Below are 121,896 nucleotides of genomic sequence, written 5' to 3'. Positions count from 1 at the left end.
TAAACACCAAGAGTTTTGCTCCTAAATAGGCCCAAGTCTGACCATTTAATCTGGCAGAAAATTCAACAGCCAGCTTCTGGAATTGTCAGCAAAAGCTGCCTAAATGCAATTTGAATGTTTTGCATGAAACTGAGGCTGTGTCTCTTCTAAACTCAGCTCTGTGTTTGTGGAATATACCATGTCAAGCCTTTTTCAGTGTTCAGAGGACAAGTGGCAGGAGTCTGAGGGATAAATCAAATTAGGGCGAGGAACCTGGGAGAGTGAGAGATGAGGGGGCTGTAAGAATTGTGTGGGGAGAGGCCCAGGTTTGTTATCTTCTTTTTCTTGCTGGTGATTTCTCTCCAGCCCTGCTCCTGACTGTTCCTGGGCCAGGGTGCAGCAAGCCTGGTTTTGCTCTGCCATCTTTTCCTCTACCAGTTACATAATTAAAACAATGACTCAGCTAGAAGTGAAAATTTTATTTAATAAATATAATTTTCATAAACCATTTTCAAAACAACTACTGACCAAGCTGTACAAGGAGCAAGCACATAGCCTCGCTGTCAAAGGAGCAAAAATAACATGAGGCAGCCACAGTGTCAGAGGTCCAAAATTCTTTGTATTATTGCTCATTTCCAGTGGGAAACACCCCTAATCTGCCTAAAATTAAGGATCAACAGCTTTTAAAAGGTACTTGCAGAGATGAAACCATTTTTTTTTTCTTCAAAGAAGCAAGCTCAGTCCCTCTTCAGTGAAAAAACAGGAGTCTAGATGATGGTTTGTTATTTTTGTATGCATAAAACCTGAAATCTGCCATAGGGGCTGCAACAAGGAATTGTAAAAATATATTCTTTGAGATACAAATTAAGATCCTCCTGAAGCAAGGTGCGCCTCATTTTTAACCATTTTCAACTGCATGCTCCACAGATCATCTTCTATCCTACTGTCAAAATGTAAAAAGGGTGAGAACCTGCTGCAGTTTGAAGTAATTTCCTTGAAAACTTCTGAGGAGAGATGAATAAAGCCGCAGGCCACAGAGGTGCCCGCTGGGGTCTCTTCCAGCCAAGCCAAGCGGGAACCTGCGGGAGCTGCGCGTTTCTGTCGCCGTGTCCCGCGGAGCTGTTCCCCAAAGAGCGGGCTCAGCCGGAGCTGGGCGGTGACATCAAGGTCCCCGGAGCAGCAGCAGCACAGGCGGCCGTGGCAGCACACACGGCTCTGAGCCAGTCCTGACGCCTTGGGAGCAGCACTGAGCTGAAGGGAGAGAGAAACCCATAGGAAGCAGAAGCCTGGCACATCCCTGGCACATCCCTGCACATCCCGCGGCAGGAGCTGCCACAGCATCCCCGCAGCCCGGCCCTGCTCCGAAGCAGAGCAGAAACCAAACCGTGCCACTGGGAACAAACAACAGAAGCAGGCAACGTGCGAAACAACCAACAATAAAAACATTTGAAAAAAAAAAAAACAAAACCGGCCCAGAGCTGCAAAGCAGAGTCTGGCTGGGAAATAATTTAGGAACGGGATAAAGGCTAAAATGAGGCCCTGGTGAACGGTTTGCCCAGCTCTAGGAACGGCTCCTTTAAGCAGTGACATCTGTGTAACAATCTGTGTAAAAAAGCAGTAGTGAGGGCAGTGACAATGGTGAGGTATTAGGGATTCTACACCAAAAAACAAATAACCTCAAGTAGTTCAAAAGCACATTTTGCTTGAGCACTTTGGAAGACAATTTCACCAAAATCACAGATATTCAAAAGTACAGCAGTAGTAGACAGAACTATGAAAAATCATTTAGGCTGCAGCTTTAAGACACTTCTAGCACTAGAAAATTATACTTTATTCCTATAAAAAATTATAGGTGCTTAATATGCATTCTAAGTTGCATAAGCTTTTCTCAAATCTTTCTGAAAATGAAAAACAAAGTTTTCAGCATTCCTTCCTTTGAAGCTTCTGTTCCCCCTTCCCTGCTGTAATCTTAAAAAATACAGAGTATATTTAAACAGAATATTTACATTTTAGTTTTTGATCCAATTCAGAACATCTCAGGTGTTTTTTCCACTGCATCCTCTTAAAAGCATGAGTTTAGCAACTAAAATTTTCCTAAGTAACAAAACCAAACCCTATTTTTCCCAGAGGCAGAACTGACCTGCAGAGAACATGATCCCATGGGGAAGGTGCTTCCTCGGGGACACTGCATAGTAAAGTGAGTGCACACTACTCTTGAACTACAAACATCTGCTACAGGCTTTTATGGATTTCAAGGCTAAAAGATAAATAATAAAACTTTTCCTCCCCATGGCAAAGCCTCCCCCAGCCATTCACATTTCCACTGGGAGGTGAATGCCAGCATTACGCTGGATTTTAGCTGGATTTTTCAGTTTCCCTCATGAAGGACTCTGCAATGTGCCCAGGGCACAGTGAACTGGCTCCTACACTTCAGCTATCAAAGAAACACACAAAGTCTTTCTTCCTTGAATAGGAGCATTTTTAAAAGATTTGTGATATCAACACAAAACCCCAGTGACTTCCACACAGAATATCTGTCACACAAAAAAATCTGTTCTTAAGCAAACCACATCAATGCTCTTACTCAATGAGACATTACTGACTTAGATTTACTGCAAATAGAAAAATATACCTTGGCCGAGGGATGGATTCTTAAGTCCTTCCTGAATTGTTTAAATGCAAGTTTCTTCGGTAACCTTACAAACACTGGGAAAAGGGAAAGCAGGGGGAAAGGGAGGAGAGGAGATGGAAGGTTTTAAAGAAACACATCATGAGTGCAAATTAATTCTTCAAATACACGACTGTGCTGCTTCTGTGCAAATCTACTCAACACACTGGTGTGGTAAAAGCCAAAATACATCACCTACAGAGCTGGGCCAGTGGAAATGCTTGGAGTGGGGTTTTGGGCAAAGCCTCTGCTCCCCTCACACAAGGAACAGGCTCAGGGCAGGACACACAAAGCACACAGATGGATGAGGGCACACGGTCACACACACTGACAGGACAATGCTGTGCCTGACACAAACAAGCACTGCTGAAAGGTGAAACACTCTGGTTGAGGTGTGAAATACAGCTAAACAGCAGATATCTGATTAGAGTAGTAAGTAATTCTGTATTTCCTATGTATCCATGGCAGCATGAAGACTCCTAGGAAGAGAAACTACTAGGAAGAAAATTATTATTTTAAACCCAGGTTTAAGATAGATATGAAATATAAAGGAAGTTCGAGGAGTCGGTGAAAATTAAGTATATTTTGCTACTACTTGCAGATCTGGAGGGGACTGGATGGATTATTGCCTCTCCAGCTGGATCCAGGTTTTCAGCCCCATGCAGTGGGATTAGTCACATGTCATACCTGCTGCATGAGAAGACAAGGCTCAATTTTAGTGTTTCTTCATCCCCTGGGCACTCGCTGGGGGGATCTAGTGCACATTGACATTTTCAGCCTCAAGCTTCACTGCACTCAGGCATCTGAAGACATGACACAAAAATGCACTATGAACGCTGAATTAAACACTTATTTTAAAGAAAAATTTGGTGTATTTTTTGCCTTCTTCTTGTCTCGTTATTTATTTTTAAAGCTTCTTAATTTACCTGTAACAGTGGGAAAAATCCCTTGGGTGCTGCAAGTTCAAGTCACTAGGAATTTAACAACGAAGTTGCGATGACAATTTCTTTCTTACACAGATGTTGCCTGGAGCACTGAGATCTTGTAAACTCCATGGTACCTGCAGCCTTCAGGTCTGAGAGAAGCTGCCAGGCACTAGTGCAAAAACAAAGCTCCAAGAGGAGAGCTGAAATAATCCCAGTTAAAGTCAGGGGCAGGAAAATGAATGGCAGAGCTGTTTGTAGGTAAGGAACACCTGAAGGATGTGATCCCAGGAAAGTGGGACCTGTTCCTTTGCTCATTGAACTTGGGAGAATTGGGGATGACAAGAGGGATGCACACCCCTGGCAGCAGCCCAGTTACAGTCAGCCAGGTTTGCAGCAGCCCAGATTTACAGTTTTTACCCAGAGCTTATTTTAAGATGGATCTTTAAACTTTCAACTGCCCGAAAGGACGAGTACTCCAATTATTGATGGGATGTCCCTGTCAGAGGTGACAGAAGGAGGTGTCCTGGAGCAGCAGCACTTTTCCCAGTCCCCAGCCATGAACAGCTCTGTTCTAAGGCACCTCCACTTCATCTCCCACATCCCAGGACAAGCAGTGGGTTCAGCCTCCCTGGCTGAGGGAACAGTGAAATGTTGCTGCTCCCCAGCCCCCACCATGCAGACAGGTCTGTACTGGGACAGGGAGGCACCTGCAGGATGCACCACCCAGAGCTCCAACTGTGCAATTTGTTTTTATTGGCATACTTAGGTATCAAAACATTGCCATCAAGGTCTCGGATCCTTCCGATAGACGAAGATAATTAAGCATTAATTATATCTTCAAAGTACAATGTGACCGAATATAAACACATGAAAAAGAACAAAACATGCAAAAATTCCCCAACTTTAAAAGGATTAATAATTCAAAAATTTATGCTAGTGAGACTTCTGCTCAATCCACCAATTCTTAACAATTTTTTCCATGTCAGGATCCAGAACGCTTAACAAAAGATACAGGGCATAATAAAAGATGACTGGTTTTTGAATTGTACTTCAGGAGAACAGTGAGCTGTTATACCCCTTATTATTCCAAATTACTGATTTGTCACAGTTAAGTGTTTTTCAAAGCAATGGCTAATATATTAGCCACTCATACACCAGCATAAATATTTGAATTGCATTTAACTCTCAAAAATTACTAAAATGATTGCTTATAGAATACAGTAACTGTCCACAGAAGTAACAAAATTGATTTGCAAACTGCTAAGACAGCATCTGCAAGACAGCTCAAAATGAATGTGTGTTTAAAAGGAAGGGTCATCACTAAAACCACAACTTTTAGAAGTTTAATTGTGCAGATTCAAATTGATTCAAATTGGATCACTCAAATTTGGGAGGAGAAAGATTTCTGTCATTGCCCTATAGGGACATCTCCAGTATTAAATGTAGGACTCCTATCTGCTCATACAGCAACAAAAAGGATCAAATGGTCTGAGGTAAAAGCATTCCTTAAAAAAAACCCCAAAAAACCAAAAACTTATTTAGCAATTTGTCGATATAATTAGAAAAAATCCTGGAAGCAATTGCAGTGCAGATTTTGCCAGGCCAGACAAGCCCTGCCTGGACTCAGGAGTCCTCTGGGCTTTCCTAGGGCAGCGCCGGACACTGAGCTCGCCTCAGCACCTGCTACAGGTGTGTGAGCACCACAGGGCTTCCACAAGGCATTCAAAAATGTCCCTGTCAGCAAGTGGCTGAGTCCATTGTGGAGAGAGTCAAGATGCTCCTGTCGTTGGCATAGAAGGGATCCGTTGAACTCCATGATCTAAAGTAACAATAAAAAAAAAGTTTGGCTGACTTGGAACTTGTACTGGTACTGGGAGGTGAGGAGAAAAGTCTATGAGAGCAAAAGATAGAAGTGTTACAAGAGCAGGCAAATTTACCTCTTTAAAGGACTAGTCCACTAATTTCATGTAGGTACCTGCAGTTCATTCAGACCTTTGGAAACAGAGGCCAATTCATGCCTGCTGCACACAGCTAGAGCTATCTCCATCACTATAAATTAAAACAACCAGAGGTTTTTATGCCTATTTTGCAGCTGAATTTTAGTGCTGTGCCTCGGGAGGCTGGGAATGCTGCCTGTGTACACAGGCACCGTGAGGCTGCTCCAGCAGAGCCCTGTGGAGCACACAGCCAACCTGGGAACCCGGCACAGCCGTGTCCCAGCAGGAAACCTCCACACTGCCTGAGCCTGGGGGAGGCAAAACTTATCTACAGCCAGGAACCTGTTCCATCCCTTCCTCTTACACTTCAAAACATCAGGGAACCACCCCTGCTGTCACAGCTGCTGACTCAGAGGGGTCTCACAATGGCTTTTGCTTGATTACTGCTTGGGAAGAAATCCTGTTCTTGGCTGCACAGCATTATAGGACTGTATGGGGAAAGCTGAGAGGTTTGGAAGGCAGGAAATAAAAACACAATGAGCTTATCCTCCAAATCAGGCTCTGTCAGAAATCTGCTGTTTCTTTAGAACTGTTCCATCCAGTGCCTTGACACAAGAACCACTAATGGGAGACCCAACAATTCAGCGATGATTTCTACTGTACAAGTGATGTATGTGATCCAGCATTCTTAATATTTTAGTGACTGACAAGTCGACAGACAATTTAATGGAACAGACAGACAAAATGCATTTTAACATACCACACCACACATTTTATATTCTAACTGGCTAATGAAGTTATAGAAAATACTTCTCAAATACATTTTACAAGCAGTAAATTAAGCACAAGAGACTATATTCCTGTGGCCCACTACTCCAAGCATTTGTATCACTTTGATTCATCAAAGTTTTTATCAAAATTTGATACAAGGTTTGATTTCATGTTATCATATTTGACAGAATATCGTATTTGACAGAATATCAGGAGCAGAGAATACAACACAAGCTGCCTACAGCAATGTTATTTAAGATACTGCTCTTCATTCTACAGCACTTGCACAAACAACATATTCATCAGCATCACTTCAATCAACAAAAATAATTTGCAGCTACTTCCTGGTTGAATACTGTTTTATAGAGTACATGTACTCAAAAGACCATCCTGTTGGGGACTGCACAATCTTCTGAAGATTTAGGTAAAAACAAAGCAGCTCAAGCTCATGAACAAAGCCTGAACAATTTTAAAATCACCCAACAGTTTTCTTAGTTGTACCTTTGGCATTTCACAACTTGTAACTGCTTCATGTGATTTAAGCAATTACTAATTTTAAAAAATTAATAAAGATTTTCTCATATTAGCAAAAAAGTTTAAGGGAGAAAATGGTCCCGACTTTTAGACCAGGTTGTCAGTAATCAAGCAATACTGAGTGGAAGGAGCTGAAATCATTGGAGAAAATAAATATGACTGACTTTAAAAAAGTCTCTCTTGTATTTGTACTGTACATAAATTTAAGTGAAACTAGAAGATTGTTCAGAGCAATTTCAACCAGAGGCAGTTGCAAAATCCACAGAACTTCAAGCCCTTAGTGTAGCACCAAGATAGTTTTGCATATTCCTTGAAATTAATCCTTATGTCTATGTTCTAAGAACTCTAAAATAATTTGGCTAGATGGAACTTCATCTGAAAACTACATCAGGTAAGCAGAAAAGAAACCTATCAAAAAGCAGTCTTGAAAAAACTGTTTAATATTCTGTCAAATACAAGTTAGCGTCAGTAAGTATTTTTAAGTTCTTAAGGAAAGAAAATTTGAGTGAACAAAGAAAATTGTAAAACTGCAAATACATTGCAGAAAACAAAACACAGAATACCTACCTTATAAGAAGACTACAGGTTACTAAGGCAATTTTTAACTAACAATCTGCCCTAATTAGATAACAATAAGTGAAACGAACTAGCATGAGAAATTCCTCATTTGGAAAGAACAGTTTTACAGAGAAGTGAAAAAAAACCCCAGAAAAGTTAGAGCAACTGCTACCAAAATGTTGATTTTTAGATCAATTAAATGCTCACCTTGTAGATTAAAAATTCTATTAAACTGTTTATTTTACACATCATGCCCGCTTTCTACACAGCAAGGTTGAATTAAAAATGTACTTAATAGTAACAGTTCATTTTTCATATGGAATGAAACTTCTTGCATACTCATACCCTAGATTTGTAGAAACATTGAATAAATTTCATAAGCAAGCCAGAAGAGAGAGACTGACTGAAAGCACAGACACCGTGTTCAACACAAGAGTTCCAACAGAGATGAGCTACAGACCAGGCAATACCTAAAGGCAGAATCAGAGCTGACAAAGCTGTCAGGGTAAATTACCCACATGAGATTTGATACCCAATGAATGATATCACAACCTTTAACCGAAAGAGACAAAGTTCTTCAAATACAAAATGAGTTTCCTTGAAAATGTGTGAAGTTCAGTGTTTTCAGGTTTGCCTTTTGACCAATGAAGGACCATGATATCATTCAGGGACAGAGATTACGATGTACAAAAGACTGTTTTTATTTCTACCCCCAAATATTTCCATATTTGTTTGCTATCCCTCTTTGTTTGGAAATGGGGAGATGGCACCTGAGAGGATTCAGTAGAGCTCCTCTCCCAGTTGGGCTGACTGCAAGGGCAGAGTTGCTCTGCAGACATGTTCAATTACTCAACATGCTTTTACCCCACTGACATTTGTTTCACATGTGATTTGTGAAGGAAAGATTTATTTAGCACATACTTTGGAATGGCACACATGATTTTGACAATATACCTTCTGGAACCCAAAAAACATTGAAAATTCTTAGAACCTGAAGACTCTGTTCTGTCAATCACTCTGATTTTAGAAATAGATTATAAAAGTTATACTACAAAAATATTTCATCTTCATATCAATCAATGGCTGAAAGATTTAAAGGCTCTCCTCCTAACCATGAAGTTAGATTTAAGGGGGGGAATGTGAGCCTTTTGTATACCTTCAGGAGTAATGCAAGCTCCAAGGTAAATATTTGGAGGTTGTACATCAAGAACCAAAGGGAAAAGTCTTTCGACTTTACAAACAACTCCTGATTTGTGAAGGCAAAAAAGTAATCATAAAAAGGAGAACAAAAACAGGAGCAAGACTTGATTTTCTAAAGAGAAGAATGTACAAATCAAGAGAAATTATGATAGATACAACACAAGAGCTTGTAAAGCCAAACTAAACACTTTAACAGAAATCTTTCGAAAACTGTTTTTCCCCTCCCCATCCCAAAAGAAACCACTCAAAAAGAAACAAGAAGCTAATCTTTTAGGATGAAAAAAGTACAATAAAGAGTTGCATTTTCTACTTAGATAAGCAAAACCTGCAGCTGGTTTCTAGACATCTATTGCTGCAGGCTCATCGGGTTCCAGTTTATAGGAGAATCGTCTGCAGCAAAGGCTATTGAGAGAAATGCCACACCTGTTGACCCGGGTTGGGCTACACCTTCCCATTAGTCGTTCCAGCATTCTTCTAACAGATGTGCATGCTGTTTCCCCATCTGAGAAGCAGCACATGGAGTCCAAGCAGTTGATACCTGAACCTGCCTCAGTAAGCTGGAAAGAAAAAAAAAAGGCAAAAAAGCAAAAAAGAAAAAAGAAAAATCAGTACTCACAAATTCTAGCAATGAAGATGTTATCAAAAAACACTTAGGAAAAGCAGGTTTTCTTAGCTAGAGTGTTGAATATTTTTCAATTTTATAGGAGAACTACAATAATAATATTACCACTCCCTAAGGTCTACATACACTAAAATTTGTTCTTCCTAAGGTTTGACTGCAGCCTTGTTGAGCGCACGGAAAGGGTCTGGCACCGCATCTGCCCAGCCCTGGAAATTCCCTCCACCAAACCCCACAGTGGAGCACATGCACTTCCAGCTGGGCTGTCTTGATTTACCTACAACAATTTGTATCAGCTCAGCCCTATTTTAAAGGAAATTTATCAAGACAAAGCTTCAGGCTGCAGAGTACAACACAGCAACTTGGTCCCAAGTAATTCTTCCTCAAGCACACAATGCAACTTCCTAGAATAAGTGACATTATATCATTACCATAGATACCCTTGGCTTGGTACAGAACAAAAGCACATTCCTGATTGTGTGAACATGGTTTATCCAAAAGCAAACAAGGCTGATGTCAGAAAGGTTCAGTCATGTTCATGCCAGCATGAAGAATAATTCAGCATTAGCATAATAAACTCTTTCAAAGCTCATGTTTTGTAGATGAGGAAAAAAAGGAATAAAAGAAATAAAATGAAAAGAAAGCAGCAACAGATGTATGGGTGTTAAGTGCCACCTACCAGTGTGCTCCTCTACAGCACTGCTGCACCAACTGCAGCATAACTGGAATCTCCTGCTTCTGCAGAGAGAATATCCTAAACTGACTTCAGTACCATTCTAAAGAGAAATAGAAATGTGAAGTGTGGGGATGCTTTTTAATTTAATTTTAAACTCTCCATGAGAGCATCCTGTCAAACAAATACTAAACAAAGAGGCTGAACTTTACTCTCCCCTCACACCAGGAGAAAGAAGAATTCTGGGAGGAGGCATCTTAGTCCATGACAGGACACAGCTCACACTTAAGACCTTCCCACACCTTTTCACTGTGACACTAAAGGTCACTGACTGTTGTCTGAAGATTCTATTTTTGAGCCCAAATTTATTCCACACCACCCACAGTTGCCAAAAACTGCAAGGAAAGCAAAGAACCTCAAGAGTTCCCTATGGGAATGGTTTACTATGAGTGGAGACACTCTCTTTCCTAATCCCCCCAAACAAGCAGCTGGACACAATTACAGCTTCACAACAGAAGAACAGCCTACACAACAAAGAAGAGGCAGCTAACAGAAACAAGAGGCTTTTGGAAATACAAGAGAAAAATCTCAGCTCGTAGGACAAGGACAAACACACACAGAACTGGTGTTTGTTTCCATGCACCTTTTCCTGTGCCTGTCCCTTCCTCAGCCCTGTGCCACATTCCCCACAGCCCCTCGAGACCTTCCCATCACACCACTCATTGTGATGTTCACAGAACTGTCACTCAGCAGCTGTTGGAATGTACAGGATTCTCCACAAACTGAGCCCCCTGATCCTGGGGATGCTGCCAGAGGCCGTGGCTGAGTACAGGCAGAACACTTTAACTCACACACTCATCTGGGGGGTCTTTGGGACACAGATGGAACATTTACTGTGACAATGAACTTCTGTACCTGACAGGTAGGAGCAGAAGATTTGCAAGAGACAGGTCTGAAAGGGGTTTTGGTTAAAAGACAAACAAAACAAAACACATCTCATGTGAGAGATCATGACTGGTCCCAACTGCAGTGCCACAGAAGATACCAGAATCAGGAACTGCACACTTTGCAGCACTGCAGTAACAGCACGTATGACCTTCAGAGCCACCTCAGACTGTGCTCCCAGAGTTGTGACACAAGAGACTACATAGAGCAGAAGGAATTCCCATTTGGAGGTCAGCAGGCAAACCTCCTGCTGCAGATGGAGAGACCTTCACAGCTGTGGCCACAGCAATGCAAAACTGTAACATTGCTACACTCAGGATTTCAACAAAGTGTTTAGTTCATCCATTATGCTCAAGCAGACCTTTAAATTTACTGCAGAAAGTCACATTACAGTGGCTGTATGCTGGATAAGATGAACCAAAGCATTTTTTTCCTTAGAATCTGCAACCATGAGAGCCAGGAGTCCTGGATATTATCCAAAGACTGCCAGAAAGAGGAACCAAGAGTAACCCAAACAAGCTTCCAAGGAGGAAACCCTCAACTCTGGATTTTGGAGGTCTAGTGTCTCTTTTTCTGGAGAATTTCCTTTATTCTTCACAAGTTAGACAAAAAGCAAGGATCATGCTTGAACCAATACCTCTGGTAAAGTTAACATCACTTTTTTAAAAAATAGCCAATGAGACCTTACATAAATCTGGAAACAACAATTCTTTTCTGTCAAATTCACAGTTAAGTGTAAAGAAATGCTGTGAGAACATTAAGAACAAAAAAACCCTAACTAAATTTTGTATGTAGATATACTGTTTATCATTGCCTGGTGAACATGGATTTTTCTATTTACATCCTCCACCTGGAAGGAAGATACATATGCTAGAAAGTCTCTTTTCTCACTTCCTCTCTGTGGAAGACAATATGGTCATAATTTTATACCAAAGTAAAACCTGGCATGGCAAGGCAGGAAGGCATAATGTTCCCTGGAGACCTGAAACAAATCCTCAGGAAACACAAGACAGGAGAGACAATGCTTTAAAAAAAATTAATGAGTGTAGAGAAATACCAGATATTATTAATATTGTGTGGCAAACAAAGTATGTTCATAAGGTGAGATCAGGAATCTCAATAAACATAATACTTCATATGAGAATGGCCCATTGGATGTAATAAATCAAAAAGCAACTGAGGTGCAGAGTTAAAGAATGATTCAGCTTGATAAAGAAAAAAAAATCAAACCAACATTCTATGATGCAATTTTTTTTTGTAGATATCAAAAATATGGGTATTTTGGAGATGGCTCAATGACTGTCCCTGTATGTAAATAAATGTAAATATGTAAATAAATACACACACATTAGGGTACAGTGGGAGTACTACCTAGTGGAGGTAAGAACTGTCGGGCAGGCAAGATGGGTCTAGCAGCTGCCTACTGTCCTCCCCTCTGTGCCTGCTTTCAGCAAAGTCACATGCTGAGCTGACTGAACCCTTATCTTCTTCCATCTGGAAGGACAGAAAAGCAACAGATCTTATAAAGCACCATGCTTGCATTGCTTTAAAACAGTTACCATTGTTACAAGAACTTTCACAGGTCTGGTCTTGAGAGAACAAGGCAATTTACAAGGTCAAGAGGCAATTTTTATTTTTGGTGGATCAAATGCGGTTTCTCATCACTCAAGTGTTAAAAGTGTTTGGTCTTTTTGTGCTCTACGGACTACAAGGAAGCCCAACAAATTTGGAATCTATCTAAAATTCTTAGAGATTTTGGAGTTTTGTTTTCCCCCTTCTAACAGAAAGGACCATTTCAGTTTGTCTTACTGCAGGTTATTCCATATGCCACAAGACAGACATTTCAACCCAAGATTTAATCACACTGAAAAGTTGGGATTTTGAGGAATGGGGAATGTGTTTAATCCTGTACACCAAGCTAAGAGCACTGCAGGGTATTCTCCTGAGCCCACGTCCCAGCTGCCAACATTCTGATGCCACATGGATGTTTTAGAAGACTGATACAAGATGGTTATTACTATTCCACAATTAAGTTAAAACTTGCTCCCTACTGTAAATCTCACCATTTCTAACCCTTAATATACTGTATACCAAAATCCCAAACAATTGGATTTAAAATTTTTAAACAAAATATATAGGAATGTTGATGTCTGACCACTTCACTGCCATGATGTTTTTATCCCTTCTTTTTCTACTCTTTGTATCAAATGAACCTACAAGGGCCAAATTATTTCATTATTTCAAAGTCATTAGACCAAGGTTTCTTCAGGTAAGTAGTATGTGCACTTTTATGCCTGAAGTCAAATCCAAAATCGTGCATTCTTCCCTCATTTCCTCATCTTCCTGTGATAGATTCTGTGGATTAGTCAACAGATCAACACCAAGCTATGCTAACACAATGAACAGGTCTGTAAAAGAAGAGAACACCCTTGATCAAAAAGTGCAGCACATCAGGGTGTTCTGGCACACCTCACTAATGGGAATTCATGTTTCCAGTGGAAAAGTCTTCTGGGAAATTGCATGTTCCTTACAGAAAACACAGGCTGTAAAAGGAACCCAGACCTCTCTGCTCTCAGCTCAACACAGCTGGGCTGCGTCAGAACTGAAAGCTGTAGGGAGCAATCCTATGGAACAGGAGCTAGAGTTAAAAATATAGGCAAGGAATGAAGGCCTTAAAGGCAGGGCCTGGAGCAGATCTGGACTGAGATGAAGGGAAAACCAGGCAACAACAGACTCATGAGGCTGGAGATGGGGAAAGAACAGGGTTTGGCTGTGACAAAGTAAATGCTCCGGAGCCCTGGATATAACACTGTGCACTGACAGGCCTCTCTGTAAATAAAACCCTTCCTGGTGTCTTACATTTCCCCAGTTCTGGGTACAGTTCATAACACACTGTCCAAAGGCAGAAACTCTGTAAACACAGTTAATCCCATCAGTAAGTAGAATTAAAACATCTGCCCAAGAAACATACCTCAAATGTGGCTTAAGATTTCTGACAGTTCTTACAAAGCACAGGACATGTAGACATAGATGCACACAGAACACTTTCTTTACAGATAAAAACATGGAATGAGATACAGTGGGACCCTGTGGCACCCTAAGGTACATATTTCACACATTCTAAGAACAGAAGAGGCAGCTATGAAGGAAAGCAGTGCTCTGCCAGACTCCAGTGAAGCACAACACCTGCACCTGCCTGTGCTGCCTCATTTCCTCTTCATCCCACGTTCCAAAAGGGACAGTAAAGTTCAGAGGCAAGACTTTACAGGCACAAAAGACTGCAACTCTGACTTACAGGAATCACCTGGACACTTAGAAGATCCCCTCAAAGATCCTAACTGCACATCACCAATGTACTCAATATAAACTTGAACATTTTTTGCACACTGTGAAGCCTACAGAAACAAAAAATTATTGTAACATCATACTTTTTTAATTTGCATTTATAAAAGAAGTCTTCTTTTGATCTCAAGAGAAGAGTAAGCATTTTGGCAGAACAAGGCATAACTCAGTTTAACCTGGAGTTATGCTCCTTTTGAGACTCTTAATACATATTTACAAACAACAAAAACCTGCCAAAGTCTGTTCATCAACCTCCATGCATTCTGCAGTCACAAAGGATGCAATCCCTGGGTGGGCATGTACAAATGAGGTGTGACAGATTGGCTGCTTTACAGCTACATATTCACCAGGCAGCTGTTTTGTTTTATGCTCCCACAATTTTCCTTGCTTTCTTTGCCCTGTTGCTTTGGGAAAACCACAGAAACCAACTCATGCTCTTCACTCCAAATTAGACTTTATCTAGTATAGTGAAGCGAGTAGTTTCTATCTATCAATTGATTTTCCTTTTCACTGTTTTAGGCAAGGATCCACAGGATAACTTCTGAACTTTGTTCAAAGACAGAATAAAGGACTAGAGAAACCCGAATCTTTCTTTCCTTCTTGTTGCACTTTACAAGCTCAACTGCACATTAGAAAGCAGCTAGTGCTTGTACTTCAGGTACTATCAGATATTCAAGTGCAAAAGTTCTGACTTACAAGAGAACTGGATTTGCATAATCATTTGTTGCTCATGGACAAACCTGATTTCCCCTTTTTTCAACTCTTCCCTAAGTTTAACATGAAGAAAATTGCCTCACATTAGCAAGGATTCTCCTGGTTTTAGCATTTTAATGGCTACAGTGCTGCATTCCTAGACAGCTTTATTTTTCTTTGACTATCCAGCTGTATAACCATTAAGATGTGTTTAGTTTTTGAAATTTTAGCAAAATTATCTATTCTAAAACCTTTGGTATAGCTATGATGCGTGACATCATTCACTGTAATAATTAATTGAGAAAATAAACTTACATACACTTATCCACAGTTTTTAAAAGGTAACTTGATAAACCACGACATCTGATAAACTAGGAATTTGAAAAGCTAACTTGTAAAGGCTTTTGCAGAGGAACCTCCCCAATATATTGCTAAGTTTAACAGCTTTCAAAAGCTATACTGTACTTTGCCTGTTTTAAAGCTATTAAGTGCTGAATTCAAAACAAAACAAAATAAAATCAGCCCACCACTATCCCCCTGGGTGTTTGGAAATCCAAGGTGTTGTGTTTCACACTGGGGTCACTAACTCCACAACACAATGGCCATTTCAAGTTTTGCCTTGTAAAGTTGTAGTGCACTCTCAGAGGAACTACAAAACTTTTCTCTTTTGGTTTAACAAACAGCAATTAAGTCCCTAAAATGTAGGTTAGTTGGTTCTCCTAGGCACCTATTTGCACATTTTTAACAACAAAGTCACCTTGAAAAATATTTAAAAGGAATCAGATCTTTGCATTAATTGTTGCTGTAGGATGTGGAATTAAACAGACTGAGACATTGCTGATGTATGCTTAAGTCTTACAGAAGAGAATCAGCATTTGACAGCATTTCATGTGCTGAACTCTGCATTTGAAGAGTTGCAGAATCATGTTTTACCTACACAGACACATGTATGCTTTGATCTTGTTTTGAATAATTTTCTGGGACTTTGTAGCCAAATGCCTTTAGGAATATGTATCTATACACATTGAAAACAAACAACACTCACTTTATAGCTGCACAAAACAGACACAAAAAGCCTCAGCTGCACAAGGGTATGGACGCACCCAAGCTTCAAACATTATCTGCTCTTCTAACACAATTGAAAGCAAATTAAAATGGGCAAATAACTTGCAAGAAATTGCTGCCTGAAGTACATGGATCTTCCTGTCACAGCCTTATAAAGCTGAAATTATCCAGCATGCAAAATGCACTGTTAATTTTTATCATAAAGAAACCAAAAGCATTATAACCATGCTAGAAACTATGATTATTTAAAAATGGATGCAAGAACAGCTGATCTTTATTCTGGGAGTTGAACATCATGCTAGGGATGTTTTTTCCTTCAAAAAAAAAAGCACGTCCAACACATGCTACTTAGGAGAAGCATTTGGCTCAGAAACACAGAGCAAAGCCAAGAAGTCACCAAACTGAATGTTTCTGCACTACACGTATTGCCCTCTCACCCCACTAAAATATATTCATGCCTCTCCCCATCTCTCTCAGCACTGGTTAGTTCACCTTGAGCATGCATAAGAGTTGATGAGGAACTGTCCCTCCTACTCTACCTAATTTTGCTCAGCTGATTCCTGGCCCTGGACAATGGCTGCAGTGCGATGAACTCGTCACTTAAAGCAACTCTGTTGGAGTACATCTACAATTGGACAGAGAAGGGATGGAACATACATGTCAGTAAGTAGCAGCAGTAATTTTCTAAGAGAAAGACACAGGACAACACATTGTTATTTAAGTGGAATACACATCATATACAGAACACAAGCCTGGTACCTTCAAGACAGCTCCTGGGACCATCACAGCCAGTCACTGGCAGGACCATTCTTAAATTACCTTTGCTTTCATGCTGAGAGAAAAGGCCTAAACACTTTTACATCTGTGCTTTACCAGACACCTTTATTCTGTATTGATTTCTCCCCTCAACAGTGCTGTGACTTATCTTTACTCAAAGATTTATATTTTGATTCACATTTATCTTACTGTCCAATTCCTCCTGTATGATTCTGTAACAGACCTATACTGAGAAATTGCCCACAAGCTACTTCAGGGCAACTGACCTCAGTGAAACATAAGATGGTTTTTCTTTAGGCCAGCAAAAAACCCTTGAAACAGAACAAAACTAAAATAAAATACAGTAGCACACATTCACCTTAAGTGCATTAATGAACATAAAGTTAACCAAGCTCATCCTCTATAAAAGTCAACTCATGCTTGCCTGTCGAATTTTTAATTTTTAGTTTCCTAAAATGAATGACTCAGACTTAAGTTGCGGTTAAAGAAAAATATTTACATTTAAAAGCCTATCAAATTTTTCTCTCATATCAGTTAAATTTCTCTGCTCTCTTATGAAAAACTTAGCCACATGTAACATCTAACAGATCAGAGGCAAACTCACACTTGTTGCTATCACCTTATACTATCAAAAAGATACAAAATCAAGGTAAGGCAGATTCCTACAGATACAGTGAATTCAGAGCACTAAGGTAATTCACACACAAAAAAGTTCTGACAAATTAAAACACTAGGGGCAAGCATTTTCAGCTGAGCAATGTGTATTTTGCTCATTGCTCCTGGGATTAGTTTAGAATTTAAATGATGGAAGACAAACAAATAACCTAAAAAGCTGCAATTTAAAAACAAGGAACTAGGGCATGTAAGAATTTATCTTGCCATAATAAAAACACAGTAACTATAAACCAAGCTTTTTCTTTCCCTCAATATGAAAATATACCAATGTAGTCCTACAATTAAAAATGAATAATTAAACATGTTCAGTTACACAGAGGGTGCACCTACACAATGAAAAATAATGTTAAAGGACAATACACAAAGTTCCATATTTATTCCTTCAATGACTTCCACAGAATTCATTAGCATCAGCCATCACCCTTAGCATTTAGGACAAAGATATTCTCCAAACCCTTTCTATGTGAAAGTCAGTCTCTTCCTTTGCTTGGAAATGGAAAGAAAAATATTTACTAGGAATTTTAAACAAAAATTATGAGGTATGATGATAAAAGAAGCATTCTGTCACTTCTTGACAACAAATGTGCTAAGCTGATCATCTGCTCTTCTTCAGTTACATCCACTTCCCCACTGCAAGAACAGTGAATGAATCCAGTGGAGCTGACTGTCCCATCAAAGCAAGAGTAGGAAAATCTCAACAGATTAAACCTCAAGAAAGGAACATTCTTTGTGCAAATACATTTGTAGCTATAATTTCACTATCAGACACACAAAGAGAAACCACTGGATGGCTGCTGAAGAACTTCTGGTCGAATCCCATTTCAGATACCTTGACTTTGCAGCATCAGGAATTAAGAATTTTCAGAGAAAAGGCAGTATTTTGGTAAACAGAGGCCTCAGTGCTGACTCTGTCAAATGCAAAGTAGAAAGCAAATAAGGAAAAAGATAACTAATAGAGTTGCACAAAGCAAAATCCCCATGGCCAGGAATCAAGCTACAGCCACAGGAAAGGAGTTAGATATTCATCAAGATTCCTTCTTAAAAATAAAAAGTCCTACTGTGTCTTTGCATAGCTGTAATGGCATTAAACTGCACCCAAAAAATCTTTGGAAAGGAATCCTAAAGCAAGAGAATGTAGCAGGAAGTATATGGATAAAGGCAGGAAAATCCATGTGGCTTTTAAGGTTTTAATTCAAGCACTTCAAGAACCTGAAAAACCTCAAGAACCACACCAGTACCATACCACACAGCAAGAGGTGATGTACAGCAAGGAAGGAAGGAGAGTGTTTGATAAATACTACCACCAGTTTTTGAAAAGAGAAAAAAAGATAGGTAAATATCATTACCTACAGACACTCTAACCCAAGAAGCGCAGTAATGTGCAATCCAGAGCCTTACCAGGTCTATCTGAACAGTCTTATGAAAGCCAGTGGTTATTTACTTTGGCTTTTAGCTACTAAATTCCAAGACAGGAAAACACAGCCAATATTCCAATTTTTGAAAGGGACTAGTGGGATATTCTGGTTAGCAGTAGGCTTGTCAGCATGATATTGATCCTAGGCAAATGAAGAGAAGGTCTCACACACTCTTTTTTTAACACACATATTAGAAAGGTAATATTTAATTAAATCAATGTGCAGTTACACCAAAGTAATTACAAGGTTAGATGCTAAAGATTGCAGCACTGATGCAGTGCAGTCAGCAGTTCTGCATGGCACAGAGCTCAGTGCCACTTGCATTAAGCAATTAGGACACTACAAAATCCATCGGGCACACAGGTGGACAGAAAGCTGCTGAGATGTTTCAGACCATAACTGTGCATGGGATATCTGTGTCAGCTGGGTTCTTCATACGCTTTCACTATTTTTGGCCCTATGCTAATTGACCTCTCATCAATGCCCTGAAAGAAACCAACATCACCACCTGCAGATGTGTAGAAGATGCAGAAGACAACAGGTTTTTGATGTATGTTATTCTGTAATCTGAATGTAGCTGGGCACTCATTATTTCTGGGTTTGGCACTGATGTCTGCTCTACTGGAATACTGGGTCCACTGGTGAAATCCAAAATTCAAGATGAGGTTGAAGAAGGGTGAAAATTACAGGAGAAACACAAGAATGATGAGAAGACTAAAATAACCTTTTTGACTGAAGATGCAAGTCCAATCTACCTATCAGTGCTAAAATTAGCTTGATCACAAAGCTAACTGTGAATAAAACAAAAACTGTAATTGAGACCTTCTCAGTTTAGCAGAAGAAGTATAAAAAGATAAAATGCTGAAAACTGAAACCAGAGAGACAGTTACTATTAGAACAGTAGGCCAGGATGACTTCTCCATAACTGTCTCTAAAAAGAAGAAAACACTCAAAGATATTTACCTAAAAGATAGTCAAATCTCACCAGAATGATTTAAATGATTTTTTTGTAGGCTGTGTCAGGCAGAAGGGAGATTCCATTACCACAGCATAACTTTAGACCTTGTCTATGAATCTGTGAAACTGCCACATGGGTAATTAGCTTTAATTACAGAATCAACAATCAAATGTATAGTACATGAAATAATTGAGATTTAAGAAATACTAATTAAAACAAGTTATACTAAAGTAATTTTTACAATTATTGTTTCCATCACATTTTAAGAACTATTCAGTGCTAATTAGAGCAGTAGCTTCTAATACTTCTAATACCTAAACAAAAAGTAAGTTACCATCCATAAAGCACTATAAAAATGTGCAGTATGATCCTTTCATACAGTTGCAAGCTGAGATGCAAAAGATTGACCTCTTCAAATAATTCTATTATTTTTATTACCAATTACTAAACATAAACATTACTGCCTTGTAAAATGGTGTCCTCACTTTTGTAATTTGAAATTAACAAGTGTATTTTGAAATGAGAATACTTCTCTGCACTAAACATGACAGCAATGTAAGAGGGTGACTACTGGTCAAGTTGGATACAAAAGCATAACATTACCTGAGCTTTTTCAGTACTTGTTGGTTGCAGATGTCTGTACAGCACTTTCTTCACAACATCAATAAACAAACAAGCAACTACTATGAGGATTATGGCAAACCAAGCAGAACCACTTGACAACAGTTGAACAAATACAAAGTACATGTCCTGGGTATGTAAAAATGGCCTGAAAAGTTAAAAGAAGTGGCAATTACTAAAAACCTCTAAGAACAAAAGTACAGCACAGGCTGTTTCAAGTGTATCTTATTTTACATCAAGCAGAAAGACTCAGGATGCAGTGTCACAACTGCACCATGTCCGTGTGAAGTCCAGCAACCTGTTGGACCTGACCTGCCAATGAGCTCCAGGGAATGGGGGTACTGAACTTTGGCGGAAAATGTTCTGATTTAATTTTAAATTGTGCTGCAGAGAATCAATCACCACTCTATCTCTCCAGACTACAAATTACAAGCAAAAATACTTCACTTTACTGATTCAAACCCCAGCATCTTTATTTCTGTTGCAATTATTCACCTATTACATAGCACCTTGGGAACATATTTACCTCTTAAAAATGCCTTTGTAGTTACAGGCTGTCAGAGACAGATACTGTGTGTCATTGAGCACAGGACAGCACAGCAACACTTCTTACATTTTTCAAAGAATCACCAAAAACAAGTGGCCAGTCTAGATTTAAGTGGCCAATCTAGATCTTTTTACCACAAACCTGTCACAAAATTCAGAGCAAGGTGGTAGAACATAATATTTCAGTGTCTTTTAGCTTCATTGATATTACATGTGATAAAAAGGATGGGGGAAAATCACTTACCAGATAATTCCCCCATAAAACAAGGAGAATATGAAATAAAATACAATGGATCCCCAAGTAACAAAATGGTTTATCCATGTCCAGAAGTGAGTTTCTAGTGCCATCTAAAACAGAGATAACTTCAGTGAGCTTCTCTTTTCCACCCACTTCACAGAAAATCATAAAAATACCAGTCAGAACACACTTATGAACCTCCAGCCCAAACACTAAATATTGTTGTAACACACAAAAACTAAAGAAAAATTTCAACCACTGTTTAAATTAAACATAAAAGTCACTTATCTGGAACCCTCAAGAATCAGTAACTTTGGAATCAATTTTAAATTACTGCTTTATTACATATTTGCCTACACATCCAAAGAGCAGGGTGATATCATACCTTCATCGTAACAGTTATAACCATAACGGTGAAGACCAAAGTACCAAATGTCCAGTTCCCAAACATCTAAGAAAATGGCAAGGCAAAAATCATGGAAGAAAAAACCATCAGTTAAGGGCATTCACAATAAGTTAAATTCTACTCAAGTCAGCTACACTAAAGAAATAAGACATAAGCTTGTGACAAGTAATCATCATGAAAAAAGCAAGGAGGATACAACACAAACTACTAGAAAAAATACAGGTTATGATAAGAGCATAAATAACAACCCCCAAGTCATCTTTCTTCTTAGTTCAAAACAAATCATCACAAAGGCTACATGAAATATGGAAAAAAAGGCCAAAAAAGGAATATGAAATGATAGGGAAATGAAGACACCAATTTGATCAATTCATTATTAGCGTCCAATAGAAAGGAAATATCGGGTGGAAGGTATTCACTTTAAGTGCAAAACAGTTTTCAGTTTAAACACTTCCAGATAATTTTAAACATGCAGCATCAAATGAAGGTTCACTTTTAACCCCAAACACAATTATACAATTCAAAAATAATGGTGCCATTTTATTTTACTAACAAAATTCTAAGGAAAAGACACTTTGTTTCAAGGCTAATAAACACAAAATTAAGCTCTAATTCTGAAACACTGAAATCTGTCACTTTTATATTCTCTTGTGCTCATAAAGTTAAACTATCAAAACTCTGAACAAGGTCTACAACAATAAAATCTCAGCTTTGACAACCAAGCAGGGATGCTGAGATTGTATCTATCTACACACATGCTACTCCGGGCTGCCATTCTACACCAGGTCCAGCCTGGAACTGGCTGGGGGATCACAGGGAAGATTTTGCTGTTTCACAGCTGGTTTTGCCACTGAACAATGACCAAAACCTCAACTCTGTGTTTACTGGCAGCAGACTAAGCAAGCAAGGAGGAAGGTACCACATGCAGACAGGCAACCAGGGTCATCCTAGAGCTGATGTGTCAGTACAGCACAGGGGCACGGAACTGGGATTCACACAGTTGTAGTTCTTGTTGCAGAGTTCTGACAAAAAAATCCCAACTGCCTGAGGACAGATCTCACAACTGCTTCTCTCATCTATACATAAGGTACAAAATGGAGGCAGCCATGAGTCTGGATTTACTGATCATTTTAAACACCTTTGTGATAACATGCCTTTTGGAAGCCTTGGATTTACTTGTCCCACCAAGAGTAAGGGTTAACAAGTAAAGTGATTGTTGTTAACTGCTGCAATATTCATCTTAAAAGTAAAATTAAACTTCTTCTCCTGAGTGACCTGTGAAAGAAAGTGTCTTTGCTAACACTGCTCTCAATGGTCACAGAGTTAGAATGCAAAACACACACAGGTTCTTGCCACCATTTTATTTTTGAACACATTTATACTGCGGATGCTGCATCCTTTAATCCTATGAAGTAACAGATACAGTATCTTGTATCTCCTCCTCTTCTAAACTCTTACCATTTGCCTGTTAGGTTTCAATATCTGACGACATGCACAGCATGGAAAAGGGGGGAGAAAAAAGAACTAAAAGATCAAGTTGTTGCACAATGTGTTGAGGTAAGCCTAACAAAGCACCAGCATTAACAAATTATTTACAGTCTCTTCTATTCTGCTGTGCTCTGAACTGAGAACCTGGAATGGAAACCCGAGGCCTTGCACTAACACTACTCTGTACCACAGATCTGTACAGGGGATCACTCCTTGAGGACTTAAGAAAACACTTCAGCAGCACACAAAATCCTCTTGCCCTTAATTTTGGCTTTTCCAGGCACACATTAAATTTGCAAGAAACTATGCAATGCAGATATTTCACTGCAACACAGTTCTACCAGTTCTAATCAACATCTTTTAGCAAACACAGAGAGGCAGATAACTAAAACCCAGAAAAATCTTAGAATTTATTTGAAGTCATATCACATAAGAAGCTAAAGAGCAGCTGCCAATTCCCCAAACCAAACAGTTCTTACTAAATACAATGGGAGAAGTCTCTTCCTGCCCTGTGGACATTTACTAAGCAATTCTGAAGTGAGGTGCTTTGACAACTGAAGATGGATGCAACACACACACTGATTCATAGTCTAAAATGACCTCATTCCAAGAGTCCTGAAGGACCTTTACCAGCTCAAAAGAATTTCAAATCCCATAGCTTGTAACAAACGACAAGAGAGGACACACTCATGCCTCAGCTGGAAAGAGACATTTTAGTCTAAAGCACAGCTATTTTAATATTCTTATCAATCATCTGATGATGAAATGGCTGCTCCAGGTGGCTGCACCACTCTCCCTTCACTGCTCCTCCCTCTGCCTGCAGCCCCTCAGGACCATTCTGTTCCCTGCCTGAACATCACTGCATTTGTGACTAAACTTCCTGAGCTCACACCCACTCCCTGGCACCAGGTGACACTGGGAATTCAGCAGGATGCTGCTTTTGTCCCTTGTGCCCTAACTTGCAACTCTGCCAAGCATTATGAGAATTGGCAAGTTCTTCATGCCAGTATTAAGTATGGCATAATGAGAAGGAAGTGTATTTTTCCATTACTACCCATGTTTAACAAGGGAAAAATCAGTATCTAATTGTTTTAAATTGAGTTAAGTAACTCAGAACCAAGGGAAATAAGGAAACAGACTTTTAATGGTTTTGTTCAAGCTTTAGAGTTTTTTGTAAATGATTCTTCCTGTGAACTTTAACATCTTTAAAATAAAAAGTGTCAAAATAGTGTATGATGATTTCATTAAGGTATGGCCTTAAAAACTTACTGAATAAACAGCATAATTTAAAAGTAGCTTGCACCACTAAATTTAGAAAAATTCAGAGTAATTAAATAACATTTTCAGGACAAGCTTTAAGACTTTTGTCAACTTTCAGCCTAACTTTATAACAGTTAAAGCCATCGCTTCTCTTGCTTGACATTGCAATTAAGTCCAATACAAAATGAGATTTGAATGAATGAATATAAATTCTAATTTGCTGACATTATGAAATAGGATTTTGACAAAACAGTTGATGAAATACAAGAAAGTTTAAGACAACCATGATACATCTATTACCGTGAAAGATATGTTCTTCAGGGACATATGCTTTCTGACAACACCTTACAGTTTCCATGCTAAGAAATGTTACTCTTGAGAGCACACACAAATACTGACAAAGAATTTTTGATAACTGTAATTCATAAAAACAAAATTTTTTGGACACAGGAGGTTTTTTCAAAAAAGCATTAATAAATACCAACAAAAAACACAGTGGTAGAATAATGCTTATGATATTGTACCTGGCCATTTCCCAGCAGAGAAGTGTCTTCTCCCATTAGAAGATACGAGCCATAAAAGAAAACAAATGCATGAAAGAAGCCCAAGATGGTCCAGTAAAGAAATGGTTTAAACCCCAGATGGGCATTTTTACTGATGTCTCTGCAGAAATAAAACAGATTTGGATTTCATACTGTCCATAACCATCAGCTATCCACACTGCATGATTGCTACTGCTTTGAATAAATGTAACTTTCAACTGCACCAAGACACATTAAACAAATGCTGACATATGAAAAAAAATACATAAATCATGGGCAAAAAAAGAACTCTGAGCTCTCAAGATTTGGCTCTGCTTTAAGGAAAGGTCACCAATGGCCAGGGCCTCTAATGGGTCAAACTCAGAATAGCACAAACTAGAATCCTTGTCCCTGGAGGTGGAACTGAAAGAGGAAGAAAAAGCCAGATCTCCTGATAATTACCCCTTGCTCTGCTCAAAAGAGAAACATCTGAGAGGAGACATCTCTTTTTTACAAAAATATCTATTTTTTTACTCCAAAACGTATGCAGTGCAACATGCTACCACTGGGAGGACATCTAATTCTACAGGAAATCACTCCTGCTCTTAGTAAAGGATTTTTTGTGGTGATTCCCCTAATCATGGTGTCCTAGTTTTTCATTCTCCTTGTCTGAGTGATTTTCATCTCCTACATAATGGAGGAGAAGGCTGCCAATCATGTAAGCTGGCCAAGTGCTCAGTGCTCTTCACTCGTAACATGGTTGGCATAAAAAGACACGTCTCTTAAAATATTCCTTTTAATTAACTTTTAGGATGAGAACTATGTAGCTTCAATTCTTCCTCATCAAGATAGTTACTAAAAATGCCTAAATTACAGATAATTATTGTAGCAAGTTCAGAGCTGTGCAGATGCCAGTGCTGCTGCACGAGATGTGGCCCTGTGGGAAGTGATGCAGGACATACATACCTGTAGAGCACAGGTTTACTCTGCAATACATGCGGGTGCACATGCTGCTCAAAAAGACTGTAGATGAGGACAGGCAGGGAAGTGAAACAAATATTGTACAAAGTCAGGTATACACTGTCATAGAGCGTCTGCAAAGGAAAGCAAAAAGCATTTTATGCCTTGGAATTGATAAAGATTTATTAGCACAATTATAGCAGCATTGACTGATCAGTTACATTAATTTGCTAGTTAGGAAAACACCTGCATTCACATAACAATCTAATAACATCAGCTATCAAATACAGAAAATGAAGCTGGGTATTTGCTAAGTGTAACATCTCTGCTGCTCCTTGTGTCACCCTCCTATTTTCTTAATTATGGACCTCAAGTGTTTCACAGACAAGATGTCAGGCATGCAATACTTACTTGTTGTGAAAACAAACAGAAGAACTGATATAAAAATTGTGGTGTAATAAAGCACACATTCTGAAATAAAGAGAAATTAAGGAAAGAGTTAATCCTTAGTACATGCCTCACAGCCCTAAAAGAAATTGCTAACTCTTAGAAACCGCTAAAAATACACAGGGAGAGCACAAAGCCTTTCAGCATTTTACTTGGCAAAGTAAAGTAAGTTGCTTTTCTTGAGAGGATATTTTGTTTGTTTATCCTTTGGGACAATGAACCTGAAAAGTATGAGCTTAACTACATGTGCTTGACGAGCACATCTCACTACAAGAGTCTAAGTCGTAATTAAGTAGAAGAAATCCATTCGTTTTCCCTTTCAGCTTCTTTTTAAGAACTGTTTTGCAGAATAGCTTCCACATTTTATTCAATAAAGCTGTGCTGTACTCATGTGAGTTTGTTGCACAGAAGCAAACAAAGAAGAAACCAAAATATAACACCATGCTATTGCCATTAAATGAAAGAAATCAACTTCAAAAGGGACTTGGGAGCCAAAACCAAAATCCCAGATAAAATTCAATAAAGATAGTGAGTTTTGACTTGTTTTAAAACTGATGAACAAATGAAAAAAACCAAAAGCACCCCAACCAAACAAACAAAACCCCTGCCTTGAGAAAACAAACACATCAGCCTCTCAGCCAAGACAAACTCACTGCAGTACTTAAAGCCTAATTCTAGGTGGAAAGACTAAACAATTTCACAGTTAAACCAATGCATTTGGTTGTAAAAGATAAAATAAAAAAGCTCAGAAAACATGTTTAAACAGAGATACTTCACCTGATCGCAACAAAAATCTCAGATCTGAAATAAATATCTTGCTGAGAAAAAAACTCACCTTATAAAAAAAGTACTGTACAAGGGTTGCTATTCTAATATAGTAAAAGTGCCCATGAACAAAAAGCAACTTGGAGAGGAATTTAAATCGTGCTATTGCATAGTCACTGTTTCTTACAGCTTGCCTTCCTTCCTTGCCCATGATTCCTGTAATTTTTGGAAAACAAAACACAAAACAGGTCAAGTATAACAACAACTGAAGTTTAAAAAACCCAACACCATACATCTGAAGCTACAGCTCTGTATTCCTTCACTTCAACACCGTAAGGACTTCAGCAGTGTTGCAAAGGAAGATATTCCTCACACTTAAAACTAAAGGAAGCTGCTCATCTGATGCAGATTCAAATAAAGAAGCCCCAACTGGTGGAGACAGAAGGAAGTTACCTATGCCAACATGTGCCTCCTGGATCATGCTCACATCATTAGCACCATCTCCGATCGCTAACGTTATGGGCTTCTCCGGAGAGGTTTTTAACAGTCGAACCACCTGCAAAAGAAAATTAAATACTTTCAGACTAGACAGTCTACCTACAAACCATGTCAGCAATTCCCAAGTATCTCAGTTAGCTGCCTATCTGTAGATATAATTAGTATGTTTTATGAACATGCATGTTTGGGTAAAAAATATCTTCAGCATATCACAGGCATACATTAATTCCTTCTTTAGAAAAGCCGCCTGTTTTGGAGCACAAGCCTGATTTAAATATTTTATCTGCCTTAAGCCTATTTTCCTGTCCTTATTTCAATGTTCTGTTACAACTCTTAGTTTGGTGCTTTATCATACAAAACAAAGTCAAGTAAAATTGAGAACTGAAAATTCACTTACAGACTAATACAGATTTAGTGCCCTTTAATAAACCCAGATTCTTCATATTTATAATTAATGGAACTAATCCAGGAGAAAGAAAAATTTGAAAAAGCAAATGCATTAGCTAAAATATCAATATGCCATTATTAAGAAAAATAGCTTCTTTCAAAGGCAACTTCATTATCATCAAGAGGTATCCTCAACTGACAAAGAAACAGAAGATATGACAGAATGAGGGAAAAAACTGTTGACATGCAAGGCTCTAAAATACTTAGAAGAGGAGCAGTGATAACACATCTTCAACGTAAGTGTCAATAATATTCTAAATACAAAGGAGTTAGTTAGGTGAGGCTTTTAGTTAAGGAGAATTAGTGATTCATTAACCTCCCACAGAGCTCTAGCTTAAGGTAGAAGCTTCACTAATTCAGTTGTAAGTGGGCTGCAGGTAAAGGTACGAACGCAGATCAAGAGGCTTTCCAAAATCAAGAAATCAATATGTATGAAAAAACATTTTCCCCCTCAAGTTCCAGAATCCCCAAAGTGGAAATATCAATGGAGCAATTGCATGAAGTTAAGTAGACACAAAAAACTGGATTGGAGTAATTGAGTTGTGGCTGGCAGTGTCAGGGCATTGATTCACAGGAGTGGGAATTCACTTGACACAAGAACACAACAGTGATTAAACAAAGTCCACAGCTCAGAGAAATCCACCTGATTGTGGGAATACATTCCCTGATTGCAGGTATTAATATTCAAGTTTAAAGGTTCCCCATTCCTAAGGGGTAATTATTTCAAACACATTTAGTATTAGATCCCAGGAAGCAGCCTTAGAGAGGTAACCAGGCTGCAGGACATCACCCAGATCAGTCCTCTTGAGATCCCCAAGGCCTGGATAATTTGGACAGACAAACATCTATGTGAAAAGGTCAAGACAAAGCCTTTAGCAAATTTTAACAGCAGCAGTCAGCAGCAGCTCCAAATGACTGAAATGATGATGTTTAAACAAGGTTTTGAGTCATAAAACATACCAAAATTAGTAGTGAGACCACTAACCAAACATTAACACGCATTATAATTAAAGATGCAGGAAATATTAAGCTGAGTTCCAGCTTAATCTTGGAATAAACCTCACAAAAAGGCTGCCTACTGCAAAAAATAACATGTAAGACTAGACTAAACTGCCCTGCACTTCCTTCTCTACCCATCAAGTTGTATGGCATTTGTCTTGGTGATTTATATACTCCAATATTTGAAATTAAAAATTCACTGCAATTAAAATTACATTTTGCTGTACTTCATGACTCAAGACAGGAAATAATCTCCATTATCTGCTGGTGAGGAGAAGAATTAAGAAAAGCAGTACAAAACATTATAAATCAAGTTAAATGACAAAATAAGAACAAGGACACAACACTGACAAATAACTGCACCTTAAAGAGACAGGATGGCAAAAATTTTAGCCAAAAAATGTACAGAGTTGACACATCCAACAGATTGGTTTACTCAGGGTAACTAAGCTGCAGCTTCCTTTCAACATTTCACTGAAACTAATGCTATACCAGGTGAACAGTTCTATACTGAAGTGATTCTAAAGACTCCATGAGAACTCTGGAAGGAAGAGTGACTTCCTAACAGGTCACTCCTGTTACAGTAGAACAGCCTGCCTCTTGAACATCTAATACCTCACAGAAGGGTTTCCCAGTGCTTTAAGGTAAAGAGATGTCTTCTCATTAAGAGAAATTTTCAAAAGGAAAAAACATTATAGTCCTTTAGAGCTTAGCCTTCTGGAGCTAAAAAAAAAATCACAAAATCTGAATTTGAATCTTATCCAACATGTATTTGAGTAAAATTCAGTATACGTGAATGAAAAATGATATTCGAAGAGAGCATTAAGGCAAATCTTTCCTGGAGACTAGGCCTTGCCTTCCCTTCTACTTCTTCCTCAAACTTGGGTATTTTAAAAATATTTAGAGAAGCACAGTTTTTGTATTCTCCTTACAGGTTCATGAATTTTCAATTTAGTTTTTTTAGTTTGGAGAACTGGTGGAGCAGCTAAGGCAAAACCATGCAGGAGACTGGGAGAGCTGCTGCCTTACTGAACACTCAAGAGGCAGAATAAAGATGAACTTGGTGGCAGTATTTTGATTTCTCCATCCACTTGCAAATTTTCAAACACAAATGTAGAAACTTCTGAGCAAACTACTCTAGATCTGAATTTAGCAAGGATTCAGAGGTCACAAAAAGAGTCAAACAAACAAAGCAGTTTCAGGCATCCTTGCCTCCTCAAAGCATGATAAAAATACTTCAAAGGCAATCCTGAGCATATTCTCACTTACCTTTGCTTTCTGGAGGGGTGCCATGCGACAGCACAACACTGCAGAGCAGTTTTTGCAAACTTCCATGAACAGTTTTTCATGTTCCCTGAGTGCCAGAGAGAGGCTGGTCCCATCCACAACCAGTCCATGCTGGATAACATGGTCTTCCTTTATTCTATTTGGGGATAAAAATGTTGACTTTGTACCAGTGTTAATGGTAAAATTCCAATTTTGCTATAAACTATACTGTTGGCCAGACAATTAGCAAAGGAGTTCATCTGTCAGACAGACTACTTTTTCCAGTCTGTTATGATATTAATAAATAATTTTTTTAAAAGACAACTTTTTTGTTTGGCACATGCATCAAAGAGACTGCCATAAAATTTAAGAATGAAAGCAACCCAAGGTGAGATCATCACTGAGATAGTGAATTCTCAGGTATTTTACCTCTTGGCTAGCTGCCTCAGCTGTTCTGCACAGGTACTGTCTGACTTGTGCTGCACAAGCTCAAGGATGTTCATGGTTCTGTGAAAGTGTCCACAGGACAAACTGACACTAACAGCTGTTTCATGCTTGTCTCCAGTGAGCACCCACACTTTGATACCAGCCAGCCTGAGGGCTTCTATAGTTTCTTGGACTTTCTCCTGCAGTCTAGAAACAAGAAAAATCTTAAATAACCAACTGAACAATTTACAAACAAAAGAGCTCATACTGTAACTCCATGCTACCACTGTTAACCCCACTGTCATGGTGAGTTAAGTCTGCCTTTCCTATGTTACATGTATTTTCAGAGAATCATAGTCTGGCAAATGATATTCTGTTACCAGCAACAAAACAAAGGCTTTGATGAAACAAAAACTAAACTTCAATCCTTCTAAGGGATCAAAAATTTGCACTAAGCACATCTTGATTTAAACTAGGCACTGCCACTGCATTTGAGAAGCTTTAAAACAGTCCACAATAATTCTGGCTACTGTGGTGCATGAAAAGCTTCTCAAGCCCCATGTGCTCACTTCAGTGTACAACACACCCTGGGACCTACAGAGCACAAGCAGAATGCTCTGCAAAGGAGCTGTGTGTAGAAGCTCTCCTAAGGAATTTGCTGTTATGCTAAATATTTGCTGCAACTATTCTATTTCATACACGTGACAGCTCTCCTGATGAAACACACTGTACATCACTGTTATTAAACGAAATCAGTTGGTACAAGTTTTGTTTTGAATCTGCCTCAATCCAAAGGTAAATACACTAAAGAAGAATAGCACAGAACTTTTGGTCATAGTGTGAGAGCTTTTCACACTTCATATTTCAAGTATAAATCCTAAACTCGTTGGGTTTGAGCACAGATAGCAGTAACTCCATGGCATACTTGTCTTCTACTCCTGTAGCCCCAAGCAACTCCAGATCCCTTTCTATGAAGTTGAACACATCTGCTAATCTCTCTTCTCGCTGCTGTAAGGCAGTCCTGGCCTCATGAAGGCGTTTCCCAATTTCTTGGTACTCCTCGGGTGTGAATCTTCTGTAGGCCACACACAAAGTTCTTAGGCCTTTCTGCAAGAAAATAAAAGACTACGTTCAGAGTACACAAGTTTCTGATCTATCAAGAAGGTGTCACCAGCAATTTTTTCACTTCAAGTCACAATTTATACTGCACGAATTTTCTTCTGATCAGTTGAGGCAGGGAGTTGGGCCATCATATACACTTACCAAAGCAAATTCATCCACATGTATCCTTGTTTTATCTATTTCTCCACTCTTACTACGAGGAAGAATGGAAGATTCTGCTCCCTTTGTGAATAAAAGCTTCTCCCCTAGAAAGTCAAATAGAACTGAAATTAAAAATAATGTTGTTTAAGAAGTTCTGAAGTGCTGCTTGTGCAATTTCTGATCACGTACCTGAGGGACTCTCTACAATGACACTCATTCGCCTGCGATTTGGATCAAACTCCAAAACATGAAGCAATTTATACCTGCATTTTGTGTTTTAAAAGAGGGAATGAGAAGAAAACATGTTTAGAAATAAACTTCCAAAGACAATTACTTATAAATTGACTCTTACACCACAGACCTTTCCTCAAAGTGTTATTTTTGTATAGAAACTCTGAAAGCAATGCTATCACTGCTGAAAAACAATCACTGTTCATTGCTTTTTATGAATTTATATATGCTGAATTCCATTATGTAAGAATAAAAGGTTCTTCTACCAACAGGAATAGTTTTCTGAATACTAACTTGACATTTGGCGATTACAAGCAGCTCCTATCTATTTCTTCAGCCTTCTGTCATTATTTCAAGTATAACTTTGAAAACTACATTTTGATTCTGACAAATTTGTAAAAATCTAGACTGTCAAAAAAGTGTGTGTGCCCTGGTAAGTGGATAAGTTTTTGTTATATTACCATTAGCTTAGCAAATTAATTTTAGACATTTAGATTCAAAGTACTGCCAACTGGCTGACACAGATCAAATGAGTAAAAGGAGTTATGGAATACTGCACATATACAGTTATTAATAATTTGTACTCATTTTAGGAAAGTTTAAAATATCTGATTAGATTATGCACAGACGAGACTGATTCTGGGAATTTCGAGAGCTGAAACAAGACTTGAATAAGCAATTCAGTTTTCCAACTCTGCTACAGTCTCAACCTTTGAGGAATGGGCAAAGATACAAACTGTTACAACACACACCTACACAGAGTAACTCACACAAAATTCTTGCATCTCAGCTACAATTGGTAAGGAATAAGATGCAAGCTGTCTTGAAGACATCAAGGGAAAAGCATTAAACAGATCACGCTGTGGAAAGGCAAGGTTTGCTTATGAACAAAGAGGATTAAGAGGAGAACATTACATTAATCTTCACTACTGTTCTAGCCTTCAAAATAATCAAGGAAAAAAAACAAATACCTCTCTGGTTTTCCAAGACTTTTTACTTCCATACTGTCTCCACTAATTCCAGTAAATACTACTCCAACCCTAAAAGTAAAGAAAATACACACTTAATTATGACTTTAGACAAAATGCCTGTTAATGGAGGGAGGGGAAGATGGCAGGGAAGAAAAGGAGAGACTCTTACACCCCATTACTGTACTCTGCTTCTAGGGAAAAGTAAGAATGCCCATTTCTGCAGTATTTTATTCACATTATACTCTGACCACTGTAATTTCTCAAGTATTTTCATAAATATTTCAAATCATCACTTCATAATACACCTAGGGGGTTGTGTATTTTACATGTGAATGTTTTCCCAGTAAGGTGACAGTGCCAGGCCCTGCTCTTCACCAGTGTCCTGAGCCATTCTAAGGCTGCCCTTGCAGGCAATTGCTGTGTCAGACAGCCCTGGCAGTGCTGCTCACCGGCTTGCAGCTTCCACCAAAGCCTTCTCATCTGGGGAAGAAGCATAATATTCCAGGGGGGATGTTATTCCATTGGCATGCCAGGGACCATCAGCACCATCTGTCTGATCTGCATTGATCTGCACTGTATGGCACAGACAAACTGCTTTCAAGAAGAGCTCTTCCTCTTTCACCTAGAAGAAAGAAAAAACTTGATTTGTAACATTTACATATCAACCCAGTTTTGAACACACTTCAGGAAAAAGTGGTTTTACTTACAAATCTGCCAAGCATTTCATGTTAAATAATCACATCTCAACATGTTTAATAAATATTATTTGTTCAGTGACACTTGAAAGCTTCAAACTATTCAGAAATTCTGATTTATGTTTGGGTTGTGGTTTTTTTTATGCTAATGGTACAAGAATATATCTCTGAAATAAAACATTTTCAAAGTAGGATGACTAATGGTGGGAAAACCAAAGAGCCTTACCAAACCATGCCTATTTCCATCTGGAGAATCTTCAGAAAATCCCTCTGGAGTTAGTTTACCATTGACCTCTTGGTACTTTATGCCATTAATAGAGCACTCCCGAAACTGCATCTCATTTTCAGTTAATGTACCAGTTTTGTCTGTAAACACATACTCTACCTTTTGTAAAATAAAACAAAAAAACAAACTTGGAATTGCATGTACTTGTTAAAAGAAAAAAGATACAATAATCTCCACTCACACTTTCTATTACACAGATTTTTAAAAATCATATAAGAATTTTAACTTTTTTAATCATATAAGAATTTTAACTTTAAAGATGCCATCACAGCTTTATACCTTATTTTAAAATTAATCAGAAATCATATCACAAGTAATAAAAATCTCACTGTAACAAATTTTAATTTAAAAACTAAGTAGAAAATAGGTGAAAAAACCCAACAGACAACATGTTTTTTACCTGTCCCAATTCCTCATTGAGGTCTGAAGTATTTACTTGTGCTCTCTGGTTTGTTTCTTCATGATAGAGGTCAAGATCCCAGCCAATAAAAAAAGACCCAAGAAATTTCTGCATCTCAACAGTCACATAGAGTGAAATGGGTATGATAAAATTGTAAAGTACCAGAAAAGCAAGAAAATCTGAAATAAATCTCAGGATCTACAAGAGAAAAAAAAGAAAAAGTGAAGATTACCACAATGGCCAGGTGAAACACGGTGACTTAATCATGCTTCAATATGCAGGAAAAATGACAAACTGGGAGAGCCAGAGAAGCCCAAGTCCCCCCCACACACGAGAGAGACAACACTCCAGTGACAACACAGGCATTTGCAGGTTGCCCCAGTAACACGCCTTCACACTGATGCAAAAAGTCTGCCTTAAGCTCTCACTGGAGGTTTCAATTCACAAGTTCATTAATTTTTGTCTATCTACTGAATCTGTCAGGAGGGCTGCCAATTAATATTAACTGTCATGGTGATTCTGTTTTCCATCTCTGAAAGAGTTTGGTCTGAGAAATCAAATGTATTCCCCATTCCATCAAACAGCATCATTCATGGAAGCTTTCCTAAGGAACCCGAAATTGTGAAGGCAAACAAGCGATTTTCCAGGCTGTCAGAGGAATCTGCAAGCACTCTGTTGTTTCAGGACAGCAAAGTGTCAAGAGGGTTCCTGTCTGCTGGCATTCCCCAGTGATTTGGGTGATCCAGACCACACAAAAAGAAAGGGACCACGTGGATTTCTTTCATGCCTCTTCAAATAATTGTGTTCCACACACACATTTCAGGCAACACCTATGTGACAGGCGACAAATTTCTTTTTACTAGGTATGATAATTTTAACAAACCCTGAAATGCAACACTACAGTCTCTTTTTCATCTGCACAACAAACTCAGTATCTAAATTGTACTTTGGAAAGACTCTTACCAACACTTGAATATTGAGCAAGGGAGACTAGACAAAACAAAACCAATCCACCTATTTTAACTCCACCAGATATTGGTGCAGGAGAACATTTTAAATAAAGGAAGCATAAAAGTAGTCAACAATCTGCAAAGCTAAATAATGTCTATTCTTCCTCTTTAGGGAGCATTGTGTAAGTATTTAATAAATAATTAAAGTAGTTGACAAAAACTCAGCAAGTTCTGTGCCTAAAGAGATCTTCCAAACTAAACCAGAAAAGACAGACAGAGAGTGGAAGCAGTAATTCATCTAAGACAGGTAGTGACAACTACTTAAGTTAGAGAGTTTCTTCAAGCAATGGCAATGAAAAAACAATCTGCATACACAGGAGGAGATGGACAGGGAAAGAACTCTGAGTAAGGATGTCAGCATGCTGAGCAATGAAAAGCAGATTGTAGAAGTCAACATGGGAGATAGAAAAACAAAGACATGACAGAAGGAGAATGACACTGCAGAAACACACATGGCTCTCTACACTCCTGATGGCAAAGGAAGGGAAAGATTGAGGAAATACTGCTCTATTCAGAACTGAAAGGCTCCACAGGCTAGACTAACTTGCATAGCAATTATTTCAGATTAAGCTCCTGAACTGCTTTGGACAAAGGCAGACTCAAACAGAAATCAAAAATTAAAGAGAACACAGAAAAATACAGACTAATTGGAAAAAGAGATACTTTTCAGAGCCACAGATTTCAGGGACACTTTAAAGTATCCCTTCAATCTCTAAAGAGAACTGAGCAGGCAAGCAGGAGCTTGAGCAAAATTACAGCCTTACAAAATTGCCCAAACCATCTCAACATCACAGAACGTACAAAATTCCTGAACTGTGAAATCACTGCAATAGAACATACACAAGAACAGCCAACCTCGTTCTCTCTTCCTTTATGGAATGACAAAAGACATCCTAAAGAACAATAATTACAACACAGACCATCAGAAATATGTCCTAACAAAGCCTTTTCAAAAGTTTTCAGAAAGTCTGATCTTTTCATAAAGGAAGGCAAAGTCCAATCAGTAACAGAGGTAGAAATATTTCTACACAATGGTGAGGCTAGATTGGACCAACTCAAAAATCATTGAGACAACAGCACAGAGACCTGCAAGTAGATCATGTGCTGGTTACACGTAGCATAGAGACATAATATATATGACACTGAGTGTATATTGGTTGAGTGTTCCTCAGATATGCACCTGGACAGAACTACGTTACCTTACTGCTGTTTCTTTCATGCTCAGTTTTTTCATTATACCAAGGCTCATCCCATTTCTCTTCAGCTTGCCATGCATACTTTAAAATAGTGCTCAGAATGGCTTCAAAGAGGAGGATTATTAGATAAATAATCAAAAAGGAATTCATGGACCTATAAAGAGGCAAAAAAAATAAAGCAAGACACTACAGTTTATTTTACTTCATCTGTTGACACAGTGTGGTTACATGAATTGATCAAACACTTGCTGGACCTTTTTTAGAAAGTGTAGCCTGTGCTTGATCCAGATATAAAGTTTCTATGCAACAAGCAGGCAACAGAATGGGAAAGAAATTCTACATCTGACTAAGCTAAACTCTCTAAATACCAATTTGAAGACTAGATTAAGGTGCAGGAACACCCCAACAGCTGACTTGTGTCACACTACAGTCCCACACTGCTCCTCTTTTTCCCCAAGGAGCTTGCAAGGCTGTGCAGGCAGTACAAACAAGCACAGCAGAACCCCATGGCTGCACTTTTTCCTCAGTTAGAAGAGCACTGCCATGTGCAGCTGAGCATTTAACCCAGGCCAGGCTACAGCAGGATAGTCACAACCTGCTTCTTGTTCTGTAACCAGCCAGACCATCCTTCCTGCCCGTGCTCTGATGACTGAACTCTTCTTGTGCTTAAGTTGTTGGTATATAGCTATATACCTGCACAAGAATGCCAGGGGGCTCTCTCAGATTATTAGTAACTGGAATAAAGGCAACATATCAGAACTCCTTTTCCTTTTAAAATAAATCATGCGACTTTATAATATAAATATCTATCATAGTAACACCTATCCTGCAACCAGGAGCAAGCTTGGATATTTCTACTCCGTACACTACTAAAGGATGTAATATCAAAAAATAGATTTTATCTTTATAGCTTCCTACTGAAGTCAAGGCAATTAATACTCTCTTCCCTTTGCCTATAACTCAATGATGAGACCACCAGGGTTTTAAGGCTACACAGGAAAAACTAAGTTAAAGCTCTACAAATAAGAGAGATATTAGAAAATAAACATACTTTTCTACTGCTGACCGTTTCTGAGATTTACTCTTGTAATTTAATGCCATCTTTGTCTCCATACCTGTATACACAGCAACACCTGGGAAGGAAGGGGGGAAAAGTCAGACTTCATTTTCTGCATAAATACAATTTGCAGAATTTTTCATTTTGAGAGATATAGGAAAAAAGCAAAAGGTGGTACTACTTCTGTGTTTATTATGAGACAGTATTTTCTACTATTTCCAAGACTTTTCTGTAGTAAAAGAGTACTACTGAAGTAATTTTAACACCTACTTTAACACTCTTCATTATTATGACTGTACTGCTCTTCAATATGTATTTTATGGAAATCAGCATGGTAAATCTCAGGAGAAAGCCTTCAACAATAGGTAACAGTAAGAACAGTCATTTATCCATTGAAGTTAAGTTATTCCTTTATCAAACCACTTCAAATATTTTCACAGAGCAGAGCTGGAACTTCATATCCTTAGAGGTTCTTCAGCATAATATCATTACTTTCATCTATAATCATATCCCCTCAGGTAACAGTCAGCAAGATTATTACAATTTCTTCAGTGCAAGTAGAATTAAAACACAGTTCATCAACATGCTTTAAGAAGAGAATACTCTTTAAATATTTAGATGTCTACAAACCAAATATTTCTTTAGTGTTTTTTAATCTTGCTCCACGAAGTAAGAGACTTTCAGGCCCAAGGGGTCTAAAAAGAAATAGACATATCAGCATGTGAACATCAGCTGTTCTGTATTCCAGAGAAGTACTGAAATCCAGTTTCCTATGCAAAACTGTCCTATATCCCCTACAAATTCCCAATGCAGCAACTCAATCAATGATCTTACCCCTTTCACCACACCTCCCACACATCTCCACAGAGCTCTCTGTTTCCTTTCATGTCTCCTTTGGTCACTGCCATACTCCCCCACCACTGTTCCATATCCCATAATACTGACTGAGCTAAATATTCCAAATGGCTGCTTCAGACAGACAGATAAGCTACTTGGGAAGAAAGCAGGTAAGAAACTAGTGGAGCTCAGAGTGCACCCAAAGTGCTGGTTTAGGTTTGGTAATTTACCAATCCTCTACCCCTCTGTCAGACTGAAATGATGTAGAAAATTCAAAAGCTATTCATACCAAAAAACCAATTAGATGGATACCATGGCAGCAGTGCCAATTTTTTTTCCTAACACGGAGATAAAATTTCAGGAGGTAAAATAGATGTTTTTTCCTCACATCTATTACAATACAATAACATATTCATTTCTTTGCCTAAGTTCATCACAAGCAGTGCTGTGAAAATAAAGGTCTAGTTGGAAACAAGGTTACTATAAGGTTGGAACCACATGTTGTACTGCAGCAGCTGTATCATCTTTAGAAACTGCCAGGAGGGTTGGTTTGAAATTTTAAAAAAAGTATTTTTTCCAGTATTTCAAATGAAAGCAGAAATTTAACAACTACAGTGGCCAGACTGACATATTAGGTAGAAACAAAAGAATTAGAAGTTCAGATGCTAAGGGCTTTGGCATGCAAGCCCTTGGGTTTACCCTATTTTTCCTTTACCTGTGCCATATGCAGGCTATGATCACTATTAGATAAACAAAGCTCTTAAACTTGAAGTCCCTTTGAAAGTATAACCTGAAGTTACTCAAAAGAGCCAAAGCCAAACCCACAACCCACCTTCCACAGTCCAAAATTTAACTTAAATGTTACTGCAAATGTAACAGTTACCATCACAAATACCATGTGTACCAATTATACACATAGATTATGATTAATTCTTTAAATGAAACATACATATATATGTTAATATTTTAGGCTAGACTTAGACTTTAAGTGAAACTTTGAACTAAAAGTGACTAAATGCTTGAGCACTTAAAATTTTCATATAAGAAACATTAATTTATATTTCTGGATTCAATTTTGTAAAACCAGCCTGACAAACCCAAAATACCAAAGCTGAATCGGTGCAACACAGACTAAACAAGTTTATCTTAGACAGAAGATACAGCTCCACTAATAGTCAGAACTTGCAATTATTTTTTTCACCTTCATTTAAATCAGCTGTTTTACACTGTCAACTGAATTATTTTGATAAATTATCCCAATGCTGCACCTGTCAAGCTTGGCAGGAATGAATTCTGAAAAGCTCTCAATGAAGTAGCAGAAGTGACCTTAGAGAATGGCTGAGTGGGTTTTGGGGGGTGGCATGGGTGAGGCTTTTTGGTGAGGGTAACTAAGCTACTGAACTTAAGGCCAAGTGACCTGGCTGCTACACTTCCATATTTCTGGCAAAACTCCTTGATTCACTCTGAACTCCATGTCACTCCCATCCAAAGCTGACAGATGTTTGCCAGCCTCAGACTGAGACATTCAGCTCCTCAGACTGAAGGCAGATGTTACAAGAAAAACAGTATTCTTTTAAAATTCAAGTAGAAATTTCACTAAAAAAAAAGTGTAAAGGGTAACATTTTGGACATTAGAGGAGTGAAAGAACCATAGCAGATTTACCTGCTTCTGTGACAAATTTGCACACAGCACTTCACTTTTTCAGAAGAGGTGACAAAGTTTTTCTGAAAGCCGGACAATCAACAACTTTCAAGATAAAATAACTAAACTTGAATGCTAAATATTTCTGAAAATTTGGCAATTTCTTGTGAGTGATTTCTAAGTCTTTATTTCAAACCATTATTCTTCTAACTCCTGTCCTTCCTGTTTTCTCTCCTATCCTGTTGTAGTGGTGGGAATGAGCAGCTGTTTGGATGCCTACTGGTAGCTCAGACCAACCCACAGCAATCAGAAATCTTTCCAGGAAGTCGAGATGGAAGTCTGTAAATGGCTTCACATCTTTATTTTTGTAATTGTAAGCGTGTTTGTTACTTGCTGTGACTGCACAAGGAAAGGTGGTGAGCCCATGATTATGTGCACACAGCTGTGTTGCCTGTAGCAGATGTAAGCACTTATCTGCACAGTCTAGCTGTAGTTTGAAATTGATACTAAAAATTAGAAATTCATAGCAGAGGTTTTGTTAAACCAGGAATTTCTAGGGATTGGAACTGCAAAAACTCCTTCTCAGTGCCGCTGATGACAGGGGATCTGTTGTAGTATAGATACTACGTCAGTGGAAATCGTTTCGGATCAATAGATGCTTTAATTAACAAATAACAACAAAGTTACCAGCTGATTACCAGTGCCAAAAAAATTACCTGCCTCGCAACAGCCAAGCTTTCCAGAACTCTTGTATTAAATCTATAAAACTGGGTAGTAATGAACTTTTTAAACTCATCTTTTCTCATCTCCATCTGAGGTATGCAGCTGCAATTGACACCTTTAGTAAAAATACCTCCCCTTTTCATATATTCAACAGTAACTCCTGTAATGGTCAAGATTTTAACCACCTCCATGTGTTTTAAATAATCATCTTATACAATTTTACTCACCGTACTATTTCTTCAGCTTGTTGACTTACAGTTATTCTTCCAACAAATCTATGAAAGATGGATATGTCTTAGAAGTATCTACATAAAGACTCAAAAACGTAAACACCTTCTCTACATTTATAACATAGTCATTAATAGTTCACAAGTAAAAAATAAATCAACTTTTAACAACAATCAAACTAAACCAATATGGCGAAATTAGCAGCAATTTTACAAGAGACATTTAGCAACAGAAACATTTATCCCTCATAGGAACAGGCATTTGAGAAAGCTTATTAACTCTTGATTAATTGCCACTAAAGATTATATTTCTATTAATTTAAAACAGATTGTGACTTCTTGATGATTCAGTAAGAAATAATTCCTCAACAAATCTAAGTTTGCACATTATCCATCAGAAATAGAAACTTTTCATTTAATAAAGCCAATCTACTACACATTTAAAAATCTGACATGCACATATTTAGCATGACTCCAGCCACAAAAAGGGACACAAACTTCTATAGTGATTGTACCTTAATTTGCTAAATATCAAATATTTGAACATCTGTTCAAACTGAGTATCTTAGTTTTAAAATACCTAATATTTCTCAAAGATCTCCAAGCTTACTTAAGAACAGCTGTGATAATATACTTGGATTTTAAAAACTACTACTTCATAGCTATCATTTTCCATAATACAATTCAGAAGAAACTTGGATGGGAACATAACTTTTGCTACCCATGATGCTGCTTTACAGAGTCTATGGCCTTGCTTGCTGATGTTAAAGCACGTTCGGATATCCCTTTTTAAATGTAAGGTTTTGCTGCTGAAAAATGGAGTTCAAATCTTCCCTGAAGCATATGCGAAATAAATATGAGCAACACATATCCTTAGAATTAGACTTGAGTCAATTCCACTTTAACATATCCTATATAATATTGAAATCTCCAGCAGAACCTTATGGAACTTTCTTCTACCAGATCAGGCCATTTAATTCTTTAAAATCTAGAAGTAGGTTTACTGATTAGAACTGAAATGTACATAATTAAAATAAAAAAGATAAATATTATAATGTCTGGTTTACTACTCAAGTACTCAAGTTTAACTTGTCACTTGCCACTTTCATACTTTTATAAGTACAAACACAAGCTGATTATTAAAACCTAAAATTCAAGCAGATGTCTGAAGCTATTTTAGCCCTAGCAAGACCTGTAACATTCTGAGTATTGAACACCTCATTTTGATTTAATTTCAAAATATTTAATAATAAAGTGATACCTGTATAGATCTGCTTCTGGCTGCTGACATTCTATAACAGCTACCAGTTTGTCCAGGTTGGCAACAGACTGCAGCACTGCTGTTTCTGGGACTGCAACATGTGTCTGTAAAACAGTGCCCATTGGGTTACTACAGGACTACCAGGCAGCAGGGCAGGTATTTCAAAAGAAGGCAAAATGGCACCACAAACTAACTACATTCTATTTCACATCAGTAACCCAGACCTTAAGATTGGTCTCTCCATCCAAACTTGCAGTGGTAACGTGGCATGAACCATCCACTCGGTCAGACGACAGGAGCACCAGATCAACAGGGAAAGTCTCATCTTTGGCTACTCTGACGATGTCCCCCACCTAACAAAGTGAACATAGATCAGAAAGATACAAAGAGGTTTAAAGGGCAGAATTCCTTTCAGCATTGTTACCAAGCCACAATGATTAGCAATAAAACAAGAGTTTTAGCTGTGTAACAGAAACAAAATGCTCAATTTGTCCTTTACCCGAATGTTTTTAGATCTGGTTTTCACAAGGCCACCACTTCGAACAACATAAACTGGAGCACCATTGACTTCATTGTCTGCTTTATGTCGCAGCCAGTCCTCATAGCCCTGTGGAAAACACATAAAAATCTACTTTTTAAGCAAGAAAACTAAAAAGCAGACCAAATTTAATCTACTAAGCAAATGTGTTCAAACTACTTCCTGTTTTGTCTGAATAGTTACTAACTTCTCTTGTTTCTGCTCCAGCTGTTACTCAAGAACCTGTGAACCTCTTAATTTTGTCACTTTACACAAACATGTAAAGGCAAATAAAGTAGCAGAACTGGTGAAGAAACTTAACAGTCCCAAGTTCTCTTAAAACAAACCGGCAGTGACATTTTCTGTGGATCAGATGACCAAGCACTCAATAAATCTTTGATCTATATGGATTAATACACCACAAAACCGGCAACAGTCAGTCCTCAGGCTCCTTTGTGGGTCCTTTTTTTTTTTAAGAAGTAACAGATTGAAATTACTTTCTCAAGTCATACCATATAGCATTTCTTATAGTTACTGCCATAGCCCATGCATGAAACCTCAAGACTTAATTCTGTGTGACATGCTGTTGACACATAAGCTCTGTCCAGCAAGAGAAGATGCCTGAGAAGATTTTTGTTCTTTTTGAGTCCTAATGGAACAGCCTGCAGCAACTGAACTTTTAATTGATAACCTAAACACCTGTTTAGGCACCCTTTATCCCATGTACACACACGTGCAAACATTCAAGACTGTGAATCCAAGTATACTATTCACCTCCTATTTTTCTTAAGCGTGAATCCACTGCTTGTTTAATCTAACAGCATTAGATCATAATAGCATATTAATCCCCAAGTCTAGGTACTGTTTGGAAAGCCCCACTAGCAAGCACAGGAAATGGATCAATCATGCAGGAAGTTCAAATGTCTCTTACAACCTCGCAAGACTCCTGCAACTAATCTGCAATAACAGAAACCTCCTAAAATGCTTTTCTGTAGGTATAAGAACTGTGAAAGAATAAAAATATTTCCTTCGAAGTCTGCAGACAGAAGAAGGCAGCTGTGTGAAACAGCACGCATAATCCCAACTCACCCTACAAACATTATATGAATGTCATCGTACAAGAAGTACTAATGCAGATGCAATTTACAGTTCTGGAGCTTGTAGGAAAATTTATGTGATGAATTTTGCATGTTAAAAATAGTGTTGTAGTTCTACCTTCACACATCTCCACTGTTATCTGCACAAATAAGTAAGGACAGCACAACTGCACAACCTGTGTTTGAAAAGAAAGATGAAGGAGAGGGGGAATGGAGAAAAGGAAAGAGCTTTATATGCCAAATAGCTCAAAATCAATAATTAAGAAGTGTGCAGTAATAGCAGCCATACAGAGAAATACTGGGACATCAGAATCCTGAAGTCCCTAGGTACAACTCTTGAATCCTTTCTAAGCAGTATGAAAAAGCAAAAGTCAGTACCTACAGCTCCTTGTTAAAGGTGACTGACAGAAGAAAACAAGGATTTAACTAACATCCAGTAACCTTGGGGCATTTGTCTCAAAAACCTGAACAGCTGAGCAATGTGGGCATTTGGCAAAGAACTGAAATTTACCTTCTTTAGAAAGTACAGATTTCAGCGCTTTCTCCATCTGACACCTCCTGCCTCCAACACAAGGGTGACACCTCACACCAGGGAATTTTCAAGAGCCAACTTAGTGTGGTCAGTTCAAATTCCCCCGAGATTTAACTACTGCAGCATTTTTGAGAGGTCCTTGTCCTCACTTGAAAACATTGGAAAAATACAGTGAGAAAGAAACATGCAAGAGGAATACAGGGAAGGTTGCCTCCTTGACAGAAAATAAACTAAATATTAAAATCCCTCAATTAAATTATATTCTTAAGTCCTGCTTAAATAACTGCATCAATGTAATTGAGAAAAGATCTGCATTTTATACTACTAGGCTTTTCATTTTCAGTTTAGGTCTATAGTTAATCAAAACCTGCAAAGTAGTTGTTTATAATTTACCTAGTAGTCAAGTAAACATCTGCATTCCTTCAGCTAAATACCTACGAACTTATTAAAATGCACTGTTTCCTAAAGTTCCTTGGGAAATACCTTTATTTTGTTGTATTTTGTTTGTTGGTTTAACTTTTTGTTTTGTTTTTATTTATTTGCTAACTTTGAACTCCTTGGCGGACTGCATAAAGATCTTCAGAGGCATAAGGAGGAAAGTGCTCTGGCCAACAAGACAGACAAAATGACACAGCATCAGCTGCATCACTTTGCAGTCTTGTATGTCCTTCTTCTGACCTAGGTGCAATTACACTTCCAAGTAGAAAAAAGTTCTGTCTCCTTGGCTGAGATTAAAACAAGGCTGAGTTCTGAGGTTTGCAAGAGGTGCCACATTCACCAGTCTTCTGGAAGGCAGGGAACTTTTTCCATCCACTGCTAAGCTTCTCAAGCCTTCATATGATTAATGTCTCTATTTTTCCCCTTCATCTTTTGAGAGAACTCTAAATTATAGTTTAACATTTATCCTGATGTAACTTTGTACAGAACCAGTGCCCCACAGCTTTCAAAAAGGGGTTCTTTCCTTTAGATCTTCTGTTACACTTCTGGTTTAAAGAAAATGGGAACTGATTTTGAGGCAATACTGGGGATTTTTCCCTCTGCACTCCAACAGATTTATCTTTCTCTCTTGTCTGAGAGCAGCCTGTTGGAAATAGCACAATTCATTGTCCCTTGAAGATAACCGCCTGTGAATATTGCTTGTGTCCTTTGCAGCAGGTAGGAGAAACATGAGAGTCCATTACATCAGTTTAGGTGGTTCCAACAATCCTTGCAGAGATATTGAGACAGCCAGGAAATCTCTTGATGCCTGGCAAGTCATGAATGATTCGAAGCTTCCAGGAGGAATGACAGAATCTCTGTTCTTCAATATTGGTAAGGGAGTTAAATTTCCCAATATAAGATTGGACATTTAGAAGCAAGGTGGTAAGATTATTTTTGACTATTTTAGACTTACACAAGTCCAACTTCTTTCTGGAAAAAATGATCTAATATTTATAACTCTGTTTCATAATCCCTTTTAGTCCACACAGTTTCATTATCCATTGCCTACATATGATTATAGCTTTTGAATGTGTGATTTTTTTGGGGGTGATGGTAACAACTGCAATTGAATAGGATTAGGGCATTCTACATATACAAATTGCACAGCAACAAGACGAAATATTAGTCTAAATATTACTCCAGCTTTAAGAACCACTCTGTCCCAAACACCTTTCTATCTGCTTGAAAGCTAGAACTATTTTTACTTTTGCCCTATTTCTGGGTGGCTTTGGGTCTTTCTGGCACAGAAGGCAAATTGAAATTCTGGTTACAGCTCTGAAACAGTCTCCTGCTTATTTTTCAGTTGTGAGGTTGCATCTATTCCCAACAGCACTGTCAAATCCCTTGAAGAGGATAGCTCCTGAAAATTACCTCCCTGCAGAAGAGATTATGATTTTTATCCACATCACTTCTTTATTTATAAGCTTGTTTCTTTCTCCTCTTGCTTTAAGGGTATAAATAAAACAGAAGACCTTTTTTTTCTTTCTTTTTCTTTTCTTTTATTTTATTTTTACATTCCAATTCCAGAGGCTCTAGGTCTCAGTAGGATGTAATATGGTGCTGGAACAAGATTTCTATTAAACTCTGAAGATTTTTCTTATTTTAAGTGCTATGAAACACTTCAAAATGTTTCATGCGACCAAAGAAGACCAGGGTCTTTTACCTAGTACAGAATCGTGGTTAATACACATTTTATGCCACAAAACTTACCCCTTGGGGCAAAATTTGCCTTTTAACTACTGACAAATACACCCTGCATCACTGTTTCATCTGCCCAAGCTCCTTTCTCAGCGTGTGATGTGGGAGGACTGGTTCTAACAGGCAGTGAGGTGTGCCAAAGGAATAAGTGAGGAGCTTTCAGAAAAGGTCTGATAACAAGTGACATGTAATGTTTAGACAAAAATGCTGCCTGACAGTCATCCACTGTCCATTTTAGGGTACTGCAGTGAGTCACTGAGTGCTTGACAACCAACCAAATGCTGAAGCTCAAGCATCTAACTAGAAGCATTAAACCCAAAATAGTTTCTAAAAATTACACCATTTTTCTGTATTTTTAGTATCTAAGCACTATCCTGGTCAGACTCTGTTAAGTAACTTTACTTCAGCAGGACTTCATGCTGCGAGATTTTTTCCCTTTACCTGTTTTATGGCTGTCACAGTTATGACAAAGAATAATGGCAATCCACTGGTAATAGGACTGGTAGGGGTATCTATCATGAGCTAAAAGAAAAGAAAATATGAAAATTAGTCCAAATGTCATTTTTACATTTGTACTTTCAAAACAAAAAAAAAAAAAAAGAAAAAAAAGAAAAAAAAGAAGCAAGATGACTATTTTCCAAACTCTTTATTATAACCTGTATTTTTACTGAAAGTCCTGCAGTTTCTCAAGCAAAACTCAGTTTCTGACAACTAAATAATATGCCAGTAATTATGCAAACAAATGTTTTAGGGCACAGGGCAGCCTTAGTCACATTCATATAGAATGTGACAATTTTAAAGGTCCTTACCAAAAGGAAGGTATTAATTTCATCCTAGAAAAATAAATTCAAAAGCACATTACAAAGGAAGGAAATCTACATTTCATGAAGCTGTTTCAACACTATACGATCTACTGCTTACCAGCAATGTAGAGTATAACATCATCCACTTCAGAAGTGAAAATAAAGTTAGGAACAGTAATTTTCAATGGTTTAGATATTAGCGAACACTTTTTTAAGACTGCACCTTTCTGGTTGCCCCAAGTTAACATGCAGTTTTTACAATTTGTGCAATTATTGCTGGCATGCCAAAAGTGCAGTGTACACACTAAGGTTCTGTATGTGGGGGGATGTTAGTGGTTCTCTTCCGCTGCAGGAAAAAATCAACATGGTCAAGTGCTGTAAAGGAAATATACACAAGAACTACTCAAAACCACAGACATCGATTTGATCCACTTTACCTGAGACTTATGGCATTGCTTTGGGAATCATTAAAGAAGAAAAAAAAGTCATACATGAAGTTTACTCTATCACTGAGGAAGGACCTCACAGAAAAAACAGATCATGCCACTTTACAATACACACTTAAGGTTTTTGGTTGTTTTTTTTCACTGAAACAGACAATTTATAGAACACAACAAAAATGAGACCTAGCCTGCAACACTGTCTGTTCTTTAATGGTAGCACTACAATTTCAGTTTGGCAGCTTACTGACCAAGAAAAACGCTACCAAAAGCATCTGATTTTCGGCTGCATAGGGTTAATCATGGCGTTTCTGCCATCTACACTCTCTCATCCTTTCTCAAGAGAGCTCATATATGAAAATGAAGCAGGTTTTGTGCTGGTGGAATTGTCATGTTTCACCAGGACACCATGGTCCTCTGCCTGCCACGCAGCTGGACACACATCCATGACACACCTCATGTCACCAAAATGCAGTCTGTCACCTTGTTTTGGGCATGCACATGTGTGGTGAACAACGTGGACTGGACTGTGCTGCAAGTTGAAATCACACAATGAGGCCCTGCCCCAGCTCTGCCATCCCCAGTGGAAAAGGTGGTAATGACAAACACTGCATCTTGGCCACACGAGATTCACAGGACTGGGAAGGTACCATGGTGGTCAGCTTTAAAAGGCAGCTTAGCCTCATAAAAATAAAAATAGTAGATATTAATGAACTTCCAAAAGGTATTTGAATAAAAACAGAATTCCATTCTAACAAATGAACAAAAATTACTTCAACTTTTCTGCTGTTCTGTTTCCAGAACACACAGACAAGAAGACATTTCTCATACAGATGAGGCATCCATTGACACAAACTGAGAGGACAGGATGACACTCAGAACAGAATTTCTGCCTTAGATTCTTATTTAGATACTACTGAAAGGCAATAGTTTGAAAGAACTATGACACAACATTGAACTGAAGAGATAAATCTGCATCAAAAAGAAGTAAAAGCGATGCTGTCTGTGGTTAGTTTAATAACATTTACGTTCCATCTTCAGCACATTCCCATCTTCCTCATGCTACAATATGTTAAACACCATGAAACATTACAACAGGAATGATACAGTCATTATTCTTAACAGGGAGATGTGACAGACAACACATTTTGTGAGCCTAAGTTAGAACTGTATGACTTTAGTCCAGCACAGGAATTTTCAGCCTAGGAATGTTTTTCTTTTTAAATGTGAAAGAACAAGATCAAGGGACACAGGAGGCAATGGGTTAAAAGCTGCAGACCTGGCCCTGATACTGACACCTTACACAACCACAGACAAGTTTTATGAACTCTTCACTACCCCTATTCTTTGTCAAAGGAGGTGCCATCTCTTTCATATGCACACTCTAAATGTTGGTTAATCACTGTGGAGAGCTGTACATGTTCAAATTATTCTATTTTATAATGAAATAAAAGTTTGTGTACCCCAAAATCTTGTCTCTGCCTCAGATACTAATTAGTATATCAAAAGTTACAATCTCTCCTGAATCCTTCTCCCACTTATCCATCACCTACTAAGCCTAGAACAGCTCCACAGAATTCAGGTACATTACAGAGCTGGAGAGGCAATGATCATAGGAAATGTACAGACTGTCCTAATCTACTTGTGGGTGTTCTTAATTAAAAGAAATACAATCAGCTACAAAAGCCACAGCAGTATTTCTGTCATAAACTGTAACAATAACAGTACTAACTGAGGTCTTCAAAACTGGCAAACTATTGATTTTAACTGTAATATCTGTGTGTTCATTTTATCTAAACAAATTGAATTTGAGGATCTTAGAACTATATCACAATAGCCTGTTGATGACAACCACCTACAGTGGAAACATTCAAACACCACCAACACCCACAAAGACAAGAAGCATATCTGGAATTTTATTACTCCCTTAAGAGCTTTAAAGTTGTATTGGAGGCAGACAACTGAATGCCTGTGCTGACTGTGCAATGGACTTTGAAGCTACACACTCAAAAATACATTAGCATTCATGAAGATAAAACCTAAGGATAATACTTAAGTTTGGACATAATTATTTTAAAAGTTATGTTCATGTTCTTTTCCTGGAGAAACTGGAAATGTATTCCTTTTATAGACAGAATATATATCAGTAGAGAATTTAAATTCATAAAACAAAAATCAGTAGCAAAATTTACAACATAAATTGCAATTTTTGAGTATTATTCAACTTACCTGAACCAAAAATATAATGAGAAAATAAAAGTTGGCTACTCTTCTGAACTGCTCAAATAAGTTTTTTGGAACAAAATTCCACACTGTATACTGAAGGGGAAAAAAAGGAAAGAGATGAATAATTACAACATAATGCACAATTTTTTCAGTGCAATTCAGTTCTGCTCCCACTGAACTCTCCTAACCTAAATGTTCTCATTCCCCAGGTCCCCTCCCCCAGACCTTGCTGCTGTATCCAATTTTTGTTCTTTTTTTTTTTTATTCCTTCTGTTCTAAGTACAGCTAGCAGGGAAGCAGTGGTGGTAACTGCATTTCCTCTACAGGCCAAGTTTAAAATGTTTTCCTCCAACTGGGACAGGGGCAGCTGGAGTCATTTGGCTGCTTGTGTCCTGGGTAGGAGGAAAGAAATTAATTCCTGCAGCTGTAACATTCCCTCCAACACTACAGCAAGGAGGCACATCCCCACCATCAGCTCTATTGATTTCAATCCAAGGACACACCGGGAGGGAATCCGCAACTGCAGTCCACTGCTGATTTATTTTATGCAGAGTACTGGCTTTCAATTTGGCTATTTTAAAAATCCTCATAACCAGCTTCATCCTGCCTTTTAAGTAGTTTTGGTAACACTGGATGAAAAACTACTTTTCTTCCAAAAGCCTGACCAACTTGCTTAATTGCTCTGTACTTGAGTTTTGAGGAAAGAAGGGTGAGAGAATGACACAAACTACACAAGAAGCAATCCAGCTTTTCTCTCAAAACAGTTCAGAGTTTGTTTCCCTTTGAATATTGTATATGCACCACTAGACATAATACAGGCGTGCACATCTGCCACACAACTTCTTAAGCAACACATCAAGTGGTTTTGCCATGACAAATTGATTCCTTACCTTGGATGATATGATTCTGTTGTCTGCAAACTTCTGAGGAACATAATGGCCATGCTGGGGAAAACGGTTTGCTATATAAATAGTTCTTGTGTCGCTTTGATGCGGTGGGTCAAAACCCTAGAACAAAAAATAAAAAAAAGAGGCAATCAAGAAAGTTGATTTTATGAACTGCTGTTTTGTAAAATTCTGTGGAAAAGGACATTCTGTGGAAAAGATACCAAGCAGCTGTTTTCAAAGAGTAAAGAAAATTACTGTATAAAATTGAAGTCTGCTGGGTCCAGACAATTTTCAAAAACTGTGGGGAAAAAAACCCCAAATCTTACTTTTGAGGCTGTGTACTCATTCTGAAAAAATGAAAGGAAAAAACCCTGACTCAAGGCTACAGAACACTCGCTACCATGCAAACTTGAAGCCCTGCAAAACTTAAAAAGGAAGAAACAGAAATAATTTACAAAACTTCACAGCTGTGCTCATGATAACCCTAATAAAACAGTTTATTGAGAAAAATAAAAGGTCAAAACATACGAACTATACTACTATGCTGTAGCAACTGGATTTTGACAAGATTCTCACCAGAGAAAAGCCAAAAGCATATGCAACTGACCAGACAGCAGTATTTTTCCAAACAAGTTCTATCTCCAAGAACTAACATTTTGTCTCATTTCAAACATGATTTCCTGCCATTACCACCAATTCATACATGAATGGTGCAACAGTGAAAACAAACCTATGGGGGTAAAAAAAGAAAAAGCATACTCAGCAATACTTATCAATAATTTCCTGCCAAAACAGGTGATCTGTGTGAGGTCCCTGGGAATCAAAGCCCTGTTGCAGGTCTAATGGTCAGTGTTTGCATCATCTGCTTCTTCAAGAGAAGTGGAACACAAGTGTTAAACCTGCAGATGATACCACCCTGGGACTGCAAGAACACCAAGCAAGAGAAAATTCTTGACCAACCAGATGCACAGAACACGAAGATCCAGCACAAAGAAACTGCATCCAGAAAAAGAGAATAAAAGCCCGTAAAGGAATTTTGAAGAAAAATGTCAAAGGCTATAATAGATCACAGGCTAGACATGAGTCATCCACGTCACCCCACTGAGAAAAAGGCCTTCACTGCAGAGGAGGCTGCAGGAGGAGCGGGAGCCACAGCTGAAGCACTGTGAACCAACTGGACAGCCCCCAGAGGAGTGCAACATGTACCCCAGGAGATCCTGAAAACATGACATATAACGCAAGGCTGAACAATCTAAAGAGCAAACAAATTAGAGTCATTTAGCCTGGAGGAGAGGAAACTCGGGATATCCTAGTAAATCTCCTGATACACAGAAGACTGTTCCATTGAGAAAATGGGGGCTTTGAAGGCCAAAAGAACAGAAGTAAACAGGCTTAAGTTGCAGGTAAGAAAACTTAAGTCTGGGTATTGGAAAGCAAACCAATTCCTTTGTTGTGGAAAGGAATAATTAAATACCAAAACAAGTCATGAGGAAAGGTTGCAATGTCTGTAACACAAGGGCTTATATCTAGGTCATTCAAGTCTATGTTTAATTGAGCCTTTCCTGGGGCTACATGACTCACCAGAACCCTTCCTAGCAATAATGTTCTGGCCCAGAGAAGCAGGTGATGGCAGAAGACAACCAAACAGTAATAATTCAGACAACAGGCCAAGAAAACTACTAAAGCAAAAAGCTCTTAGGCACTAAATAAACTACTGAAATTAAATTTGGAATTGTTGTTTGATCGGGAGTCAATGACTGTCTGCAAAGTGGTGAATTCCAGCATCAGCATCACACACATTCCTAATCTTAGAACCAACTTGCAGAGTTTACACAATCTCCATATTCTTTGATGCCAAGTGCAAGGACAACTGGTGGTGTCCTTTGCTAGAAAGGGCATTATCAATTCCACCACTGTAGGTGAGGAAACTGTATTTGCAGTTGTTTTGCTCCACTTGTGAATGAGGCTCAGAGCTTTATAGGTGCGAAAAAAGTGACACTTCACAGAACTCCAGAAGAAGATACCTCTGTACCAGTTAACTACAGAAGATGAACAGTGAGCACAATGACTGACATAAAAAATGATTGGTGCGACCAAAAATTAATTTCATTTTAATCCATGAATATCTCTAACACAGGTCATTAGGATGTTCACATTCAGGATGGTGTCATTTTAAAGTAAAGGAATAATTAAAAAATCCTCTCAAACATACAAATGTTTGTGTTTGGCATCATTACTACAGAAACATTCTGCTTTAGAAAGAAAGAGGTCCAGAATAATGAAGGGAGAAGGAAAGGAAGGGGGATTTTTCAAAGAGATTTGAACAAGAATAAACTTTAGATGACAAGCAGTGGAAGGCTGGTCTAGTCACATGCTCCAGGGTGAAAACTTGTTTAAAGATAAGAGTGGAGCAGGGAGACAAAAAGTAGATAGGGGAAAGGATGGAAAAAAATACACAGGATACCAAAAGCAAAATGCAAGGAACTGTTCACAGCTTTAAGAAAAGAAATACAAGCATGAAAGGAAGATGAAAAAAAATGTACCTGTTAACTGCTGACACAAAACTTAAAGAGAAGAGTGTTTGTAGCAGAAGCATTTTGGATATCTGACATTAGTGACACAGTATTCCTAAACCAATCCACAAGATGCCACAAATAAAAGTGTTTTTCAAGCAAGAAAAAAGGTGCCTAATTAGGAAGACTTCATGCACAGCTCTCTTCTACATCTCAGAAAATGTCTGGCACTCACAAAATGCCAGACATCCTCACTTTGGAAAGTCAGACTCTACAGTCTGAAAAAATTCCACTCTAAATCAAACAGATGTAAAGCAAGGAAAAAAACCACAAAGAGCAGAGAAAACAAGTTGCAGTCTTCTTTCTGACAGTGATAAATGCTAACCTGCATGCCACTTGCTGAACGCTATTAAAAGATAAATCAAAGATTACTGACTGACTAGGATATCACTGAATTTTTTATATGCCCTTTTTAGGCCACTATCTGAGCACCTGAAGGTTGATGAGTATGATGACATTTATGATGAAGAGTAAAGACCTCTGTACAACTCCAGTCTCACTGCACAAGCACTTCTATCAGAATGAATACCTCTGCTGAAGCAGGCGCAGATGACTAAAAGCAAGAACTTTACTTTCCAAATAAATCAGAATCTCAGGCCATACAAGTTTACAGGTGCAGTTGTGGAGCAAAAACAGCTTAAATTTGCAGTCCATAGCAATTCAATTCTGTTTCGTTGACATTTGCCACGGAGAAGGCACAGAAGCTGTGCAGTCAGCAGATCACAGTGCCCATGCAAGGCAGGCCAGGGACAAAAACCCCTCAGCTGTCAGAGCTGTGGTTGGGAAAAGGACACATCCCTGACAACCTCAGTGACTCGGCTGTAGTCACAGCAGGAAGTGAGTGTCAGAGCTGGGAACAAAACCCAGATTTCCTAAGTTTTATGACTATGACTACTAAAAATCACTTGAAATTAGCCAACAACCCTGCCATCTCACAATTAGCTGATGAGACCACAACTAAGCAGATCTTCCAGAGAAATTTGAATTACACATCTCTCCAAGGAAAATTCTGCACAGGCATTGAACTTCATTGTTCAAGAGCTGAAATGTCTTTAACTCTTCTCTAACTATGGTGCTGGTCACAGAGCCTGCTCCTGACACTAAACTGATTTGTAGACCAAATTTCTGCCCAGCAAGGGATTTTCCACAGTGACTCTGTGCAGCCAGCAAAGCAGTGCAGAAAGCACACTGTTTCCTAATTTCACTTAATAGACAGTTCTCTCTTTCTAACGTCATTCTCCAACTCAGCTGCAAAAGTAGGGTAACATGCCCTTGTCAAAGATTTCTGCAGCTAAACAGCATGAGCAGAGAAACCCTAAATTAGAGTCTTGCAAAATGATTGAATTGTCACCAATCTCTTTCCAAAAAAAGTTAGCTTTCCTGCAGTTATCTAGTGAAATTATTTCTACCCAAGTGCACAGATCACTGACTTCATAACAAATAATGCTGAATATATGACAAGACCTGGTATTTAAGGCTTCTTGACCAGGTATATTACAGGCATATATATTACATGAATCCCCTTTAAATAAAATTTGACCATATGATGAAGTGACCTGATTTTTCTCCCCTTCATGCTGCAAATTAAATCTAGATTTATTGGCTAAAGTTCAGTTCCTCAGATGATTTACCAACACAAACCAGGCGTTATCTACCCTTGGAATACAGCTCTCATTGAATCTTTGCTACACACTTCCCCAGCAGAAGTTTTGCACCCAGATGAACTTAATACTTTGGTTTTGAAAACAGCCTAAAAGCATGCCTCTTATATACAGTACAGAGATACTCTAGTCAAGCTGATTTATAAAGCACAAATGAAAAGAACCTTTAAAAATAGGAAAAGAAAGAAGTGATTCATAGTTTTAATTTCTTATAAATTTGAATGACTGTAAGCAAAGTCTGAGTAATTTTCAATGAACTTCTTCAGAAGTGATTTCATTACTGTTCTAAAAGTTAGACAAAGATATTCTCTGTGCAGTAAATTAGGCCCCTTTAAAACAGCACAGAAAACATATCCCAGGGAACTGAGGAGAAATATTTGACTGCAATTTAATGCAATTTATTTCATGAAAGCCATGAGATTCAACAGCCACCCCCAAACAATTCTTTCCTACATTTTGTCTGCATCTCAACCAATGTACTTGGAGAACTGCCCATTGGCCATCAGGTAAGGAAAACTGATCCATCCATTTTCCCATTTTGGTTTGTGGTTTTGGTTTTGTCTTGGGGTTTTTTTTCCATCTTTTTTTAATATGTCATGCCAGTTGTCTGGTCATATAATAAAAAGCTTCCCCGTGAAAGAAAAGTTTTACACTGCTGCTGAGGAGGCCTTAATAACACACATAACAAACCAGGCAACCGCACAGGAAGCAAAAAGACCCTCCCAACACCTGCAAGTGCAAAGGAAGAAAAGAAAAAAAGGCTTTTGTACTCAACCTGTTGCTGTAACATACACATCTCCTTCAAGACTTAACACTTCAATACCACTATTAAGGTATGGCAGCGTGCACCAACGCCCTCCCCACACACTCCACAGCACTGCTGGGTGAGACACCAGAAATCCACAGATCTTTCAGCAAGGATTACTGACATGAGACTGGCAAGCAACACGTCCATTTCATTATCAGGCTTTGCAATATGCGCATTGATAATCACAAATCATCTGCCAGGTGGTTTTTGCTTATGACTTGCATAAACTTAGTATACTTTAATATAATCTCCCAGGGTTTCTCATTCATTACTCACAGCTTTTACAGAGGGGGAAGAAAAACCAAATTTGTATTTGCCAAAAGAACTTCTGCTATGTGACCACTGAAAAGTGAAAGGGGTTTGAAAGAAGGAAATCCCATTCAGAACCTCTTCCTCCTTTAAAAGCCCACACTGAACACAACAGACAAAAGCAGCAGCTCCCCTAAACCTTTCTGAATATCACATACTACTTAATAAAGCTAATAAACAGAAGAAAACTTGGTCTCAGAAAGCTTTTCTCCTAGGGAAGTGACTTGACTGATCATGGCTGCAGAAGCAGAACACCACATTTCCTGGCAGACAGCCCAAAAGTCTGCTATTACACTGCTGTCAAGATATATTTTGATTAAAGGTGTTTTGAGGAAATGGATTTTCTTGCTTTGGATTTTCTTCTGAATATACATAGAATACTTTTCCCTCTGTCAGATAAGATGATCTATTCACACACCATGCCCATTTTCAGAAGTCTGTGTAAATTTGTACTCCATACAGTCAGCCAATAATTCTTTCAGTCATGTAACTGGGCAGCAGTCAAACTGAATTTGCCTTATCAAAGGTTAGCATGAAGGAAGAAACAGCCTCTCACAGCAATTTTAAACACTGCTCTAACAACTAAAATAGTGAATCAGCTGAAGCACCACGATGTGTACACAGTGCCATGCAATTTGTACCTCCCCTTTTAAATACCACTGCAGTAAAGAAATAAAACTACTTAAAGTCATGCACTATTTGTGCAACTTCCTCTTCCCTCTTACTGTATCTACAGCTGTTCAAAATATCTGATAATAAATCATGCTGTAACCTCCTAAAAGACATATAGCCAGATTACATTCTCTTGTGAAAACACACCCTCTAGGTAACAAGGCCTGTGAAATTATGAGGCAATAACCCTTCCTTTCACAAAGTTAAAATATGCCTAGTAATGCAACAAGAAAAGTTGTACTGGTGCTTGCCACAAAGTCCTGCTCACAAAGAGCTCAAGTTGTTCTTACTTTACATACTATTTTGCCAAGATGCCCAACAAAATAACTTGGAAAAATCCCTACTTAAAACTTTAAAAAATAATCTATCTTCTCCTTATTTATCTACAAACACAACAAGCAAGGTAAGCTGGCCTCATTCACTGCTAACATACTGCCCAGTGCCAGTTTCTCTGCTCAGGTCACCAATGCCAAACAGACTGGTCTTGTAATATCAAAAAAATCAGAAAGGAAAAACGAGCTGAACAGGCAAGTTAATATTTCTAACAGAGCACTCTCAAAGGCTGCTATGGCATGTCCAGTTCCTGCTAGCAGCAAAGGATTTGAATGGAGATTCAGGTAAATTGTTTAATTCAATAACAGTCCAACTTGCATCGATGAAGGAAATGGTATTCTTATCCTCTCCTAAAATCCAAATCACAGTATTTATAAAATATAATCCATTTTGGACTTCATATGATAATACAAACCTAAGACCTTGTAATAGCTGCTCTTTCATGACTGTCTTCAACAGAATGCCAAGATTCACTTGATTAATCCAGTAACCAAAGAGGGCCTACACAAAAGCCAAGGAGGGACTGTTTATAAGTTCTTGTAGTGATATTACAAAGGGGAATGGCTTTAAACTGAGAGAGGGCAGATTTGGATTAGATACAAGGAAGAAATTCTTCCTGGTGAGGGTGCAGAGGCCCTGGCACAGGTTGCCCAGAGAACCTGTAGCTGCTCCTTTCCTGGAAGTGTTCAAGGCCAAGTTGGATGGGGTTATCCTCTGGCCTCCATGTGCTTAACCAGCCAAATGTCTCTAAATACATTCCTTGTCCATTGCTTTATTTTAGGATGCTCCCTGTCAGACACACAGATCATCAATAACTTTTGCTCAGATGCTTTTTGGAAGAAAAGAGACTCTACAATAAATTGTCTTCAGCTTCAATGAAGGAAGAAACTTAGTTACCATTCAGGTTCTAAAAAGCAAGCCTCAATCCCAAAGGCAGGGCTAGCAGCTCCCAAGTTACATTTCAAGGCCTGTCAATGTGCTCTCATTTTTTTTTCTTTGAAAAAAAGTGCTTCATGTAAAGTCCAAGAAGCTGAAGAGACACCAAGGCTTGACAGTGTCTGTAATCCAAAATGCCAAACGTGGTTGGTCTTTTGCCACATGCTCCCAAAGCAGCCCACTGCTCTACCATGGAAATGAAGATGCCTTTGCAGTTCCAACTACACAGTTCTAATTTCAGAACTAAAAGTTTTCCTCTGTGGGTTCCAGCAATTAGTTTTCTTTATCTGCAATATCATCTTCCTGTCAGGCATGTACAAAAGGAGAGTAGGCAAGATTTTTAAAGCTGAAGGGTGACTTCAGACACCCATCAGGAGACAACTACAGGGCATCACACTTCATAAAATAAGAAATGAGAGCTCAAAAATCACAAGCCACTTTTTCAGAAGACTTCTCAAACGATATAAGCTATATTGAACATGGAAAGTGCTGCAATCCAGCAATAATCAACCACGGAAATAGCAGCTACTAAACAGGCCACACTGAGAAATACAGGACCAATGCAAGAAATGAAACATTTAACACACAAATCCTTCACATGCCTCTAATGACCATAGGATGGATCTCAGAAAAAGAACCCCCCAAGTACATCCTTTCTGTACATTCCCTGCATTTGTTAACTAGGTTTATAGCAGATTTTCAATATGAAATAAAACATTCAAACTGTGACAGGCTATGAACTTTCCCTTAAGGCTAGAAAGCAGCTCAAATTTTGTAGATAGCAATTTCACCATAAAAAAATTACATTTCTCAAGTCCATGACAGGAAAAATACAGAGCAATCATAGATTCCTTCACGTACTGGCATACGAAATACACTATTATCTTAAAATGAAATGCTGTTTACCCTCTGCTTTGAAGAATCATTTATAAAAGTATTTTACACAAGCATGAAGAGCTCCTGTTCTGGACTACTCATACAGCCATTATTGAAAAACCCTTGTTTTCAATATTTGGATTTGTTCTAGTAGGCAATAGCTATTTATGCCAATCAGTTCCTGCACTGAGAGTCTAATTCATATTTTCTTTCAGCATGGAACAAAAAACAACAAACCCTTTCCAAAAGTATCTTCCCCCAAAATCACCATTAAATAATAAATCTTACGTTTTTTTCAAAATGTGTGCCAAAATTATACTGACAATTGCTGACAATGGCTGCTCAACAAATTTCACAGGAAGAGAATTTAGTTCATTGCTGGAACTGTCTGGCTCTTCTTTTAACATGCTTTGAAAAAGCCTGCTCTGTAAAATATTACAGTTTTGAGTCTACTGCATCCACCCAATAGCATTTTTAGCTCTAATTCCATTTTGAACACGATTTATTATTTAAGTGTCGGTTTAATGCCCTGCTTTCAGACATGTGTACAGACTAGCCTATCCTTAAAGCTTGCTAAATCTTAAGCTTCCTTTCCATTTTATTGCAATTCTCTTTCCAAAGAGAAATGTAAATATCTACAAAAATGTGCAGAGCCACACAAAGTAGCACAAAAACATGCAAAGGAGTAACAAAATGCAACAACAGATGACAACATGTATTTTGGGGCATAAACCATTTAAAACCTCTTCCCCTAGTAAAACATTTCAGGATGAAAACAAACAGTTTGCCTTTTGTCTGCATCATTATCTCTCCTTCCCATTTACAGGAAAGTTCTCCTTTCCCAGACTTATTTTTACGCAAAGTAAACAAGGAAAAAAAATCCTCTTAAGTCACTGCATGTGGGAGGCCAAGGAATTGCAGGCGTTTGTTTTTTAAATCACAGTGTAGTTCTCAGTCCTACTTTCTATCTTTTCTACCATGGTCTGCACTAATGCTAAGTGGTTTTCTCAACAGCAGGTGAAAAGAGGTTGAAAAAAGTCTAGCTGCAAATATGTCACCTGTGTTTTGCTAGAAGATATGACCTTGCATTTACAGAGACACTTTGTCACATCTATTTTGCTGCAGTTCTTACCTGCTTGCTTAACAAACAGATTTTGTGCTAGAAATTGAAGGATTTTTTTGAGGTAAACTTTTCCTGGTGACATAATTACAAAAACAGTCATGACTACTGAGCACATCACAATACAGTCAAGAAAAAGCATGAGCAGATCGCCACTGAAAGTCATAAGTCATGACACTTTTAATGAAATTTAAACACAATGTTGTATTTTTCTTTTATAACTTCTGTCTCTCCATTCCAGAGGAAAACAAATGTCAGCTTTAATGAAGTCAGCCAACCCATTTAAAACTAGAAAAACAAATACCAATGATATTCAAAACACATGTTGAATGTTACTAAATCCAGCACATATCTACTTGCCTTAGATTACAAATTTTACCTTCCAGTGAGAGTGCAGAAACAATCTCTGAGCAGTAAACAGAGCCTTTCACCCATCCCACCAGATACTCCCTATTGACCAGAACACAAATAGTTTTTGCTCATTGTTAACAAAATTCTATTCTTCTCCCTCTTCTCCCTTAGTCACATAAAAACCATAAACAGATAGAAGCTATTAAGGGAGCAGGACCCCATTAGTGCAGGAATATCATACAGTCAATTATTGAGTGATAAGTGGAAATTTGGCACAACAAAAATTTGCTGTTTAAAAAGCTCATGGATAGGAGAAAAAAGAAAAGAGGATGGGACAAGATACAGGTCAAATACCCAAGTCTCACAGCAAAGCACATCAGACAACACCAATCTTCCCATTTTTAAAACAGTTTTAGAAAGAATCAGTGTCAGGACTGGTTTGATTATGTTTTGGTATGCAATTCTTAGATTTAGAATTTAATTTTCATGAGGAAAGACTTACAAATTACACACAGGACACAACGGATGTCTCCATTTGGAGCAGACAGCTGGCTGAAGACAGGGCCAGGTTCTGCACGCTTTGGAACACATTGTGCTGCAAATGTATCAGCCCTCAGCAGCCACAGAATACAAAGGGAAAATAAGGTTAAAAGACCCTAACACATGGGAGCACTAGTCCAGAGATCAAAGAATATCCCTGGCAAAAAAAAGAGGGCCACATTTGCTGCTCTGCTAAGTTAGAGGAGGGGAGTCCTTGACCTCCAGCTCTGAAACTACTCCAGCAAAGCAATGCAACCTTTGGGCTGTTCCAACATGCACCTCACTGATCCCTCAGTGATAATACAGAAGGTATTAGCCATGCAGTCTGAACCCCAGGAACTCTTCTGAGCAAATATGTATTTAGTTTTCTAGCATAAAATAACAAGCAGCTAGTTAGTTTTAGCCAGAAAGGGGAAGAGGCTTCATTGAAAAATAAGAGGTAGAAATATAGTACTCCAGAATAGCAATGTGATTTCAGAAGCTAGATTCTCAATCATTGGATTAGTTTAAAGTATTTCTAGCATTCAGAAAACAGAAGGAATTTTGGGGGGGAGGGAAGTAACTGTATTCAGTGAAATGATTAAGAGAAAATAATACACACTTGTCAGTGCAAACAATGAAATAAATGCTGTCCACCTTGTTCAGAATGCCAGTAACTGCAAGGTATTACAAAATACCATCCGTCCTCTCAGAACATCTCAACAGTAACAAGCATCTGAAAGGAAAAAAAAAAACCATCCCAGACATCCAATCCTCTAGTGCTAGTCTATTTGAGGACATTCCCTTATTAGTAAAAACTTTTCATTAGAACACATCTAGAAGATGAACACTCCTACAGATACTGTGCTGGCTGTGGAGGGTGTGAGGTGTGACAGGCACTACCTACACAGAACAGTCAAAAACATTCCCTGTGATCACCCCTCAATGCAGCCTATGGAGAACCTCTGGACTTGATAAACTCCTGACATCCCTCTCAGTCTGAACCTTCTTATAACCAGGAAATAAATAAAATAGCCTGGTAACTAGGTTTTACAGTTAATCTATTGATTTTATCTTTGATTTACAGTAAAGTAAGAAAACTGCATTTGCCCAAACCCAGCTCTCCACAGCATTAAAGCTGTTGTGCACTACAGCATTCAGGTCCTTAAACTGCAAAGATACTCAGCCAAATTGAGCACAACACTTGTCTTGAGTTGTCATTAATATAAGAGGGGCCGGGCAGGCAACTCCGAGGTTTTGTCCATGTGGAATCCTTTGTACTTTACTGACCTGTTAGACAACAGCTCAAAAGGCTCAAACTCCTCATAACAGCAATAGAAGAGAAATCCTGAGTCCCTTCTCCAATTGACAGGACTAATAATTTAAAATTATGCAGCTAAAATCATACATACAAGGGTATTCTACCACAATTTTGAGAGACCTCCTTGCCAGAGAACTGAAGGTGTCAGTACGTTCTGTTAATAGCACTGCAACAGCTCCTGCACTGCATGTGCACCATCAGAGAGCAGCACAGCCCAAATGCTGCCTAAACCCACCAAAGGAGAAGTGGAACAGAAAGTCCCTGGGTGTTACAAATGTCACTGTACTCTCCTTTTGTGTTGGTACTGCACAAATTCGGCCGTGGGAGCCACAACAGCACTTGGTACACAGATTTGCCATGAGGTCTAACCCATCATATCTGGAAATGCAAATAAAACCTACTATGCTATTCCTGAATATTAATGGTGCTTCCTATCAACTGTTGTTTATCCGGTTGCTTTTTTCAAGCGGAGTTGGCTGTGCCTGTGGCGTTATGCAACCCTCCAAATCCACATGCCTACTGCTCTCTGAGATCTCAAGGTAACAGAGCAGGAACCCAGACATCTCTCTGGCCCAAAGCTTGTCTTTATCATGGCATTTTACTCAAAGCCATTAATTGTAACTCCATTTGGCTCTATTTTTTTCATTACTAAAACCTAAGTACTTCCAACTATTAACTACATTCTATAACATCACATTAACTAGGAAGTTAATGACTTACTATGCAGCTTATTTAGCATGAGGTAGCATTAGATGGAGAAAAACTGATAAATGGTCTCTGCTAGGGCAGTATGAATTGTATCAGAGCAAGAAAACCACACTTAAGGCCAAGATAACAAACAACCTGATGATTTGTGCTACATAGGCACTGAAGGCTGTACTACTGTCACCCATTTCTTAGATACAACAAATCACGAAAAAACATCTAACACCTCAGTTAAAAAACTGTTACAGACTTGTAAGACAATAATAAGGATGAATGAAGCCTTACATTCTCAGCATGTCTCTTCAGATGACTGTTCATGCCTTTCTATTTCTTTCTGTAGCTCTACAGGCATCCACTGGACTTCACAGAGAAAGCACAGCAAAGTCACTTCTTTCAAAACATAGCTAAAATAATCTGAATTCCATACCAGGTCCTCTCATTACCTGAAGTTCACCTGCTTCATTCTCCCCCCATCTTAACAATTCAAGTTCTCAAAACCATACCCACTCCTGAGCACTCAGTATATGAAATACTGTTCTCTTAAGCAAACAAGAAATTGCAAAACAATTCATTGGTTTCATACAGAGAGTACTTAAAAACTACCTCAAAGCACCTTCAGCTAAGTACCAGTCCCTCCCCCTTTCCCCAATCCCTTACTACTTTTCCAGCATTTCTGCACACCAGCGTTTTTCTTTTGTATTACTACAACATCCCACTTCCATCACTCCCACACATTTGCCTGACTCCAACCCTCCCATAAGGATGAGGACCCTCTTACAAAGCCCATTGCCACATCAAGCACAGGTACAAATGCATGCTCCAAAGGCATCCAAACCCACACATTCCTCTCTTCTCCTCTCAGACAGAGATTCTGGCACCTTTTCATTTGATTATTTCTGTCACCCCACTCTTCCCACTCATTCTGGTTATTTTGTCAGCATCCTTCCCCATGTTTTTAGCCCTCTGACATTCTTTCAGAATCTAAACATCACAGCCATGTGGAGAAGCAAACATATGGTGGGATCTATGTTAAACCAGCAATTACACACAGGGATGAGTTGTCTGAGTGTCTTTAGGAAGAAACACGCAGTGTGATACCTATCATAGGCCATTTTGCACCTTTATGAGCAGTGAAACAACCAAGCCATTAACATCTGTGACGTCTATAGGAAAAAACTCAAAAAACACGTATAATTGCAATAATTTTTTCTCATCAGTATTATATTTAGATGTCTGCCAAGAATCTTGAATTTTTATTGTCCTGCTTTTCTACTACACTGATTTGTTTCTTCCCTGTCAAAACTAGTGCAAGTTTTAAACTGTTATTTTCCACCATTTTCCTTTAAGAAGCACTAAAACCTCCTAGTGCCAAGTTTATTACTCATCCTGTTACACTAATGTTTTACTTTCTATTAAGGGCAAACAGATTTCTGGAAAGCTGGTCAGTGTACTAATTGCAGTGAAAAAAGCAACCATGCCTGATACATGAATTGCTAGCACTGTTACAGTCCTAATCTAAACTCATGGAAGACAGCATAATGCTGCTTTAAAAACCACACACACAAACCTCAAGCCACCTTCAAGTGGAAAAAATGACAGCTATGTTATACCAGTTTTGGGTTTTTTTCATAAAAAAAGGTGTGTAGGACTGTAACAGAACAGAAGAATGTGGTCAGAGCGCACACAGAGCAATTAATTTCCAGGTCAGTAACTGCTGGTGTCAGACCAAACTACTGAGCACTGTCAAGCTGGCAATGAGACCATGACCACAAGCTCTCTGCCTCAGACACAGAACTGGGAAAATCTATGGGCCATGGGAAACCAGGTCAGGGAAGAACAGGAGAAAAAAGAAAACACAACATTTTTTTATCTTTTTTTGGTAAAAAGTGATGCAACAAATTGTACAAATCATTAGTGAGACAGAAGCTTTAACAAATCAAAATCTGAAAACCTAACTAATGTAAACTCTTGCACTAACCTGGACAACATCCGCAATGCAAAGTAACTCCAAAGAATGGAAGAAGTTATTTTACAAATACATCATTCAGAGAGAATTTCTCCCTTAGAGGAAACACAAGTAGGATAATGCTGGTCGGGGCAGGAAGCCGGCCAATATTTCAAATCAAAACTGTAAATCTCGATGTACTTCCCCTGCTACAGTATCACAGACGTGACAGCCACGGCCGCCTGGTTTCCCCTGCTCATTCCTAACCCAGCACAGCAAGCAGCGCCCGTGCGGGGGGACAGGCACCCCCACTGCTGCCTTTTCCAAGGGGCTTCCCCCGCCAAAAGCATTTCACGGATGTTTTCCTTCAATTTCATGCACTTTCAAATCCTCAGCAGGCAGCGGCTGCAAAGCGCACAGGTACGGGAAAATATTTGAGAGAGGCACGTCGGGTGAAAAAGCCTTAAAACATTTCGCAACGGGAAGGAGGAAGAAGCTGCGAATCTCTGAAGTATCAGTCCAGGGAAAAAGGCACCATCATTTCTCCGGGAAGTTTGGGGAGCCCTTCCCAACGGGGGTCACACGAAAGGGAACGGGCTGTCCTCTGTGCCAAGGGGGTTTCGAAGAAAAAAAAAAAACACACAAAAAAAACCAACCAAAGGCCAAAAGATCGGAACACCCAAACCCTCGGATACGGGTTAAAAATAAAATTTAAAAACCCTTCAATAACGATCCAAGTGCAGCCCGCGGGTCTCCCCAGCCCCTGCGGGGGGCAGGACTCTCCTCTCTCCCGCACCCCGGCCCTGTCCCCCGCTCCCTCCGCGGACCCGCGGCCCGGGCGGCGCCGTCGGGACGGGGCCGAGCCGAGAGCTCGCCCGGTCCGTGGCGTGGAGGGCGCAGGGAGGCACCTACCAGCTGCTGCCGGACCCAGCGCAGCATCCCCGGCGGCGCGGGTCGCGGCCCCCGCGGCGGGGCTCCCTCGGCAGTGCCGCGCCCTCCCTCCGCTGTCTCCGCCGCCGCCGCCTCAGGCGAGCCGCCCGCCGCGGCTGCTCCCCATGGCGCGGGGCCCACGCCGAGTCAGGAGCGGCACAGCCCCGCGGGCGCCCCGAGCCGAGGCTGCCGCCGCCATCACAGCGCGGCCACTGACACTCGGCGGCTGCGGCCGCCCCGGGAAGTGACGTGGCGGGGCGGGGAGAGGGGACGGTGTGAGCGATGGAACCGTGAGGGGGGTGCTGTCGTGACTTGCCCCGGGCCTGGGCTGCCGTGGTCCGGCCGCTGCGCCGGCCTGAGGTGCGGCTTCTCGGGCGCAAGAGCCGTGCGTGCGCCCGAGTCATTCTCGGGCAAAATTCCAGCTCCCTATACGGGCTCCGGCCGCAGCCCGTCATGGCTCAGCGCCCTCAGCCCTATGAGGGCCCCCTGTTCTACCCAAAGGAAGCTACTTCGCAGCTTGACTGTTTTGTCTTTCTTTTCTTTGCAAATATTGCAAAGCGTACACATGTTGGAATAAAGCCTTTGAAAAGAGAGCAGATAATCACTGATTTAAAGTTAAAGCCCAAGTGCACGGTGCGTGGGTCTCCCAAAGCAGGGAACAGGTGCTGGAGGATCTGGCGCCCTGCTGCCGGCAGCATTGTCTGGAACCGCTGTTTGTTAAAATCGGGTGTAAAAATGTGCTGATGTCAGGCAGTGATCTCTCTGAAATCTTCCCACCTGGACGCGTTCCTGTGTCACCTGCTCTGGGTGACCTTGCCTTGGCAAGGGAGTTGGGCTGGCAAATCTGTGATTTTGCTCTGAAAACAGCTGTTGCTTATCAAAACAAAACAGTGTTCAGCGCCAAACATTGGACACACCTATACAAGTCTGCAGCTTCTGCGCCTGTGTGACTCAGAACTAAAGGAGATTATTTTAAGCAGTAAAGACCTGGGCGTTTGTGACCAAATACAGTTGTCCCTGAAGTCAGTGACAAGTTTGACACTGAATTAAAGAGAAGTGTTTCTGTGAGTGAAGAGCACTGTTCCTGCTGCTCCCATTTGTTCCCAGGGAATGAGGACTTTTAGCAACGAATCATAATTGTATATGCTGTAGTATTTAGTGTTCATATAGAAATTTAGAATGTAATTCAGGATTTAAGATGGATGATCTAATGTCTGAGCAATGGAATCTTGGGGTGGTTTAAGCATCTGCATTTAATTAGAAAAATAATGTTTAAACAGTGGGGAATAAAACTATTTTTATCAGGCACTTAGGAAAGCTCATGTTAGCAAAACTTGGTATTAAATGCTAGGCATTATTTCAAAACATTTAAATACATCAAAGCAGAGTTTCAAACAGCTTGCACTACCCTATTCATCTAATGAGAAGTCGAAAATAACAGAGTGATTTCATAGCTGTGGCACGTTGCCTGGAGAGTGGCCTTAAGCCAGAAGCTGAACTGATACACTCAATATTCGTGCTCCTCTTTTATCATCAGATGTAGAACAGGGTCCTGACCACTACACACTAAAATTCATATGCCATTACTCTGAAGTGCAAGAATATTTGTCACTCTCCCCCTGCCAAATTCCAGTATGAGTTGCACTTTCTGCAAGCCTGTGTTTCCATGGCTTGCAGTCGTGTTACATAAAGCTGCTTGGCACTGTCTGTTCCACATTTGCTGTAATGATACTGTTTTACCAGACAAAACTTGGAAGCAATTTGCAAGTGCTTTGAGCCCTGCAGTTTGTATTTTTCACTCTAAGATGTTTGTATTTTACTGGATGAAAGTATATTGATAGGATGGAATTTTTTGCTCTGTGCAGCAAAGGCACCTTTTCAAATATACAGAAAAATTTCACTAAAAAAAACATCCTTTCCTACCATCCTGCCTAGTAAAACTTTGCACCTTTTAAATTGCTCAAAAGCCCACACTAGACACTTATGAAATTTCATCTCACCCTTGAGAGATAAATAGTTTTCAGAAGAGAAAATTGAAGCAGAGCAGCCAAGCCAGATATTGATTAGCCAGTAACACTCCAGCACTTCTCAAATCAGAGGTCAACTGTATTAAGAATAAGATTCCCACATCAGAGACCCCTCTTTAAAATAGTGCCACCTGAATTCACACAGCAGGCTTATACAGAAAAAAAAAGCAGCTGCTGAAGAAAAAAGTCACCTTCTGACGATTCAGTTTAACCCATTGCCCAGGCTCTCTTGATTAGACTCCAAGCTTTCCACTTACGGTTCTATGGGAGTAATGATTTCAAATGTTTGTTTAGCAAGATCAGGATACAAATGCTGTCTGATAAAGAAATATTTACATAAACATAAAAACACACACTTGAATGTTAGGTCCAGCAAGCTTTTATTTATGTATGCATGAGTAATTCTTATATAATCAATGGTGCTACTTTTAGGTTTATAAAATTAAACATTGGTAACCACAGAATCATTGCCTGAACATGCAACCATCAAATTGTCACTGGGGCTGCTGATTCTTCTCCCTGAGCTTGTTCCTGTGGGAGACACTCATGCATTTCCATTAGTTTTGAATGGTGTTTTGGGGCCAGCAAATGGTGTTTGTTCCAGCAGGAACAGGTGAGATGCTGCCAGGCTGTATGGCCACAACCAGTGCATGATGAGAGGAGATGGAAGTGCAGCACTGATGCCAGAGGGTGAGCTGCCTGCAGCATTCCTGTCTTGGAAAACTCTCAAGTGCCTGGCAGCTGAGCCCTGTCACCTGCCCCATCCCTGGATGCACCAGCCCCATCCCAGGCTCCCAGGGTGCAGCAAATGGGGAGGTCTCATCTGGTGCACTGACTTTGGGGCAGCCCAGCTCTTGTGTGCATCTAGAAAACACCTCTGTCCTTTGGGACAGAAAAACAGAGAAGCCAAAGAGGTGCAGAGTAGAGATGGAGGTTCAGAGTAGGGATGTAGGTTTCTGTAGCAAAAACCAGTAATGCTCCTTACAGTATCATTTTCCTGGTAGGAAATTCCTTTGGTTTTACTGAAATATTTTGTAATTTCTCTAAATGAGTATTTTAATCTATGCATTATTTACTTGCTAATTATGGTGCTACTTAAAAATGCACACTATAAAAATACCTGTTTTGTTTCTAATCCATTGAGGTTAAGGGCTGCCTGAGAGACACAGGGCTTCTTCAAGGCATCTTTATTCCTCAAGCATTCACTTACTGGCTGAAGCATCAATTAGAGATAATCAGTGGCTGATTTTCAGTCACAAGGCTTTTCATCTAATGACACATGTGTATTCTTACCTAGAGCAACCAGTCTTCAGGGAAAAAGTAAAAGAGTTAAAAAATGAACTGAACTTTTTAAAGGGAAACCTTGTGTGCAGTTTGTTGTTCCCTTTTTGTGCCCTGAAAGAAATACAATCAGATTAAATGACAAGATGCACAAGGTGACATTTCCAAGACACTTACTGGATCTCCACAATAATGCAGTATTTTTCTATTTCTTCTTACCCTTTCTCTCAGTTGTTAAAACCTGGATCTTGACGTCACACCTCACCTTTCCATTGCTGTTTTTTCATTTTCACTTGAGAGCTTTGTTGAGAGTGTAGAATTTCAACTTCTACCGAATACATGAAGCTCAAGAGATCTGGATCCCAAATGCCAGGTGAGGGGCTCCATGTGACACACAGAAGGTCAAACCTGTCAGTGCTATGCAGGCACAGAGAACTTTGCACTGCAGCACACTTCACCAAAAGATGCTCTGCACTTACCTCATCCCTGGCTGTGTGGAATGGCCTGGCCTGCTAAATGCAAGTCAAGAGAGTTTACAATCAGTGCTACTCAGTTTGCAAGGCCCCAGGATAGCAGGAAGCTGTGGAAAGCATTAAAATTCATCTTCCCTTTCAGCTTCACTGTTAACTTTTTAATTACGTGTTGCCTGTAGGCCGCAATGTTCATCTTGTGGCTTTCTCTAAAGCTGTTTTGTTTTCTTTTTCCCCAGGGAAGCAGTCCAAGATTAGAAGAAATAGGAAATCCTGGAAAGCTATCCCTTATCTTCATGAAGCTGAGTATGACCAGGATGACGTACAAAATGCTAATTGTTCATTTTTTTTGTTTGTTTGGGTTTTTTTTTTTTTTTTTTTTTTTTTTTTTGTTTTTGTTTTTGTTTTTTTTTTTTTTTTGTTTTGGTTTTTTGTTTTTTGGGTTTTTTTTTGGGAAGAAATACAGTTTTTCAACCCATGGCTCAAAAGTTTGGAACATCTCCAATGGCCCTGTCTTGATGGAAAGTGGAGGACTCATAATCTTGCAAAACAGTGGTTTTGTTAGAAAATGTGTTCAGGAAAGTTAGTTAATTTCTAATATATCCTTGGCAGTGACATAATTTTGCAATTCTGTATTATAAACAAGGATAACCTTATAAAATGTGATTTTTTCTCCAGTCTCTTTATGTAATGATTTATAAATATACACTTTTCCAATTAATTCGTTCTTATCCTCATCTTTTTATAACAATTTCCTTTTCTAATTTATAAGCCCTAGTGATTATTGGAATTCATATATCACCTCATTGTTAACCTTTGTAAAAAATTGCCAAGCAGAAAAGTATGCATCTCAATAAAAAACTCATTATATTCTACAGGGAATTTTTTTCTTTCTTCTACTTTGTAGTGCTTCAGTTAAGATCACTGAGTGGATAAAGAAAGATTGAACTCTGGAGAATAAACACAGGGCCTGGTTTCCAGGTCTCTTGACACCAGTCACCTGGGACATTACCGTGACAACTGTAATACAAACAGTTACACACCCAGGGATGCTACCTTGAAAAGGAGTTGGAGATCTTTGTGGGAAAGGAACGTGGGGATTCTGGTCATGGTTGTACACTCTCTCTTGGTTTAATAGCTTGCTTCAAAATAGTGTAACATCTAATATATTAAATGTTCTCCAGGCAGTGGGAAGTAGGATTTCAAGGACCCTCATGTAGAACTTCAGCTTCCCATGCCTCGGAGGCCAAACTGCTGAATTGGATAGACGTTTTCTGAGAGCACCTTCTGGTTTGGACTTTACAAGTTACATAAATCTCTGTGGGATTTAGATATGCAGTAAGTTTGTCATAACTAACATATTTTTTTGTGTTCAGGATTCAGTTTTTTAGTATTGGAGTTAGCTCATATAACACCAACTAACATGTTCCTATACTGCACTCAAATGATAAAGTAGATATTTCTGAAGGTGTTCCTTGCTGTGCTGTTGGCTGCATTGTGGCCAGCTTGAATGCTGAAAACCCAACTTGAATGCCTGTGGATCTTACCTGTCCCAGCAGCAACAAGCTGTGATTATACAGGTTCCTTTTCCAGACTCTTTTTCCTTTGATTATACAGATTCCTTTTCCTTTCTCTCAACTCATCTAAGGGAAAAGGGAAAACAATTTACCAGAGCCTTATAATTCAGTGCTTTCCACCAATTCCCCTTTATTTAAGCCTGTGCCTCAATGGTAAGTGGCAGTATATTAGCCAATATTGGTGAATCCCTCCTTTTCTCAAGGATGAGAGATTAAATTCACGCCCCATCACTGCTTTATTCAGGTGTCTTAAAGAGTAGTGGTCACTCCCTTGCACAGGCGTGTCCATGACAAAGCCCGGGGCTCCAGCCTGGCTGGGTTACACAAATGCCCCAGGGAACAAGGCAAGGAGGCTTGGAGAGGCAAGACAGACACCTTGGGAGGTGAAGAAAATTTCAGTGCCTCATCTAAAACTGGTACAGACACCTTGGGTGGCAAAGGACAGAATAGAAGAGCTCTGCCAAGGTTGGCCATGAACACAGGTTTCAGATATTTCAGTGGGTAGGAGAGGGTCTCACAGATGAAGACAAATCTTATACTTGCTCAGCACTGGAGAGGCTGTTCATTAGTGCAACTGTAAAAACAATTTTTGCTAAGAGAGATGCATTTCATATAGCAAAAGAGTTTTAGAAAAGCATCTACCAAACAGAATAAGCTGTCAAAAACACCTCTTCCTTCCAACACAGTGTTTACAGTAAAGTTTTTGCCTCTTCAGAAATTGTAAATTAATCACATCTCCAGCTGGTATTTATGATTGGACCTGTCTTTCCACCAGCTTTCCTTTCACCACCATCCTTCCCACCCAAACCAAGTGTGTTCACATTGTGCTAATAACACCCTGCATGCCTCTGGGCACATCTCCACGTAGGTGTGTCCATCAGGAATGCCAGGCTGGCTCCCAACTGCTGCTGACCTCCCTTCCCACCAGAGCCCTGTCCCAGGCCAGGCTTCCCTCACACAGACACAGCACATTGTGGTTTGGTTCACAGCAATCACAAAAAAGGCTTTTGGTTGGGTTTTTTCCCTCCCCCCCCTTTATTTTGGCATAAATATAGTAAAATGGGTTGATTGACACTGCTGTTGGGGAATGAGACTTTCCTGGCCTGTAGATTAGAAATCACTTTCAAGATAAGTTATGTATCATACAGGAAAAGTATTTGTTAAGTCTGATGACAGGTCATGGTATCACTGATTCCACAACACCTTCACATCTCATTGCCAGCTAAGCTTTAAGAAAAGTCACATAGGCTCAGAGTTTCAAAAACCTGTCTACCATTTCAGTCAAGTTTCTGAAGTAGCTGCAGAATAAATAAATACATAGGAAGTGTTTAGCACTTAAGCTTTATAAATCTGAAGCTGGATACTCAGAATTGGAGAGGGTGTGTGCATATATTTATTATTTTTAAAAAATCCCCTCATGGCCTAGTATTCTAGAAGTAGGGTGCAATAATCTACCATTCAGGGATAACTGGGGACTCTGCATACAAAAAAAAATAGCTATGAACATGACAGATGATGTTCCTACAGCCATATGAGGCAAACAGACATATGGTTCCTACAATCCTTTATGTCTTCAAAGTGTAGCAAAACATTGGCTGATTAACATAATTAAAGCATTTTACAAATGATTCCTAATTATTTTTGCAAATGTAAATGAAGATGCTGACATGAAGGTTTTTTTTGCTGTGCATGATGAATACTGAGTTCTCATTTTACTGAGTAGTGTAATCAAATTTAGAACAAATGTTATATAAGTGCATAAGTAATCCTAATCCTAATCCTAATCCCTTTTCTGCTGTCTCACTTTCTCCATCTAGGCCTGCTGCAGCTGTAAATCTATAAATCTCCCATATTTTGTAATTTCCTCACATATTTTTATTTTTGTTTCCCAATCTCCTGCCTTTCTGAAAGGAGACATTTTTAGTTGCTAATGCTTCTGATGGAATGAAAAATTTGGTTTTTAGCCTTCTGCCAGTTTTCTTACAGTACTGTATGTTTGATCACAGCAAATGTACAGTACTGATGGTATTGCTATAGGATGTTAAGCCTCACCCTGTTTAAACAAATCTAGAGGTCTTCAAACATTTTTTACTCTGTCCTTAGTTGAATATCTGTTGTTTTCAATGTTTTATTAATATCAGTAGGGGTTGGCTGAGGGTATGTCAGCAATGCATAATTCAAAGTAGCCAGAAGATATCAACGATAGCTATAAACAAACTAGTTGGTAATAAATCAGTTCCAGCATTGGAACACTGAATTCCCTGTGAGCAACCTGACTGTGTTTCTGATTTTACCCTAGGATTTGTGCCACTGCTATAATCTGAAATTATTTCACTGGCTCAATGAAAAACAGCCAGGAGGGACAGGCTCCAGTGCAGATTTAAATACTGGACTCAGAAAAACAAGAGAAACTGTGATAGTGATTGTGTTTTGTGATATATTCCCACAAGATATTTTGAAATTTATTTAATAATATCACAAAAATTATTAAATAATCCACACATCAATTAAACAATCTTGTAAAAATTATATTCTTTAAATCACTTTTATTAGACTGTATTTCTTATTTGGAATATTTCTAAGGGTACAAAATAGCAAAAGATAAGTATTACAGATGAGTGGTTCACAGCATATAATTTATCCAGTTAATTTAATTTCTTTGTATTTGTCTACAAATTGCTTATAATTTTATGTAATTAATTCATTATGTGAACCTAATTGCTAAAATAACTCTGAGCTTGTCCAGCTGAAAAAAATAGCAGCCTTTTCATTGCCTTGAGTGGGAACAATGCAGGGCCACAGGAGGTTTATCCCTACTGTGTAGACCTTACTGATGTTATTCTTTGCAAGTACACATCTGACATTCTATTCCTTCTGCTTCTTGCTTCCTAGAACAAAAATTATTCTTAAGCAGAGAAAATTCACATTTATAAATTGGCTAATGAGACACAAATATTCTCTGCTTCTATTTATTTTCTTAATATCATACTGCCTATGGATCTATTTGTTAAAGTAAGTATTTCTTAAAGTATCTGTAAGAAATATTAGATGATGAGCCATAGAAAACAAAATAGTCTTCCATGTTTTTTAAGTTACTGTATTTCCTTCTTTTCTGCTTATCGTCAGTTTTGCTTGTTCCACAAAAATATATTCAGATATTTCAGTACCACTGACATCAGTTGGGTCTTAAGCAATTGTTTTCTAGAAAATAAAATGGGCAGCAGTTTTCCAGTCCCACACTCCTGCCCAAGGCCTGCTGCACCAGCCAAATTCGGTCACCCGGCTGCTCCTAAAAATCAATCATAAAAGCTCAATATCCCCCAAAACGTCAAATTTTTCTGAACCTCTAACCTAGATCTTCTTCACCAATAGGTAAATTTTTTGCTTTTCTCCTGGCCCAAATATAAAGTCTAATACTGAAAAATACCTGTGTACTGTATGAAAATAATCCTACTTCTTTAACCTGAAGTTCACCCAGTTTCCTTAAGTCTTCTAATAAAATCTGTTGGTTTTTTTGTTGCTGTCATCTGGACATTATCCTGGCCACTTCTTTTCCAAATCTACAAGTACCAAACGGAGCTGGTACTTTAACTGAGGGCTTATCTGTGCTTCATGCAATGGAAAAATAATTTCACTTATCTCACATGTGTTTGTATAACCCACAACAAGATATGCTTGTTTTTTCCCTTACAGCTATTATGCTTTTGACTACTTGCAAATGTATGCTCTGTAATATTTGAAACTTTTTTCCTTTATATCTAATGTTCATGCAATTCATTACTCTTAAATAATTCCTACTGTTTAAAAATTACCATTTTTATTTTAGCACCACTCAGACTATTTATCTACTTTACCAAGATTTTTTTGAATTTACCTTTTCTCCTGCAAAGTGCCTCCCATCTTGGTTTCATCTGCAAATATAATACCACAGTATGCCCTAATCCCAGTGCTTAATGAAAATACTGATTAGTATTGGACCAAGAACAGACTCTCATAAGAACCACTCTGATTTACACAATGAGAATGGATTTGACCACCACAAGCTCTTATTATTAATATGGAATTGAGTTATCCTTAGACAACAGATAGACTCCAGTGCACCCAACTTGTCTGGCTGCTATGGAGCCTTTCATAAGCCAAACAGGATTCTGGGTTAGTCAAAGAATTCATTAGAAAGCCCAGAGATGGCTAAACCCACTGTTATTGAGCTGCATCAGCCCTTTGGAGGAATGGCACCTCAAAGTACCTGAAAGTGATACGGACAAAGTGCATTGTCCAACTTGTACATTTTTAATGCTGTTCTGCAAGGTAAATGTGTGTGGTGCCAGCTGAGCTTGCCCTTCTGCATTTTGCCAAAAAGATACTGCAGGTGACCCAGAAAGTACTGCAGTGAAGAGCTGAGGCTGGATCATCTACACCACTGCTACACATCCTTGTGCTCCTTTCTCACTTCTCATTTTCTGCAACTCCAGCTCTGGTGCTGGGCTGATGGCATCCTCAGGAGAGCAGAACTAGGCTTTGAGAACACCATGAAAGCCACCCCAAAGAGACGTGTCCCTGTCTATCTGTCATACATGGTCAGAACAGGGAGTATTTCTCATTGTGTTGTGGGAGAAAGAACAGAGAAATTGAGAGACTCATGGATATATTCAAAATTTATCAATGCCAATTCAGATGGGATTCACTTATTTTTAATATATTTATCTTTTATGAACTTACCCATCTTCTTATTTGAATGTGTGTCTTTGAGCTGAATAAGGAACTGGGGATTTGCCTGTGTAAGGGCACACATAAATTAAAGAAACAAGCACCTTCTTTTGATAGAAAAGGCTGTTGCTCAAAGAACTATCTGTAAGGGAAGATTATTAACTTTTTTATTTCAGATTTGAGGATCTGATTTCCATTCTGAGATTGAAGCACACTAGTAACAGTATAATTTAGATATCAGATTTACCTGTTCCTTACTGCTGCCAGCCTGTATTTGGTTTCAGGGTTCTGATGTTGGCTATTAACCTATTTAAATATTCATCAACAGCCTTCTGCCAAGGTGGATTAATTCACCATCTCGGGTCGCTGTCAAGTTGTCAATTTGTCAGATATTTTTCATTTGCCAGTGCCCTGTAGAGTGACAATGATGGCACACTTACAGCTGAGCAGCAATTTTACTGTTGGTGTCTCCTGCTATAGAAAAGCTCTCCAATACTTGAGTGGGTAAAGCTTGTTGTTGTGGCAGTTCTGAAAAATAGTCTATTAACCAAAAAGAGAAGTGTATATGGAAAGGAGCTGATGAACCATCTTGTTTGATTTATGACAGTGAGGGCCTGTAACACCAATATGAAAGTTGCCTCTGAAGCTAAAGAATCACTGTCAGTTTTTATACCCACTTAATTTTTCTAGAACCATGAATAAAAGACATTAATATAATTCATGGAAGGATTCTGGCTCTCCCCTCCAGTGATGACCAGCATTAACCCCATAACTTTGATAGAATATGGAATAATTAACTTATTTACTGAACCAATAATTAAACATTAACTAATTATCATCAATGCAATATTTATTTAATATTCACATTATCATTAATACCAGTGCCTTAAAAAACCCACATACAAACCAACTAGATTTCTTTTGTTTGCCTCAACTTTTAGACCATCTTTCTGGGGGACACTTTCAGAAACATTCAAGACATACTCCTGCAGCTGATGATTCATGTATTTTTCATGATGGAAATCAACTCAGCTGCATCCAGTGCACAAAACTCCTTTTATAGCTCAAGTACTTCCAGCTTCCAAGTGAGTATGAAAAACACAAATTAAATGAAACCATTTCCCAAAGCATTGAAACTCTGTTGAAATGTAGAGAGACAGATGTTTATTTTTCTATTTTGGGGGCATTTAGGAGTGCTAGTCCTCCAGGAAGGAGTCTAGGTAAGACAATGAAATTCCAATGGGGATGTAATTGGGATGGGAATGAGACCCTTGGGCTCCCATTCATTGTTCCCTCCCCAGGGGCTGTTTTAGGTCAGCATACTACAGTGGAAAGGGATTTTCCCTCTCTCAGGCATATCTGATGTGGAGGGTGAGCAGAATAGACCCAGTGTGACAGCCGGGTCAGAGCCCAAAAGGACTTCACTGCAGCCACAAGCATCCCAGAAAAACATCTCCAAAAAGTGGTAACCCAAGTACGGCCTTTTCAGGCTCAAACATCTCTAAACGCATCTTCCAGGACATGCACACAAAGAAGAAACTCAAGCTTTAGAAAGAGCTCTAGGCTGGAAACTGAATTTTCTCCCTAATTACTCAGAGGCGCTGACTCCTGACACCCACTGACTTCCAGCAGTTTGGTTCCAAGTCTAGAGAGGGCACCAGTTTTCATTTAGTTAAACACAATAGAAACAGAAAACCATCTAATATGTGTCTGAAAAGTCTGGCAGTCCAGATTAATAGCTGTGTTTAAAGAGATGACCAAACACACAGAGATCTGCCCAGTTCAGTTCTAGCCCCATTTGCTAGAAGCAGTTTGCATACAGTGATTGATTTCAATGTAGTCTGCAATTCTGTTGAGCAGGTGCTGTATTAGCAAATCTATCATTAAATAAATATGACACATGTAATTCTACACATGGGGATGCTTTCACAAGGCTTTGGACGTGTTACAAATTGGTACACGGGTAGATTGTGCTATATAAGATCAGATAGCTGAGGCTGCAGCTACATTTCCACTCTGATAGCAATGCAGTGATGCTCCTAGGTTAGGAGTTAAAAAGAAAAAAACTCCCTCAGGAGATCCCTATTACCTGTAGAAAATTTTCTCTTCTTTTTTTTTTTTCCCCCAGTTTTGACAAAAGCTGAACAACAGTGAATTGGAGCAAAGAAAGACAGGAAATGGTGTGTGGATAGGGAGAGTCAATCACCTGGGAGATCAGTTCCAACAGATCCATGGGAATGAACCTCTTTCATCATCATCAGGTTCCAGTAATGCTTCTGCAGGCATTCAGCAACACAAAGGAAGTCTGGGCAAACCAGGAACATTCAGGACTGAAGTTAATGGGGTGCACATTATTTTAGCACCTAAACTGAGTTCCAGAAGAAAGCTAGTATGGTCAAATAATGCTTTGTGTTTGTTTGCAGTTTCTTTTCCTAATTAGTCCATAGGGCTGTGAGCTGGCTGTGCCAACAGCGTGTTTCCTGAGGGACAATTAATCCCCATCCTTCCAAGGCTGCCTTACGGGAAAGGTGGGTCTGAAAAATGCTAACAACACTTGACATAGACAATGCAGAATATATTTTTAAGTCACTGGTGTTTTATTTGCTTCAGCGAGCACATCTGCTAGACAGAAATGCCCATCTGAGGTACTTCTCACACACCAAGAGGTGATTCTGGTTTCTCTCCAGGGTCCTCAGTGGCCTGGTGAGTTGGGAGATTAAGACTCTGAGTCTTGTCATAGTGTTGCTTTCATTACATTTCCACAATTCACTTTTTAGTGCTCTCTTCAAGAGCTGCTGGTGAACTGCCAAGTTAATTTTAAAACATTTATTCTAGTGGTTAATGGTACTGTAGTTTCATAGGCTATTAGTCTAAACTTTCTCCTGCAACAGGCCAGGGAGTTTCACTTGGTATGTCCCATATGCAGACTTTACTTTTTAGTGAAACCAGGTATTTTTAGTCCTTAATTTAAAAAAACCAAACTAACAATTATTTACATAATGATTTCAAATGCAAAGCAGCCTAGCCCTCCCTTATGAAGCTGTTACAGTGTTCAATCCCAAATGGAGACAAGCCTTTATCCCTAATCTGAGGTGTCCACTGGATTTCAGAGTCCAATACTATCAGATATATTAGTCATGTAAATATTTACAAACCAATGTCTAGTCACCACTTTTGTATTAATCCACTAAACAGGTTAAGCTTTCTACAATTTTGACTGGGAGCTGGTTCATTTCCCAGTTTACTCCTCCAGCTGGTTTGCAGACAAGCAGTGCTTTGTGGGGAATCAGATGGCCAAAAGGGGAATGAATGAAGTATTACAGATCAAAACCAGAAAGAAAGAAGCACCAGTGAAGGCCAAACTCTCAAATGCTTGGTGAGGGAAAACAGCATTACCTGTCCTGGCAAGACTGGGGTTGGAAGAGGACTCACTCATCAGGCTCACACCTAACTAATTAATCTGGTTTTTACTGCCCAGGCCAACTTCCCCATTGAGTTTGCTGTTAGCTGAGCTGTGGAGAGCACAGAGGAGGCCCAGGGCTCCACCTAATTCACATCCTGCTGTCAGTCAGCTGGGGAACCCTCCCCCTGCAGCTTCCTCACACCTTTGCACAGGAACCACAAAAAAGATGTCACACCCTAAAACCAGCCCTGTCCCGCAGTCTCCTGACACTGACAGAGGTGCAGCCTTCTCCAGGGAGGGGCAAGAGGTTGCTCCCACATCTCAGCAGCCCTGGATGCTCCTGGGTGAATCCAGCTCCTCCTTCCACTCCCTGTGAGCTCATTAGAAACATCTTGCTGCTGGGCAGGAGCAATTCCCAGGGAGGAGGTTTGCAGGCAGGACTGTGAGCCTGGACCTGCCTTGTCATGTCCAGGAGCAGGGCTCACCATCCCAGTCTTGCTCCACTGCAGTCCTGAGTTTCAAAAGGGAGTGGAGAAGCCATTTTTAAGGGGCAGAGAAGTAATTAGGTAATTGCCCTGAGTTACATGCTCAGCTCTCTAGTGTTTGCACAAATGAATCACAAACAGGAAGACTGATACCACTGGAAACCTTGGGCTGCCTCTCCAGGCAGAGATAATCATTCATCTCATGCTTAGGCAGTCAGTAAACAAACAGTAGCACCTTACACTTCGTTTGTCAGCCTACAAGGCACGGGTTGTATTCATGTTTTATCTCTACACTCATCTTACACAATGCTGCCATGCAATTCACAGTGATTTTTTTTGAATTAGCAATAATTATAAGGAGAAACACACCACTGAGTAAATTATAGAGTCACTTGCCATTTCCCCAAGCAGCACACTGCTGCTCTCTGCTTCAGTTTTCATGCTCATCTGCACCTGCTACAGGGAAAAACTCAACATGACACAAATTCAAAATATAATCAAAAGCAAGCTGAACCAGTTCAGAGAAGAGTGGTCAGTATTTGTAAAGCATAACTATTTCTGTATTATAAACTGGACTAATCAGCTTTATCAGCATTTCTCAAGCTACATTTTCATATCCTTGCTACAAATATCTGAAGGGTATTACAAGACCTTTTCTTCAGTTTAAAGCACAGTGCCAGTCGTATATATTTTTGTAAAAGCACTGATGTCTGTCTGCTTGGCCCAACAAGGTCCCCAGAGCTCTCTGGGAATTTCTGAGAACTCAGAAATGCTGTGGAAGGACAAACCACTCCCTGCATGCTGCAGAGACCATTGCTTAGTGCCATTGGGCATCTAAATAGAAGAGGATGACACAACATTCAGATTTGGGGGAACGCAAAACCCAAAGAGACACTGGCTGTACGTTTGCCATGCAGTGGTCTTTCTCTGAGGACAATTCTCACTAGCACTGAATGATTCCTGGCAGCCCAAAAAGCAAATTGAATCTTACTGGCATCAACCAATACCATGGAACTGAGGTGATGAATCTCTGTTCTTGTCACCATAGATTGTACAAATGGGGCTGAACATTTACTCTGCACTGCCTGAAATAACTCAGGAGTCTCTTCCAGCCACTTTTGAATGGCTTTAAGCTTCCACCCATCATACTTGTAAGAAATTACATTTTCTCAGGCTGTTCTTTTTCTCTGTTCCCTAAACACCATTTTCTCTCAAATATGATCTCAGTTTCAAAGCCTGAGGAGAGCACAGTTCCTCAAAAATCTCCATAGAGCATCTGTAAGCTGCACAATATCTATAAATTCCAGTATGTAGCCTGGAAGCCATACACAGGTGATGGAAACAAGGACGTTTTTATAGGCATGAGCTTATAATCATTTTAAAACCTGAATACTGAACAGAAGGATGGCATAGCTAAAACTCTCAGATTTATACCATCTTCTTTCAACATAGCCATAAGTAAGCAGAGTCAAAAATTGTAGGAAACTGAGACAGGAATGTAGCTATAGTATCCTGTGCCACTTGTTGGCAGCCAATACACTGGGAAAATGTTTAATATTGGCTAAGGAAGAGCTCATGTGGGGATAGCAAGGATTTCTCTTTACCAATGTTCATGTTCATGCTCACCCTATACAAATAGAAGTCCTGGATATATCCACACCTTGGCAGGATTTGTGCAAGGAAGAAGCTCTCTTAAAGATATCCATAAACCAGGTCTGAAAGCTGAGGTAATAGGAATACTTCTCTGTCCAGCAATATGTCTGTAAAGGACTTGGCACTGTGGAATTAAATCCACTCATTTTCTTGAAATAATTGATGATAATCCCTTAAGTGTCCTGCTCATCTGTTATTGCACCTTAGTGTTATTTCCAGGGCCTATGCCTGTATATTTCCTATACTGTGATGCTTCAAAATCTGTTGTATGTACACATATCAAATGCATCATATTGGATCATCAATTCAGATTCCTCTCCAGTTCTACTGGAACTCAAGAGAACCAGAGCCTGCTAACACTGTTACCCTGTTATCAGCAATACAGAGCAGGCTCCAGCCCAGGACCTTTGCTTATAAGGCTCTTAATTAAATAATCACTCCACTGAAAGGCTTTAGTAAACCCAGTCTCCTCTTACAATGGACTCTCTTACAGCCTCCCTCGCTTCTGGCCATTCCTTATTTATACCACTCAAATTACTCGGCTCATTAGTCTGCCATTATAATAGAAGTCCAGTTTAGTTTATTTACTGTTTGTGAGCGGCCTTTGCTTTACAGAATGACATACATCTGCATTTGCAGAAATCTGGAATGTAACAGGACCAAGAGAGTAAAAAAATCAATCAGAGCTTTTAAAGACTTTAATCATTCACATAAACAGCCAGATGACTTCAGTCATTCAGAATAAAAATAAAATCAAAACATACAGACTTCCCTAAGCAAGTAGATAGCTCTTAAAATGACTAACCAGATAAAGCAACAAGCTAGTTAAAACAGTATTTACTGAACCATACTGCCTTTGGAAACTCTGATAATGAGAGAGCACAGAATAAAATAAAAAAGATCTTCCAAGTATTCTGGCTACACTGAAACACAACAAAGCAGATTGCTTCCACTTAAGGAAACTTCAGCTCTTACTGTTCTTCTTAAATGGGTTGTGTCACCAGGATTTATAATTAATGTGGACTTAAGCTTGCCAAGACACTCAGCTTTATGTTAAGAGGCCTGAGTGCAGATTTAAGGTGCCAGTTTGGCATTACACACAACTTCAAGTAGATGCTTAACTTCAAGCTCTGTTGTTCCCACTGCTGATCCTAAAGAAATCATCAGTTTAGATTACCTATGTTGGCATGACAGCAAGAACTGGAGCCTCTGAACTGGGGGCTCATGCCCTCCTTGACGTGTGGTGAATGCTGTCAGAAAGGCCACGTCAACACGTAGGCCATTGCTTCTTAAATCCTTGCAGGTGGCTTCAAAGGACACATGTTAGAGAGCTGTGTCTAGGAGTCAGATTTGAAAATTGTGGCTTAACAAATTGTTTGAAGAAGTGAGGCCAAATTTTCCACTCTGAAATTTTTGCTGTGACTTTTTGGACTGGGATCAGCAACAGGCCAAGTTCTGTGGCGGGGGGAAAAAAAGAGCTATCTCTAAACAACTGCAGGCAATTACAAGAATGGAGCTGGGAAAAAGAGAAGGCTGTTTACCTCATGGTAAGAAGTTCAGGCAGCCACTGCTTTGCAAATCTCCTGGTGCAGAGGCTTGGAAAATGGAACAGTGCTCACCTAGACAGAGATGTACTCTTATACCAGAGACAGCTAAAAGCAAGAGTTAAGTTTTACAATCATTGGTGTTTACTTTCACATTGATGGATTGTTTCAACTTGTAAACCATGATTGTTTAATGTTGCACAGAATCTCCTACCATGAGCTGATGGAAACGTTAACTCCTACCTGAAACTCCTGTTACATCTCTCTTGTTACACAAGATGTTGCCTTATGGATTCTTGTGCGTAGTAGTACATCTGATTGAATTACATTACCAATGTGCTCTTAACAAAATGACAATGCAGCTAGGTCAGGATAAACTAAAAATAACTTCTAAAAAAACTATTGGAAAATTAATTAGTTTTGGGTCTAACCCAGTATTCACTGCACTCCATGGAAAATCATCCTCTGGTAAGCACAAAGAATGGCAAACCAAGCCTTCACAAGATTCTTTATCTCTGGGCAACTTATTTCATAAATGTAAGTCCAGAATAGCACCACTAAGTGAAGAACTGAGGATAAAAGCTGGCTGTATCCCTAGCAGCCCATTTCAGACATTTGTTCACCCATACTGTTTGTCAACTGAAACCAAGTTAGTTATTTTACACTTGTACTCTATGCTGCCAGAGGCAAAACATGAGTTCAGTTTGCTGCTGTGTCTGTAGAGTCCTCTGCTGTATCATGAAGGCTCCTTTCCTGTTCTGGTTAAGGACAATTGTCACCATGAACTGTGAACTGTTTTGGTTTTGCTACTTTTGTTTTAGACCTCAATGTTACTTAAACTAGAAAGGAGACAATATTAAAAGATATATCCAAGTAATCCAAGGAAAGAGTGTGAATGACTTCCTAAGCTTTAATAAACTCAACCTTTTTAATTCTTCCTGAATATTCTCCTTCTATACTTGTGCTAAGCAGCCCTAGACCTCACAGCCATGAACTACTTGCCTCCAGTTGTAAGCATTTAGATGTCAGTTATGGCATTGAATTCAAGGACTGAGTTGTAGTGCCTTACCTTGGTGTAACTCTACTGGCCAAGGGCTGCAGTTACTATGAGCTATGAACCACAGCTATGAATCAGCAGTGCTGTGCTGATCTCCATCCCCTCTCACCAAACCACTCCTCAGTTACACCAGTGTGAATGAAAGGAGAACCAAGCCAGGAGTGCCAGCACGACAGCTTAACGTGCACAAAGGTTTCTAAACTTCTAAGGCAAAAGTTCTTATAATATGATGAGTATGTAAAAACACTGATGTTGCATTCCCCAGAAATCAGTGCAAGTAGGAATTAGTAGCTCAGTAGTTGACAGGATGAAGAGTTATTCTAGAGTTGCTGACATACACTGATTTCTTCCTTAGTCATTTCCAAGCATCAATACAAGGTGTTTCTTCTAAGCACGTTAAGGCACCTTGCAGGAGATATCCTTCGGAACCAAGTGAAGAGAGCAACCCAAGCCAGGAGTGAAATGCAGATGCAAATCTGCATCACTTCTCTTCTAGGAGAAAGCTCTGGCTATCAACAGTGTTCTGTGGGATGCAGCCTGCCAACTGAAACAGTTTTGCAGGGAATGAAGGAAGTAATTACTGGTTTACATCACATTGTGGTCAGGACATGCGCTTGAGATGTGTGTTCAGGTCTGTTTTCAAAAAAAGTGTTGGGCCATCTCTGCGTTACATAAACAAAGGAGAGATTTAGACAGATTCCCTCTCAATAGCCCATAGCCAAATGACCACATGCCTCTCAGTATCTCTGCAATGTTCAACCATAATTGTGGTTAAAATAACAATATTACAGCAATGAGGACTTACATGGAAGCTCCAGTGCTTTTTACAGCTGATAAAATTCAGATATCGCATTACTGAATCCATTTAGTTTTCTGCTCTTTTATCAGCTTGAGTGTTTGTGCAAATGGGACTGGTGACTGACTCCCTAATAATCAAAACGTAATTATTCCCTTACTTCATGTCATGGAACTGTAACTTTTTATTTCATCAATATAAATGTTTAAGCAGTAACATCAGTGCAGAGCAGCTACGTATCAGCTGAGCTGTAAGTGACCTACATCACCAGTTGATCATGCTTCTTGATTAGTGTAAGCTTTAAAGCTCATAAGCTGTATTCTGCACTAAGATAGACATTTAATAACAGTGATAATTAGCTAGTAGCTTGCAGTCTTCTAGTACTAGTCCACCTATGAAAATAAAAAATCCTAACATATCTCTATATATGGTATTAAGAAGAAAATTTTGAGCTACTCTGAAATTACGTCTTCATACATGACTCTTGGGTGCAATTCTCTCGTTATCAATATATACTACTAACAAAGTTTATGTAACCTAAGCCAAATTGCTAATTTAAAATCTTTACTAAATATTTTCTGAAGTTGATAGCCATAAAGCAATCACAGATGAAAATATTTCTGTGTATAAATACATACATATGAACAGCTGGCCTGAATCAGTCTTCCAAAACAGTCAGGGGTAGGTTAGGGAAAGAGACAAGAACGAGGGACACATTCAGGGAGCCCTCCTTGTACTCTTGGTTTCAGGCAGTATATTTGGACATTGTAGTTGTCAGTATTCTGTGGGTCAGTGATTTTGAAAATGATCTTGGCTATGTGGGAGTCAAAGCAACCTCAGGGCTTTCAATTTCCTGAATTTCTGCACCACCACTTGCAGTGCAGCTGGCCTCCCTGTTTCACTGCCAGGTATTTCCCGTGCTCATGGCTAGTGTCAATCTGTCTGCCAGGGAGGAGTGAGAATGCAGATGAAATGGGAGGAGGAAGAAACCCCAAGGCTGCAAGAGAGACTCCTTTCCTTAAAGGCAGATTCCCCTGCACCGTGTCACTCACCTGCCTTTAGAGCCAGGGCTGGCTGCCCAAGTAGAAGGAAGTTGCTCTATGAAACAGGATCAAGTACTAAAGGGATAGATTTTTTAAAACTATTTAAATGGCTGATGGTGTAGGCAGGCAATTAGTCTGATTTTCAAATTGCATTTCCTAATTGCATCATTAAATACTTGAACACACTTCATAAAATTTAGTCTTTGTTCTTTGTAAGATCAAAATGAAAGGAGAACAGAACAAATCACAATCCAGCATGTAAGCAGCCTGTTTTTGTGCGCCTAAGTAAGATGCCCATGTGAGAAGTGCAGTTTCTCATCCCTTCCCTGGTATTATCAGTTCTGCCTGGCTTTGCAGGGCTGAGCTGGAGACTGAAGATGAGCTGGAGCTCAGCCACAATGAGCCCAGCTTCCAGGGAGCATCAGTGGATGGACTGGTACCAGCAGTAACCCCACCAGCCCCACCCCTAAACCAGATCCTTAACTCCATCCCTGAGTGTCAATTGGCGCCACTAAGCAGGACTGTGGGTAGTGAGTATGGGGAGGATTGTTTTGAGGCAGCTGTGTTTTTTTCTTAGTCGTTCACAGATCAGTTCATATTCCAGGTTGGACATGATGGCAATGCCTCCAAACTGGGGGGTGGGGCAGGCTAGGAGTGGGACCTTGTGGGTGAGACAAGATGGGCAGTTAACACTCAGACCTACAACACATGCAAAAATCAAAGCCTTTCTGTGGTTCAGAGAAGTTTCTCTGGCTAGTTTGAATATCTGTGCCAGACACTGGCAGTTACATGATGTGAACACCCCGTCAGAGGCAATTATTTTGCTGATTTGTTCTTGTGACAGCTCAGTTATACACCAGCACTTACGGAGAGCAACAGAACAAAAAAACAACTTAGAGCATAGCCTGAAGTGCAGTGACAAGAGAGATTCATCTCTGGGGAAAATAATAAGGAAATACATTTGAGCACAGGAGCATCAGAGGGTTCAGAAAGTCACTGCAGAGTGTGGGAGGGCTGGGTGTGAAGGCGGCTGACAAACGAATGCAGGGATGCGAGATGAAGTGCTCCCCTCCGGAGGAGATGCAGCCTTTGAAGGAACACAGCCTGGCGCCCAAGAACCTGCGATGAGGCTTTGGCTACTCTCTCTGACTTCCCTATTCATCCCTGGCACTGCTGTTGCCCTGCAGCTGGATCCTTAATCCCCACAGGTAAATTACTCCCCTCCTTCTAACTCTTCAAATCTGTGTCTCTGATCTGGGCTGCCCTGAGCCTGGCAGTTTTATTTCTGGTGTTTCCTAAAACAGTGAGCCTCCCCCTCCCTCCCTGGGCTCCGAGAACTTCTCCTGCTCCAGCTGAGAGGTGCAAATCCCATGGGCATTATCATTACTGCAGGCAGGCAGGTGGAAAGATGGCAGATAAAAAGGAGCACTAGGCACACTCTTCTGCTCTCCTGCTCTAGCCTCATTTGAAAGCAGAAGCACCCTTCTCTGTCCCTCTCAGTGAATACAAATCAAAAAGCCTGGAGTGTGAGAATGCTGTAAATAGTCAGATGGGAGATGTGTGTCTGACAGCTCCTGCACTCCGCGGGGAGGACGTGTTCTGGGTATGTGACAGACTTTACCTTCCTTTGAGCACATCTCTGACTATTTCTGATTTCAGCCCTACATGTGCTTGTCTCCCCAACTTTCAGACAGGACTTACAAAGGTTTAAATCATACAGCCAGCCTCAGTATTGACCTGGCACCAACCCACTGAGATGCCTTTGGGAACTCCAGTCAAGCAATATCATCCAAGTGCTTTTCCCTCAGAAATGGTCTTGGAAATGTGAAGCAACACTGCAGGGATGACCCTGAAGTGGTGATATATTAATTTCTGAGTGCTCACAGGATAACTTTTCCATTGCTTATTTTCAGTGCAATAGCTGACTCTTCAGGTGCCCTTGACAAGCCAGCTATAACAGCATCATCCAAATATCAGCTGGATCATTACATTACCAGCTGCCAGTCAACGCTTTCCCCCCACTGCAGCCACACACCATTTTGCAAGCAGCCCTCCTGCAATAGTGAGTGGCATTGCTCTCTGCCACTGAGTCCAGTTGTGAAGTTACATTTTTTCCAGAACAGTTAGAGAGCATTAGTTTTAATCCCTCTGATTTAAAAGTACAATGGCCAATCAGATGACTGGCAAGCGAACAATGTCACCATTAGCTCTGGAAACCAAACACATTTTCAAAATAGCCAGAGAACAAGAGGAGAAAAAAAGGCAATGCCTTTTGTTACTGAATCGTGCAACAGAGGCAGGCTCCAAAAAGCTCACCCATCACTTTGCGTAGTTCCCAGCATACACTGTTTATCCCTGTAATCAGTATTTTGGGGGAGCTAGTGCAGCAGGAGCCATTCACAGGGACACCCTTTGCTGAGGCAGACAGTGCACAAATGACTGATCATTGGGGGCTGGAGCAGAGTAAACACTTTGCAAGGAGAGTCAGAAAACTGACACCCACATTGAGCTGTGCCAGTGCCTAAGGAAGGCTCAGAGCTGAGCAGCCTGTCAGGCCCCAGACCTGCCTGGGCTTTCAAGAGTGACTGGTGTAATTTTGGCCAAAATCTTCACTTGTAGCAGAATAACTGCTATGTCAAGAGCAAGCTTCCAAATTTCCTGTTCAGGAGAAGGGAAAACAGCTCTTCACCAGAGTTTAATGATGATCAGCAAATTTGAGTTTAAAGAACATCTTGAATTTTCAGTTGATAAATTGTCTGGCAGCTAAAGTTTCAATTTAAACAAAATAGCCTGGAAATAATATTGCTATGTGATGTTTGCCTGAGGAATCCTGCTTGCTCAGTGCACCCCGTGTTTATGCCACTTCCTATTGGTATTGCTGTGATTTCCAAGACATTTCAGTCTATTCACACTACATTGTGTGCAGCCTCACATGAACCACCAAGGTGATGTCAGTCCTGCTCCAGGTGTTCAGTCAGAATTGTTGAAAATTACAGATGCATCTCTTGCCCTCAGTTTTATGTCACAGATTTAATACAGATACAGATTAATAAGTATTTCCTAACTGTCTAGGGAAGCAATACTTAGGAGAGGACAATTTTTCACCTATGTAGGCTGGTTTAAAAGACTGATTTATATCATCCCCTCAGAGATGTAGTCTCAGGTCTGAGGAAATCAACAACTTCACCTTAAGCTTTACTTTCCTTAGCACTGAATTCTTTCTGCAGCTGGTAGTTCCCTCCCCCCTCAATAACAGAAACTCCTTTCCTATTCAAAGAGCTCAAAGACTTTGCTTGTGGAATACACAGTATAAAAGCAGTGGAAATTAGCATATGCGTGGGCTGAGAAGGGCACATACACAGTATTAAAACCTCAGAAAATTACCCAGTAGGCTTACTGCTGATTTTCAGAAGATACAAGGAAAGGGATGGTTTTTTATTTTTCTTTGTGGACCGAGAAATCAAATTTTTTTTCAGGAAACACTATTAAACTTCTCATTCCTATCAGGCTTCAACAAAATACCATTGATTATCTGGTCTTCACAGAGCCCCTCACAGAACAGCTTTCATATCAGTCTAGAACCCTTTGCAATGAATTTTAGTAGTGACAGGAATCCTAATGTGACTGACCTTCAGAGCCAATATACAGCACAGCCTGACCATGCCCACACCACCATCACCACAGCTCTGTGGATTCAGACAATTCTGCCATCAAATGGCACTGAACTAGAACAGAGTCCAGCCAGATTTTGGAAGTTACTTTCCCAAGCCATAAAACCCAAAGCTTATGATGAAGCACAGCTACACTGAAGACTACAAAAAAAAAAGTACTCAGATGATCTGTAGGACTACGCTGCTCTGCAAACAAGGGTGTGACTTCAGGAATCCTCCCACAAGGAATTTGCTTGTGGGGTATCTGGCTTTCCACTAAGAAATAATTCGTGGTTTTTAGCAGAGGAAAATAAATGTATCATTAATGATATGGTCTGGCAAGAATGATACCAATAGTGCAGGCCAAGAGCCATGACTGCACTGCTGGATGCTGCTGCTCCTGAGCAGAGCACGGATGCAGGGAACTGCAGGGAAGCGTGGTAAGGAAATACTCAAGCTCCATCTAGTGGAAAATAAATCTCTGTAAGGTCAGATTTGGACACACGGTTGTTGGCAGTGACATGCACTAAGAAAAAAAAAAATCGAGGTATGTACTCAATTACCTGGGAGGGAATGGTCTCTTTTCTCTTTCAAAGGAAGTTAGGGTGTAATCATTATTGAGAAAATAAGTTAAAGCTAGGAAAAAAGGAAAAAACCTCTGTCTGCCTACTGAGACTTAAGGATTTAGCTTCCTGCACATATGTTTTACCCTCCCCTGCTCCTGCCATATCCACCTTGAGCTTCTCACATGCTCTTACTGCTGTTTACAGCCCTCCCCTGCCAGAGACCATGTACTGGCTGGCACAGGCTGACCATGCCAGTGTGACCAGGGAGAGTTAAGGAAAAGCTTTTGTTCATTTGGCTCCATGGTCCCATGTCAGAACAGGGCAGAAAAGCCCCTTTCACATGCAGTGACACAGTGTTACTTCTACAAGTAAGAAGAGTAAACAGCTTCAATGTTCTACTTGTACAAAGGGAGAAATGTGTGTGCTGGACTCACACAGATCCAGCTGACCTTGTCATTTGAAGGAGCCAAAACAGAACAGTGACCCTGTGCCTGCATGCAGGACTCATATGATGAGAAGAACTGCTAAGTTTGAGCCTGGCTTGTCTCAAGATGCCTGGAGTTTCTGCTTGACTTCAGGGTTCCATTAATAGATGATGCATGTGTGTAAATCCTCCCTATGCCTCCAAAAAACCTTGATGCAGAGTTTTAGGAAAATGGAGATAAAAACTTAATACCTTAGGTTATTAAAATCTCAGCACTTCTTTTACTGCAGAAGCTTTTTGCAATACCTACTAATCCTTTTCCTCCATAAAACTCCATATCCTATCTCACAATATACTTCTCTGTGTTACTGCTAATCTTTTAACTTTGTGCATGTTCTTCAGTAGGTGGACATTAACATAAACACTGTGAGAGTATACACTTGGGGGATACTGGATGTGCTGCCTTCAGCTGCAAAGTCAGGATAAGAAAAGTCTCCTCCACCCATGCCCACCCCACCAACACCATCAGCACCTCAGGGCAGGGCACGAACTGCAGCAGGGGCACAGGGAGATGCAGAAGGGTGTACAGGGGACGGGAATTTTTAACAGGGCTTTCTTACCAAAACCAGGATGATACATATGCAGAAACGAGAATCTCTCAGAAACCACCCCATTCTGCAAATGGTGAATGCTCTCTGCTTGTTGAAACTGCTCCTTCATGTCTGCTCTGCAAAAGTGAAACAGGCAGAGAGAGAACTGTAAAGGCCGGTGCTACAAAGCCACGGGTTGTGTTGACAACACTTACAGGTCCACAGTGTCAGCTTTAGTTTTGCTCAAGTTTTTACCAGCAAAGATAAAGAGAAACTTGCCATCCCTTTCCTGAGATAAACCCCACCATAGTATTTTTCCATTCAAGAATTTTTTTTAAAGACAGAAAATGGTAATGTTTGAATTAAACTGTATACACGCATGGAAATAATTTTTAGAAGCTTTGTTGGCAGGCCAAGTACAAAACAGAAATTCACTCTATGTTAAGGTCCTTCTCCCTGTAGAAAAGAACATTGTTCTGCTTATTCACATAGAAAACTTCTGATGCCTTTTCCTGTACTTTTATTTTAAATGAAAGTAAAATGCTTGCAATAGTAAAAATGCAGTGATTGATCATGTTCTAAACTCAATGAACTGTTTCTAGAGATGAGACTTTTCTGCAGAGAAGGAACACCTCAAACTCCAATTTATATATTTAAAAAGCAGTTAACTGTCAAGAATATGAGAGAAATAGGGAAAAAACCAAAGCCTAGAATTTGTGTGGATAAGATATGAAACCGCAAAAAGTCTTAGTATGCCAGTGCATGCAAACAGACAGGCTGTGGCATGGCCAGACACATATAGGACAGTTTAGGTCTGGTCTTCTCCTTAAATCATTTGTATCTTTCCTCTTCTCTGCCTGTGTCCATTATGTCTCCTGCTGAAATAAGAAGCAAAGGAGATACAGGTACAGCCAGGACAGTGTCCTTCAGTGTTTGGGTGCTGCTCTTTTCTGCTTCAAATGCAGCTGCAATCTCCTCTGCATTTGTTTCACTTTATCAGTAGTAGAGGAGCTCACATCCTCCAATACACTTAGTGAGAAGAGAGTTTGTCCCTCTCTTGGGCCCCAGCTTTATTATCAGAACTGTGAGAGAAGGGCTTAAAATGCTTGTCCAGCATTTTCATTTGTTGTGCTGTAATGTGGCTGCTGTAGTCGCTGAATATGTAGATTTAGAAGTAAGTTTCTAAAGCAGGGCTAGGGAGGTATTCGTGTTAATCCCATTATCTGATAAACGGATTTTTGAACACACCTCCCTCCATCCTGCATTAATAACTATCCCTCAGTCACACTAGGAAATGAAATTTAAAGGCTTGTGAGAAGTTGATGGAGCCTATGTTCAAAATCATGGAATTAAACAAAACAAGTTTACAGAAAGTTGCAACGTTGTCAGGATCTTATCCCTCACTCTCTCCTGCCAGCTCCCCATCTTTCAAAGTCACCAATTAGGCCTGATGCTGATTTCTGCCCATCTGTTGAATGTGCTACCCCATGCAACTTGTCTACCCTGAAGTGTGCTGGAAGCCGAGCAACACGAGATCTGACTTAGATTTAGATTCTGCACCAAAGCTGGACACTGGCTCCTGCTCCTGAGGAAGCCATTCATTCTTTATCTTCTGAAGCACACCAAAGCACACCAAAGATTGGGGGTAAAATCTGCATTTTACTCTAATATCTCTGCATGTTATCAGGACTTTTCCATCACATCACTGTGAAGGATGGCAAAGAAAATCTTTTGCAGCCCAGACAACCAGTTGATACTGAAATCAAACCTTTCATTTCTGGGCCATCAGCAATGCAGAGCTCTGGTTTTCATTTATCTGTACTGAACGGATATGAAGACTGGACTTAGAGTCTCCTTATAAAGATATATTTTCAAGGAAGAAACTTATCAGTGCCCTCTGAATATTTCTTATTAGACCTATAGATTACTTCCTTGAAAATCGATGATGCCATAGATTGCAGTGCTACAACAAAAGGACCCTAGATTATCAAGGATGTGAGGACAACATACACAAGATTTTGGGAACAGGCTGGAGTACAAACCTGTTCTCTGCCCTGTCTCACCACACTGACAGGCTTGGGTACAGGAGAGGCTTGTAGCACCCACTCCCAAAGCAGGGGCCCTGGGAAGCAGAGCTCACAGGCCAGAGAGAACCACCATAACCTGCTTTTCCAGAGAAGCCAGCACAGCCTGCCTGTGGGGTCAAACGAGGGAAAGAGACCATAGGACACAGTGCTCCAAATGACCAAGGTGCAGCCACCTCAGCCAGCGGGGAGAGGGAAGGTGGAACCAGCAAGTGACACACTCAGCACTTGAGATGGGAGAGTCCTACAGGGACAGGCCACACTCTGTGGAGAAAGGCATCTATTCCTTCCCTGTCACCCATCTTTTGCTTTTGATGGGCAAAAGAGGTCATTTGGCCTCTTTTACTCTCTGCAGATAAATTCTTGGGTCCTGAGGTTTTCCAATGCCCTTGGCTGGGGCCCACAGTTAACAACAGCACACTTGTTTTTGTAACTCACTTGACCAAAGAAGGAAAAAGTAATCTCAAATCCCACCAGTCCCAACTCTAAGAGCATGGCAATAAAGAGGCACTCGCTTTCCAAATCAAGCGGGAGAACCAGCTCAGCTGGGGGACTCAAGTCCAGACTTGCAGCCTTTGAAGGAGTCCGGCCTTTTGCCTCGCCAGAGCATTTTAAATGAAGGACTGGCTGGTCTTTGTTAGCAGGTGGGAACTGGGAGCGCGGGCAGCTCTCTCCGTCTCCAAGTGAGATTCCTTTGAAGACTGGTGCCAGCCCTGCCGAGAGCCGGCCTTTCTGAGGGCAGCTCGGCTCTTGGGCGGGAGCGGGACCGCGTGAGGGAGCCGGGATAGGTGCGGGGATGGATGAGGGAGCCGGGATGGATGAGGGAGCAGGGATGGGTGCAGGAGCCGGGATGGATGCGGGAGCCGGGATGGATGTGGGAGCAGGGATGGGTGCGGGAGCCGGGATGGATGCGGGAGCCGGGATGGATGTGGGAGCAGGGATGGATGTGGGAGCAGGGATGGGTGCGGGAGCCGGGATGGATGCGGGAGCAGGGATGGGTGCGGGAGCCGGGATGGATGCGGGAGCCGTGCACTGCCCGCCGCCGTCGCTAAAGGGAGCTCCAGGCTCGGAGCTCGGCTCTGCCTCCCGCTCCAAGTGTCACCAAACCCCTTCTCTTCCCTCCTCCACGAACCAGGTACATGGGATTAATGCGGCATTTACAGGCTCATTCGCGAAATGTAAATCTGCTCCTTCACTGCAGGTTTGCAACACAGCAGCTACAAACTCTCTGGGGAGCTGCGCACACCGGGAGTAAACTGAGAAATGCACCATTTCACTGGGTATTTCCCCGGAATGTCTCCAAGATACAATGTATTTTCGAGCCGAATTCTGTAATTGGTGTAAAAAGTATTCACAGCCTAAGCTTGCAAAGAGCGGCTCAATATACCCCCAGTACAGCTCATCAGTTTTTGAAGGCTAAGATTTTAAAAACACATCACATACAGCTTGCAACAGAAACACACTTCTGAAATAAAGTACCTCCACTGATTTAATGTGACTGGCTTTGAAGGGGGGCTGTATAACACCAGAATATTTCAGTCACAAAGGCAGGGAGGCACACATCACCCTTTCACAGAAAAAACCACACGGCAGCTTTGGATTCCTGCAGCATCGTCAGTGCAATCAGTGCCCAAAACATTGCAACAGGTAAGCAGGGCAGTTCAGCAGAAACACCTCTTGACTCCTGAGACGAGGAAAATACCATCAAAAAAGTTTTAAAAAAAGACCTAATAGTGTTGCAATGGCAGTGTGATTTAAACACCAAGCAGCAAAACCCCCCAGGGAACAGCATCTGCTGTGTGGCAAGCACAGCCTCCAAATTCAAGTGGCCCCGAGGCAAAGAAATCAAAACCTGCAAGCGCCTTCGAAGGCAGAGATGGTTGGCAAGGGCTGCTCATGGGGCTGGGGACCAGGCCCGTGAATATTTTCCCTTTAAGTGTTTCTAGCAGGTGATGAAGCTGTAAAAGCTACTCTTCTGGTATGAGCAGTGGTACCTTTCCCAATTTTGCTGGCCCTCCTGAGGGAGCTCTGATTAGCCAGTTTTGTTCAGTCACTGCTGGAGTTAACTGTTTATGAAGAAATGAAATACCTTGTTTTCTACTGTCTCTTCCTACAAAAAAATAAAAATACAAATCCACGGACTTCTTTGGGCGACTGCTTAGAAACAGGTGACCTTCAGGTACTTTCTGCATGTTATTTGTCTTAAAGAGACTCACAATTCTATTAATATATTACTAATAATATATTAATTATCATTATTCAGTTAATCCAAAGCAGTACGTGTGGTGCAGAAAGCAGCAGGGACAGGCAGGCAGTCTCAGAAAGAGCTGAGAAATGTCTGAGAGGAAGGAAATTCCCACCACTAGCCTATCTGCCATGCCAAGCCTGTGCCTGTATAGATGCAAAGCTATGGGTATTCCAGACAGCTCAAGATTCACTTGTTTATAATTACTGGCAGCATTTACAGGAAAAAAGGGGGGTTGTTTTCCTTGAGGCCTATATACTCCAGCTCTGGCTCCTCACCTGAGCAGCTGCAGCTAAAATGAAGATAAGGGACAGATGCTGTCCCTTTCTATCCCAGCTCTGGGAAGACCCCAGCCAACTCCAAGTTGATGGTCTGAGCATTACTTAGCCAACCATTAGGGACAATAAAATCCTCTAATCAGACCCAATAAAAAAAAAACCAACCCTAAAATCAGACCCTGCACTTAATAAGACAGGGTTATCTGCTGCTAACCCTGGCTGGCTGCTCTCCACAGGGCATGAGTAGATGTGCCATCAGGAGGGAGGTGGGAAAGAACAGCCTCCCTTAGTTCACACAAGTGCAGCAGAGCTCATTATGTGCCCTGCTGCCTATTGCTGTGAGAGGTTAGAAATGCTTCCTTATTTCCCCTGCCCTCATGCACTTGCTGCCTTCCCCATTCTGTTTATTTTTTGCCACCAAAGCAACGACAATCAGCCATGGGAAGCACTATTCCCTTATTCCCCAGCCTCCTTTCTGAGGTGAGCACAGTCCTGAAAACAGAAGCAACTTCCAAAATTTTAAAAAAGAAAAGAAAAGAAAAAAGGAAGAAAAATTACTGCCACATCAATTTCTATTCAAATCCCTTGGCACATTTCTCCAGTTCTTTTGCTGGAGCCCAGGGTTCACTTCCAGCTCCCCAGCCTTCAATACTTCGGGACAGTGAGTGCTGGCACAAACTGAAACCTGGTGACCTCCCTTTGAGAATATTAAGTCTTGCTGGAGTTTCTGTGAGGTTAATCGATTCCACTCAGCCCTCTCTTGTGAAATCCTCGGACAGGAAAGAATAAGAAGATAAAAAGCCAAGGGAGATTTTCATGCAATCCTTATAGCCTCAAGATTGCTTCAGTTTTTTATGGTGTTTGTCTCAGTTTCACCATCTTTGGAAAGTATGCTGCTAGATACTCAAATTACTCCTTAAATAAAAACCCCCAAATACTGAACTGCACTTTTAACTTGCCAAGACCACCCAGTCTGTGCCACATTTGAAGTACCAACAGCAAATTACAGTGCAACAGCATGTGAGTTACCAGAACCACTTGAGATCCCAAAACTTTGTGAAGAGATAGACTTACCTTGTACAACCTGGCACACAAAGAGAATTGAGTGCAAGGAAATTTGAGTGGTTATAGACACATAGAATTGGCATGTTAAACACTAGCCTATGGAGCCATCCAGGCAACACTGAGCCCGATCAAATTGCCAAACCCTCTTCCCTCTTTGCCACAATTTCTGTTGATTGGGCACTCACAAATGCAGTTTTGCTACTGAAAGGTCCAAACTCATTGGTTTGCAGCAGCTGGAGCTCAGTGGTGCCTCTGTATTTTCCTGTAGCTGATAGAAAACATGGACTGGCCTCTAGACTTTCCTCTTGCTCTCTCACATTGTGAATTGCACCACAACTGGGGCAGTGATGGACCTTTGTCTAATGTGGACATTTCACATGTGGCAAAAGCAAGAGCTACACCAGTGAAATACAGAAGGAAGCAAAGTGCTAAAATTCCCTTGACTCCCTCCTGAGTAAACTGGTCTCCAAAAGGCTGTCCCAGGAGGGCACTGCTCTTGTACCAAAGTTTTGGCCACACCCTGGAGTGTGTACAATACTGGGCACAGGAGTGCTTGAGCTGTGCACAAGATTGGGCTGAGCTGGCCACTGTCCTGCTCAGGGCCAGCAAGGAGCACCAGTGCCCTCAGGGCCCAGCATTTACAGAGCTGTGGAACACACAAGGCATCCTTGAAAACAGCAGATCTGACCAAAAGGATTTTTCTGCTGCAAAAGCATCCCCATTCCAATGTCTGCACCTCACCTCACTGTGATCAGTGCTGCTTTGATTTGGTCAGGATCACTTTATCCTGCAGGTCCCCAGCCATCCCAGCAGCAGGAGGATCCATATGGAATAACTGGGCAAGGACTGCTGGCACAGCCGAGCTCTCACAGCACTCAAATCCCTAAATAGCAGCATGAACAAAAATAGTTCAGTGTGGACATGTGAAAACCAAAATGGGGTAAGAATATATTTAAATCAAGAGGTAGTTTCTGAAATGCAGAGTGATTCCTAATTATTTGCCACTGTTCATGAGGTTGTACTGAGAGATGCTACTTCACTTCATCACTTTTAAAATGCTACACGAACATCACAAAAACAACTGAAATTTTGAGCAGCAATCTTTCCATTCTTTCATCTTAAAAAAAAAATCTTAATTTTTCTTCTAGGTTACAGACACTGATTAGGAGTGCTATATAATCTTTGGATTCATCTGTCCAACAATCATCTAATTAATTAATCATTGGTAATTAAAATGACCTCCTTTTGACTGATACCTGATCTCAGAAAGGTTCAAAAGAAACTTGACACATGTTGTGTCGTGTTCCAGCACAACCCACTACAGGTATTTTATCATGTTATGCCACATCTGGTTTCCAGAGAACAAAATCAACTGAGGAACAAATTAAAGGAGGAACCAGTTCTACACATATCAGATCTAACCAGTTCAAGTATCTGGCAACCTACAGGAGCAGGTGAACTTCCAGTGTACTTGTAGGACCATCGTTAACCCCAGAAACAAAATTATTTTTGGATATGTCTAAGCAGGGACATCTGATAACAGCATATTATCTGGGCAATCCCTGCCGTACTTAGATGCTACAAGAACCCTCTTTAGAGAAAATCTGACTAAAATCTCAGCTAAACTGACGAAAGAAAAAAGCATCCCTCCTGTTTTGCCTGTACAGGTACTGAAAGCCTGTGGACATTGACTCTGAGATGTGCAAACTATGAGGGAAACGAATGGTCTGGCCATCCTACACCTCCTGTGATTTTCTTATCTTACATGGGATCTGCAGACTGACCCACAGCCCCTCTCTTGTACTTCCTGGCCACTGCAGTGATGAGGGACAAAGGTTCCCAGGTGGTTCAGATGAAAAACACTGTGAAAATCTCAGTTCTCCAACCGCATTAGGTAATGTTGTTCAGGGAAAGCTGCCACCCCCATCCCATGGGCAGTCCAAGCCTCAGACAGGGAAATCCACGTGCTGCAATGATTCAGGGCACTTGGCTCTCCTGTGCCTTTTCTAGGTGTTTCCTTCTCATAGACCCACCAATGCACAGCTCTGACTTCACTTTTAAAACTAATTAAAATGCAGCATTTACTTCTTTCTGCATGGATATTTTGTCAATTAGAGGAGGAAAAGCATTTTTTGGGAATGGTAGTTCAGCTACAGAGTTGGAGTCCTGCCCTCCTCACAGCAGCACAGTTGAACATTTCCATTGAGTATGGAAATGGCTGAAAACAGAAATAAACATTTAATTTTTTTTTCTGAGGCTAAATAGGAGCTTTTAAAAACAAACATGGAACAAGTGAACCAGGGGGTTTCGGGACAGAAAATCTATAGAATATAATAAGTTGTAGGTGTCCTTCCAATGGGATATTGGTTTTCAGTATATAATTAATAACGAGAAAACTGTATCCTGACTTTGGGGTCTGCATCAGCATCCTGGAACAAAAAGGACCATAAATTAGCATCAATTATGTATTAAAGTTCCAATTAACCTGGCTGACACTGATATACTTTAACAAGGTACACTTAGATAAAAGAAGCAACTCTCTAATTACTTGGAACGGGACCTCCTGACCCATTCTGCTCTTTTATCCCAATGCCAACCTAATGAGGAAGGAAGTGTAAGATAGGAAACTGTGCAAAGCTGTAGCACCACAAGATGCCCCTTGGGAAATGATTTTACGTTCTTACTAATGATTAACACTTTTTTGCTCTCAGTGCCTTTTAACTGTTTTCAGAAGAAATGGTTTTGAGGCTGAAATTGCTAATATTCATTTTAATGTGGAAATCTGCCATCTAATGAAGGTCCTGGACACATGTTCCTTCTCTGTGACACACCACATACACATAATTTGTGATGGTGGCACCCAGGGTTGCTGTACACAGATTTAAAGTGTGGTCCTTGATGTGAGGAATCTTGGTTCAGACCTGAGCAATGATCACAGTTAATTTTACACCTTAACCACAACAGTTGGTTTAAATGTATTTTTCAGAACTGAAATTTTGTTCAGAGACCAAGGGCAAAAGGTAGACTGGTGTAAAACCTGTGCTGCCTGTAGGGAGAGCAAGACCAAGGTGAAGGTGAAACCAGGAAGGTGTTTATGGAGCATCTCATAAGGCACAACTTTTTTCTTCCTTTCTATGTTCCTTGAAATCAGAAAACTCCAGATATTGTGTCCAGGGAATAAATCCAGAGGCCTCTCCTCTCCCTTACCAAACAACAGGTGGTTGTAGAGTGTCCAGTCCAGCAATCTGCTCTTGTTCACTTCTGTTCAGCGCTCAACTCTTCTACTCTAGACTGACCCACCAGACTTTAAACATATGCAGTTATGCAAAGGGTCAAGAGAGGTGTTTTTTTTTCCTGGTGTTGTGTTTTTTTAAATCACTCAAAAATGTTTTACTGTACCATGGAAGAACATTTCCCCAAAGCAAGGCAATTCCCGTAATGAAAACTGCAGAATAACTAACTTGGCTTTGAAGAACAATCTTTTGTCAGTGCCAATTCTTTATGTCTTGTTATCAGCACATAAAATAGTTTGAAATTAATAACGATGCTGACCCTTTATTAGTGGTTTTCCAGTGCACTAGAGTTGGGAGTCTTGGCTTTCACACTTGATCTCCCACTAGCCACACAAGTTTGACTTCTGTCCTTTGGGAGAAGAGGTGTTGGTGGAATCCATCAGAGGCACCTCCTAATTATAGTCACAGTCTTCAAAACTCAGAGGGAAGCAAACTCATCACTGAGATTTCATCTGGATGATTCCTGCAGCGAGAGCTTTCCTGGGCCCTTGCAGTCAAATGTTATCTCCCACCTAAGCCCTGTCAAAATTTAAACTTAAACACATTGGGTCATGCTCTTCCCTACATGGAATTTCACTGCAAAGGGAGAGAGATTTTCCTCCAGTGCTGCTGAAACACAGAGCACTGGAAGAGAATTTCAGCAGCTCCAAGCCTGGAATCACAACTCCTTTCCCAAGCTACTGCTGTTGGATGTAATGTGCTCCATTTGCAAAAGCAGCCAGCAGACAATTCCCCAAATGACAGCTTCCCCAACAAGACTTTCAGAATTCCTTTGCTTTAGTTGGGAATTTTGTCTCTATCATTTTCCTCCTAACTTTGAGCAATCCTTCCAAAGCCAGCAGAGAATGAAGACAAACCTAAAAGAAATTCTTTAGTTGATAAAAGGGTCAGAGTAAGGTCATCTGCAAGATTTGAACAGTTCATCGATGCCCCAAGCTAACACTGCCATGTGCATTATTCTCCTCCCCTGCATTTTCTCCAGGAATATGTCTGGATCATTCAAGTAGTTTGTGAAGATTGAAAAAAAGTTATACAATCAATTTTGGCCTTTTGTGACATCCCCAGCCACTTCAGTAAGCCCTTGTGGAAAAAGGCCCATCCACAGTTCATACGTGTGCACACCCCTTGATCCAGCCCCATTTAAACCAAGGTCTGGCTGAAACATCAGTGGGAATTGAATCAGACTGACAGACTATTATATGTGCACCATAGGGGACTGGCTCATAAGTCTCTTGTGGCAAACATGCTACTTATACAGTATCCCATTCAGATAAGTGACCTACTTATTGGTTGCATGTTGTAAGCTATTTTGGAGAGAGCAATGTGATCCTTGCTGTTCTTTGCTTTGAGTAAACTTTAGCCTTTGGGTATAAGAAGAGGGAAATTTGACATCCATGTAATAGAGGACAGCCATATACATTCAGAGTGGGATTTTCAAAACCATTCATAACTGCAGAAAGGAGAAAGAATAAACTCACAAAGCTTTGATTCTCACAGGAATACAGCCACTTCAGTAAATATCTAGGTGGCTTTATTCTCTATCACACAGAAATGGGCCTAAGTCCTGGGAAAATAAGACAATTATTTGGTATTGCATGGTTGCAGGTGTACAGGAACATTAAGGAGTATTGCCATCTCTATTTCTTACTGTTTGAAGGGAAAAAGTCCAGTTTTATTAGACTATTACTAATCTGAAAAAGGATAAAGGACAGGACTTCAACTCTTTTTTTGCTAGTTTGTGCTATTGATTAAATATGTCCATCATCTTCTCTGCAAGACTTTGTGTGGGAGTGAACAGATGTGAAACCCACCATAGAATATCCAAATTAAAACACCCTTTTAAAATGACTCAGAGAGGGGAAAAAAGTGTTGTTCTTGAGATCTTATCTCTTTCCCTTCCAGCTTTAACCCTCCATAGTTTTATGCAAAGCAAGCTGCAGGAAGAGCTGTCCTTATCAGCCAGGGCTGCCACGGCACACGTGCCTCAGCACGGGCTGTAAATGCGTGCACAGCCTGGCTCCCAGTCCAGATGACTCCGTTCACTGGTGAGCAGCTTGTGAAAGCCCTTCAGAGCTCTTCACTGAGCCAAGGGTGACAGTTTACTCAATCTTTTGTAGCTCCTCTGACCCTGCCTCGTTCAAAGGAAAGCTTTTTTTTTCCTTCCTAATTCCTCCCACTCCCTCTTTTAGAGGAATGAGAGAAAATTTAAGTGTCTCTGCTTTGACACTCAGCTTGCTGCTTGCGTGCAGTCAGGCCAGCTGCCTCCCCAGATCTCCACTGCATTGTCGATATGCTCCTCTTGTGCCAAGACAAAATTTATAAATAGAATTGCCCAGTCAGTAAGCCCTTTCTCTTTAGAAAGACAGGGATTCAGGCAAAAAGAGGATTATTGATAACATGCAACATCTTTATTATAGCAGAGACTGCTACTGCTACTATAGTTAAGGACCTGTCAGCATTTCTATTGTAAGATTTTTTTTTTTGTGCAAGGGTTTAACTTGGCAGTAAAAATTTAAATATACTTGAAGCTGGAATTTTTCTTGCAAGAATTCAGCAAAAGTGTTAGGCACAGGGCTCTCTCCTCTCCCTAATTAGCAGTGAATTCAATGAGTTTTAGAGCTTCTCTTGTGAATATGCCTCTCCTGTTTTCTGAGCAGTGCTGAGTAACACCTGATCCACCATCACATATTATAGAGCAGAGAGAAGAGCACAGGGCAAACAGAGGGCCAAATCCTGCTCTCATTAGTCATGGTGCTTGAATAGCATTTGGCCATTACAGGAACACAGTTTTGGCTAACTTCCCATATTTTCATCTACCAAAAAAGCAGTAGAGGGAGATGCTAAAAAAAGTCCTTTCAAAATCATCTCATTTAGGTAGTTAAATTTTCCTTGCAATGCATGCTGGTAGGACAGCACAATCTGCCAAGTGATGAATGTGTCTTGGGAGTCACCAGCCCCACCCCTCTCCCCTTGTAGTCTGTGCCTCTCTTCAACCTCTGGCAAATTGCCTAATTTCTGCTCTGCCTCAGTTTCAGGGTTCAGGATGGAAAACAGTAAAACCCACACAAATGGTTTTGCACACAGAATTCATTCTGCTGCAGCTCAAGCACTTTCTGGCAGGAAATAATCCAGCTCCCTTGGACTTCAGCAGTAATTAGCCTGAGTGCAAAGCCATAGCTTGTTACTGCAGAGTCCCTGGCATCCCCAGACTTGGGTAACTTCAGTAGTCTTGAGGACAGGACTGCTGAAATACTGCAGTGTGCACATGAGGGTTTCATCAAAATAAGGCCATCTTTGCTTTCAACCCTGCTCACAGACACATGCAAGTAAGAAGCAATGTGTCCTCTGATCAATTTTCTCCTCTGCTTCAGGTTTAAAAGAAGAGGAATAAAGTATTTGTGCATTTCATGGTATTCACATCTTCTGGGGAAAGAAGAAAAAAAACAGAGGGGTATGTTGAAATTCAGCCACTGGTATTTGCTAAGATTTATGAAAAAAGAGTGGTAAATTGACTGGGGGCCTGCATGGAGGAGTGGTAGATGTATTTTCCTTCGCCTTGCTTCTCCATGGGATGCTGCATGTCTTTTTCTCACAACCAATACAGCAGAACATTTTGCTTTAAGGATCTGAACAGTTAAACCCTGAAGTTAAACCCTTAATATTAGGAGAATGTGGGCCTTTCTCAGGGTGATTTAAGCCCAGTGTATGTTACATAAAATCCTTTACACACACGGCACAAAACATTCTTTGACTTGTGTCTCTCAACATTTGTATTTGTGGTCAACTGAGTAGTAGCTTTTGTGTGCTGATTCCTACAAAAGAATAATACTGGTCTGTTTTTTCTGTTGACAAGATCTTCAAATCCTACTGCCCCTCTGACACATTAAAACAGTGCATTTCTGTCTAGTTTTATTTTTATGGTATGAGGATTTAGCTAAGACTTTGACACCATGGAAACTAGACACAGGACACGATCCTGTTCTATCTAAATATATCCCCCAACTTTCAATCATGCTTGCCTCCTTTATATTTCATGAAAACTGCTCTTTACCTTCCTCCATGGAGGCAAGTTTTTTGGCTAGCAGGATAACCTTGAGCCCACCCTTAGCTTTCAACACCAGCCATAAACACTTCAAGAGAGAATCCCATGCACTGAGTGCAGGGGAGGCAATACAAGAAAACTGTCCCTGAAATGCAATGTAGCATCACGGAGGTAATTCTCAAAGAAACTGAACGTTAAATGGAAAGCAACTTGTAACCCTCCTAAGTGCCAAATGCACTTTAATTAAGCAAAGCAGATCATCTTTTCCCTTGTGCTGTAACAAGAAAGGACTGTCTCTTTCTTAAGCCATCAGCTCCACTGTAGATCTTTGGTATTTTCTATTACTGTCTTTGGGCATTAGTTTTTATGGCTAGTTACAGGTCATGATCATAGCACTCATTTATACCTCTTATCTACAGGACTACAACATTACCATTACTATTTTTTTAAACTGCCAAATTATCCCTTTGTTATAGTTCACACAGGTTCTGCTTGAGTGAAAGAGGTGGGAGGGACAAGCCTGAAATGCAATTTGATAAAATCAAATTTCCCATTTCAGTGTGGCATCAGAAAGCTGCATTTCTGGAGACAAAAAGCTATACCTGTCTCCTAAAACCAGCTTTGTGGGCTAATGTGGATTTTCATACCACTGTGAAATCAGGACACAAAATTGAGGCCAGGAACTCAGTGTAGTTACTGAGTAACCCAGGTGCAAGTGAGGGCACACACAGCCCTCACAATGCAAGATGGAGCTGCCTCTCCATTCCTTTCTACCAGACACAGCAAAAAAGAAAAAAAAAATCCCCTCCAAAAAAAGCCAGTATTTCTGCCCACAATGAGCTGAGTGGCTATTTTTGAGCAGCTTGTTTTCAGTGTCAACATGTGTTATTTTGCCTGCACCAGCCAAGTGAGCTGATAGCTGAATGAAGAAGGCAAGACATGCAGGAGGAGTTGGAACAAATGTCTTAAATTTTTGAGCCTGTCTGTTTTGCCAGTGACCCATAGAGTGAGGAGCTGTGTCAGCTAATCACTCAGCTGGCGACAGACAAATGCCTTGTCCTGACATCTGATGGAGCCCCTACAAAGCACCAACCTTTCAGGGCTTGGAGCTGAGGCTGAGCCACTGCCTGGTGCTTCTGCACAGCCCCAACAAGTGCAAAAACTGTTCAGATGAATTCCTTAAAGAGCAGGCATTTGTGTTTACTTGGGCACTTTTATCCTAAACCAGTGATGATAATTAACTGATTAAAGATATGACAGTCATCAAAAGTAAGAGCATGTTTTCAAGGACCATGCAACAATAGCTCACTGCTTGTATGGCTTTAATTGTAAAAGCAAATAATTACATCCTTTTCAAGGCTTGAAGAGAATTGCTTTCAACTGTAAACAGAAACTATGAAAATTCTCCAGCACAATATCCATTTTTAAATGGCCACTTTTCCTTAAGGGAAAAAAAAAAAAAAGGCAAGCAACAGCTGTGTTTCAGGTGCATATTCAGGGAATAATTACTGACATGGACAGTACCCAGATAATCAGATGAGGCTCTGCTCATCATCAGGGTGTCTTGACCCATGGATGGAATTAGCCCACATAATTTTTTTTTTTAAAAATCACAACAAGACTCCACATGCCATGCTGGCTACACTGGGAGGAATGCAGATGACCTCAGGACTGAGTCAGTTCCTCTATCATTACTCTACAAACCACTGCAGTGGCTGGTTCACTTTTCTTCTTTCCAGTTCCCCTCCCTGCATCTGATAAATCTCATATTGTTTGTGCACTGAGAAATAGAGACTCATTGAAAATTCTGGATGCAAACCATAGAGGAAAGTGTGAATGTAGCTCTGTTTACCTCACAAACCTTTTATATTCTGATGGATTTTGGTGCCTGGGATTGATCTCTGTATAAGCTGCACAGACAAAACAGAGGTCACAAGGGACCATCCAACAAATAAACCTAATTACTGATACCTTCCACCTGACACAGTCGGCAGGGTTTTTACATCAGCCTTCTTCTACCCCAGCTTCTCTGGGGTCTGACCCAACCTCCCCTAAAGTGGCAACAGAACCAGATTTAACTGGACTAGAGTTGAATGGATCTTTGTAAACATAAGTTATGACCCATGTAGCAAACAAAGTTTGGTATCAAAACTGAAGTGCTTTAAAAGTCCATTTTTAGCTGCTTACACAGGAACAGGCTTGCCAACCTGTGAGGTATGAAGTGTATGTGGAGTGTGGAACTACACCAAAAGTCCCTTTCACATCAGCAATCTTAAGCACTCAGCCCTGAGCATTGTTGCTTTGAATGTTTCCAGCTCTGGAAGCAATTCCAGGCATACATGCTGACAAAAGAATAATTTTATCAGCATATGGCTGATCACAGCATCCAATTCCACCAGTATGAAATGGCCCCGTAGCGCACACCAGCATTTCTGCATACAAGTGGAACAGATGCTGCAGAGATCAATGTAATAACAGTTTAATTAATTTTAGTGTCAAAGTCAAATGCTTCCTTATTTCCAGTTGACACGGCCCTAATTTCATGGTTGGCTCTATAAATTTTGGAAACAGGCGGAGAAATTTGATTTGAGGGTTAAATACTGCAGAAAGGCCTTAAAAATGCAAGAGAAGCACTTCTTCACAGTATTCATAACCCTGAAGCCATAGTACTGTCCATTGTCCTCACTTTGTTATGAGTGTTTTACAGTCACAGTTTCATTTTCACAAAACACACCCCTTGCTCCAAGCAGTCCTCTGGCATGAAAGCATAGTAGCATCCTGGAGCTCCAACCCTGCAACAAGATCCCACTGCAGGTGACATACTGGGTGAGGGGTTAAGAGACTTGGCTCAGACCTTAATCTGCAAGCAGGGTTTTCTGTTGGAAATCCTGAGAATCTATTTACCACTAAAAAAATCTCCTTGTATCAGAGTGAGATCTTTTACCCCACTGCACTGGTCAAGGTTGTAGAGCTTCTGCTCCAAAGTGGCGTTCAGCAGATGAGCTGGACACATGGAGGAGAGGAAATATCTCCTTGGAATTTTTTTTATATTTCAGGTCACCAATAGCACCAAACACTCTCTGTGGAAAGGCTGCATGTCCTGCATCTCCCTTTATTGCCCTACTGTCCAGCTCCTCAGAATGGACAGGGGAAAAAGAGCACTTTAAACAAAAATGCATTCAACAAGGAAATATGGCACCCTGACATCTGGTCAAGGGAAGCTAAGCAATCTATTAATGAAACAATTCTAGGAGCTATTGACATAGTTGTGTTCTGAGTCGCCTTTGGATTGTCACGACACTGAGAAGAGACAGAGGGTGCTGAGAGACTGCTTGCTGCACAAAGTATTATTAAGCTGAAATGTGTCCAGCAAATGTTTATTCCACAGGCAGGAACTACGAGTGCCTGTTGTGGTCACTTAGGCCTGAAACCCAAGATTTCAGCGATTTTGTCTGAATGCATTTGCGGAGCTATGGGTGACATTCACCAACACAGGCAGCGTCTCAGGTTTCAGCAGGAACTAATCTACCATCCTCCTGCATCTCTCACTTCCAATGACCCAAACTAAAGAGCATCATGCACACCCTGCCTGCTCTGACACTCGCTGGGGTATCACCTCACAATTAGGACTCTGCCTCTCGAGGCATTTCATTAGCAAGAGGCTGCCAGGACCCTGCACACGTTGTCAAACAAAGAGTGCCCCGATCACAGCAGGCACTGCCACAGAAATCCCCCACCCCTCCAGCAGCCTCCTCCCATCTTGAAACAAAGGCAGGTTGAGGGGAGAAGTGATGGGGATGGGAAGAAGGGAAACCTTAGCAATGCTTGAGCAAACACATTTGGAATGAGGCTCAGGTTACTACACATGTCAAGGGGATTTTTTTCCTCCCCCTCCTCATGTTGGCAAACTGTTGATGACCACAGGCATGGAGGGCTCTCAACAGGGGACTAGCAGATACCAGAGGCAAAAGGATCTGGGGATTCCTTGTGCAAAGGAGAGCATCCGACAAGGCACATCCTCTGGGTGCTTTTGTTCAAGGGCTATGCTTCACTAACAAATCCTGTTGCACTAAGATTGCGGGCTGCAGATATCCTAACAAAAACAAACCCAGGGTACTACCTTTACATCCAAATGATTTCAGGGAAGAGCTGTTAACAGCAGGATGACAAACACCACAGTCCTTGAGCTCATGTGTGCAAATCTGGAACAACTGCTTGCGTTAGGATATCACACAGAAAAATCCCACAAATCAAACACGGTAATACCAAGTGCTTGTATAGCATGTTTTACCTGCAGCTCTTGGAGCGATTACAAAGAGAAATGAAGAAGAAAGGCTCATTACCACCATTTCACAGATAAGGAAACTGTGGCACAGAAAGGAAGTGATTTGTCCTGCAGCCCAGTGGAAGAACAGGGCAGTCGAGTCAAGCCTCTTAAGTCCCAGTCCGATGCCCTCTCCCCTGAACTATTGTAGCTGACTCTGACCCTGCAGGAACTTCACATTTGTCATTATGCTTTACACCTTGATCATGAGGCTGGGTGTCTTCAAAGCACTGCCCTCAGCTCCTTGGCCAGGAGAGGAAAAAGCTCCCATGTACCTAATCAAATATAATTGCCATTCCCAGAGAAAAGAGATTCCTTCTCAACTCCTCTGGATGATAATTCACCCTGTGTTCAGGTGTAAATGTAATGCTATATGTAAGCCAAGATAAAAGTAGCTCCTCTGACCACTTTTAACTCAACATCCCTTGTGCAGTAAATTTCATACACAGCTATTGAAATAGTACCAGAAATTGGCTGTAATTTTGTTGTCTATTAATATAATTTCATACAGCAGTTTTAGAGTATTCTTACTAAAAACGTAGGCTCCAGGGAAAGCTTGTTTAACAATAAAAGCCTTTCACCTTTAAACACACAGATAGCAGAGAATTAGTTTAGCTATTGAACTGCAACTGGGGGACAAGTTTGCACCAAGGCACTGGCCCAGCACCCTTCGAGGCTCAGGTACAGCACTTGTACCTGCTACAGCTGCAGTTGTGTCACACAGGAACAGAGAAATAGCCAGGACAGGAATATGGGTCAAAATCAGCACTTGAAAGTTAACCTGGAAAACAGTAAATCACCAGTGGGTATTCCAGAGTGTGAGCACAGAGTGCTTGAAAAGAGGGACACTGCTTAACAAGTCTCTGCAGAGTGTCACTCCCATGGTCATCAGCGTGGATTTAGGATGCAACATGAATACAACTTCACGAGACACATGAGAGCATCCTGGTGGGTAGACAGCAGGTTTCCTCCCTGTGCTGCTACCAAAAGGTCATTACTGTGACCAAGCCACTCAGTTAAATTATCAGATGTGAACAGTTAAACAGGGAGAGGGAGGAAGGGATGTTTTTCCCTTAGGTGCCTTGTGTAAACTTAGAGCCTGTTATGCTCTAAAGGTGGCCATAGGTGACTTGTAATCCAGGCCAAAAGCAGAAAATCACAGGATTAAAAGTGGGTGGTCAGATCATTCATTTGACTTGCAGGGGAATAAAACCCCACGATATCTGCTCGTAGATGACAAGCAGTTTTGCAGAGAACAAAGAAATCTCTCTCACAGACAAAATTGGTCTGCCAGGAACTGAGCCCATCTAGCTCCTCACCTCCCCACCACCCTCCCCATATCTTCCCCTCTAAAAGGATCTTTTCTGGGATTCAGGGAATGCGTGTTTATAAAATAGTTCCATTCAATTAGGGCACAGAGTACAGCAGCTTTATATCAGAGGCAACCCAGAGCGAGAGCTCTGTGGAAGTGCAGGTACATGGTAATGATGACAACCCTGCACTGGTTGTAGTGTCATCACCTCTTATTCTTAATCAAAAGGCTTCCAATCCCTTCTCGACGTGTGCACTCGGAAATGAAGGGACTGCTGGAGCATCATTTGAATGTGGCAGCCCTAGATAATGATGAAACGAATAAAAGACTGACTTTTTTGTTTAGGTTTGAGGAAAGATTCAGGATTCCTCTCGTGAAAAGGCAGCAGTTTAATAGCAGTGAGGCAGAAGGGCTTCTCGTTATCCACAGAGCTGCTGCCAGCACAGCACTAATGGCCACGGCTCGGGCTTCCCCGGGACGCTCCCTGCGCCGCTGTGCCCGAGGAACCTGTGTGCCCGGGGCTCAGTGGAGACTGCTGGAGACTCCTGGCATGGGACTGGGGAACAGCACAGGGCTCAGCTGCGTAAGCTTTCCCTTGTGGAAGAGGCAGGGACAGTGTTTCTGGGCTGCCCCAAGCAGTGCAAGCCACACAAACCCACAGCTGTCTGGCCAAGTGTGGGGTCTGGGCGCCTCTGCCCCCCAAAATCTTCATCCCCTGCTGGGGAAGCAGCTGCTTCAGCAAATGTGATGCGCACAGAGAAAGGCCATGTACATCAACTATAGGGCAGGAGTTGCTTCCATGAAGTAGGGGCCTTGGGCAGGCACAGAGCACCTCTGGGAAGCAGCCTATTGATAACCTGTATCTTCCTATACACTGCCCTGCAAGGCTGATTTTGATACTGGATTTGGGTGGAAGGAACGGAAAGCAGCTAAACACTTTGCTTCTCCCTGTAGCTCATACACACCTCCCAACACAGCCTTATTAATATCTCTTGACATATGTTTTTGCAGTGTCTTTCATCTACTCCAGGTAGCAGCACTGTAAGTCTTAGGATCTTTTCTCTGAGGGAGGTCAGGAGCTGTGCTGAATGACCTACTGGATACATGCTGGTTCCATTTGGGGAATACCAATTCCATGCCAGGCAAGAGCAATAGCAAAGGCCTTTTCGTTTTGTTGATTTAAAAGAGCATTATTTCAGAAAAGGAAGTTGATTAACAAACACTTTTTCAGTGACTTAGGAATCCATGGAAAAAATTTTTGTTTCTATTTCATTACTGGCTTCTTATTCTACAAGTAAAGTCTTCACAAAAAACAAAAAAACAAACAAACAAAAAAAAAAAACAACAAAAAAAAAACCAACAAAAAAAATTGACACGTGCAAAATTGCAACTATCTTTAGCAATTTTCTCATCCCTTCTCAGGCATTCACATTTATCTATACCAGAGATAAATACACAAACCAAAATTCAAAACAACTTCTGTTTGACATCTGCTAAAGTTACTCTGTTCACTGCAGTAACATTTGCCCCAAATGCAGAGCTGGCAAGGTCAATAGTTTCACTTTTTGTGCTTCAGCTACATTAATATAACAGTTTGCCATTCCTCTCTATTACTATATACGTTCAAAGCTTCATGAGCTATCATGAGCAGCCTGATCTCTGACACACAAGACATGTTAACAACAGCTTTTCCCATTCAGAGAGCCAGCAAGGAAGAGAAGTCAGACCTTTCAATGTATGTTAAGTAACAAATATCAGATCTCCGTGATGTCCTACATGATGAAACACCTTACAGCAGGTTAGAAAAGGAGGTATGGGGAATCAATACATTTCTTCTCACAGTTACATAGCTGCATACATCACCACTTTTAACTTCACTGTCTTCAATCCAGCCCACTGTGTCCACAAGTAACATCATAGGGACAAGGCTATAGAAAAGCCAAGGACATTATAAATGAACAATGTGGTTATTCAGTGCATACATCTAGGGTTAGGGCACAGTGACCAGCCACATAAAAAGCCCAGAACACTATGAGATTTCACTGCATAGCAATACCTGTTAGTATGAACACCTAATAGGAAGAAACAGCTGATAAAATGAGCTTGCAGAGCGTGCCCAAGAACATGTGTTTAGTCAAGAGACTAAACGTGGTCAAGCATAAACACAGAACAGATATGTGCATGATTTCAGGATTTCCTCCCCCCTCCTCAATCACAAAACCATAGTGAGTGAATCAGGACATTTGGTTTATGTGGCACAGTGTGCTCTGCGGGGACGACTCCTGGGACAAGAGGCCAGGACCTGCCCCAATACCAGACAGTGCCAGCTCTAAAAAGGACATAGCCAAAACTGAGCCCAGCAGCAGTGCTGGTGGCACCTCTGTGAAAACACATCTAAGGAGTGACAAACACTGCCCAACAGCTACAAGAGACAGGAGTGAGGGAAAAGTGCAGAAGAAACAGCCCTGCAGGCATGGAGATCAGTGATGAAGGATGGGGAAGAGGTGCGCCAAGAGCTGGAGCAGATTCCCCTGCAGCCCATGGAGAAGGCCATGTCCAAGTAGGTTTTTCCCTGCAGCCCAGGAAGGCCAACATGGGAACAGACAGCCACCCTGCAGCAGGGGCCTGTGCCCTGAAGGAAGCTACAGCCCATGCTGGAGCTGTTCTTGAAGAGCTGGTGCCACAGGGGAGCAGTTTCTGCATGCCATGGAGGGAGCCCAGGCTGGAGCAGTGCAAGAGTGGCAATAAAAGTGTTATGAACTGACCACAACTTCCCCCCTCCCATCTCCCTGTGCCAGATATGGTGAGGGGGTGGAAGAATTGGGAATGAAGGAGTGAGATTGAGTCTGGGGAGCACAAGTGAGGTGGAGAGGGTGGTTTTATTTCCTACTTTCCTTCTCTGTTTTAAAATTGAAAATAGATTAAATTATTTTCCCCAAAGATGAATTCTTTCGGTTTTGTTGGTGATGCTGATTGGCAAGTAACCCCCCCATCTTTACCTTAACCCATAAGCTTTTTTTACACTTTGTTGTCTTCCCCTGCTCCATTGAGGAGAGGAGCAAGAGAGCAACTTGGTGGGCATCTAGCAGAAAGCTCAGGTCATTCCACCAAAACAGCATTGGGCCCTAAACACTAAAATAGAAAACAAAGCTCCAGAGCTCCCTAGAAAATGAGGTTTACTCCAAAAATATGTCTTAGACCAAGAGAAGTAAAACTATTGTCATAAAAAAAAAGGAAGAACTGATTAAAATTCAAATAACTACTATTTTCTAACTGTAAACCAAGTGAATGAATGCATTCCATTCAGTAACTCTTACCCTTTCAAGAATTTCAATGCTCAATTTCTTTTTTTTTTGTCCCAAATTACTCATGATCATTTCTGACAAAAATGCCTTCCATTTCTCCTTTTATAGCCTCTCCTCCATCTTGATACACAGAAGGTGATCTCACCTGTGGGTTAACAAGCCCAGCACCCTCTTTTTCTATGGGTCTGCTTCTTCCCCAGTCATTTTCAATAGAGCAATTAGAGGGCTCAGCGAGCTCACAGTGCTCTCCATCTGATTTGCAGGTAGCTTGGTGAAATGCACAGTAAGGGGTTGGCAAATGAATGTACACATGAACTTCAATAGCACAAACTGCTGAGAAAACATTTTAATCGTGGATTATAATAACCATTTCAGGTTGAGCTGACACTGTTTCCTAATCATTTAAAGCTTCATCAGTCATAAAAATATCCATTCACTTGGGTGTGAGTTTTATGGAACCCGCCTATGATCTCATAATAAATCTCTTATAAACCAGTTGAGGATCAGCCCTGATAATGGACATGGGAAAGATTCAGCAAACACAAGACATGAGAAAACAGACTATATTTTTACTGTGCTTTAGTTATTAGGGGATCAGCTGAAGAAAAGCTTGATGAAAGGCCTTTTCATCAAGAAAGGCCCTTATATCCTTAACTGGATAAAGTATCTCTTCCTATAGCAAACACATTAATGCCAATAAGGAGGCTGGGTCTTCTCCTATGTCATCTGACTTTATTGGCATTGATGTGTTTGCTGCAGGAAAAGATACTTCTCTAAAGTGTGATGAGATCTCTCTCTCCCAGCACTGCTGGGTGGGTGCACGCTCTCACCGGGTAAATGAGCGTCTTGGTTAGCTATAAATTATCTGCAGACAGTTCAGCACCCTGCTTAGCTGTAATCCCCTATTTGGATTAGTATGTTGCTCCAATTGCATGTGCCATTTTGGGTGCTAATGAGTAAAATACAGTGTATTTTACTTACACTGAATAAACATCTTGTAATTAGTACTAACCCACCTCATTGCAAGGCTGTGTTCTCCCACAGATGCCAGGAGCTACTGCTGGTGGATAATTGCAAGGGCATGTTTTGGCCACAAAACAGCAACTTTACAGCACGATCCTTATAATCACTTTTGACAAAACCCATGTCATCACCAGCCCCTCATGCTAAGGATCCTCCATGGAAACTCCATTTGGACTCCTGGGGAATGGAGCAATGGAAAAAAAAAATCTTTCTGAAAAAGCCTAAAACTGACCGACAAATGATACTTCTGAGGTATTGAAATGAAAAACTTGTGTGGAATTCAGTGAATTACGTAAGCCTAAAAATATCCACATGTCAAAATATCAGATTTATGTAATGCCATGTTCTGCTTCAGAAAATTCCAGTGTGTCTTCTCTAGAGGCAAAATATTTCAAGGCAAAACACTCAAGTGATGTAGAAACCACCAGCCACAGCAGTTTGCAGTCCTGGTGTGGGCAGTGCTCCCGTGGCAGCCATGGAGCCAAGCGGTGTGAGCTCCCCAAGGTGCTTCCCACAGGGTGTTAATCCTAAAGCTCAGGGACAGAATTTTAATATCCCAGCAGCTAAGCAGCCATTAGTCTCATTGTAAAATAGATGTACTTTAAGTGCACTGTCCTACTTTGTTCTGTCACGAGAAGAGATCAGGCATGGAACTGTAGCCAGACTTTGCTCATGCTTCGTGCTATCCTTTCTCTAGGAACCATTCTTGGTTCTCCACTATTTCTTTATGAGTGTAGTAAAAATGCTCTGGATAGGCTCTTGTGTTTTGCAATGTGCATGAGCACAGCTGACCCAAAAGGATTAATTTCAGACTAGTTACTTTATTACTAGAGCAGTTATAAAAACTACATTGGGCTTCTGTTTGCTTTAGCTGATGTCTGCTGTGCTCACAGACACAGGAAAAAAACAGAGGGGAACAGGACAGAAAAAAAGATTTGTTGCAAAGAGGGTCTAAATTCAGTCCAGAGAATTAAACCCCAACGTGTTAACATAAATTAAATGGGCACTCTTCAGAGGTGGAGGATCCATAGACATGTCACAAGAAAATTGTTGGCCACGGGCTCAAAATAAGGTAAATTTGTCACTTTAATTTTCTTACCTCTCAAAGGAAGAAAACAGGAATGCTGCAGCACTGGGAGTTGTCTCCTGCAGGGCAGTGGCTTAGCAGCTGAGCCTGAGGAAAGCCCAGCCACCCCATATGGGATAGGAAATCTCAGCTGAAGCAGTGACAAAATATACCACCTCCTGTCAGCAGATGGTTCTCACCGGTGCTCTGAGGCCCAAAGTGAAATAGAGTCAGCAGAGGTAATCATCCTGATTTTTATTAAGAAAAAAAGATACAATTAATGGCATAAATGCAGCAGGGCTGCCACTAATATTTTTCTTTACAGAGAATTCCTTGTCCTCCTTTTCAGACGAGTACCCAGTGAGTCCAGGAATGCAGGGCTACTTCTCTGGTAACTCCCCAGAAAACACTGCTGTCAGCTGCCACAATTCCTGTTTATCCCCCTTGGTGGGACACACGGCATGGAGGAGGCTGGAGCAGAGGGCTGCAGGAGTGGGGTGTCCTCCTGCAAAAGGATCTGAGCACCAGCCCCTGCTGTGCTCTGCTGCTGCTGCTGTGCCAAGGACAATTGAGCAGGTTTAGGTGTGAATGGGTTTGTTGAAGTACAATGGGTAGGAGAACAGCTCTGCATTCCCTGCATGTGTCAGCAAAGGCCTTCTGAGAGGAGCAGTGCTGGGAGAGGGGAGATGGGAGGCATCAGACTCCTCCGGCTGGGATTCTGGGGGGCAGGAGTGGGTCTAGTTTCTTCTTCCACTAGAGAGGTCTCAAGCACTCTGAGTTTCATAGGTGTAAGAATTCCAGATCCAATGGTATCTTTTTCTTCCACCTTTATGTCTCATGTGATTAGTTTGTGTGCTCTTCTAGAAGGCAGTTGCACCAGGACCACAGTCTCAGAGGGGACCTCACTGCTGCTGGAATACAAATTTTGCTGGAAAGATTATTCCATGACTGTAAAAACTGCTCTTCCTGCCATTTAGGTTGTGAAGTGCTAGCAGTGTGCAGTAGATGATTTTCAGGCTATTGTGCTTTTATTTTGGATTCAGACCTGGATCCTGGCACCTGCAAAATGCTGCACCTAATGCTCAGCAGGATGTCATATCCTGCATTTTGCACATCTGTATCATTAGATGGAGAAGAGAGGGAAAAGGGGAATGAACAAAAAAATCCACCTTTATATAACTAAAAAATCTCTCAGTGGTGTTTAGTGTGAAAGAATGATTAGTAATTTTCAGTGAATAGCAATTTTCTCCCTCAGATGACTTTTCTACATTCCCATAGAGCTCACAAACACACCTGACCTGCCAAATGGGAAGGAAAAGCTGAGACACCAAATGTTATATTTAATCTTTTTTATTTCACTATTTTTAAACATCCAGTCAAATCAACAGAAGGAATATATTCCTTTTATTTTTTTCTAAATCACTCTGTGTTTGTGGAAACTAAGTAGTTATCTATAGAAATCCAAATATTATGTATAGATTATAGATACAGATAAAGGGAAGAGATCATCTAGGTATTTACATAGATATAGACAGATATAGATATATAGATATCTAGGTGCTTTCCCCTGTTCCCTGCATCATTTAGAACTGAGCAGAGATGAAAGAAACCTCCTGGTTATGCCAATTTCCCCCCTCTCTCCCTTCCCCATGACATGCTGAGGAAATTGTACTCTGGTTTCTAGGACTGGTTTTCTCTGCCCCATTGTGCAACAAAAAAGTGATTATTTTTAATGTGGTCAAGAAAGAAGCATTTTTCCCTTCTCCTTTTTTCCAATTGATTCTGCTGCAGGAGGGATCTTGCTCTATTGTATGAGTGAGGAACATGGGGCCAGATTCACACGTGGGTAACTCCTACTGATGATGCTGGAGCTGCCTCAGGGATGGATCTGACCCATGACCTGTTATTTTTTTGCCTTAACTGTACCTCCTCTGCAAAACCTCAATCATTACACCTGGTTAGACTAGAGCCTTGACAAACTGTGTGGCCTCAGCATTTGCTTTTATGAATCATCCCTTGTCTCATATAAAGAAATCCAGACAAGCTGAACACGGCTGCTTAGTCTGATGGCAATCACACACTTCACCCACCTCAGGGCTGTGTGTCTAACCCTTTCCAGGAGATGGGAAAATATTCTCAGCTTCAACCATCCCATTTAGTGCTGCTTTTAGAACAGGAATCAAAATATTCGCTGCATTTACTGTAGGGAAAGGTGCTGGAATGAAACCATTGTAGGCTGAAGTTGTACACATACAGAAGTGGTGCCACCTCTTCCTGGCTGCCTCATTAATTTCCTACGCTGCTACCCAGTGTGCATGAGCGTGCAAGAGCGTGAGTGGGTGTGCAAGAGTGTGAGCGGGTGTGCAAGAGTGTGCACCTTTGAAGAACAATGCCAGACCATCCATTTGACACGTGACAAAAATTAAGAACCAGAGGCCAAACACAAACTTAGCAGAATAATCTGCCCTAAGAGTCAATCACAATTTTCCTCTTATTTGGAAGATAACAAAGTGCTAGAGCTTCCTGACTTATGAAAATAGGATGTTTATAATTTTAACTACAATTCCAACATATGTCCATACATTCTTCAGGATGCTCTGGCTTATTGCTTTTGACCAAAGCCACATCAATGTAAGACCTGGCTATAAATGTTCAGTCTGAGAACACTCACAGGCAGCCTGCTGGAGTCCAGTGAAATCCTGCTCTTCTCAATGACTTGTGTCTATGTTAAGAAGATGCTGATAATATCCTGAATTTTCACCTGGGTTTTCCCCACCTGCTTCCTTTTGGACATGGAAGAGCCATCTCTAGGACCTTGACTTTGCTCTCCTTCATATTCTTGTCCAATGTGAGGAAAGGAGTAGGGTATTAGGAGGATTTTTAGAAAAAAACCCAAATGCAATTGTAACAAACTGCAGTGATGACCTTACAGGGGGAGGAAGAACAGGGATGGGTAGTGAGAGTGGAACATAAACCCTCCACCTCCCACCCAACCTGCACAAAGCCAGCCGAATGCCAGTCTTTGATTTGTTTAGAAACCAAGTTACCTGAGTTCTTACCTTTACTACTTGAATTTACCTTTTTCTTTCCCTCAGGAGTTTCCCTAACTCTGAAGTGCTCTTTTCCATTTTTGTCTCAATTCTGTTTGTATTTATTTCTTCCTGCAGTGCTCTGGTTCCAATCCATCTTGACTCCAAGGGATCCTGACAGCAAAGTTAGTTAGAAAGCAGAAACCTAAGTGCTGCAAGTGATCTTCAGGATATCCAGCCTCAGTGTAATTTTCAGGAGCATATTCTTCCTTCCAGAGCACTTTACTCTTGTTGCAGGCTCCTGTGTCCTGATTTTCTAACCTGTTACTTCTAACTCAGAAGGTTCTCCAAGGCTTATCTTGTCTCTTGCTTTCTCTAGGAAGCTTTTCTCATAGATACCTGCCACCACACCCCCAAAGTTATCATCCCACTCTCTCAGGGTGAGAGATTTCCCCATGGAGCTTGTACTCTTTCTCCTGCTTTCCAATACTCTGCCAAATCTCTCACCCCAAGGACTTTGCAGTTTTGGGGTTTTTTTTTAACTTTTACTGCTCAGAGGCCTCAGCTGATCACATGGCAGACTCCTCCTGATATCCTTTTGTTTCCTATGCCTGGAGAGGGGCAGCTGATGGTGCAGGAGATGATGTGGAGTCCAGTACACCTTTACATGCAGGAAATAAATATTTCAGGATGTGCTGCTATAACCTTTTGCTCTTCAGGCACTGAGCTGGAGATTTGGTTCTTGCCCTTAATAGCTGGGGATGGGACTGGATCTGTGCCCATGCTCAGGACAAATGTCCCACTCGGTGCTGGCCATCAAATCCTGCCACTTTGGATTTGCAGCCATTTGGCAGTGATCCCATTTCTCAGTACAGGTGTCTTTCCAGTTTGAGGTAATATTTTTTCTAGGACAAAATGGAAAACCACACGGCTGAACTTCTTTCGCAGTTTGGGAAAATCGATGCCGGTTATCCACTAGGTGACACTGTTTACCTACAGATCTTGTCGAATTTGTGTGAAACTCCACAAATCTTTCAAAAGTAGCATACAATATGTTTTGCTCTTAAAGAAAAAGGAGACTGGTTGCAGAGGAGAAGGAAAATGGGCTGTCAGTGAGGTATAATTAAGGGCAAACCTACAGTTATGAGACTTTATGGTCTGGTTTCAAACTATTTACTAAAATGCATTTTAAAAGCTGCTTTTTATCAGCCCTATTTCAAAGCCTTAGGAAATTGTTTTATTTAAAGAAAGAAAAATAGAAAGAAAGGCAGGCACTCACCATCAGCACAAATCTCAGCCTGGCTCAGATTTTGTCTTGGAGAACAGTGTGAACAGAATTGCCTGGTGGCAGAGCCAGGGAGGAAGGAGAAAACAGAAGAATTTCTGCAATCTCATCTGAGGAGAGCTCAGTGGAAAACTGCTCTCCAACCTTGCAGACATTTCAGAATTTTGCATTTTCTCCCCAGTCTTAAACAGCACCAGAATTGGTAATCTCAATTTTTGAAAACTGGTTGTCTGAAAGAAACAAAAACTGGTTAGATGCTGATTTGATTCATGCTTAAATAATTATTTTATCCTTAATATATTTTCCCCTATAGAAACATATGCTCCTCTTTGTAACAGAATATATTTCATTATGAAATGCTAACCAAGTAAAAATGTATAAAACTGAAAATTACGTGGGCTGAAATCAAGAGCTTCCCACAAGATGTATCAGCTTTTAATTAATATTTTTTAATTGTAAAAATACAAATCTGCTTCAGCACACTAAAGCCACTGGAGATGTTGTTAAGGAAGTCTGTGCTTGACTTAGCTGTGATCTGGGAATCACACTTGCAAGGAAGCCGGATGAGTCTGTTTGAATTGGGCCCACATTCTGGAAAAACTTTGGAGAATTCCATTCTTTCTTCTCACTTGTGCTGCTAACAGGCCAAAAGAAACACTTCTCATCTTTAAGTCCAGGCTTTCAGAAATACCAACGACCTGCCAGCGTCAAGGGAGGTGTCTGGGGAGCAGGGGGTGCTCGGGATCCCCAGGAGCAGCCTGGGCACCTGCAGAACGCAGGGAGGATGGCATGGGAACCCACCAGCCTTGTGCTCTCCCACTGTGAGTCAGCCCTTTCTATTCTTTTGTAACCACAGCCTGTAAGTAGCTTATGGCCCAGTTCATGTTTAAACATGGCCAGAGATCACCTTTAATCCCACTGTCTAGCCACATTCAAATATAGGTTTCGGCTACAGCTCCAATCAGTTCTCACAAAACACAGATTTGGGGAACATTTCTGTATGGTATTGCTCACACTTGCAGAGGTAGATCTTCTTTCCCCTATCATTTTGGCTATTGGGCCAAATTGAACCCCTTCTGGGTTCTGAAGGAAAAGACTAGATAAATTAAAGTTGGGCATTTATTTTTTGAAGCCCTTTTCCTCATCTGCCCTCATCAGATCCTCCTCCCTGGAACCCTGAGGTGTCCAGCCTTGGTTAACATCACTGAGGCAGAGCTTCAAATCTCTGAGGTGCAAACCCATGTCCTACACTGCTTCCAACACCCTCTGGTTCCTGTTACAGCCAGAACACTGTCCAAACACCCCACCAAAGCAAGATCCCCTTCATGCCTTCGGCTGAGCTCTCTCTTCATGTCTGAAGCTGCAGCTTCAGCTGAACCCCTGTAGCTCAGGGGTTTTCCAGATGTTTGCAGATCTCCAGAGATATTTTCTTGCTGACAAAGTTTGGTACATCAGCAATAATGATGGAACAAGAGGCTTCAAAGCTTTTGTGATCAGAGCACAGAAGATGGGAGACCAAGAAAGGTACAGGGATGCTGCGGGGATTTTGTGCCCCTGAACCAGGAGCAGAATCGAGATGTGCATGAACATCCTGTGGAGGAGGCACAGCTGTGCTTCCACCTCCATAAAACTAATTGATAATTGTGCAAAAAACCTTGAGGGCTGGACAAGATAACGGTAGTTTTAAAAGAAACTGGAAGGCACTGAAAAACTTTTATGGTGTTCTTGATGTAAAATTATTATTTTTCACTGCTGTTCAGTGCACACAGTAGCTGCTGGCACAGTTTCAATGGTTAGGTGGATGACATGTTGTTTTTAAATCTTTGAAGTGGCTCTGGGGCCTGACTCACACACACAAGACATCGTGCAAAAAAGAAACAGAAGAACTGGTGTTAAGAACCAGTGAAGCCCCTGATCTGTCTTGTGGTGTGGGCAGAAACAGATTTTATTTAGACTGTAACTCCTAATTGGACTTTTGTTTGTGTCACTCTCCCAAAATTGTTTCTACAGCACGAAGAAATGCTCAGGAGAAGGCATTGAGGTTAAGGGCCTTGTTTTAAGATGTGGAACAAACCAGCACAGAGAATCTTTTCCCAGAAATGTTCCTCAGG

General features: G+C 40.5%; 1 protein-coding gene across 5 annotated transcripts; it reads right to left on the bottom strand.

Annotated features, from left to right (window-relative positions):
• Positions 1-1,144: 1,144 nt before the first annotated feature.
• Positions 1,145-66,387, bottom strand: ATP11B (ATPase phospholipid transporting 11B (putative)). Of its 5 annotated transcripts, none has more exons than XR_004060951.1 (31): positions 66,144-66,387; positions 51,106-51,222; positions 50,219-50,308; positions 47,188-47,268; positions 42,922-43,029; positions 42,647-42,775; positions 42,423-42,526; positions 41,162-41,209; positions 38,363-38,427; positions 37,727-37,808; positions 36,679-36,829; positions 34,470-34,667; positions 34,010-34,168; positions 33,538-33,710; positions 33,089-33,157; positions 32,076-32,149; positions 31,887-31,990; positions 31,549-31,730; positions 30,627-30,830; positions 30,201-30,354; positions 27,441-27,543; positions 27,058-27,203; positions 26,187-26,246; positions 25,782-25,909; positions 24,819-24,957; positions 21,526-21,591; positions 21,147-21,250; positions 20,339-20,504; positions 8,997-9,130; positions 2,612-5,392; positions 1,145-1,230 (listed from the first exon to the last, which is right to left on the bottom strand). XR_004060951.1 is itself a non-coding variant. In XM_030954067.1 (31 exons), exons 1-30 carry the CDS (start codon positions 66,168-66,170, stop codon positions 9,028-9,030), a joined length of 3,420 nt encoding a protein of 1,139 aa, XP_030809927.1. In that variant the 5' UTR covers positions 66,171-66,387; the 3' UTR covers positions 5,256-5,392; positions 8,997-9,027. The 5 variants fall into 5 exon arrangements, 4 of the variants coding, with proteins under 4 accessions (XP_030809926.1, XP_030809927.1, XP_030809928.1 ...); XM_030954067.1 differs by lacking the exon at positions 1,145-1,230 and adding an exon at positions 16,450-16,535 and having other exon boundaries at positions 5,256-5,392; XM_030954066.1 differs by having other exon boundaries at positions 1,151-5,392.
• Positions 66,388-121,896: the final 55,509 nt, after the last annotated feature.

This window comes from Camarhynchus parvulus, chromosome 9 (assembly GCF_901933205.1).
Source record: "Camarhynchus parvulus chromosome 9, STF_HiC, whole genome shotgun sequence".
NCBI classification, from domain to species: domain Eukaryota; kingdom Metazoa; phylum Chordata; class Aves; order Passeriformes; family Thraupidae; genus Camarhynchus; species Camarhynchus parvulus.
This window is presented reverse-complemented; position numbering and strand designations above follow the sequence as displayed.

Bases quoted from the DNA above. Each gene is read 5' to 3' on its own strand.
- ATP11B (XM_030954065.1), bottom strand. From the start codon at position 66,170: ATGCTGCGCTGGGTCCGGCAGCAGCTG. The intron at 38,428-41,161 runs GTGAGTAAAATT...ATTTCTTTTTAG, and splicing joins CAAGCTGAAGAAATAGTACG to ACCCCTTGGGCCTGAAAGTC. The intron at 36,830-37,726 runs GTATGTTTATTT...GCCTCTTTATAG, and splicing joins AAACGGTCAGCAGTAGAAAA to GTCCATGAATTCCTTTTTGA.